This window comes from Pinus tabuliformis, chromosome 8 (assembly GCF_031772625.1).
Source record: "Pinus tabuliformis cultivar Carrire ecotype Pingquan chromosome 8, CPIR1, whole genome shotgun sequence".
Lineage (NCBI taxonomy): Eukaryota > Viridiplantae > Streptophyta > Pinopsida > Pinales > Pinaceae > Pinus > Pinus tabuliformis.
The window spans coordinates 171,274,680-171,418,858 of NC_142294.1; the positions used below are offsets into that span (position 1 = coordinate 171,274,680).

At 38.4% G+C, this 144,179-nt stretch overlaps 1 pseudogene; it reads left to right on the top strand.

Annotated features, from left to right (window-relative positions):
• Positions 1-22,980: 22,980 nt before the first annotated feature.
• Positions 22,981-67,816, top strand: LOC149234680 (endoglucanase 3-like; annotated as a pseudogene).
• Positions 67,817-144,179: the final 76,363 nt, after the last annotated feature.

The following is a 144,179-nucleotide window of genomic DNA, read 5'->3' on the forward strand; positions in this document are numbered from 1 at the left end:
TTTTAATAATAAGAGAATTAGGTTTACAATTTTTGTACTGGTGCAATCTTATACCAGTACGCAGGCTTCTAGCTGCAGAAGGCTATAACCTTCTCTCGTTCTCCAACTTTACTGGAAGGGAGCTACAATCCCCTAGCTCTTGTACTAGCTGATATGTCTATTGGTACGTAGGTTCCGGCCCACAGAAGGCTACAACCTTCTCGTTTCTTCCAGGGACCACGTTTCATAAATTTTCAGACTGTGTCCATCAACAACATCATTCAATCATCAAGTATATCTGCATCGACCAATCTCCTATTGAACCAACCTGAACGGAATCATTCAATCTTTTGGCAGCCCATCAATTTGATCATTCAAGATACTGCCACCAGAATACAGTAACCAGAAACCAAGCCAGAACTCAGAACACTGCAACAACAAACAGAAGCAACTAAAACATATTTTATAAGGTATACACTTCTTACATGTGTCGAACCTGCATGAATACGCGCTTTCCTTAAGGTGAACCTGCGTACAGATCTGCAAATCAAATTTATGATGTATACGATGTTTCGATATGTAGAACCACCGTGTGTATGTGCCTTTTCTAAAGTGAACCTGCGTACAGATCTGTAAATGATGATTTAAATATTACAACAATTCCAGACTTCTGCCATACCCAGATCATCACATTTTACAGATTACAACATGCGCCAGTTATTCAGATAAATGATGAAAACACATAAAGTAATTCTCTTCAAGCCCTAAGATCCTGATATATCATTAGATCTTATCCTTCATCAAGCACTAAGGTTCGTCCTTGGTTCAAATCCAGCAATGCACCATAACCCACTAACCTACATACTAGATCTCACCCTTCATCAGATATTCAATACTTGAGTGACTTGGCCTAATGATCTTCTCCTCCTTTTATAGTTTTAGGCCTTTCCCAATACCATGGACCAAAACCATTTAGGGCCAATACCTTGGACCAAATACCTAGGGTCAATTCCTTGGATCAAATACATTGGACCAATACCATGGATCAAAATACCATGGACCAAATACTTTGGACCAAAAATTTAGTTTTCCAAGGTATACATGCCTTTCCTTCTATGAAAGTGCTTGTGTACATATACGTGCCTTGAATATAGTTAACCTGCGTGTACACGTAGCTTGGCCAATGGTGAAACTCCGTCTACCTCTCTTTCTTTATTCTGTAAAGTCTGATCTGTAACTTTGTGTTGTTAACCTGCTACACTATGATCTATCATCTGATTGAGTTGCCATCAAGGACAACACCTGTGTCATAATGCCAATAGTCTCTACACACGTTCTGTTCTCATGGTTATTAGTAACGACTGGGTTATTTTCATAATGAAGAGAACCATACTTTGAGTTTATCATTAATATAGCTTACTGGTCCACTTAACAACATTAATCTTGTATAAGCTTTAAATTTCTAATCTGATTATTCCGAACCTTATACAGTAATAAATATTCTATCTCATGTTTGACAACTTTCATTCTTCATCGTAATCGCTTGTCTAACTGTTTTTTATATACTGTTATATTCTGTGCTATATTAATATGAAAATACTCTATCATAGATGATGGGTGCATAGTCGAGCCTTGCCTAGATTCTTGAACTTAGGAAACCAGACTATTTTGTTCAGGTAGCAAGGTACAAGTTCTATGCATTTAGCCTGCACCTGATGTAATATATACTTCCCTAAATAGCATATTACCTGTAGGTATAGTCAAGTAGCAAGGTACAAGGTATATACATTTGGTTTGCACATAAAGTATTATATACTTCACCTAACAACATATTACTTGTATACCTAGGCTAATTATTCCTAAACATTTATATTCTCAGCGAAATATGAATTCCTAGATTTACTTATTCACTACATTCTATTTCTAACTATGATGAAGTTAGAGAACATGAAAACCAAATACCATAAAGTTTATTATCTATTTGCACAATATTAACAGATTCACATTTCATCAAAAGTAATCATAACACAGTTAAGCGTTTGCACTTATTTGTGATTGCAAGTCTAAATTGAGATCAATGAACCTCTCCACCCTTCCAATGAGAATATGGCAATCATGTCCACGTATTCTCCCCCCAATATCCTCCTTTCCCAACGAATAAGTTATCTGTAATATTGTAGTTTCTATTGCTTTGGCCTCATGACTCCAGGTCCAACCAACAATGAGTAGTACTACCTCCAGGGAAGTCTCGTTCAAGAATTGTTCACTTTGAAACTCTCTTCAGCTCAAGGAATTCCCATCTTTTCTTTTGCCACGAAAAACAACCCCTTTTCCATCCTTCTCACTTCTCTTATGTAAGAGGAAGGTAGAGAAGGAGTAACTGCTTCTTAACTAATAACTGAGAACTGATAACTAATAATTGATAACTGTTGGGTAAAAGAGAGTTATTGAGGTTCATCAGTAATTCTTTAGAACTTCCATAGAAACCGTATCATATATGTTATAATTTTTGCTTTATTAAATTTAAACTACTTCTACCACTGAATCAACTTATTATCCATTTCTCAAAAGTAAAAGAAAGAATTTGTTTCTCACTATAAAAGTGAAACATGAAAGTAAAAATAAATTAAAGTTCTAGAGGTGTCACATGTTCCCCCTCTTAGCAAAACACCATCCCCGGTGTTCATTCTTCCATCTATTCCTGGAATAATTCTAGATACGCCTCCTGCATAAAGTCTTTATCTTCCCAAGTGGCTTCCTCTAGGCTGAAGTGCTTCCATTGCACTTTAACCTGGATGATAGCTCATTTCCGCAATGTTACTTCTCTTTGATCGAGTATGCGCAGGGGTTCAACCAAGAATTCTCCTTCCGGTTCGACCTGCCATAAATACCATTGTTATATAACTGACATGTACATAACCACTATATCCTCAAATAAGTAAATTCTGTGTTATGCACATCTATCTATGCATATATATATGTGTGTGTGTGTGTATATGTATATATATATATATATATATATATATATATATATATATATATATATATATATATATATATATATCTATATATATATATATATATACCTGAAGTTCTTGCCAGTTTATGATATGTTTGGGGTCATACACATATTTATTTAAAGGGGAAACATGGAATACATTATGAACCCAAATGTGGCTGTGTAGGGTTAGTTGATAGGCCACTGGCCCGATTCTATCTAGAATTTGGAATGGGCCACAGAATCGAGGGGCCAACTTGGCAAACTTTCCCCACCTCAATGTATTCCTCTTCGATTTAATCCACACATACACGTGATCTCCTACCTGGAATTCTCGGTAAGTTCTCTTTTTATCAGCGTATGGTTTTTGCCTGTCTTGAGCAACCTTCAAATTTTGTCAAACCTTTTTCACGGTTCTTTCCATTTCCTCCAACATATCTAGTCATGATATCATCTTATTCTCCGGACTATTCCAGTTTGCAAGAATGGTACATTTCCTTCCATAGAGTACTTCAAAAGGACTCATCTTAAGCGATTCATGATAACCATTGTTGTATGAGAATTCAACCAAATGTAGATACTCTTCCCATTTCTCAGGTTGCTGCATCACATACATGTGCAACATGTCCTTTACCACTTGATTCACTCACTCGGTTTGCCTGCCAGTCTAGGGGTGATAAGTGGTGGTAAAATGCATTTGTGTACCTAACCTAGTAAACAATGCTTTCCAAAAAGAAGAGTTGAACTTAACATCCTGATAAGATTTTATGACTCTTGGCATACCATGTAGCTGGAAAATTTACTTCTCAAATATATCTGCTATTTGAGCCGTTTGGTATGTGGTTTTGATGGGAATGAAATGAGCTGTCTTGCATGCATAAGGGTTATCAAATCTATGCGGTTCAAGTGGGATATAAAAATTCAAAAGATAAAATGTAAACCTTAGAGAAAATACCCGTAATTCAAGAATTTAAAGACATGTTTCCAGAAGATATTCCTGGACTACCACCCAAGAGGAATCTCGACTTTACCATAGAATTGGTCCCTGGAGAGGCTCCAGTCTCAAAGGCCCCCTACAGAATGAGTGTTCTTGAGTTAACTGAATTAAAAATCTAGCTACAGGAGTTGTTGGATAAAGGGTATATCTGACCTAGTGTATCCCCTTGGGGAGCCCCGATTTTGTTCGTAAGAAAGAAGGATGGTACTTTGTTGTTCTGCATAGATTTCAGACAACTGAACAAGTTAACCATAAAGAATAAGTATCCCTTACCCCAAATCGATGACCTCTTTGATCAGGTTAAAGGAGTAGTGGTATTTTCAAAAATTGATTTAAGATCTGGATATCACCAAATTTGAATTAAGGACGAAGATATATTCAAGACTTCCTTTAGAACCCGCTATGGCCACTACGAGTTTGTAGTCATGCCATTTGGACTTACTAATGCCCCAGCAACCTTAATGAGCATGATGAATGGGATTTTTCATCCTTATCTGGATAAATTCGTCCTTATATTTATTGAGGACATTCTCGTGTATTCGAGAAGTATTGAGGAACATAAAGAACAACTTCTAACAGTGCTACAAACCTTAAGAGAAAATCAAATTTTCACCAAATTCAGCAAGTGTGACTTCTTTAAATATCAAATCCAGTACCTAGGACATGTTATATCCAATGAGGGTATAGTAGTTGATCCGGAGAAGATAAAGACCATCATGAATTGGCCTGTTCCAGCCAATGTGGCGGAAATACACTCTTTTATGGGACTTGCAGGTTATTATAGGAGATTTATAAGGGGATTTTCCAAGGTTGCTTATCCAATTACCTCCTTACAAAAGAAAGGAACAACTTTCAAATGGTCAAAAGCGTGTCAAGAAAGTTTTGAAAGGTTAAAGCATTTGCTTACCATAACTCCGGTATTAAAGATTGCAGATCCTGAAGAGGATTTTATAGTTTGCACAGATGCATGCAAAGAGGGTGTGGGTGGCGTTTTAATGCAGAATGACAAGGTCATCGCTTATGAATCCCATAAACTCAAGGAACATGAACATAAATATTCTTCTTACGATTTGGAGCTAACTACTGTGGTGCATGCCTTAAAAGTATCGTGGCATTATTTGTTGGGGAAAATATTTCTGCTTTAAACAGACCATAGTTGTTTTGTCCTTCGTTTAATTTAGTCTCTATATCAACGGTTTAACATGCTAGCCATGGTTAAGGGTGTTAATGTTAGCTTTTTCCTGCAGGCATTACATTCACAATGGTTCCCAGAGCTTGTTCCATAGAGAACTTCAGTTATGCCTGCGCTGCCTCGGGTAAGTGAATGAGTGGCCACGTTTTTATCTTGCAGAAATTCTTTGGTGAATGCATCTGTGTTATTTTTTTCTTGGTTTATTAATTATGGTAAGCCTAACCTCCATGCTTTGATGTAGGGTTTGATCGATTGGAGGGTGGACGCGACTTCCAGAACTTTGGAAGACCTGGGTTCCTCCATTGCAAAGCCCTTGCGTATGCAGGCCTTCCTTCTGAAAAATGTTTCTGGATTTATTTACCCACTGCATGAGGGTTTCTTCCTTTGAGGATTTTCTTCATTTCGGTTAACTGTTAATGTTGTATTTATTTTGGACATGGGGTTGGTGTTGCTTCTTATTACGACTCCCTGAGCCACTTCCCAATGGAATTTTGGCACAATATTGTCTATATTTTGGGTTCTCATTTTGTAAGATTATCAAATGTAAATTAATCAACAGTAAGGTTGTTGAACAGTTTTTCTTCCGATATAATGGTTGGTATGTTATTTAAATTGTTCCTAATCCTTCTATGAACAGTTATAGTCTATGTTAATGGAATATCGATTTGTTTTCCCCAACCAGGGTTGCTCGACCTTCAGAACGTCGTTCTTGGCGTCCTTCCCAAGACTCCCATCTGAACAAATCTGAGGGTTACTTAAATGTTAAAGGTGTTATTTTGTCTTTAAACAATAGCTTTCTCATTGGGTTCTATATATTTGAGTTATAATTATTGCACCTATTTAATTCATTTCCCATAATGGAGTTATAGTGGTTAATCTGCCTTAAGTTTTTCAATTAGCAATTGAAAGTTCTTTCCTAGGTGTTTCTAGGTAAATAAATATATAAATAAATTCTGATAATTAATGCATTTGTCTCTACATGCATTTCGTTCTCATGGTTATTGGTAACGACTGGGTTATTTTCATAATGAAGAGAACCATACTTTGAGTTTATCATTAATATAGTTGACTGGTCCACTTAATGGCATCAATTTTGTATAAGCTTTAAATTTCTAATCTGGTTATTCCAAACCATATAGAGTAATAAATATTCTATCTCATGTTTGACAACTTTCATTCTTCACCGTAATCGCTTGTTTAACTATTTTTTATATGTTATATTCTGGGCTAGATTAATATGAAAAGACTCTATCATAGATGATGGGTGCACAGTCCGGCCTTGCCCAGATTCTTGAATTTAGGAAACCAGACTATTCTGTTCAGGTAGCAAGGTACAGGGTCTATACATTTAGCCTGCACATGATGTAATATATACTTCCCTAAACAACATATTACCTGTAGGTATAGTCAAGTAGCAACGTATAAGGTCTATAGATTTGGTCTACACATAAAGTATTATATACTTCACCTAACAACATATTACATGTATACCTAGGATAATTATCCCTAAACATTTATATTCTAAGTGAAATCTGAATTCCGAGATTTACTTCTTCACTACATTCTATTTCTAACTACAATAAAGTTAAAGAACATGCAAACCCAATACCATAAAGTTTATTATATACTTGCACAATATTAACAGATTCACATTTCATCAAAAGTAATCATAACATAGTTAACCATTTTCATTATCTGCCATTGCAAGTCTAAATTGAGATCAATGAACCTCTCCACCCTTCCAATGAGAATCTGGTAATCATGTCCAAGTATTCTCCCCCCAACCTCCTCTTTTCCCAATGAATCAGTTATCTGTAATATAACAGTTTATATTGCTTTGGCCTCAGGACTCTAGGTCCAACCAGAAATGGGTATTACTTCCTCCAGGGAAGTCTCGTTCAAGAATTGTTCCCACTAAAACTCTCTTAAGCTCAAGGAATTGCCATCTTTTATTTTTCCAAGAAAAAAAAAACACAGATGCATTCACTAGACAATTTCCGCAAGAGAAAAACGTGGCCACTCATTCACTTACCTAGGGCACCATTATGGATGTAACAAATGCATGAAAAAGATAAAATTAACACCCTTAGCTCTGGTAGCATGTTAGACCATTGATATAGAGGCTGAATTAAATGAAGGACAAAACCACCAATGCAATTCCTGTTAATATATATGTTTGGAGTATGACACAGATTTGGCACTATTGCACAGGTGTTGTCCTTGATGGCAACTCACTCAGATGACAGATCACAGTTCAGCAGGTTAACAGCACAGAGTTATAGATCAGACTTCGTAGAATGAGGAAAGAGAGGTATACATAGGTTCACCTTAACAAAGTGGCGTATACACGTAGATTAACGGACCAAAAGGAGCATCTACGTACACGCACAATTTCACAGAATGAAAGGTGCGTATATCTTAGAAAACGAAGTTTTGGTCCAAGGTATTTGGTCCATGGTATTTTGGTCCATGGTATTTTGATCCATGGTATTTTGGTCCATGGTATTTTGATCCATGGTATTGATCCAAGATATATGGTCCAAGGTATTGGTCCTAAGTGGTTTTGGTCCATGGTATTGAGTAAGGCCTAAGACTATAAAAGGAGGAGAATATCATTAGGCAAAGGTACTCAAGTATTGAATATATGATGAAGAGCAAGATCTAGTATACTGGTTATTGGATTATGGTGCATAGCTGTCTCTGAACCAAGGATGAACCTTAGCGCTTGATGAAGGAAAATATCTAATGATGGGTCAAGATCTTAAGGCTTGAAGTGAAGTATCTTTATGTGGTTTGATCATTTATCTGAATAACTATCGCATGTTGTAGTCTGTAAATATGATGGTCAAGGTTTAACTAAAGTCTGGAATAGTTGTAATGTTTAAATCATAATTTACAGATCTGTACGCTTGTTCACTTTAGAAAAGGCATGTATACATGCTGGTTCTGCATATCAAAACAACATATACATCTTAAATTTGATTTGCAGATCTGTACGCAGGTTCCCCTTGAGAATAGAGCATATGCACGCAGGTTCGACACATTGAAGTATCGTATACCTCATAAAATATGTTTTAGCTGCTTCTATTTTCTGTTGCGGTGTTCTGGGTTCTTGCTTGGGTTCTAGTTACTGTATTATGGTTACAGCATTCTGAAATATCAGATTGAAGGGTTGTCAAAGTGATTGATTGATTCAGTTGTGGTTGGTGCAAAGGAGATTGGTTGATGTAGATATATTTGATGATTGAATGATGTTATTGATGGATCCAGTCTGAAAATTTATGAAATGTGGTCCCTGGAATAAAAGAGAAGGTTGTAGCCTTTTGTAGGCCAGCACCTACGTACTAGTAAACATATCAGCTAGTACAAGAGCTAGGGGGTTGTAGCTCCCTTCTAGGAGAAGCTAGAGAATGAGAGAAGGTTGTAGCCTTCTGCAGGTAGAAGCCTGTGTACTGGTATAAGACTACAACAGTACAAAAATTGTAAAAAGAAGTTTCTCATTAAAAAGAAGACAGAGACGATTACAGCAGGATATACGCTAGTTTCCCTAAACACAGTTGCATATACACGTGAGTTCCATTAATTGAAGTAGCATATATGAATTTGATTATGGAAATGAAAAATTATTGACTTGCTAATACTGATTCACCCCCCCCTCAGTATTATTTCCAACAATTGGAATCAGAGTAGGTCTTTCTAAAGAAGCTTGATCGTTTGAAGGAAGATCCATCATCATGAGTAACCAAGAAAGAGAGGGAAACATCAGACCACCAATCTTTGATGGAAGCAACTTCATTTATTGGAAGGTAAGAACCATAGCCTATCTTCAATCTCTTGGAATAGATGTCTGGGAAATCGTGGAAGGAGGATATACATTTCCATAAGCAATTCCTACAGATGTAGCAGGTAAAAAGCAATATGAAACCAATGCCAAAGTTGTCAATACATTATTGGGAAGTCTGTCACAATCAAAATTTGTCAAAGTTATGCAGCTCAAATCCACCAAAGAAATATGGGAAAAAATTGTTCTAAGCTATAAAGGAGACTCTCAGGTAAAACATGCAAAACTGTAAACTCTTAGAATTCAATATGAAACTCTCAAAATGTACAATGATGAAAGTATAGCTAGTTACTTCTTACGTATAGATGAGATTGTTAATTGCATGAATAATTTGGGTGAAGAGATAAAAGAAGTTACTTTAGTTGAAAAGGTTTTAAGATCCTTGTCTGCTAAGTTTGAATCAAAAGTATCTGCCATAGAAGAAAAGTAGGATCTCCAGACTATTACTATGACACAACTGCAAGGAATCTTAACTGGTTTTGAGATGAGAAAAGGAGGTCCATCAGATATGAGAGAAGCTGCATTTAAAGCTTCAGGAAGAGAAGAACTCAATGAATCAGGAGATATTTTAGAAGGAGAGGAAGAAGCAAACTTTGTCAAGAACCTTCAATGAGGTTCTGGAAGATTCAGAGGTAAACTACCTTTCCAATGTTTTTCTTGTGGAAGAGTCAGTCATTATGCTGTCAAATGTCCTCATAAAGATAAGCTTGATAAAGGTAAGGAATCAACAAAATGGAATAGAAAACAAAGTGTAAGTAAAAAGAGCTACTATATGCTTGAAGATACCGATGGTTTATCAATTAGTGATGAAGATGAAAATAGTAATGACTATAGACTTCTGATGGCTTTTGAGGACAATGATTTCTTGGATGCTTTAGATGAAGATGACCTTTATGAAGAAATATCGAAACTCAAAATCTGTTTAGAAGAAAAGAATATGATTATAGATACTTTGACATTCCAACTTGCTGAAAAAGAAAAACACAATGAAAAACTAGAAAGTGAAATTTTGGGTCTAAGAAAGGATATTGAGAAAACAAAAGCTCTCAATCTTATATTTTCTAAAGGATTAGAAACCTTAAATGAAATTATCAAAGTGCAGCATTCTCCTCTGATAAAGACAGGTCTTGGATATACTGAAGAAGCATCTCAAGCACAGAAGTCATCAACCTCCACTAAAAGCTATCTTGATGTAGCAAAGAGCAGTGAACAGTTTGACAATCGTCAGCAAAGGCATAAAGTAGATCACTAGGTAAATCATGCTCAATTTACTTCAAGGATGAATAGAAGCTATAACCAACCTTAGTTAAATCATACTCAATATGTTTCAAGAATGAATATCAATAGAAACTACAATCACCAGGTCAGTAGATTCGATAATCACAGGAACTTCTTTAATGGCCAATGTTTTTCATGTCATAACTTTGGACACAAAGCTGCTCAATGTGTTTCTTACAAGACCATCATGACTACAGAAGCACGAAATCAAAGGAATGTGATAGGGATCATGGAACAAACCTACAATAACTTTTCTCTCCTTGAAAATGAAATAGAATGCTCTATCTGCAACAACTTCGCTCATGAAGAATCTGAATGCAGGAGTAAATTTCGGAAAACATCTTAGAAGGAGCAAACTCCATTAAGTCCCAAAATATGGAGAAAGAAAGAGCCACAAACAGAAAGATGTTGTATAGCCTTGTATGCAGAAGGACAATAAAATCAATGGTACATCGAAAATGGATGCTCAAAACACATGACAGGTGACAAAGAAAAACTTCATTCGTATAATGCCTTAGAAAAGGAAAATAAGGTCTCATTTGGAAATGATACTCCTACTGTCATAAAAGGTAAAGGTTCTGTTCTCTTAAAAGAAAAAGTTAAAGTTGGGAATGGTATGTATGTTGATGGTCTAAAGCATAACCTGTTGAGTGTCAGTCAAATGTGTGAAATGAAGTAGTATTTCGATCAAATGGATGTGTTGTTCGTGAGCTTGATATATGAGAAACCATGATCAAAGGTATAAGAACTCCAAAAAAATTATACATACTCAAGGGAGGACAACTACAGTGCTATCTAAGCAAAAATGATGAGCATTGGCTATGGCACAGAAGATTGGGGCATCTAAGCTTCTCTCAAATAAGAAAAACATGCAGATTCTAGGTTGTTCGTGATCTTCCTGATATCAGCATTCCAGAAAATAAAATATGCAAATCATGTCAATTTGGTAAGCAAACCAGATCGCACTTCCCTGAAAAGGAAGGATCAACTAGTAAGCCTCTTGAACTTGCTCATACTGATTTATGTGGACCATCAAGGAAAAAGTCACCTCGTGGAGAAGAATATTTTATATTGTTCATTAATGATTTTTCTAGAATGTGTTGGATAAGACTTCTAAAGCATACAGATGAAGCATTTGAAAAATTCAAAGCCTTCAAAGCTTTGGTTGAAAATGAATCAGATTGCAAAATCAAATGCCTCAGATCTGATTGAGGAGGGAAATTTACCTTGGATGAATTCTTTGACTTTTGTGAAGAACATGGAATAAAAAGGCTATTCTCCACTGCAAGGACTCCTCAGCAAAATGGAGTGGTAGAAAGGATGAACAAAACTATTCAACAAATGGCTCGTGCTATGCTAGATGAGTCTAGAACTCCTGCAACCTTCTGGGGTGAAGCTGCATTTGTTGCCGTCACTATTCTCAACCAAGCAAATGTTCGGGTAAACAACACTCAAACTCCACATGAACTTTGGTATGGTAAGACTCCTACTGTAAAATACTTCAAAGTTTTTGGAAGGAAATGTTACATCAAAAGGACTGCTAAAAAACTTGGTAAGTTTGAACTCATAGCAGATGAAGGTATTCTCCTTGGTTACTCTTCCCGAAGTAAAGGATATAAATGTTATAATAAAAGACTTGGGAAAATTATTGAAAGTATTGATGTTGTGGTTGATGAAGCATCCAAAAATCCAAAGCAAATAAAAACCAAAGATTATGAAGAAGATGAGGATTATCCTCCCACATCAAATCAAACTAATTCTGAAGAAGAAACCAATGAAGCACTAGAAGAAGATATAACGGTAGAAGAAAAGACTTTGTCTAGGTATGTTTAGAAAAATCATCTAGTGACTCAAATTTTGGGACAGAAAGAGGCAGATGTGCAGACAAGAAGAACTATTACAGAAGCTTCAAACTATCTAGCATTGCTATCCTCGACCGAACCTCAAAATGTAAGTGAAACATGCAAAGATGAATGTTGGGTCAAGGCCATGAATCAAGAACTTGAGAAAATTGAAAAGAATAATACCTGGGAATTAGTTCCTAGACCTCATGGTAAGAATATCATAGGAACTAAATGGATATTCAAAAACAAGCTGAATTAAAATGGAGAAGTTATTAGAAACAAGGCTAGACTTGTTTGTAAAGGGTATGCTCAACAAGAAGGTATAGATTTTGAAGAAACTTTCTCACCTGTTGCTAGAATTGAAGCCATAAGAATGTTCCTTGCTCTTTCTAGTTTTCAGAAATTCAAAGTATACCAAATGGATGTAAAATCTGCCTTTCTTACTGGAGACTTAGAAGAAGAAGTCTATATTGAGCAACCAGACGGATTCATTCTTGGAAATGATGCAAAACTTGTATGCAGACTTAGAAAGCCTCTCTATGGTCTAAAACAAGCTCCAAGGGCCTGATATTACCGTCTTGACAAATATCTCCATCAACAAGGTTTTTCAAAAGGATCAGCTAATAGCAATCTATATACAAATATTGACAATAATAAATTGCTAATACTTGTTGTGTATGTTGATGATATCATTTTTGGTAGTAATGAAGAAGCCATGAGTCAGAATTTTTCTTTGGTAATGCAACAAAGATTTGAAATGTCCCTCCTTGGTGAGCTTACATATTTTCTTGGTCTACAAGTTCAACAAATTAAATATGGTATTTTTCTATCACAAACCAAATGTCTCAAACAGATCTTGAAAAAATACGGCATGGAAGATTCTAAACCAGTATGTACCCCAATGGTAACAGGATGCAGTCTCAGCTCAAATGATGAATCAACAACAATACCTCAACCAACTTACAGATCCATGATTGGCTATCTGCTTTATCTAACAGCTACCCAACCATACATCATGCATGCAGTAGGAATAGTTGGAATATTCCAAGCAAATCCAAAGGAATCACACCTTTAGGCAGTCAAAAGGATTTTCAAATATCTTCAAGGAACACAAATTTTTGGTTTATGGTATCCTAGAGATACAGATCTTACACTTCATGCATATACCGAAGCAGATTGGGAAGGAAGCATTGATGACAGAAAAAGAACTAGTGCTCGTGCATTCTATATGGGTTCCAGATTAGTGTCTTGGTTCAGCAAGAAACAAAGTTCAATTGCATTATCTATAGCTGAAGCAAAATATGTGGTTGCCGCATCTTGCTGCACACAACTCCTTTGGATGATGCAAACATTGCAAGACATTCAGATCACATGTACTCCACCCATCTCCATTCTATGTGATAATACAAGTGCCATCAATATTTCAAAGAATCCAGTCATGCATTCCAAGACTAATCACATACCCATCAAATATCATTTTCTACATGAACAAGTGCTTGAACAAAAGGTCAAATTGGAGTATGTTCCCTCCAAAGAACAGGTTGCTGATATATTCACCAAACCACTGCCCAGAGAGACATTTGAATATCTCAGACATAAGCTGGGAGTAGTTGATGCATCATCCTGCTGTTAAAACTTATCTGTTTCAGATAAATGTGGTTATACACGAGTTTCATGAAGCATATTCTCTTACATACGCTGGTTTTTGTGGATACAGTCACGTATATGTTGGTTTGAGGAAAAGTAGTGGGACAAACTCAGAATGAAAGGGGTCTGATATGGCTAAGTGAATTATCTGCTCTGCTTGATGATGGTTACAGTCTGTGGATGACATGTGGAAATATGTTGGATCTCATAAATTGTTGATAACTTGATGTATATCTGATTGATGATGATGCCTTGATAACTCTTCTACTATATGAAATGATCAAATCTGACAGTGATCATCTGGCACAGGTTCAGGGGGAGCATACACGTCTAATAATGCATTGTTGGCATTATCTTAGAAGATCTTGGTACATATTCACAAAGTTGTTTTTTGATTCAGGTGGAATAAGTTCAGTTGGAGAACTGGTTGCTAGTCTACATACTAATTGACAGATGTTGCTGATGACTGTCATGGTCTTGTTTCAGACATTTGGTCTGTGTTATATATATCATGTATACCTTTTAATGTAAAGGTCATGAAATGACCTATTTTGTTACCCCACTATGCATGGGATGGATGATGTAATGTTCGTGTTTTAACATGTATAAACAATTGGTATATCCTGACTTGGTTGGCTGGATGAGTCAAACTTGGTATATCCCCACTTGGTTGGGAGATGGATGTATGTATGAATCACTGGTGATAGGAAGGTCATTTATGATGTATGTATAGATTCATGTTCTTCTTTTAGAACATCTTTTTTCAAACCTTGCTTATATTCAGGGGGAGCATGGACTCGATCATGGAGCTCAATCAGCATATCAGAAAACTCAGTATGTACTCAGGGGGAGCATAACCCTTTGACCTTCATGAAAAAGGGGGAGAGTGACTTGGGGTTGCCATCAAATCCAAAGGGGGAGATTTTTGGCAGTATGACACAGATTTGGCACTATGGCATAGGTGTTGTCCTTGATGGCAACTCACTCAGTTAACAACACAAAGTTATAGATCAGACTTCATAGAATGAGGAAAGAGAGGTATACGTAGCTTCACCTTGACAAAGTGGCGTATACACGCAGATTAACAGACCAAAAGGATCGTATACGTACACACGTAATTTCACAGAATGAAAGGCACATATATCTTGGGAAACTAAGTTTTGGTCCAAGGTATTTGGTCCATGGTATTTTGGTCCATGGTATTGATCCAAGATATATGGTCTGAGGTATTTGGTCCAAGGTATTGGTCCTAAGTGGTTTTGGTCCATGGTATTGAGTAAGTCCTAAGACTATAAAAGGAGGAGAAGATCATTAGGAAAAGGTACTCAAGTATTGAATATCTGATGAAGATCAAGATCTAGTATACAGGTTATTGGGTTATGGTGCATAGCTGGATCTGAACCAAGGATGAACCTTAGCGCTTGATGAAGGAAAAGATCTAATGATGGGTCAAGATCTTAAGGCTTGAAGTGAAGTATTTTTATGTGGTTTGATCATTTATCTGAATAACTGGCACATGTTGTAGTCTGTAAATATGATGATCTGGGTATAACTGAAGTATGGAATTGTTGTAATGTTTAAATCATCATTTATAGATCTGTACGCAGTTTCACTTTAGAAAAGGCGCATATACACGCTGGTTCTGCATATCAAAATAGCGTATACATCTTAAATTTGATTTTCAGATTTGTATGCAGGTTTGCCTTGAGAATAGAGCATATGCACGTAGGTTCGACACATTGAAGTAGCGTATACTTCATAAAATATGTTTTAGCTGCCTCTATTTGCTGTTGCAGTGTTCTAGGTTCTGGTTACTATATTTTGGTTACAACATTCTGAAAGATTAGATTGAAGGGTTGTCAAAGTAATTGATTGATTCAATTGTGGTTGGTGCAAAGGAGATTGGTTGATTTAGATATATTTGATGATTGAATGATGTTATTGATGGATCTAGTCTGAAAATTTATGAAACGTGGTCCTTGGAAGAAAAGAGGAGGTTGTAGCCTTCTGTAGGCTGACACCTACATACTAGTAAACATATCAGCTAGTACAAGAGCTAGGGGGTTGTAGCTCCCTTCCAGGAGAAGCTGGAGAATGAGAGAATGTTGTAGCCTTCTGCAGGTAGAAGCCTGCGTACTGGTATAAGACTACACTAGTACAAAATTGTAAAAATAAGTTTCTGATTAAAAAGAAGATAGAGACGATTGCAGCAGGATATATGCTAGTTTCCCTAAACACAGTTGCGTATACACGCGAGTTCCATTAATTGAAGTAGCGTATATGAATCTGATTATGGAAATAAAAAATTATTGACTTGCTAATATTGATTCACCCCCCCTCTCAGTATTATTTCCAACAATATACCTGATGAGAGCGAATGATCTCAAAATGGTAACGCGCAGTCCATAGGCGAACCTGTCTACAAGTGGGGACTCCTGGCAAGCTCTCCACGATGCTTAGCAGATGGGGAAGAGATGGATTGCAGGAGGGTTTCACTGAAGAGATCAGGGTTTTTCCAAGTCGCAGCTCCCAGAGCCACACCAAGCGAAATGAACTCAGAAACTAGACAAGGAGCCAAGTCATAAGGGTTTACCCTCGAGATTCGGTGAAGCATCGAGCTCATCGCCTCCATCGAACGGTATTCCAGACAACAGATGGCACGTGATGAGAATGAGCTCTGGCAGCTGGTGGCCATCCAACCATGGACCGATCGAATAAGGCCAAGAAATGTCAATGCAATCCGGTGTGTGATCCGAATTAATAACCATAGAATATTTTTATGTACAACCCTATTAGGTCATTAAATCAAGCGGGTATTATAACTTTAATCAGTATCGTTGTAATCCGAGGCAATGGAATTTTCTGTACCTTGTAATAATTTTTACACTTTAATGTATTTCATATTGATGCTTGTTCATGGTAAGTAAAGTTTTTTTTTTTTTTTTTGGATATGATGTTTGTATCGGTATAAAACTTTACTTACCATGAATGAGCATCAATATGAAATACATTAAAGTGTAAACATTATTACAAGGTATAGTAAAGTCCATTGCCTCGGATTACAACCATACTGATTAAAGTTATAATACCCACTTGATTTAATGACCTGACAAGGTTGTACATAAAAATATTTTATGGTTATTAATTTGGATCGCACACTATATTATATTGCCATTTCTTGGCTTTATTCGGTCGGTCCATGGTTGGATGGTCACTAGCTGCCGAAGCTCATTCTCATGCGTGCCATCTGTTGTCTAGAATACCATTCAATGTAGGCAATGAGCTCGATGCTTTGCTGGCTCTCGAGGGTAGACCCTTATGACTTTGTGCCTTGTCTGGTTTCTGAGTTCATTTCGCTTGGTGTGGCTCTGGGAGTTGCGACTTGGGAAAACCCTGATCTATTGAGTGAAACCCTCCTGCAATCTGTCTCTTCCCATCTGCTAAGTGTCATGGAGAGCTTTCCAAGATTCCCCACTTGTATACAGGTTCGTCTGTGGATTGCGTGTTGCCTTTTCGAGATCATTTGCTCGCATCAGGTACATATTAACAAGAATTTCGTTGGTGGTTTAGTCATTTGTTTAATTCAGTCTCTGTATCAATGGTTTAACATGCTAGCCATGGTTAAGGATGTTAATGTTAGCTTTTTCTTGCAAGTGTTACATCTACAATGGTGCCTAGAGCTTGTGCCGTAGAGAACTTCTGTTACACCTACCCTTCCTCGAGTAAGTGAATGAGTGGCCACATATTTCTCTTGTGGAAATTGTCTGGTGAATGCATCTGTGTTATTTTTTTCTTGGTTTATTAATTATGGTAAGCCTAACCTCCATGCCTTGATGTAGGGTTTGATCAAATGGAGGGTGGGCATGGATTCCAAACCTTTGGAAGACCTAGGTTCCTCCATCATAAAGCCCCTGGGTATGCAGGCCTTCCTTCTGACAAATGTTGCAGGATTTATTTACCCACTGCATGAGGGTTTATTCCTATGAGGATTTTCCTTGTTTCGGTTAATTGCCAATGTTGTATTTAATTTGGACATGGGGTTTGTGTTTCTTCTTATTATGGCTTCCGTAGCCACTTCCCAATGGGAATTTTGGCACAATATTGTCTATATTTTGGGTTCTCGTTTTGTAATATTATTGAATGTAAATTAATCAATAGTAAGGTTGTTGAAGAGATTTTTTTTTGATATAATGGTTGTTATGTTATTTAAATTGTTCCTAATCCTTCTATGAATAGTTATAGTCTATGTTAGTGGAATATCAATTTGTTTCCCCAACCAGGGTTGCTCGACCTTCAAGACGTCGTTCTTGGCATCCTTCCCAGGACTGACATCTGAACAAATCTAAGGGTTACCTAAATGTTAAAGGTGTTATTATGTCTTTAAACAATAGCTTTCTCATTGGGTTTTCTGTATCTGAGTTATAATTATTGCACCTATTTAATTCATTTCCCATAATGGAGTTATCATTGTTAATATGCCTTAAGTTTTTCGATTAGCAATTGAAAGTTCTTTCCCAACTATTTCCAGGTATATATATACATATATATATATATATATATATATATATATATATATATATATATATATATATATATATATATATATATATATATATATATACACATTCTGATAATTAATGCATTTGCCTCTACATGCATTTTGTTCTCATGGTTATTGGTAACGACTGGGTTATTTCCACAATGAAGAGAACCATACTTTGAGTTTGTCATTAATATAGTTGACTGGTCCACTTAACATCATTAATCTTATATAAGCTTTAAATTTCTAATTTGGTTATTCCGAACCATATACAGTAATAAATATTCTATCTCATGTTTGACAACTTTCATTCTTCACCATAATCGCTTGTCTAACTATTTTTTATATACTGTTATATTCTCGGCTAGATTAATATGAAAAGACTTTATCATAGATGATGAGTGCATAGTCCGGCCTTGCCCAAATTCTTGAACTTAGGAAACCAAACTATTCTGTTCAAGTAGCAAGGTACAGGGTCTATACATTTAGCCTACACATGATGTAATATATACTTCCCTAAACAGCATATTACCTGTAGGTATAGTCAAGTAGCAAGGTACAAGGTCTATACATTTGATTTGCACATAAAGTATTATATACTTCACCTAACAACATATTATTTGTATACCTAGGCTAATTATTCCTAAACATTTATATTCTTAGCAAAATCTGAATTCCCAGATTTACTTCTTCACTACATTCTCTTTCTAACTACGATGAAGTTAGAGTACATGAAAACCAAATACCATAAAGTTTATTATCTACTTACACAATATTAACATATTCACATTTCATCAAAAGTAATCATAACACAATTAACCATTTTCACTTATCTGCCATTGCAAGTCTAAATTGAGATCAATGAACCTCTCCACTCTTCCAATGAGAATCTGGAAACCATGTCCAAGTATTCTCCCTCCAAACTCTTCTTTTCCCAACGAATCAATTATTTGTAATATAGCAGTTTCTATTGCTTTGGCTTGAGGACTCGAGGTCCAGCCAACAATGTGTATTACTTCCTCCAAGGAAGTCTCATTCAAGAATTGTTCCCAATGAAACTCTCTTTAGCTCAAGGTATTCCCATATTTTATTTTTCCAAGAAAAATAACACCTTTTCCCTTCTTCTCCCTTCTCTTATGTAAGAGGAAGGAAGAGAAGGAGTAACTGCTTCTTAACTAATAACTGAGAATTGATAACTAATAATTGATAACTGTTGGATAAAAGAGAGTTACCGAGGTTCATCAGTAATTCTTTAGAACTTCCATAGAAACTATATCATATCTTATAATTTTTGCTTTATTAAATTTAAACTACTGTCACTGCTGAATCAACTTATTATCCATTTCTCAAAATTAAAAACAAGAATTTGTTTCTCACTGTAAAAGTAAAACATGAAAGTAAAAATAACTTGAATTTTTGGAGGTGTCACATTACAATAGAAAGCCCAAAGATTGTTGCTCAAAGTGAACATGCATAGCGAGAAATTTATTTAATGTCTAATAACTTTGAACTTCAATTTTGATATGTGATTTGCTTCTTGTGTTCAACAAAATCCTGCCATTCAACCACTTTAGCTTCAATTTTGATACCTACAAAATCTTGCTATTCAATGGAAATCTAAATTAGGTCGAGCTTAATTTATAAATTAAATGGTCTTTTATTACTAGAATTTGGAGATACAATTTTAAGTAAAATTATGACTTTTTTGTTGTTTAAAAATACATTTTTGAATGTATAAATAGATTTGACACCTTGAAAAACGTTTGGAACATTCACATTTTATAGATTAAACAACTTAAATTCAAGATTTTAAAAATCTCTAATAGATTTTGGTTAAAATTAATCAAGAAAAGATACCCTCCAAAAACTATTTCAACCATTAGTTAGACTACAAGCTATATAAAGCTATTTCATCCATCAGTTATACTACAAGCTATATAAAGCTATTTCATCCATCAGTTAGACTACAAGCTATATAAAATGTGGATTTGAAGAGTGTTGATACGAAAATCCACAGGTACCATTTTAAGTAGACGTTTCAAGTTTGAAACAAGACTCATCATTAGGACATGATTGTCAAGAGAAGGAAGATGAATAAATAAAAAAACAAAAAAAGAGAGAAAAAAGAGGAATAGATAAGTCCAAAAAAAGAGAAAGAAGTAAGGTGTAAGTAAATAAGAAGAAGAATTCGTGAAAAATAAATAAAATAAAAGGAACAATAATAAAAATAGAATAAAGAAAAAAGAAATAGTAATAATAAATTAAATAAATTAGAAAAATCGAAAAATAACTAAAAGTAAAATGAAATAATAAAATAATAAAAATAGTAGAATAAGAATAAAATTATAAAATTATAAAATGATGAAAATAAAATAAAATACAGTAAATAATAAATAATCAAACAAAAATAAATATAAGGAACAAATAAATGGATTTGGCACCTTGAAAAATAAAAGTAGTAAAAGCCATAAAAGTAAAATCAAAATTAAATTAAAATTAAAATAATAAAATTTTAATTATATGGGAATATTTAAGAAAACGAATAAAGAATGGGGAAGGGAAGGGGAACATAGGAAAATGAATAAGTAAAGAAGAAGGATCAAATTGTATAAAAGGAAAGGGAAGAAAGAAAAAGAAAAATAGAGAGAGGGGGGACTAAGGAAGGAAGGAATAGTCCAAAGTAGAAGGGGGAAAGGAGAGTTCAAGGAAGGAGAAGCAAGACGAGAGGAAAAATGTTAGATGTGAGAGCGTAAAGGAATCTAGCTGTTACTGACTTCAACACCCCCATCCTTGTTCAGGTTGTTGGGATGTTTAATGATTTATAGAGCTTCTCTAAACTTGCGTTTGAAATAATGGTCTTCTCTCATGATGATTTTTGTATCTTCAAGGCATAAATGGTGTTTAGTTTTGGAAGAATGTTCAACAAGGGTAGAGGAGTGAATCCTTTCTTTCTTTATGTCTGCCCCATGTTCCTTGAGTCTTATTTTGAATGAACGACCAATCTCTCCAATGTAGCACTTCCCACAAGAGCAGTTAATTTTGTAAACTCCTTTGAACTGAAATTGGTCAACTTTGTCTTTAACAAATCTCATCTTTTGACGGATGGTCTCCAAGGGTTTGAAAGATGTAACAATACCATTTCTTTTAAGGACCTTGGAAATTTTGTCAGTGGTACCACAAATGTATGGGAGAAATGTTTTTCCTTTAGGGAGAGAAGAATTAAGAGAAGGGGGGCTCCTTTTGGCTCTTTTAATAGCTCTACTAATGTCTTTGTAATTGTAGCCAATATCGAGCAAAACCTTTTTAAGGTGGTTGATCTCTTGATGAAAATGCTCATTGTCAGATAATACCGAGGCTCTAATGATTAGTGTATTGAGGATCCTCATTTTCTAAGCAGGGTGATGATGAGAATCAACATGAAGATAATTGTCAGTGTGTATTTTCTTTCTATACACATGATGACCTATGCTTTCATTTTATTTCCTTGTGAGGAGGACATGAAGAAAGGGAATGATATTATCATCCTCAATATCTATGGTCAATTTATATCATAGGAAATTCCATTTAGGTGTTCTAAGAACTTATCTAGTTCTAAATTTCTATGGGGCCAATTAACATTAGTGTAATCCACATATCTCTTCCATCTTTTTAGTTTCAAAGGGTAAGTGTTGATGGCCTTATTCTCAAGCATCTCCATGTAAAGATTGGCAACAATGGGGGACAAAGGGGAGCCCATGGCCACACTGGTGGTTTGTTCAAATAAGTTTTATATTTTTACTTGTAGATTCAAAAAATTATGTGAAATGCTAAAAAAAAAGACAAGAATCTACTATACTCTTCAGTGGAAACCAAAATTGATCGATGAAAACAATAAGCAGAGAAGGAAGAATATCAATCACACATAACACAAAATTTCTTTGGGAAAGCAATCGATAAAAACCCCGACTATCTATATTGTGTTAATGATCCGAATGGAAATCCTCCCATGGTATTTACCCCAGGTTATGAATCCATGGAAATTAGGGTTTCAAGGGTCTCTCGTGGAAATTGTCAAATTTTCTCATAATCCCTCGTCGTTTATCGGAAAATCTTATTGGTGTGTTAATTGTCCAGTTCTCTTCCCACTACTTGTGGTAGTTCACTTGGGAAATCATGGAACAACCATCATGAGTGCATGACTTTGATGCTTCTGTTTGTATTTTGGTGCACTACATTGCTTGAAGTTAGATCACTGAAGCGACCTTTTTATTTCTTGGATATTTGAACAAATATTTGCAGAGTTTAGCCTTTTTTTTCCTTACACCGGCTACTCATCCATGGTATTAAAAAGCACATTATCTTCACAAATTATGTATAACGATGGTCGCCACAATGTCGCACACCTTAGGGTTTTGTTCTTATGGTTTGTCTTATGATGCCATTCTTGCACTGATATTCTTGAAGAGTTTCTCGGGATCGAGTCTGCCGGAGTCTCTTTCAATTACTGTGATTGCAAATCAAGATCCAACAGCATCGACCTTAATTTTAAGAATGAAGAGAATTAGTAGCCCCATTGTTGAAGCAAAGCAGAAACCAACTGATTTGGTCTCAGTTACATAAAAATGCAGATGGGGTGGGAATTCCGCGTGGAGTTTTTGTGAACATCTCTTTTCAGCTTATTATGGATGGCCATGGATAGCGTAGGAGCTTCTGTATCTCATAACTATAAAGATGTGCTCACCAAATCCATTATCTTCTACAAGGGTCAGAGATTAGGTAGACTTCTGGAAAACCAACAACTGAGATGGAGGGGGAATTCTGCACTTTTAGATGAAGCTTCAGAACGAGTGGATTTGGTAGGAGGTTATTATGACACAGGAGATAATGTGAAGTTCGATTTACCCATGGCTTTCACTACCATGCTGTTGTCATGGAGTATTTTGGAGTTCATAGAGTTCATGGGAGATGACATTAACAATGCAAAATATGCCATCTGTTGGGGTACAGATTACCTCCTTAAAGTTGTTGCACATCTTGGTGTTCTGTATGTATAGGTAGGCGAGCCAAACCAGGATCACCAGTGTTGGGAGAGGCCCGAAGACATGGACACACCTCGCAATGTCTATAAAATAGATGCACAACATCCTGGATCAGACGTTGCTGCAGAAACTGCTGCAGCGCTTGCAGCCGCCTCCATAGTTTTCAGTACGACGGACCATACTTATTCTCAGCAACTCCTTCAAACTGTAATATGGGTGTTTGATTTCATGAATAAATACATAGGCTCTTACAGTGATTCTTTGCGGTTAGCAGTTTTTCCATTCTGTTGTTCTTACTCAGGATATCAAGACGAATTACTGTGGGGAGCAACATGGTTGCTAAAAGCCTCGAATAAAGTATCATATTTTAACTACATTCAGTCAAATGGCCAGACGCTTGGCACCGATGATAATGGTAATCTGTTCAGCTGGGATCAGAAGCATGCAGGAGCCAAAATTATTCTAGCTAAGGAAGTTCTGTTAAGAAATATACAGTCCCTTAACGAATACAAGGGCCATTCGGACAACTTCATTTGCTCTCTCTTGCCTGGAACACCATCTTTGTAGGTGCAATACACATTAGGTGGAATGCTCTTCGAAATGAGTGATAATAATTTGCAATATGTGACGACCACAACTTTCCTGCTTTTCACTTATGCAAAATACTTGAGCGCTTCCCACCAAGTGGTGAGATGCAGGAGCATCGCAATTACTCTGACCCGAATACGCACTCTTGGTAAAAGATAGGTGGACTACATACTGGGAGACAACCCACTGGGAATGTCATACATGGTGGGCTACGGTGCCAAGTTTCCAGAGCACATACATCACAGGGCTCTCTTCAAATACAAACTTGATGAAATTGTTAAGGTGTCGAGCCTCGTTTCCACCAGTATTCTCCAAAAATCTTTCCCTCAATCAAGTGATGTTTTCAAGAGTGACCTTGTGGAAACGGAGATAAATCCAATGCTCAACTTTCTGATCGAAATGGGGTCCTATCTCATGGTCAATGTCTACCCTTTCTTTGCCTACGAGGGTGACGCCAATGATATTTCTCTGGACTACGCACTCTTTCACCCCAGTGCCAGAGTCTAGGACAACAACACCAACCTCCTGTACACTAACCTCTTTGATGCATAGCTCGATGTTTCATTCTCTGAAATTTCGTCCCTTGGCTATAAGAACCTTGAAATTCTCATTTATGAGACTAGGTGGCCATCTAAGGGCGACGAGGGTGAAACTGGTGCTAACCTTGACAACGCTGCGACCTACAATGGAAACCTCGTCAAGCATGTCCTCTCCAACTCTGGAACTCTGCTCAGGCCCAAGGCCTCTCTAGACACCTTCATTTTTGCTCTCTTTAATGAAAATCAGAAACCTGGTACGACATTGGAGCGTAACTACGACTTATTCTACCCAGCTGAGGAGTGCGTCTATGATATTGCTCTTACACACTACAATAGTGGTGAGGCAACTATCTACTATGAAACACGATATGTTGAACAACCAAATGTTTTCAAAATGGCAATAAAAAATGTGAAATCGAGTACTTGGAGGAAGTTTCTACATCATCTCATTGGATGGTGAGACTTTACAAAGATAAGCCACCAGATCTCTACTAGATATTTCGAAGTTCATTACAGGGTATCTCTATCTTTGAACCCGCATTCATCATGGTTATAGGTCAACCATACAAAACCATTTTCCAATGAAGTCCATTTTCTCAGCCACACATTTTCCACCTCACAGTTGGCCCACAGGCATTACAGGGTATCTCTATCCTTGACTCTTCGTTCATCATGGTTATGGATCAACAACACAAAACCCTTTGCCAACGAAGTCCATCTGCTGGGCCACACAATTTCTACATCACAGTTGGCCCACCAATATTACCAGGTATCTCTATCCTCGACTCTTCATGCATCATGGTTATGGGTGATCCGTGCAAAACCCTTGCGAGCGAAATCCATCTGCTTGGCCACACATTGTCAATATCGCAATTGGCTCACAAGCATCGTAGGGTATCTCTATACTTGGATCTTCGTGCGTCATGGTTATGGGTCATCCACAAACCCTCGATTATGGGTCAACCATGCAAAACCATTGTCTTCAACAACACTTGGTCATCCACAACTCATCTTTGACAAAAGCTTGTCTGGAGGGAACTTCACGAAATGGGGACCATTGCTTCCTAAGGAGTGAGGAATTATCTGAATGGAAATCCACCCATGGTATTTACCGATGGTAATGAACCAAATGGAAATCTTCCCATGGTAGTTACCCATGGTAATGTAACTCAAAAATGTTTTAAATAATGAGCCTCTTATTTTAAGAGGATAGATCATCTAGCGTAATGTAGTTGCAACAATCATTTGTTGATCTAATAAAAGTTTAGTTACTGATTTATTTTCTGGTTTGGGTTTGCTTTCTTTCTTTTCCTAGTGCGGAAATTACTCAGGTCTTGGGGCCTCCCCCAAGATCCATTTCAAGCTTTTATATATTACACCCCACCCCCACACACAAGATCCAGATCAATTAACCAGAAGATCTGAGAAGAAAATACAATGCTTGTTCGTCTTGAACAATTCCTGCACTAGTACAATTGAACGCTCTACCTCACAAGCCAACTCAAGCCAACACTTAGCAAATTTTGTTGCCTTCCAAGCCCCTACTTCCTTGTGTAATCCATAAGGTAATTAGGCCATATTTAATTGGGAAATCCACTCTCCATAACTGTCCAATCCAAACATAGGTCCTCAACTGATTGCATGCCCCATCTGTACAACTCGGAAAATTATTCAATTGATAGTACACTACCCCTGAACTCTAATCTCAATTGGGTCTTCATCTGAATTGACATGAATGAATTATTTATGAGTGAATCTTCAGTTAAGTGGTGTGGTACTTGTGATGCACTGGTGCACTACTCCACTACTAGACCTATACTAGTTCCTCCAATAGTTAGAACTAGTTTAACTAACTATAACTCAGTTAGACTAAGTCATCTAATTACAACTCAAAAGAACTCAACCAGAGCCCCTAAAATTTAGGGAGCACTCTACATGAATCTATATATACTTCCATCTCAAATTTCCTAAGTCAATTAAGTCGATTTAACTTAGTTAACTAATTCAAGTTGCTATGAGAATAGAATTACAATTTACTTCAAGGAAAAATTAAATTGGAATTTCTTGTTGATATATTTAACACTCCCTCTCAATAAGAAAGGGATTATCAGCTACCCCAATTCTGTCTCTGTGAAACTCAAATTTTCATCTTGACAAAGCCTTTGTTAAAATATTTGCATCCGGCTCCTCTATGGGAATGTACTCCAACAACATAATTCTCCTCTCCACACAATATCAAAGATGATGATACCAGATATCAATATGCTTGGATCGAGCATGAAAAATTGGATTCTCAGAGAGTTTGATACAACTCTGATTGTCATAGTAAATCATAGTTGGATCCATCTATTGACCAAACAAACCAACTAGAATCTTCCTCATCCAAATAGCCTCACAAGCTGCTTGAATAACACCCATGTACTCTGCCTCTGCTAAAATGAGTGCAACTAATCTCTGTTTCTTGTCGTACTAGGAAACAACTGGTGACCTAATGCTGAAGATCCCTCCTGATGTGCTCTTCCTGTTGGATGGAATCCCTGCCCAATCTGCATTGGTGAAGCCTTGAAGCTTCACTCCCTCTATCTGCCTGTACCATAAACCATACCGAGTAGTGCCACTGAGGTATTTCAACACATGTTTGGATTCCTTCCAATATAACTTGGTTGACTTAACCATCGATTGACTAATATGGCTAACTACATAACACATGTTCGGTCGTGTGTTCACCAAATAAATGAGTGAACCCATAAGCTGCCTATAAATAGTAGCTTCCACTACTTCACTGGAAGTAGCATCCTCCTTCTTCCAGTTACATGATAGAGGAGTCTCCATGGGTTTACAGCTCTCTATGTGAAACCTTTTGAGTATCTCCTTGGGATGCTTTCTCTGAGAGACAAAAAGTGCCTCATCACCTTTCCATACTTCCATGCCTAGAAAGTAGTGCATGAGATCCAAGTCCTTCATTTCAAACTCTCTTGCAAAGTCGTATTTACAAGGCTTGATTAACTTATCATCACCCTTCAGAATCAAATCGTCGATAAAACAATAATCAACAATTTACCTTCTACAAGAATATGGTAAAGGTTCACATCTGCTTCACTTTTGGTGAAGCCCAACCCAGTGATGTAGCTATCGATCTTGGTGTACCAAGCATGAGGTGCTTGTTTCAGCCCATACAATGCTCACTTGAGTCAGCACGCATGCAACTCTGGGTCAAAGGTCTCAAAACCTTCAAGCTACTCAATATACACCTCTTCCTCAATCATGCCATTATCGAAGGTTGTCTTTACATCCATTTGATGTATCTTCCATCCCATCTATGCTAACAATGACAAAATGGATCTGATTCATGAGTACCTTGCAACAGGAGCAAAAGTCTCATCATAATCAATCCCCTCCACCTAATAAAATCCTTGGGCCACAAACCCAACCTTGTGTTTCTCCACACTACCATCTGGTGCTTGCTTTACCTTGTAAATCCATTGGGAAGTCACCATTGACTTGTCTGTAGGTCTTGGGACCACATCCCAAACACTGTTCCTGATAATGGAGTCATACTCCTCAACCATGGCATCAACCTAAGACGATTGTTGCATTGCCTCCTGAAAAGAGGATGGATCTATCTATACACATTCGCTCATAAGAACCATGTATCCAATGTACCTCTCTAGTGACCTCCTTTGCCTGCACTGTGATGTGGGTGCTCCCACATTATCTCTAGCATCATGAAATAACCTGTGAGCCTCTCTGGTGCACTTTCTCCCATCTCTGGAAGACTCTGCATGAGTGGGTGTCTCCACTCTCTGATCCTTTGCATGTGGCTGCTCCACATCAATTTGAGGTTCCTCCTTAAGAGCTAAAATTTCCTCAATCACATGTAGTTGAAGCTCCCTCTCAAGGGAAAATCTCATGGAATTCTCTTCATCAAATTTTATGTCCCTGTGAACCACTGTCATCTTGTTGGTCAACAGGTACACCCAATAGTTGTGAGGTGTATCAATGTACCCCACAAATATCGCCAACTCTATTGTTGGCTCAAGCTTCTTTTGTGCATCTTTGTTACATGATAGTAGACCGATGAACTAAAAATTCTGAAGTGACCCACATCTAGTTTCTTCCCCTCAAAAAGCCTCTTCCAATGTACTCATCCCAATAATTTGATGAGGTCTTTTGTTATGTAAATAAAAAACTATGCTACATGCCTTGGCCCACAAGTGTAATGATAGGCCCTGATCATTCAACATCGCCCGTGCTGCCCCTACTATGTTTCTGTTTTCCTTTCAACCACCCCATTCTACTGTGGGTTATGAGGTGCTATAAAATCTCGTTGAATCCCTTCTATCGCGTAGAAGTTTTTAAAATAATTCGACACATACCCTCCACTATTATCTGTCCTGCGAGCTTTAACCTTCTTACCAATATATTTCTTGACCAATGCTTTAAATTCACAAAAATTTTGCAAAAGTTTGACCTTTCTTCTGCATGAAGAAGATCCAACATTCATGAGAAAAATCATCAATAAATGTAACATAATACCTGTGCTTGGTCGTGGATGCTGTCGAGAATCGTCCACACACATTTGAGTGGACTTGATCGAGGATCACCTGTGCTTGACTGTTTTTTCATGAAAATAAGCCTTGGTGTACTTTTCCAATTTACACCCTTTACATGTGTCAACCTACTCAATTGTACCCTTGGGAAGACCAATAGAAATTTGCTGCATGATTTTCAAAGCGCCATGATGCAAGTGACCCAACCTCCAATGCCATAAATCACTGATGTCTCGCCTCTGCACCTTCTCTGCTTTCATGCTCAAGGCAACACAATCTTCTACCTCGAACTTGCAGAGATTATTCACTCAAACCCTTATCCTCTTCACCTGTCTCATGGTTATGTGATGAAGCAACACCTTTCCTTTACTAAATGTCACATCATATCCTCTATCCTCCAACATGGAAATAGATACCAAGTTATTCTTCAAACTAAGAACATACATAACATCTTGCAAAGGGAGGGGAGCACCTGAATCCCTCTGAAAGGTAATTGTACCAAGCCTGGTAGCTCTATACCTCCCTTCATCATCCATCTCGATATGCATATGGAGATCCTTCTCCTCCAAGTTACTGAAGAGGTATTTGTTACCAATGATGTGGAAATAAGCTCCACTGTCTCGGTACCATACACTACCCATCATCAATGATACCATACATGTGATGAGGGTAAAGCCCGATTCAGATTGCGAGGCAAGAGCCTCACCTACCACTCCTCCTAAGGGCTTCTTATTGATCTTGTTGAGCAGAAACTTTGTGGAAAAATGTACCATCTCGTGACAGTGAAAGCACTTGACATTCAATATGTACTTCTTCTTGCCACCATGAAAAGAATCTGATTTAGAATGGGATGTCTTCCCCTTCCCTTTCTTTGCCTTACTCAGTAAGGAAAAATTCTCCTCATCATCAATCTTTGATGAGGATCTATCTTTGGTGTTCCTTCCAACCTCTTCACATACCAAATCCGACCACAATTGTTTCTAATCTGGTAGCTTCTCCCTCATATTAACTGAGTCCTGGTAACTGTGCCAGCACTTGGGAAGTCCTAGAAGAGCTAGGCTCACCATCTCATCTTCGACAATAGTAATCCCGACACTTCCAAGCTCATCCCGACAATGAGTGAAATTGGTCAAGTACTTCATAATTGAGTCACCCTTCTCCATCTTGATCTTTCTTAGTTTATCCATTAGTGCCAATTTCCTATGGTCACTGCTATTTTGAAACAGGTCCGTTAATGCCTTCCAAATTGAGTATGGAGTATCCTTCGAATGGAGACTCGAGACAATGTGGTCTCAAACTCCTAACAAGATAATCCTTCTCACTTGTGCCACGCACTTTCTCCATTCAGCCAGATCTTTGGCATCCGATGCTGGAGGGTTAGGAATGTCATGATTTATGAATTCCTTGAGGCCATTTTCTTCTAGAACTACCTCCATCCTGTCCTTCCAAGCTATGTAATTCGAGCATCCCTTAAAGGCATACTTAAGTCGAAAATCATAGAATGACATATTTCTGCTCTGAAGTATCAACTTGCAAATTCGATTTTCACCTGCACAACAAACTCAAATTCTCCTCTTCTATACTGTATTCAACTCCGATACCATGTAGATTTTTACTTGTAGATTCAACAACTTATGTGATATGCTAAAACACAAGACAAGAATCTACTATACTCTTTAGTGGAAACCAAAATTGATCGATGAAAAAAACAAGAAGAAAAGGAAGAATATCAATTGCATATAACACAATATTTCTCTGGGGAAAGCAACTGCAAAAAACCTTGACTATCTATATTGCATTAACTAGAAGATCTCAGAAGAAAATACAATGCTTGTTTGTCGTGAACAATTCCTTCACTAGTATAGTCTAACTCTTTGCCTCACAAGCTAACTCAAGCCAACACTTAGCCAATTCTGCTGCTTGCCAAGCCCCTACTTCCTTGTGCAATCCCTAAGGGAATTAGCCCATATTTAATTGGGAAATCCACTCTCCATAACTGCACAATCCAAACATAGGTCCTCAAATGATTGCATGCACCATCTGTACGACTCGAAAAATTATACAACTGATAGTACATTGTCCTTGAACTCTAATCTCAATTGGGTCTTCATCTGAACTGACATGCATGCATTATTTATGAGTGAATCTTCAGTTAACTAGTGTGGTACTTTTTTGTCAATTTAATTGGATTAAATTGTTAAATGAATTATCGACCAGGATCAATAGACTAACGAAGTGTAAGTGCACTATATGTGTTATAAGCCTTTAATTATTCAAATTTAATTGTATATGATTGAATTCATTATTGAGATTAACTCTATGAAAGATGAACACACTCTTATGAAAATGATGTCTAAATAAAACTGAAAAAGAAAACAATTAAACTATTTGTCTAGAAAATCAACCTCACACTCTAAAATAAACTTAATTCTTGAAACTCTTCAAACTCTATTGCATATCTATCATTCTGTTTTATAAGGAAAATTGAATCTACACAACACAGTCTTACATGAATAAATTAAACCCTTGCTTGAAAAGAGTCAAACTCTCTTAAATTTATAAATCAACCATGAATGCAAATTGTAAATAAAACTCTGTTTTACAAAACTGAATCATAATTTAAGTACATAATTCTATCAATTATCACTACTGCTAAATTCAATCCTATATGATTTTGAAATGAGTAATGAATCATCAATCAAGTTCTACTATGTAATCTGAGATCGAGGAAAGGAAAAAAATGTTCTAACAAATGCATCTACTTATCAATAGCAACGAAATGAATTGAGTTATATGAAAATCTAATGAAGAACACAACTAATAAATTCAAAACAAAACATTACTACTTGCAGGGACCTTCCACAAGCAGATGGTTGTGAATCAAGGTCAACACTTTGTTATCACTCAAAAATTTCTCAAAGTTAAAGAAAGAGATTTCTGAGGTAACCACAAACCAGCTTTTAGGCTTAGGCTCTAGCCAACCTAAGTCCAGAGAGGGCTCTCTCTTTATAATTTAACTTTGTTTTGGGTGGGATTTTAGGCTAGTTCTTAGTGCTCATGGGATTTTGATTTTGAAATTGAAGTTGGGTCGTGGAATTCTGGGAACAGATGGGTAGAGCAAGCCTTTAGGTCATTGGGCTATGGATTCAATAGAAGAGTGGCTTAACTGGATCAGATCAATTACTAAATGAGGAGTTCACAGGGCAGGCTAGCACAACAAAAATCAAATCTGCAAGTTCAAATGGATAAGGTAGTCCTAACCATGGTAAAAGGGCAATGAAGAATCCTAAAACTAGGATCAAGATGAAGAATAGAAGGATATCAGTAGCAAAGGGCAACTAAGAATCCTTTACTGTGGACCTAAGGGGGGGAAATTACGGAAGTAAGGGAGAATTATGAATTCCCAGAATAAGATAGTTTAGTAGAAAACAGTGAGAAAGTAAACAATCAAGACAGAGAGCATTAAAGCTAATTCTAAAATATCATTCCTTGTTTACCATTCAGATTTCATAGAGACATATGTGAATATTTATAAACATGAAGAGAAAACAGTAATAAACATGAGAGATAATACTTATTTGATTTCTGCTGTGCATAACAATCCTGTGAAATGCCTTTAACTTTATTCCATGATCCAGCAAGCTAGTCCAATCTTGATTACAATAGATCCTTAACTTGATAAGAAATGTCTACAGAAATGTCTTTGAATCCACCCAAAATACTTCAAATGAAGAAGTATTTATACAAATTCTAAACTGAAATATCTTGAAAAAATATCAAGATTGGTTTTACAAATATCTCAAACTGTTTTACATTAATAGAACTTAAATAAAGGACACTCAAAACTAATGAATCTATTTGGCACTATATTTATGGATTGATGGTGACAAAGAAGAGAAGGTCAAATTTGATAGAAACTCTTAATTGATGATGAGGCATCCAAGTCACTAACTGCATCCTTTCTTTGTGCATTCTGCCCCAACAATTCTACAAAATTAGGGTCCATTGATACCTTTTTATATCTCAATCCGAGATATATATGCAAAAGTGAAAGAGATTATTATAGATAAGAATGTGTTTGAGATAAACCTCTCTCAGTGTCCCAAAATTCAGCTCCATCTATTCACAATATGCTCTACAAAAAGATGTCAAAAACAGGACTTTGCACAGTCCAAAACATAAGTTGTGAAGAAATGCACTTATCTCACTTTTGGTAATACCTGTGTAAAACGTGAGATAGGTTTTTGTAGATTGGCCTTTTAGGAACAAAAACCTCCTCCAGTTTCGCAAAATACTTCTTGGATTGGCCACAATAGTTTCTGCAAAACGATGACTTAAACAAGAAATTTCTGAAGAATGTAACATTTCTGCTCTGATTTCATCTTTTAACCTTCAATTTCTTTTACCTGTTTTTCACTTTTACTTTGGATAAACTTCATTGTTGCTGGTGAAAGTGTTTTCATGTTTTCTTAACCCTTCTTCATCCATGTTTACTTTTACTGTTTACTTTTACCGCTCTGTTTTTTCATCTGTCTTCACTTTGACATGAATTTGTATGCTTTGTAGCTATCTTCCCTGTTGTTTGTATTCATGCTAGCTATTTTACTTGACTTGGTCTTCAATCTGATATTCTTTTAACCTTGATACACTTTGAATATTCTTCACTGTGTCCTTTTACCTTCACTGTAGATTTTCGGTTTTTACTGTCTATTTCAACAGTAAATCATTCAATTCCATCTTTCCTTTGCTTGTCTTTTAATGGTATGTTTTATTTTCCATCTTTGTTTGAATAGATTTGATAACAGTCTCAGAGTAAACAGGTCTTATGACTAGTATTAAGACTGTTTATCCAAGGCTGTGGTATTTTTGTTCCCCTGTAAAATAAAACAAGCTATTAGGAAAATGTTGAGTTGATAGGGAGGGTCATTAATGGCTTTATCGAGCTTGATAGGTCTATGGAGTGAGTCCAAAGTGATTTTGGGAGGTAAAGCATGCTTGAATTGGTTAGCAGAGGCTTTAGGTGGCGTAGAAAGGTTATAGAGGGTTTTATTGCACAAATAGGTGAAAACGAGCAAAACTAGGGTTTTTGTGTTTAAATGGGTAAAGGTTTGATTTTTTTGAATTTTGGTGCAAAGTGAATATTAGACGGTTTTGTCATTTAGCGAGAGGGCGGTAAGTGGTTTTTTCGCACCACTTTTGTGGGATTGGTGGTATTCGGGAGGGGTCGCTCGATTCCATTCATTGAATGACACGTAGCATCGGTGGCCGGGCAAAAAACCACTTTTTCGGTCAGTTAAAGGGAGGACATCGGGTGTGGCCGATATGATTATGGGCCGTTGGATGTTGGGGGGGGGGGGGGGGGGGACGATCAACAGTGATCGGGAGGTGAAGCTGCGTGGGGGTAAATGATGGGAATTAATGGGGGCCCGGGGATTTAATTTCGGTGGTTTCGGGATTAGTTTAAGGACTAATCCAGGGTTAGGGGATCGGTCTAGTCTGTAATGAGGAATTAGGGATTGAGGGTGGGCTTTTAATGTATTTTGTGGGATATGGAGTAGTCATATAGTTTATAACTAAACTAAGGGGTGGGGTTATTTTGTATAAAGGAGTTAAATATATACGGGATAGTGGGTTTTCTAGGAATTTATATATTTAATTAAAAAGTTAATATGAGGTGAAATGAGCGGAAGGGGTATTCTACTTAGGTACATGAAATGTTATGTACTTTCCATACACTTAGTACTTAGGATAAATGTAATTTGGTGGGTTTTTTGCATAAAATATGTTTATCAAGGGGTTTTCCTGGGCAAAAAGAGTTTAACCTTTAGGAAAGGGGTTTTGTGAGGGGGATGAATGAATTGCAAGAGAGTTTAATACCTTTCTTCTACTACCCACTTAGTCATCCTACCATTTTTTCTTCACTTTATTAGGGTGCATTTAGGCAAGCAAACCCTTTTCAATCTTTTTCTTTTCTTTTACAATAGTAATCTAACTAAGTCTAACCTTATTACATCCAAGGGCTCAGGTTAAACAGTTGAGCTCCTTTATTGACTCTACCTATCTACTTATCTATCAAGATTACACAGTTTAGCCAGATTTTATTCTCTAACTATCAACATGAAATTTAAAGCATGGCATAATCAAGATTAAATAGTTTGATTACCATGGATTATGGCATGAATAATAAACTGCACACAATAATTAGTATGCATAAAAGTAAATAGTAGTAGCATTTTGACTTGCACACTTTCATGGTCTTTTGTTTTTGGGGTTCATATTTTTCACTTTTTTTGGACCTTTTCTTATTCTTTTTTGTCCTTTGATTTTTATTTTAGGACATACCCTCTTTACATTTTTTAATTTTTTGAATATGGTAAACGTTTGCAGTAAGCAAAGGTATGTACATATTATAGGTTTAATCTCATTCATTCAAAATTATGACTCCTATTGGTATAGGAACCTAACATAGTCAACCACACATTTGAATTGAAAGGTCTTCCTTTATAATTAAAAATAAGGTTTTAGCAATTCACTGTATGCTATAGAAAATTAACCTCCCCTCTCTGTTTCAATGGAGTGTTTATATAGGGGTTACAATGTAACTTCATGGAGATTCATATGGCTAAATATCAGAACTAAATGGACACCTAGCTGCCATGAATTTGAAGAAGCACAGTCCATTCCAACCTCTGTTTGCTTGACTGGGCATTTTTTGACACATGGGTGCATTGTTTGCTCACACAACCTACAAAATAGGGCTCCAAAGAACATGAAATATCTCTGAAAAGGTAACGAACTCGGGAAAACTACTTGTAGAGAACTTAATTGAGACCATTTTGAACAAAAGCCATGTTTTTTATTTGCAAGCTTCACTTTCATTTGCTTAGAAAATGAATTTGACGTTGACTGGTGAAAATTCTGCGTTTTTCCATTGATCTTTTACTCGAGGTCCACAGGTGCGAGCTGGGTGGAATTTGACCAATACAAATCCATATTGTAGCTTCTAGAAACCAAGTCCAAGTGTCATGTTTCCTTCTAGAGTGGTGCTAGTACCTTAATCATGGAGATAGCTACAGAAACTTGACAAAACTGCACCAACTTGAACTTGCTAAACTGTCATTAGTAAAACCACACAAAATTCTTCTTAATTCATTAAAAATAATGGAAATAATAATAAAAAACCACGTAAACATGTATGCGGGAATTTGGTGCATTTTATGGAGGAATATGGTTAAAAATGCTAACAATGGATGAATGGAACGATGTAAAATGGATAGTTTGGTCAATGGAATTATGACAATTTGGAGGCTCAACATTCCCCCATACTTGTGATTTTGCATGTCCTCATGCAAATAACTAGGAATTTTGAAAAATTTGCAAGTTTTCCAAAATTAATGGTATGGAATCATCTGTTAAGATTGACTCATGTTTTGTTCTTTCATGCCTTAAATCAAGTTCCTTCCCTTTTGTATACTTCAAAACATATGGAATTTATCTAATAAGAAGTTTTGTCCATGAATCACTATCTTGGAACCATTGCTAAGCTCAACACAAGTCCTATAAATCCTTCTTAAAACCATTACTGGAATGATTTATTTATTGCCATTAGTTCCAGTGATCCTTTTTGACTTATTTATACTTGAATCCTGTAATATCAACATGATTCCTTTATGTATTATCTATCCAACTATTCCTTTATGAACTCTAAATTATTTGGGCATTATCCTTGTGGCAAAACTTATCAACAACAACAACTTTTACACCCTGATTTTCATGTCATCTGCTCATCAACATTTCTCATGGAATAGGATTCTTTTATGATAACACGAAATTTTGCTGCATAAAATAGATAAATGTACTCGGAAAAACAAGTGTACTTTGGAGCATCCTATTAGAAAATAGGACTATGAGCATAGTTGGAAATGATGAAAAATTGAAGCCTGTAATACTAGTTATCTGCTGCATCTATACATATTGGTTTAAAATAAAATTCAGTCATCAATTTGTGTAAAACATATTTATGTCTTCCTCAAAAGAATTGATTCACTAGTTAAAACACTCCTTTGCAACAACCAAGCTTATCTTAGCAGTCTCAACAAATGTGTAATGATGTTCATGTGCATTATGTTGTCCAATTAATGCAATCAAGTTGCCCCAAATAAATTACTTATTAGAATCATAAGTGTAGTGAGGTTCTTAGCATTTATGGTCTCAAAAAATAATTGTACCCCTTCATATCTGAGCATAAATAGTTGCAAGGACATGTGAGTAAAGAATTGCTACAACCCTTCCTTTATAGCCTTTCCCCCACTTTACTTCTTTGTTGTCATCAACAATCTGTTATTTCAAAGGTGTCGAAGGTTCCACATGTGCTTGGTGCTTTATAAGTTGGACTGCTTGCCAATATGGATTCATTCAATTTGCACAGTAGCAAAAAGACAAAGTTTATACTAGGGAATGGTGAGAGTTTTAACATTTTGACCATAAAAAGATCTCATGGAGAGAAAGGCACTTCTAATGAGGAATGAATCATAGCATGTGGGATTGGTTTTTAAAGTGTATAAAAAAGCATAATGGAAGAGATTGGGACTACATGTTTACAATAGCTCTCATCAAAATTTCTAGAATTTTTAATAAATTAAAAAGTTTAAAGCCAGATTTACCTCAAGTTTACCTCTTGGATCAAGTACTCTGATCCATGATTCTGCCCTATTTCACCCTTCACGCTACTCAATGTTGCCACGAACTCATTTTAAGGCCAAATTAAGTGCTTCAAAAGGGGAATGCTGTAATTTTACTTTTTTTACCACCACATGCTTTCAAAATTCCTTTTTTCATGAAGAAAAGATGTTGTTGTGTAAAAATATCAAAATCTGGCCTAATATGTCCATAATGGTGAAAAATGAAAATTTGCCTTAAAAACCCGCTGAAAAGTCTTGGAAAATTGCACTTTTTTGGAATTTTGCCCCCATCTTACACAATTTACCATATTCTGAGAAAACCCAAAAGCTCAATTTTTTTTTAAAATTTCTGCTCTAATCTCCTACAATATTTGTGCCAAAACTGCCTCTGGAACAAGCTTCTACAACAAAAACAGGTTGTGTTCAGCAATAGTTGTTGTGCAACTATTGCTGAAACAACAACTTACCATAGTTGTTGCAGAAAATGTCAATTTTTGCAGAGAGTTGTTTTCTCCAAGTTTGAACTGCTGATTTGGATTGTGTACTGCATGTTGAAGTAGAAACCATGAAACATAATGCATATTGATTGAAATAGGTCCAATTTTATTGTTTTTCTTGAAAACGAAATGAATGAAAAAGCGTTGTAATGGTGCCATCATGGTGCTGTTGAAAAACAAGATGAACATGCTACTACAAGAAACCAATAAAATATACTACTGCAAGTTGTTTTTGATTCCATAAAACCATTAGTCTTCATCCAAAACCTAAAATCATGGTACAATTCTTACCATGCGAATGAATGTGACGAAGTCAAGCATGGAAAGAAATTGTTGGGGCAAATTATAAACTTATAATTTGACACACATTAATTATCAACCAAGGGTAATCGTAACCTTGCGAGGTGCAATGCAAAATATATGTAGATTGATACTTCAGTGCATAAAAACCACACACAATTCCAAATCTCTCTTCTCTCTCAGCACTTAGCAGCAAAGGCTATGGAGTAGATAGCTCATCTCTCTACAACACCTAAATTCACTAATGCATATCAAGAAACGATATACAAACAAACAACAACAATTAAATCAAACTCATCTCCAATCATTCAAACTCAACCTCACAATGTAAATCAAGGCACGAATTGCATAACTTAGTCTAACCTTTAATCAAATTAGAAACATTCATGCAATAACCCAGTCATTAATCATTAAAATCATGCGCTGCTATGAATCAACGAAGAGGAATGGAACTGTGCATACATCTACCATTAACACATGGAAAACAACTTAATTAAGCACACATTTATAGCTATAGGAGTTGTGAGTAAAGGGGGCCCTCCTTCACTCACAAACCCTTAACTACTGAATAAAATTACAATACAAGATTAACAGAACATTAGGCTTATATTAATTTAAAAATTCGTATACAACATTACATAAGTTTGAGATATATGTTTTTGTCCATCCCCTACAAATCGAATCTAATTTTCTTATACAAGTGCGCAAGCCAGTGCTTTTACCAAACAAAGTAAAATTAAATTATCATAATTGTTTACTAAAATAAACTGAAAATGCAGTACATCAATATCCTTGGTTTGATCCATGACTGGAAGCATGGATCGAACTGAATACGCTTGATCATTTGAGCTTCTTTCCCAAATTCAGAAAAAATGTAAAGAACAAGATCTAGGTAGTTAAAAATACTAATCTGGGGCAACCAGTAGGATGGAGTCCATGTGGATGGATTTTTTAAAAAACCCATGTCACCGTTTCTTCTGTGGATGACCAAAACATGTCTAACCTATGTGGCTTCTGCAAGAAAATCGCCTATTGCAAGAAATCAATGTTGCTGCGAGAAATCCATGATCTTCTGCAGGAAATCGTGGAACCATCCAAAGTCTGTTGATCTACATGCAATTCAATTAGTACCTCTCAAATTCATTGATTAGTTAATCAGGTAACATTCAACATCAAATTACTTAAGATAAAATGAAATGATATGTTTTGAGTTATTTGCATACCTTGGAGTCTAAATCGCCCTTTTGGTCAAAATGAGGCACAAAAAGATGGTAACAAGAGGGAAAAAAAGGAGTCTTAAAGGAGAATAAAAGCCTTAGGAGTACTGTCAAAAATAGCCAAAATCTAGGTCCAACATATCCCCCACACCTAGCATATTGCATGGCCCTATGCAAGAATTTCCCCTTGTGTTGCAGCCACTACAGCCAGATGATCCAACTATGCCCTGCTGGATTCAACTTTCTTAACTCTATCTTTATACTCCACATTACGATTCTGCAAATGTCTTATTTGAACTTGGTTCTTCTTCACTATTCTACTTGCCTTTTGGTATTTTGTTTTTCATTCATAAAAATACTTTTGAAGGCGCAGGCTGTTTTCTTTAAGAGTCTCATTTTACCTCTTAGGGACTCTTTCTGACACTGTAATATATGTAATAGCTTCCTCCAACTCCTTGTGCAATTGTCTTTTCTTGAGAGGAATGAGGAAAGCCCTATCCCTCTAGTGCTTGATAGTCCTCCAAAATTTTATCCATACTTCCCTTGAGATGTTGGGTCTCATAGGATGTTGCTCCCAGTCATCCTTAGTAATGAATTTAGTTGCTTCAACCTGTACCTGCTTTCCCTTGGATGCCTTCAATGAATTTTTAGTTTCCCTGCTTACTTCTGTTTGTTGTATGCCCTCCTCTTTGCTTTCTTTTGTAGCCATATTAATGACTTGGCTCCTAGTAAAGCGTCTAACAGGAGGAGTGGCATCCATCGATGGTTTTGGCCTTTTTTCCACAGTCTCCCTGATCACCATAATGTTCTCTTCTTCCTTACTTTCTTCCTCCGGCTGGGTATAAGTTTAGGGCTTCTTCATTGATTTCCGGCTTGGCTCTATTTCCCCAATCTTTGGCAACTTGGTCACTTCCTCTAGCTAACTATGAACTCAAGACTTCTTCTTTGGTCGTTGGCTTGGATATGCCCCCCCAGTATCTAGCTTAGGCACTTCCTCTAGATGGCTATGAGTTCGAGACTTCCTCGTTGCTTTCTGACTTGGCTCTGCCTCCCTAGTCTCTAGCTTAGGTGCTTCCTCATCATCTACAAAATAGTTCTCCACCAAAAATTCCTCCCAGGTCTTTTTTTTTGTTTCCTAAACACCTCTAGCATAATAATCTTAATGAGACCATGGTGGTAGAGATTTCTTCTAAGTGGGCTGCCCTTTTTTGAGTGAAAGTAACCATTTTTAATAGATACATCCTCAAATAATAAGGCATATTCAGGGGTTTATTTCTAAAATTTCTAAGAAGTCGAATGTCAAATAGAAAGGCCAACCCGAATCGACCCTCACATGTAATATATTTTTGAAAGAGAAAGAGGAGGCACTGATACTTACTTTGAAGATAGTCTTGTGAAATCCATTTTCCCCAATCTGGATTCACATGATCCTTCTTTAGGAAAAGCTCACATTTTTCTTTATTAATTCATTGATTTTTAAACCAAAGTTTGTCTTCCTATGGAATATCACAGGCTTGAGCTACCAATTCTTCGGTTAGCTTAAACTTCACATTTCCAACCTGAGCCCAGCCTCCATTCAGATTCAAAGCAAAAGATTAGGTTACTTTGGAATTATGCCCATCGAATTTAAAAAACAACGACAACCACCCCGCCTTTTCCAACCACTTCTTACTCTGAGGATATGCTTCCAACAACTTTGGGCCCTGCGGTTCAAACAAGACAAGCGACCTCATTCTTGACAGATACTATGATTAGGGGAGCGTAGGGTTACAATTCGACCTTTCTAACATCTTCTGTAGGTTATTCAGGGTGTCTTAGGATTGATGGGAATGAGAATGACTCAATAAGGAAATAAAAATGGTGAGTCCATATAATGTAGAACATGATAATGATTAAAAATCATGATCTGTTATGCAAGATCTTCATTGGAGAGGTAATTGTTGTACACTTTGAAGTGATTATTGAGAATGGGACCTTGCACCATGACATGGAATGGTTCATAGCTGCCTTTTCAAACAAGGATGACCATAACTCATAATGATGCAACTTTAAAAAAAAGACTCGTACCATTACCTTTTACCTCAAGCAATTGACGTCGTGCTTACCTTCTTAAGTTACTGTCTGATGGTTGGTTACCTGGATATGAAAAACACGCTTGCCTCAGAATGATGAGCCACTTTAAAACCATATCATATACAAGATCATGAGATTACAAGGTCTTGAGTAACCTTGAAGACTTTAGAAATTGATTTACTACCTGTCAGATTCCTTAAGGAGATATTCCGATGGAATTGTTTTAAAGGAACAAATAATTCATCGGGAGTGCAACATCTAATAATTGTTGCAAGAAATTCTTCTTTAGGAATTCGTTACTTATGAAGGAATTCCAATAAAATTTCTAACAAGATAATAATACACATTTCCTTCATTTGTTGTTGTTGTAAAACACAAGTTGTTGCCTCATTTATTGCTAACTGGTCTTGATCTGGCTACAGGATTGAAAGGACTTGGACTCCTTCTTTCCCTAACCTTGTACAGTTCACTAATACATGAATAAAGGTGTTGAAGTTGAATGTGTAGTGATCTCATTAGATTACCAACCATTGAGGTTAGCTGTTAACTAACGCGAGGTCCATCACCAATAATAAAAGTGAGGACCAAGGTATAACAGATGCATCTAAACCTGTGTGAATAGATGAGTTGTTGTTGAAACCCCTGAAGGATCCAACAATCAAGGAGCCTTGATGAATCTCCATTTTTGTAGGCGAGATAACCTTCCATTGATGTATACAATCTTTAAGGCATCACATATCTCTGATCTTGAACCCAGATAGTGTGCTGATGTCAATGGGCCAATATTGTTGGAAGAAGGGCCTTAAGAAATCCCACATCAGTCCAATGCGAGCAAATCAAAAATTTATTAAGGTACAAAATTTATTTGGGGACCCCAAGGGATCTACTATCTTGTGATTTTAACAAGCCCAAGGCAGTTCATGCTCACTAGATTTCAAATTTAGAGAGTTTGAAGTGCTGAAAAAGAAAACTCCAATTGGGTTCCTTTTATGTAAATAGTCTACTAGAGCTAGAAAAGGAATAAACCTATATCCAATAAACACTCCTCTCATGGTTTACTGAGCATGAGAAGGAATAAAGTAAACTCAATTTATTATAGGAGAAAATCAAGAAGAGGTAGTGAAGGGGAGAACTCCCATACCCACCATATCCAACTCTTTCTTCTTCACAATCTCCTCCAAAAATTCCTCCTTAGACTGGGGCTTCTGATTCAACTTGATTCTATGCCCATTTAACAAGAAGGTTACATTTTCATCATCTATTTCCTTGAATAGAACATATCCACTATCAAAGACGTTCTCGATCTCATATGGACCAAGCCAATGCGTGTTAAATTTTCCTTTAAAATTCTTGAATTTTGAATAGAACAACAATGCCCAGTATCCTTCCTTGAACTTCTTCTTATTAATGTATCTGTCGTGCCATTTAACCCTATGTTTTTGGATAAGGTCAGTATGCTGAAAAGCATCCCGCCTAATCTCGTCTAGTTCATTAAGCTATAGGATCCTCTGCTATTGTGCCTTAGTGAGATCTATGCCCAAATCTACTGCCATCTTAAAAGTTCTGATATGAAATTCAATTAGGAATAAAACTTATTTTCCATACACCAATTCATACGGAGAGAAGTCAGTAGTGTTTATCCATGTGATTCTTTAGGCCCATAAGGCCCCGGGAAGTCGATTGGACCAATCCATTTTATGTAGTTTCACTTAGTCAAGATTGTCTCCAACACCTTATTTGTTGATTCCACCTACCCATTGGCCCGTGGATGGGAGGGGTGGACTTCCGATGAGGGATCTGATATTTTTGCACAATTCCATGCACAAGATTTGATACAAACTGGGTACCTTGGTCAGTAAGAATTTCCCTTGGTACTACCACTACTTTCTGTGTAGCTCTAGGCATTGCTCTCGCTTCCACCCACTTCGTAACATAATTAGTACACACTAAAATATACTTCTTACCTTTGGACATGGGATTAATGGGGCCTAGAAATTAAAGAGCCCACCTATTGAATGGTTTTATGGGAACTTGTGGCTATAAAGGCAATTCATCTCCTTGAACAGGTCTCCCTATTCTTTGGCAGCTATCACATTTACGAACATACTCCTTTCCATATTTAAAAATACTTTGCCAATAGTAAACTTAGCGAAGGATATTATAGGTTGTTCGCTTGTTTGCAAAGTGATCTCCACAAGGTTCATTGTGGAAAGCTCACAAGATGTCATATATCTTATCCTCTCTGACACACCTCCGAATAATCAGATCAGGTCTAGTGAAAAATAGGTTTCCTTTTATCCAAGAGTAATCATCACTTTTTCTAATAATTTTGTTTTTCGGATTAGATGAGAAGTAAGGTGGTAACTTCCCGATAGCAAGATAATTAGCCATATATACAAACCAAGGTGATTTGACTGGAATGGAAAACAAGTTCTCATTTGTGAAGCTATCATTAACAGGACCATCCTTGCCTTTATGATTGAGCCTAGAAAGGAAATCAGCTACCTAATTTTCTCTCCTTGTCCTATCCAATACTGTGATGTCAAATTCCTACAACAACAAAAGCCATCTAGTAATTCTGCCATTAGTAATTGGTTTATTCATGAGATATCGAATAGCAGATTGATTGGTATGTAAAATAACTTCATAGTCGTTGATGTAATGTCTAAACTTATTAATAGTGGAAACCACAACAAGGAATTCTTTCTCAGTTACAACATAATTCAATTTAGCAGGAGTCAAATTTTTACTAACACAATAAATAGCATGGGTTACAAGGTTTTACTTTTGGAACAATACATCCCCTGTAGCTGAATCTGAGGCATAAGTGGAAATGTGAAATCGAAACTTCCAACTTGGTCCACTCAAGAGAGGTGATGAAGAAAGCTTATCCTTGAGTGTGTCAAATGTAGTTTGGAACTCATCATTCCAACGAAATCCAGATTCTTTTGTCAATAATTTAAACAGTGGCAAGGCTACCTTGGTAAAAATTTCAATAAATCTTCTGTAGTAACCTGCATGTCCAAGGAAACTTTGGACTCCATTTTCGCTAGTTGGTGGAGGTATCTTCATAATTAAGTCGATCTTTGCCAGATCAACTTTGATTCCTGTAGTAGAAACATGACGACCCAAAAAAATTCCTTTAGTCATGATCATAAAACATTTTTCATTGCTTAATGAAAGATTAGTCTCTCTACATATTTGCAAAATATTTCCAGGATTAAGTAAATCCTCTTGAAAAGTATCACCCATTACCATGAAATCATCCATGTAAACCTCTATGCAATCATGTAAAGGATCAGAGAAAATACCAAGTATTTCCCTTTGAAATGTGGCTGGTGTGTTGCATAGACCTGTGAATGTTTTTTTTATCCTGGTCCTATGGAGCTTTCCTGATTTGGTTGTACCTTCTGAACCCATCTGAGAAAGAAAAGTACTTCTTCCCTGCTAAGGTGTCCATCACTTGATCTATAAAAGGCAAGGGAAAATGGTCTTTTAATGTGGCTTTATTTAGTTCCCTGTAATGTACAGAAACTCTCCATTTTCCATTCTTCTTAGGGACAATAACCAATGGGGATACCCACTGGCTATTTGAAATAAGATAAACGAACCCTACGTTTAATAGTTTCTGAAGTTCATCTTTTACAATTTCTCTTAAAGTAGGATTCATTCTCCTCTATGGTTTCCTTATAGGCTTGGCATTTCCTTCTATATAATATGATGAATGCAAGTGTCCAGGTGAATTCACCTCATATTTATATATTCCCAAGAAAATGCGTCTAAAAAGTATTTCAACATATGACATAATTGATTTTCTTGTTCATGATTTAAGGAAAAATTGATATTTAAAGTTTTTCCGAGAGATCTCAATTACCTTGCCTCCACATTCAGTCATTGAACATGCAGGAAATTCAAACAGGAGGACTGAGTTTAATTCGGATGTTGTACCATGTTTTTGAAAGTTATGTTCTAGTATATCAACAATGACTCTGTCTCATGACTTGACTGCCCCTCTAAATGCTAGGAAAAATTAGGGTTCGAAATATAGCAATTGATCAGATTTTCCTTAGTGCTTTCTTTAAGGCTCATGGATTGGGCTATTGTCAAAACTAGATGGGTAATTTCTGAATTATGTTCTTCATCAACCCAATGAGTATTTTATGATTTTAAGAGGGGTTTAGCAAGGGGATATAGATTTATTTTTTTAGTTTTAGTCCCATGAATGATGGTCATTTTTCCTTACCTACACCTTATGAAGGCATCCACTGTGGCCAACCAAGGTCCCCCATGATCATAGGGTGCCCTCCCAAACTAGTCTTAGGCTAAAGAACATAAACATCTATAGGATATTCCCAAGAATCTAATGAAATGACAATGTCTTCCAATACACCTTCTCGCTTGACCTTAGATCTATCTGCTAATTCTAACACAATAGGGGTAGGAAGCAAGTCAAAGGATCCTATATGGGACAATGTTTCCATCGTCATTACATTAATGGCTGCACCTAAATCAATTAAAGTGTTTCTTATTGGGCATCCATTGATGAAGGTTGTAACCATAAGGATTCCAGGGTCTGCATATTTTTCAGTGGCAAATCCGGTAGACATAAGGCTTGCAAGTTTTCCACCTACTTGGATTGTAGAGGGTTCTTTCTTTTGTCTCCCTAGATTTTTGGTGCATAGCTGCCTAACTATTTTGGTGTAAATTGGGATTTCCCTAATTTCTTGCAGTAAAGGAATATTGATGAATAAATTTCTTAGTTATGACACTAGATCAAACTCGGGTTGTTTCGTTATTTCTTTCATCTCCAACCTCTCTGGGAAAGGATGCTAGAGTGTTTGAGATGAGGAAGGTTCTTGTGCTTTTAAAATGTTTTGTTCTGCTATTTCTGGTATGTTTTCTATTTCAGGTGTATCAGGGGTATCTTCCTCTATAATCTCTTCAATATTTCCTAGTCGGGTCACTACTTTTCTTGACCTTTGTTTGATTTCCTGCAGAGATACAGGAAATTCCTACAGCAGAGGTACATAAATTTCCTGTAGAGGTTGGGGTGCGATGTAATAAGTAGGATAAGTGGCCACTCCAATATTGTGAGTAGGTTGGATGAATTTATTGTTGCGGTTAGATACTAGCTGGGTAGGAAGTTCTGTGGGACATGGTTGATTTGGTGGGGTAGGTAACTGAAGTTGTCGTTGTTGAAGTTGAACCATTTGTTGTGGCATGGGTTGTGGTGGATAGAAATTTTGAGAGGGGTAATTTAGTGCAACAGGGTAAGGAAAATTCCCCTGCCAAGGTTGTTTCCGAGGCCAGGACTGCTAGGGCATTGGAAAATTCCACATCTTATTCTCGGCACAAGGAAATTTAAAGTGTTTATGTAACATACATGCAGGACGCGGTGGCCATGGCCTTTGAGGTGCCATTACATAAAGTGCAATGAAAAATTCTTGATCTGCTAAGTATGCTTCTTTAACCTCTGGAAGAGAAGGAAATTTAACAATAGAATGCTCAGCTTCATAGATTTGACATACCTCTATGTTGGTTGCAGGACACTCCCTCAAGGGATGTTTCTTCCTACACTTGGAGCAGAACACAACCATGATTTTTTCCACTTCCTCCTGCTTCTGCTTAGCCTGCAAAACATCCAACTGTGAGGAAAAAATACTAAGAATGTTTTTTTTTTCAATTTTCAAATAAGTTACCCATTTCAGCTCTTATTACTCCATCCCCTGCAACTGGTTTAATGAACCTGGAAGAAGTATCTCTTGATCCTTTCCAAACCTTAGAATTCCCCCTTGAATATTGTCGACACAACTAACACACATCATCATAGCTCAATTTTGATACATCACCTGTTCCTATCAGGTTCAAAATCTCCACAGATTATGGTCTTATTGCCCTTAACAAAATTGTTCTCAAGGTTTCTTTATTCAACTAGTTCATCTTGGATCTTTGCAAATTGTACTGCAATCTTTCCAAGAAGTCCTCTAGGATTTCACCCTCCTTCTAGGTCATGACAAAGATTTCTTCTCTGATGTCCTTGGTTTTACAGTAATCTTGATACTTTCTCAAGAATACCTTCTTCATTTCATCCCATGTTGAAATGGAGTTTTCACTCAATCCCACAAACCACCTGAGGGTTTCATCTTCTAATGTGGTAGGAAACAACTTCAACTTTTTAGCATTTGAAGAATAGTCATACCTCCTCCATAATACATCAAACTAAAATAAGAATGCATCATGATCTTCACTAGAGTTACCACAAAAATTAGGTAAAGCAGGGGGAGGAATGTTTTTCATCTGACTGGATCCAACATAATCTTTGATAGGAAATTCAAATATAATTGGTTCCTTTCCCTTCTCATGATAGTCCCTATCTACAGTGGTACCAATACCCTCTAGATGAGCCATAACGAACCAGCGGAGAGTGGGACGCTCATGAGCTGAAGATCCTTCAGAGTCAGTTATCTAGAACTCTGGTTCTTGAATAGGATTGAAGAGGAATTCATCTTGAGGCTGGCCACTAAGGAAAGATGTTTTCCCCTCAGTAGGAGGAGATTATTGATGAGAAGTAATAGAAGATTATTTGAAAGAAGGATAATTCTTTGCTGAGGGGGTATTGATCTACTTAGGATCAACTGTCGACCCTTGTTCAGAACTGTCACTCTTTAGTTTAGATTCCCCTTTCTTCTAAGCCTTGTTCCTTGCGTACTTCCCTTTATCCAATTTCCCTGCCAGCTTATTAGTGGATGAGGTGGTGCTCACATCACCACTAGAAACACTTGGAGATCTAGTCCTAGTATATTGGCCCTTATTCCTATTCATGCATTATATAGAAAAATTCAAAACTTCTACTTACCAAACAATCAGGACGTGGATTTTGCAAATTCTGCTCACCGTAGGTGCGTAGGCCTTACCCCATGTCTTACCACTTCGACTCCCCCCGTCATGAAAAACTTAAACAAAATGAAATCATACTAAAGCATTTCAATATCATCCCTTAGTACCTCCCCGACAATGACGCCAAGATGTTGGGGGAAATTATAAACATATAATTTGACACACATTAATTACCAACCAGGGCTAATTGTAAGCTTGCGAGGTGCAATGCAAAATATATGCAAATTGATACTTCAGTGCATAAAAAAAGCACACACAATTCCAAATCTCTCTTCTCTCTCAGCACTTAATATCAAAGGCTATGGAGTAGATAGCTCATCTCTCTACAACACCTAAAATTGCTGATGCAGATCAAGAAAAGATATACAACCAAACAACAACAGTTAAATCAAGCTTATCTCCAATCATTCAAATTCAACCTCACAATGTAAATCAGGGCACGAATTGCATAACTTAGTCTAACCTTTAATCAAATTAGAAACATTCATGCAATAACCTAGTCATTAATCATTAAAAGCATGCGCTGCTATGAATCAACGAAGAGGAATGGAACTGTGCATACATCTACTGTTAACACATGGAAAAAAACTTAATTAAACACACATTTATAACTACAAGAGTTGTGAGTAAAGGGGGCCCTCCTTCACTCACAACCCCTTAACTACTGAAGAAACTTACAATACAAGATCAACAAAACATCAGGCTTATATTAATATGAAAAATCAATTAGAACATTACAAAAGTCTAAGATATATGCTTTTGCCAAACTAAGTAAAATTAAAATATTACAATTGTTTACTAAAATAAGCTGAAAATGCAGTACATCGATATCCTTGGTTTGATCCATGACTCGAAGCATGGATCAAACCAAACACGCTTCATTGTATGAGTTTCTTTCCCAAATTCGGCCAAAATAAAAAGAATAATATCTGGGTAGTTAAAAATACTCATCTAGGGCATCTAGTAGGATAGAGTCCATGTGGATGCATTTTAAAAAAAAACTCATGTCCCTGTTTCTTCTATCGATGACCAGAACATGTCTAGCCTCTGTGGCTTCTGCAGGAAAACCACCTGTTGCAGGAAATCAGCGCTGCTACAAGAAATAGCGCTACTGCAAGAAATCCCCGATCTTTTGCAGGAAATCACGGAACCGCCCAAAGTCTGTTGATCTGCATGAAATTCAATTAGTACCTCTCAAATTCATCGATTAGTTAATCAGGTATCATTCAACATCAAATTACCTAAGATAAAAAGAAATGAGACGTTTTGAGTTATTTTCATACCTTGGAGTCTAAATCACCCTTTTGGTGAAAATGAGGCACAAAAATATGGTAACTAGAGGGAAAAAATTAGTCTTAAAGGAGAAGAAAATCCTTAGGAGTACTGTCAAAAATAGCCAAAATCTTAGCCCAACAGAAATCATTGGATTACCGATCATTAATGAAAATCGTTAACCAATGCGAGACAACTCACTGATAATATAAATGAGTGTCAAGGTACCTGATTGCATCTTGACAAGGACAAATGAATGTGTTGAAGTTGAGTCACGTGCAAGATATGACAATCAAGATACATTTTTGTATTCCCATTGTTGTCAACAAGGATTCTTGCCATTAATGTATGCAAGTTCTAATGCACTCCAAATAATCTCTGATCTTGATCCCAGATAAGGTGTTGAGGTCGATGGGACAAGATTTGTTGGAAGGTGGGCCTTAAGGAATCCCACATCAACTAACTTGAGCATAGAACCAAAAATGTTTTGAAGAACCATAAGAAAAATTTGAAACCATCATAAAATTGTAGAACTTATTGTGAACTTTTCTCGCCAGTTGCATGGTTTTCAAGCAAAGTTCATGTTCAATTGCGCCAACAAGATGGTTTTCACAATATGACTTATTTTTCTGTTTTAATTTTTAATTTTTATTTTTTATATGTCCTACTCTACTTGAAAAAGAAATCTTTTTCAAGTATATGAATACTTCAAATGGGATTATGTGTGTAACAAGATGATAAATAAACTCATATGCAGGTTTGTAATATACTCTTTGAGAGGCCAACTGTCTTGATTGAGATGATGCCAGAAGATACTGAAGAATGGAATATTGGGATCCAATGAATGTCTTGAACCAAGATTCAATGTAATATTGTCTTCCTTGGCTTCCTACTATCGTGCCATGCAAGTCTTGAGAGATGTGATTCCCATTCATAGAATCTGGTGATATGCATGAATGAAACTTTTCAATATCAGGTTCCAACAACTGTTCTTTATTAACAGGAATCCATGATCTTGTACCTTATATGAATCTTCTTCTTCTAGTTGTTGTTCTTCAAGTGAATCATTTTTCAATACCTCAACATTATAAGTGGTTTTAAGTGTTTTTTGGGGATATGAAATGTTTGTGCAGGTAGTGGAGTGGGTATGGATTTTCGGGGTTCTTATGTGGGTGGTAATGGGAAAGGTTGAATTTTAGTCAACTGATGTTGATATTGATGTTGTGGTGGAGGTGAATGGTATGGATAACAGTAATGATGGTATTGAGGATAGTGAGGAAAAGATTGAGGATATGGTGGATTTCCTCAGTAGGGCCTTTTCCAACATTGTTGCCAAGATTGGTGTTGAGGTTGGGATGGGCAAGGTTGCCAAGGCAAGGGTGTATTCTGTAGAAATTCCCATTGTAGATCAATAGATTATGCAATATACTAAAGCAAAATACAAGATCTACTTCTTCAACAAACTTGCGGAAGCTTAATCGATTTTGAGCAAGATCAAATAGAAAACATATAAGAGAGAATGAGAAATCAATCACACATGAAACATAGAAGAATACTCTGGGGAAGGCCTTAGCTAAAAACCCCGCTATCTGTATTATCATACAAGTGGAAATATGTCTGGATTACACAAAGATTTAGCTCACAAGTTATCCAGCTCTCAATACAATCCCTCTGCTGCTCATAGACAGTCAAAGGCTTCTCAGAAACCTTCTCCTATGTCCTCCAAGCCTCCTATTTCCTTGCGCAGTTTCTCCTGGGGTCCAATGCTACCACCTGTGTGAATTTACCTCTCACACAACACATTAAACTCAAAAGTAACTGCGCAGTCTTGGAGGAGATAATTCCTTCTACATGGATGAGTTTCCTATATAGGAAAAATCCTCCAACTGATAGTACACTGTCCCTTCCTCTAATCTCAACTCGGATCTTTGACTGAAATGACATGCATGATTTATTTATGAGAGAATATTCAGTTATCTGAAGTGCAGCAGTTACATGCATGCATGCATTAACTAACTGAACTCACAATTAGTTCAACAAACTATTTAAACTAATCTAACTGGACTTAACTCAGTTAACTGAGCTAACTAATTACAACTCAAAGTACAACTCATCCTGATCTCCTTTAATCAAGGGATAACTTCCTCAATCAATGGAGAAACTGTTGCATGTCTTCACATAGACTTCATGTTTGATTTCCTACAACCAATTAACTCAATATGAATTAATTAATTATTTTACAAACAACTGCTAAGATCAAATTCGAATTTTACTTCTCAATTTTAGTTCAGGGACTAACTAAAATTGGAATCTATCCCGAAATACTATTTATAGCAATGCTATTTTTAGCCATTCCATTTTTTCATTTCTTGTTGCTATGTCCAACACTGATACCTAAAATGCTATTTATAGCAATGCTATTTTTAGCATTTCTTGTTGCTATTTCCAACACTCCCTCTCAACAAGAAAGGCATTCAACTCGAACCCGATCCTGAACCTTTGGAATGTTCTGCATGCAACACTTCTCCCAAGTGTTGTTGCTCCAGCAACTCTAGAAACAAAAAATCTCCCAACTGACCTCCCTGTTGGGCTAGAAACATCCTCTGATGCTGAAGCTTCCTCTACCACTGACAAGTTCTCCCTCTGTGACCTCTGAGCTGCTGCAACACTCCATGCATCTCGCATCGTTGCACACATCTTTGTGCCATCTTGCACTGGTGCAACACTCATGTGCCTCTCGCATTGTTGTAGCCTGTTAGCTCTGCACTGTCTTGGGATTCCTGCACCATAGATCTCTCTGCCACTCCATTTGCATCTTCCTCTACCCACTCAGGTAGTCATGCTACTCCTCTTCAGGGCTCCCATAGCAAGGTCTAATAATAGAGGTTGGGTACCTCAATGATCTTACCCCTATTCCAGCCTTCTTGGGACTGTCACTCCACATTGCCCCACCTCCAACCTGGAGGTATGGATGCATGCGATCCCTCTACCTACTTGGCTTGAAATTTCCCCTATTGGAGGTCTTTGCATGAGTGGATGCCTCCACTCGGTCTCCTCTCGGCTTCTCTAGTTCTGGCTGCTCCACAACCTCTTGAAGCTACTTCACCAATTGTGGCTCCTCCACAATTGTTTGAGACTTCTTCTGGCGCTACATGTTAAGAGATAATGTACTCTCCCTCTCAACCACCAAGTCTCCAACAGTTGCCTTGCTCTGCAAGGCTTTTCATGCATCTTGAACCTCAAGAGAATATAGGTTCTTGACTCGTGAACCGATGTGCTTCACCTGTCTTGTGGTGACGTGCCTAAGGAAAACCTTTCCCTTACTGAAGAATACATCATAGCCTTTGTTTTCCAGCATTGCGATCGATACCAAGTTTTTCCTTAGTCCTGGAACATACTTCACATATGTCAAGGTAATGAGAGCTCCATGCTCCCTCTGAAAAACAATTGTGCCTACTCCTGAGACACTATACTTTTCATCATTACCCATCTCTATGAGTATCTGGAGATCTTTCTCCTCCAAGGTACTGAACAAACTCTTATTGCCGATCATGTGGAATGAAACTCCACTGTCAAGAAACCAACGACATACCACCATGGATGAAACCATGTATGCGATGAGGGTGAAATCCAACTCGCACTGTGAGGCCAATGCCTCACCATCTGATCCCTCCTTGGATCCCATCTTGGATTTCTTCAATGGACAATTTGTTGCAAAATGGCCTACCTCATGACAATGAAAGCATCACACTTTCGATTTGTCAAAATTTTTCCCACCATGGGAAGAACTCGATTTGGGATAAGAATCCTTCTCCTTCCCTTTCTTTTCCTTACTCGCTAAGGCACAATTTTCTTCATCCTCCTTAGATGAAGAACCATCTCTGATGCTTATTCTTATCTCCTCCTGCATCAAATTTGACCAAAATTGTTCCCAATCTGGTAGCTTTTCTCTTCCATTTACCGAGTCTTCGTAGCTATGCCAGCTTTTATGAAGACCGAGGAGAGCAAGAATCACCATGTCATCATTGGCTGTCATGATCCCTACACTTCTAAGCTCATCCCTGCAAGTGGTGAGCTTGTTCAGATATGTAGAGATCGTGTCACCCTTTTCAAACTTGATTTTCCGAAGCTTGTCTTTCAGCTCCAACTTCCTCTGATCGTTTCTGTTTTGATATAGATCCTTCAATGTTTTCCACATTGAAAACGGTGTCTCCTTCCCATGGAGGCTCAAGACAATGTGGTCTCGAACTCCCTTCAGGAGGATTCTCCTCACTCTAGCCACACATTTCTTCCATTCCGCCAATTCTGTAGCATTAGTTGCTGCTGGCTTGGGGACTTCTTGATCATTGAATTCCCTCAAACTATTTTCCTCTAATACTGCTTCCATGTGATCCTTCTTGGATATATAATTCGAGTTGCCATCAAGGGCATACTTGAGTCTCAAACCGTTTAACTCCATTGGTGAAATTTGATATGTGATAAGAATTTGAATTCTATAATCAGAAACTTGAAACTTCGAACTTCTCCCTTCTTTGTATACTGTTCTTTTCTTTTATCACCTTTGCTCCGATACCATGTAGAATTTCCCACTATAGATCAATAGATTATGCAATATACTAAAGCAAAATACAAGATCTACTTCTTCAACAAACTTGCGGAAGCTTAATCGATTTTGAGCAAGATCAAATAGAACACATATAAGAGAGAATGAGAAATCAATCAAATTTCCCACTTAGATCAATAGATTATGCAATATACTAAAGCAAAATACAAGATCTACTTCTTCAACAAACTTGCGGAAGCTTAATCGATTTTGAGCAAGATCAAATAGAACACATATAAGAGAGAATGAGAAATCAATCACACATGAAACGTAGAAGAATACTCTGGGGAAAGCCTAAGCTAAAAACCCTGCTATCTGTATTATCATACAAGTGGAAATATGTCTGGATTACACAAAGATTTAGCTCACAAGCTATCCAGCTCTCAATACAATCCCTCTGCTGCTCATAGACAGTCAAAGGCTTCTCACAAACCTTCTCCTATGTCCTCCAAGCCTCCTATTTCCTTGCGCAGTTTCTCCTGGGGTCCAATGTTATCACCTGTGTGAATTTACCTCTCACACAACACATTAAACTCAAAAGTAACTGCGCAGTCCTAGAGGAGATAATTCCTTCTGCATGGATGAGTTTCCTATATAGGAAAAATCCTCCAACTGATAGTACATTGTCCCTTCCTCTAATCTCAACTCGGGTCTCTGACTGAAATGACATGCATGAGTTATTTATGAGAGAATATTTAGTTATCTGGAGTGCATCAGTTACATGCATGCATGCATTAACTAACTGAACTCACAATTAGTTCAACAAACTATTTAAACTAATATAACTGGAATTAACTCAGTTAACTGAGCAAACTAATTACAACTCAAAGTACAACTCATCCTGATCTCCTTTAATCAAGGGATAACTTCCTCAATCAATGGAGAAATTGTTGCATGTCTTCACATAGACTTCATGTTTGATTTCCTACAACTAACTAACGCAAGATGAATTAATTAATTATTTTACAAACAACTGCTAAGATCAAATTCGAATTTTACTTCTCAATTTTAGTTCAGGGACTAACTAAAATTGTAATCTATCCCGAAATACTATTTATAACAATGCTATTTTTAGCATTTCCATTTTCTCATTCCTTGTTTCTATGTCCAACACTGGTACTTGAAATGCTATTTATAGTAATGCTATTTTTAGCATTTCTTGTTGCTATTTCCAACATATTTGAATTACCTTGAGACTGTTGTGCATAACCTTGAAATTGTGCATAAGGATATTGCATCATATTGGGTTGATGAGGATGCCATAACCCTCTTGGAGCTACATAAAAGAGTTTCTCTTTTGCTTGATTCGCCCCATTATCCTTCTGGTAAACTGTCTTCAACACTAGCAATGATGGGAAATATTCAGTACTATGTGTTGCTATTTCCAACATATTCAAATTACCTTGAGACTGTTGTGCATAACCTTGAAATTGTGCATAAGGATATTGCATCATATTGGGTTGATGAGGATGCCATAACCCTCTTGGAGCTACATAAAAGAGTTTCTCTTTTGCTTGATTCGCCCCATTATCCTTCTGGTAAACTGTCTTCAACACTAGCAATGATGGGAAATATTCAGTACTATGTGTTGCTATTTCCAACATATTCAAATTACCTTGAGACTGTTATGCATAACCTTGAAATTGTGCATAAGGATATTGCATCATATTGGGTTGATGAGGATGCCATAACCCTCTTGGAGCTACATAAAAGAGTTTCTCTTTTGCTTGATTCGCTCCATTATCCTTCTGGTAAACTGTCTTCAACACTAGAAATGATGGGAAATATTCAGTACTATGTGCTCCTACACAAATTTTACAAATTTTAATGTTATCAAGTGGACATTCATGCAAAGCATGTTTCTTTCTACATTTAGGGAAAAATATAAATGAAGGAACATTCTCAATTTTTTTGCTTGTTTTTCATTCTTAGCATATCAACTTATTCATTTAAATTACTAATAATGTCTATAAAATTGTTAACTTCAGTTTGACTTACCAATCCTGATGTCCATTTACTTACTCTTTCCATAACTAGATCTTGAGGGGATCTTCCATACTTTGCTTTTCCTCTTGAAATGTTCTTGCATAGTTCACAAATCTCTTGAAATGAAAATTGAGAGACATATCCTTCTCCCACCAGGTTAAGAATATCAAACCATTCATTCGTTATAGTATTTAGTAGGAGATTTTTTAATGTGTCTGATCCTAAACTATGCAATTTATATCTTTTGGTATTATAGTTAAATCTCTCCACTAAATCTTCTAGGCTGTCATCCTCTTCTCGGTTCATCTTAAAGATTTGATTTCTAAGGTCATGGTGTATGCAAATTTTTTTTTTATTTTTCCAAAAAATACTCTTTTCATATCATCCCATCTCCTTTAGAATTTGTTCCTAAAGTCATGAACCATTTAAGAGCTCTATCCTTTAATGTTGTTGGAAACAAATTCAATTTTTGAATGTGTAATGAGTTACCATAAGATCTACAAATGATTTAAAATTAAAAAAGAAAGGTTTCCGGTTCGTGTGATTTCATACCTTTGAAGTTAGGAAGTACAGATGGAGGGATGTTCTTCATATGAACATTCATATCAATTTCTTGAATGGAAAATCCAAAAGGATCTTCCTCATTGTCATCATCTCCATCCATTTCTTCAACCTCTTTTTAACCTCTTCTTCTATGTGAAAAAATAAGAATTCATGATGTGGATGTGTGGCTCTTAATGCACCATGTGATATATTGGGGGTGGTCGGTGATTGGAGTTTTTTTTTTAATGAAAAGAAAATGACTCATATATACACTTCCTAGATAACGACGCCAAAATGTTTGTCAATTTAATTGTCTTAAATTGTTACATGAATTATCGACCAGGATCAGTAGACCAATGAAGTGTAAGTGCACTATATGTGCTAGAACCCTTTAATTATTCAAATTGAAATGTATATGATTGAATTCATTATTGAGATTAATTCTATGAAATATGAACACACTCTTATGAAAATGATATCTAAATAAAACTAAAAAAGAAAACAATTAAACTATTTGTCTAGAAAATCAACCTCACACTAAAAAATAAACTTAATTCTTGAAACTCTTCAAACTCTATTGCATGTCTATCATTCTATTTTATAAGGAAACTTGAATCTACACAACACACTCTTGCATGAATAAATTAAAGCCTTGCTTGAAAAGAATCACACTCTCTTAAATTTATAAATCAACCATGAATGCAAACTATAAATAAAACTCTATTTTACAAAACTGAATCCTAATTTAAGTACATAATTCTATCAATTATCACTACTACTAAATTCAATCCTATATGCTTTTGAAATGAGTAATGAATCATCAATCAAGTTCCGCTATGTAATCTGACATCGGTGAAAGGAAACAAAATTTCTAACAGATGCACCTACGTATCCATAGCAATGAAATGAATTGAGTTATACAAAAGTCTAATGAAGAACACAACTGATAAATTGAAAACAAAACCTTACTACTTGCAGGAGCCCTGTTGGGAACGGGTCCCCTAGAGTCAATTTTGGGGTTAAAAGCCCAAGTTTTGGGTAGAAAGCCCAAGTTTTGGGTAGAAAGCCCAAGTTTTTGTATGTAAAGTGTAAAGTCTCCTCATTTTGTGGTCGCAAAGCGCGAAGATATAAAGTGTCATAAAGGGTTTCCGCCCTTCTGTTATGTAAGTTGTGTCGACTTTAGAAGACCTACCCATGGTCTGCAGACCATGGGATTGTATAAAAAGGAGAGTCTTAAGAGAGTCTAAGATAAGATTTGGGGTAATTGCTGATGAATGTAATAGGCAAGAAGAGCTAAGAGCAAAGAGTCTTAGCATATGAAAGAGGTTGTACAGTTGTGTGTGCAGAGGCCTAGGGTAGAAGTCCACAGTTGAGTGTGTGGACCACTACAGCTGTGTGTGCAGGGTAGTTAGAGTCTCTAAAGAAGATCTGAAGCATTAATAAAGATAATTATTTTGGAATTACATGTGTTGATCTATTTACTTATGTTATGAATGCATGCGTTATGCTATGATGAATACTGGGTTTATGTTTCAATACCATATTGATGTGTGAATCTGTATGTTTTACATTGCTATATGAACACAAGTAATAATCTCTATTTATGCATAGAACATCTTATTGCATGTGTAAGTTATCAGATACTTAAGATAGTTTGGGTAAATACAAAAGTATGGGTAATTAAAGAGGTGCATAAGTGGTGGATTCACTAACTTAGGGTACGCGAAGAAAGATCATATACCTTCATGAAGGTCTAGAGGCCGAATAAGAGAGGTATATCGATAAGCCCTAAAAGGCTTATCGATCTGTGTGAATGAAGAATTAGGGTATAAAACAACATCACTACCATCTCTCGGTGCAGAAATTTGGTTCCTGCATCCCCCCATATTGCTTTGAGTGAGAATTCAATTTGCACTTCGTGGATTGATGCTGCAAGGGTCTATAGCGTAGGGATTTGCTTAGCTAATAAACGTTGAACCTGGGTCAAGGCCCATCAAACCAACAAATGGTTTTGTTTTTAGGACCGGGATATGCATAAAATGATGTGTGATGTCGCATCATTGGAATCCAACTAAAAAGGAAATTTTAGGCTGGTTGGATAGAAAAATAGACGAATTGACGACACAAGAGAACAAGAATCCATGATTGACGAAAGAACAGTGGTTGGACATATATCTATGCACAAAGATACACGAAATATTCTTATGTTCCTTCCCAGTTTAATTATACGAGTAGATCGCTAAATTGGCAGATGACCAAGGAAGGTGGAGGCTTGACGGTCCAATATTATGGACCCTGGAGTTAGTGCGGAGATTAGAAATCTCTGAAGATAATATCACACGCGTTGTCGATCATTGGATTGATTGTATCATAGGAGGATTTTTGACAAAGCTCGTGGTCAATACTTCAGTCAGTTATAGTGAAGTAGAGAGATGCTTCTTCAAGGCACCGTGAGGTAAGTATTTAAGGTCTTTAAATACTTGGATTAATATGCTCTTGTGTGAAAGGCGGGTTATACAGTTACCTTGATGTTTGGAGCTACGTGAAGTGGAAATATCTTCAGGGATTGAGGGAAAATAGGCCCTGAATATAACCTGCTGATTGGACCTCCTCTAAGTGACGACGAGGAAGCAACACAGGCTTCTCCGTAGAGTGTTGGTCAGTTGACAAGACAAGGGTTCCTGTGAATACCCCATCCACCCACACCACCTCCATCTTCACCTCCACCGCATACACCTTCGGCCACACCACAACCACCTACGCCACCATTCAGTATGGTGAGTTCAGTAAAACTGTCTGTGTTCAAAGGTCTGGGAAATGAGGATCTGGACCCATTTTGGCTCGTCACAAAGGGTGTATGGGAAGCTTAGGGTATTACAAATAATCAGATGAATAAAGTAATGTTGGTTACTTCTTTACAGGAACACGTGCTAACATGGTACATTAGATACTGCATCGATAATCCGATGGCTTCATTAGGAGATATTCAGGCTGCGTTGAATAAGGAATTCAGTAGGCCCAAGTATGAAGCACAATCAATTGTAGGATTCAAGGAGATCATGATGAAGCTTGGCAAAACACCCTAGGACATGGATCAGAAATTGAGGTGCATGATTCGAGAAGCTAACATGAATCTGATGGATGGATAACACAGCAAATGGTTTGTAGCTTCGCTTTTGCCTCATTTAAGGGTTGCTTTATCACAACAAAAAATTGGGACCTAGGCAGAAGCCTTGGAGATTGTGATGAGATTGCATAAGACACTGATGTAAGATGTTAATTTGGGGGTTTAGCAGATTCATGTGTGGTTATAGAACCTTTGTCTAGAATTTTAGAGTCTGAAGAATGATAGAGCAGTTCGGCCAGAGGTGCACGAAAAAGTTTGGTGCCTAAAATGAAAAATTCAGGGGCATGACAAAGATCATTGTCCAATCTTTGTGAATTATGTTGCAGTGGGAGGGTCAATGCCTCTGAGGCTAGAAGCTCAAGCAGGCCAAGTACAGGGCCCACGCTATGTTGTGCTATCTGTTAGGTAGCTAGAATACATGTGATAGACAATTTCCCTTTGCTGCAAAAATTTGTACAAACACCACAACAACTCTTCTGCAACATCTGTCAATCGGTGGGTCATGATGAGCGTAATTGTTGTAGCTACGATTTAATGATGGAAAGAATGCCCACATATAGAGTACAAGCAAAAACTTGACCTCTGGATCAGGGCACTGAAGGAGCGTGAGGAGGATATTAGGGGCGCAGACGAGGCTGAGGGGAATGAGGACCAGGTAGAGGTTGGGGACAGGTTATTTTATACAACTGTGGGGGACCATGATACTACGCACGAGAATGCATGAACTCGACGTGCCGATCATGTCGATACTGTACCCAATTTGACCATGCGACAGAATATTTCCTTGTACTATTAGTTAAGATATGCGAAAAGGGGGTGCATCCTCAGCAACCGACTTAGAGCCTACATATGATGAGGGTTGAGCTTCGTGGGGAGGATACAAATGTAAATATTGTGCTGCAGAGTGGAGTGAAAACTAGTGAAGGCAAGGGAAAATAATGTGAAGAAATTGAATGGGTCCGCAAAGCTCTAGAAAAGGAGGTCAGGTTTGATCTGAAGCACGCGAGGGAAACGTTTATGGAAGTAAAGAAAAGCTCCGCTGAGGCCTCTACCTTAGGAAGTTTGGGTAAGCCAACTGAAGAGATGGACACTTCCATGCTTACTAATTTCTTTGAGACCTGTATGAAGCTGTTGCATGATAGCAAGGTTGTGAAAGGATTATAGGAGCTAATAAATAAGTGTGCTGAGAAAGAAAACGCTCTTGACGGACCACGTGTAGTCAGGAATATTGGTAAGCATAAGGCCATGATGGGGCGTGAGATGAGGCTTACTGCGCAGATAAGAGAGTATGAAATGGATCAAGTTATTCTGGATTTGGGGTTAGACGCAAATGTTTTGCCTAAACAGATGTGGAAGAGAATGGGGAGACCTGCACTGCAGTGGTCTTCGATTCAGTTAAGGATGGAAAATCAATAGAAGATAATCCCCATGGGAAGATTCTAGGGAGTGACAGTTGATATTGATGGTGCGAGTGCGTTGGGAAATTTTGAAGTGATAGAGATTGTGGATGATAGAAATCCCAACCCTGTGCTCCTTGGCATCAATTGGGTCACTGACATGAATGGGGTGATCAACTTGAAAAAATGGAAGATGACATTTGAGAAGAAATCGCTCCGTGTAGTAGTACCATTGGGCCCTGTAGAAGGACTGTGCTATACTGCACTGCTCCACGATTATGAAAGCGATGATGATTTGGAACAAACTTATAAGATAACAATGTGATATCAAGATTGGGTGAATCCGATAGTAGATGGACGTATTTCCTAGGACTGCGAAAGTTCCTGCACATCAGATTCTAATGAGGAATTCGAACACTGGAAGAATCAATTGCACGAAGTATCTATGCTGCGCTGTAACATGATGACTAAATCGCTATGCTGTGTATTGTCAGAGGTAATAAATTTTCCTTATTATGATGGTTTAACTGATGTTGATAAATTTTTGGATGCATTTGAAAGGGAAGTGCCAAAGAAGCATCGCTTCTAGACCTTGGATTTGGCACTGTGTGCTACGCCCTTAAGATGCTTGGGTACACACAAAGATAGTTTTGATGGTTGGTGCAAATATAGAATGATGATGAGAATACTCTTTGGTCATTTGAAAGTGCGATTAACAGAGAAATATGATGGGAGAAATGATCCGCACTATCACCTAGCCAAATGGATTGAATTTTATGGAGCGGAGCCTCAGCCTGAGTGGGTGCATCCATTCTATCATACTTTGGAAGTAATACCAATGAAATGGTACTTGGAAATAGAGCTCCACCATGGCACTAAAGAATAGAATGTTTTGCGACAGGGATTCTTGATGACATTCAGTTTTGAGGATGGATTTTAAGGTATTGATGAGGCATTGCAAGAGGTCAAGGCTGTAATCTTCAGAATACCGCAAGATCCCTTGGATTTGATTCAACCATATTGGACCACCCAACTGTGCCATGTGTTGGAGTGCTACAATGTGACTATTGAAGAAGAAGATGAGGATCCAAGAAACATTAATATCCCAGAGATAGTAGGTCACAACAAAGTTTAGGGACCACAAATAGAGAATCCTGATATCACTACGCCGCCCAAAACTAGACAAGTGAACATTGGCACAGAAGCAGAGCTGAAATTTGCAAAGATTGGGGACTACTGGGGTGATGCCATAGTAGATAAGGTCACTGAGCTGCTCCGCAAATATCATGACTTATTCCCTAAAAAGTTTTTAGATTTGAAGGGGATAATAGGGGACTTGGGTGTTATGAATATTACTTTAAAACCAGATGCGAAGCCAGTCAAGAAAAGGCCTTATTGCCTCAACCCAAGGTATAAAGAAAAGGTCCGCCAAGAGTTGGATAAAATGAGTGCAAAAGGCATTATTGAACCAGTGGAAGAGTTTGATTGGGCGAGCGCAATGGTAGTTTAGGACAAGAAGTAGAAGGATGAAATAAGAATATGCATAGATCTCAGGAAGTTGAATGATGCCTGCATACATGATCCCTTTCCAACTCCGTTCATTGATGAAATGCTGGATAATGTTGGTAGTCAGGAAGCATATTCATTCATTGATGGTTTCTCTGGGTACCATCAGATTAAGATTGTGCTGGAAGATAGAAGTAAGACGACCTTCGCAACCGAATGGGGATGCTTTTAGCATACTGTGATGCCTTTTGGGTTGAAAAACACGTCGACGATCTTTTCACGTGTAGTCATCGCAGCGTTTAAGGACTTCATTCACAAGTTTTTGGAGGTATACTTCGATGATTGGATGGTGTTTGGACTGGTAAAGCGCCATGTAGCTAGTCTACGCTTGACGCTGGATACATGCCGGAGGTATCATATCACGCTCAATTAGAAGAAAAGTTTGTTCTGTGTCCCTTTTGGGATCTTGTTGGGTCATGTGGTATGCAGACATGGCTTAATTGTGGACCCTGATAATATCATGGTCATAATAAACTTGGAGGCGCCAAGAAGTATGAAACAGCTCTGTGCAACATGGGGGCATACATGATACTATAGAAAGTTCATCAAGAACTATGTCCAGATTACCACGCTGATGGAAAAACTACTAAAGAAGGATGCTACATTATGTTGGAATGAGGAATGTCATTAGAGCCTGGATGTGTTAAAGGAGAAAATGGTCATCGCACGAATCCTAGTCTTCCTGGATTGGAAGAAGGAATTTCATGTGCATGTGGATGCATCATGTATTTCAATGGGAGCAGTACTGACACAGTCCGGTGAGGGAGAATTGGATCACCCTATAGCGTCTGCAAGTAGGAAGCTGTCTAAAGCTAAGAAGAACTATTCAACGACAGAGAGCGAAGGTTTAGTTATGGTGTACGTGCTCCAGAAGTTCAGACACTACTCGTTAGGTGGACACTTTAAGATGTATACATACCATTCTGCATTGAAGTACCTGGTTAAAAATCCTGTGTTGGGGAGGAGGATATGCAGATGGCTGCTTCTATTTCAGGAATATGATTTCAAAATCATTGTGAAGCTAGGGTGATTGAATGCAGGGCCAGATCATTTGTCGTGCATTGGAATAGGAGACGAGCCTACTAATTTGGAGGAAAGACTACCTAACGTGTAGCTCTTCACGGTGCGTGTCATGGACAATCACTTTGAAAATATTATACACTTCTTGACAATGGGAACAACTCCAAAAGGGTATACTATCCAATAGAAGAAGGAATTGGTGGTGCAAGCGGTAGACTTTTCTGTCATTGCAGGACAGTTGTATAAAATGGGATTAGATGAAACACTGTGACGCTATGTGCCTGAGTTTGAATGAAACAACATCCTTGCTGAAGCTCATGGAGGATTTGCGAGAGGGAATTATGCATGCAAAGAAACCGTGTAGAAGATATTACGTGCTGGGTTGTGGTGGCCGGCATTGCATAAGGATTACAAAGCTTATTGTAGGGCATGTGATGCATGTCAAAGAACTGGTAGGCCATCATGGAGGGATGAGCTGCCTCTGAATCCACAGATGTCATTGCAACCATTTGAGAAGTGGGCTATTAACTTTTTAGGAATGTTTCAACCTCCAGGAAAGAATACGGGCGTGCAGTCCATCATCACCGCGATTGAGTATTTGACCACCTGGGTAGAGGAACAACCCGTGAAGGATTGTATAGGGGCAACAACAACAAAATTCCTCTTTGAGTATGTGCTGATGAGGTCCGGTTTCTCGAAGATTTTGATGAGTGACCATGGTACACATTTCCTTAATGAAACAATCAACATGCTGATGGAGGAATTCTAGGTTTATCATTAGAAGAGTATGCCATATCATCCGCAGGCTAATGGGATGGTCAAAGCATTTAATAAGATATTGGAGAACATGCTTACAAAGGTTTGCAATGCACAAAGGAATTATTGGGACATGCGCGTACCTGCGGTGCTATGGACTTACAGAACGACTTGCAAAAAGCTGACTGGACAAACGCCTTTCAGGATGGTTTATGGCGTAGAAGTTGTGATGCTGATGGAGTATATTGTACCTAGTCTACACATAGCAACATTCACAGAAATGGAGGATCACGGAGCCCTAGAGGAGTGGCTCGCACAGCTAACAAAACTTGAAGAAGACATATTTTTGGTTGGATCCCATTAGCAAGTTCAGAAGGAGCGTAAAAAGGCATGGCACGATCGACACATAAAATTGTGTACCTTCAAGGTAAATGATTTAGTTTTATTATATGACAGTAAGTTTGATAAATTTCCAGGAAAATTTTGGATGCACTAGCTGGGGCCATAAGTCATCAAGAAGATTACCGATGGTGGAGCAGTTCAGCTGGTAAAGTTGAATGGAGATCCATTTCTAGGGAAGGTAAATGGCAGCCGGTTGAAGCCATACACCAGGGATTCGGCCAGATGACTATATGGTGGAAGAACAATCTTAATGCCCCAGGAAATTGAAAGGAAGTGTGGGACTATAAACTACATTTCCAAGGTTGTAGAGCTGCGCGACTGGGGGACTACACAGAAGGGAAGAATGTAACCGCACGAGCAAATGCGCGAAGGGAGCTACACAGGAGAAACCACGCAGGGCATCCATAAAGTGACCATTATGGTCACTGCTCATGATTTGACAGTGAGAAAACAACTAAGAGGAGCGGGGGGGGCGGGCAGCATTTAAGGTAGAACTTAAATGCGAGATCTTTGAAAATTTTCCACCAATCTAGCATTTATGAGTATATTTTCGGGTAGCGGTTGGATTTGAATTTTAATTTTCCTATAAATTATAGATAGCCGCCCAACGAAGAACACTTTGCATTTTGAGATTTGATTTGTTGAGCTATCGGTTGCACATGAACCCTGTGAGTTTTGAGGCCTTGGTGGCAAGTTCCGTGTTTGATAGGTTTCCTAAGGAAACACGGGAGCTCCTTAATAGCCTCATCTTAGAACCCATGGAGACTACAAGTGCTGGAGGATCTATGGCATCCGAGGGAGCTGCGCCTGAGGTCGTAAGTGTGGAGGTGCCCGCGGATGTGCCAAAATCACTGAGGTCACTCAGGCTGAGGCATACATCGACCAAAGAGGGTCCTAAGACAAAGAAAGACAAACAGAAAGTGACAAAACCAGTGCATGAGTCTCCAAGGAAGCACCAAAAGAAAGAGAAGCCCATTGCATAGGAGAAAGGCAAGGTGGTAAACCTAGAGTCTGACGAAGGCGCAGAGGAAACTTGTATGGGAACATAGGAAATTGATATTGAGGGAGTAGAACCTATCTCAAAACAACAAGAATACATCCCTCCACACTAGGATCAGGTGATGATCATGAAGGACCCGGATGAGGGGAAATTTATGCTTAATAAACTTCTCTTTCTAGAGAAAATCACATTTGAAGGATCGCGCATGGCGCATGTCCCCCTTCTAAAGCTTGAGGATTGGGACCTGGCGAACACAAAGTGGTTCCCCCACCTGGCTACTGATAATTTCATACATAGAGTATTCTACAGGGACTCGGGTGTCACCGCATTGGAGTCAGTGTAGTGGATTCGTGGGATCGAAAAGGCAGGTTTGTTGAATCTTCGATGGGTGCCGCATTACCACCGCGCCCCCATAATCATGATAGTTATCAAACAGTTGTTGTGCCTGGTGCATGACGGATGACTGTGGTTGGAGGAGCCAATCCCTATAACTGATATGCTGATGCATAGGATCACCCTACTACCCCATTCAGGGTTGAATCTAGCTAAGGCATTTGGCAGAAAAGTGGGCGAGCATGACTTTGCCAAGAGAATGAAGGACAAGTTTAAGCTTGTCAAGAAACCGTGTGAATATTCCATTTCAAGCATAGCTAACCCTACGATCAGGATAGCCACCTAGATCTTGGCTAGGAAGATAATGCAAAAGTGTCACGCAGATGAGGTGCCGACACTAGTTGTTTCACTAGCAACCTAGTGCGTGAAGGGCGTACAATTCAATTGGGTGCATTACCTGTGTAGCGAGTTCCTCGCAAACTGAAGGGAGTCACAAGACCAGAGTAAGATGTTTCATTACTCTTGGTTGTTGTTATCAATTATGTTGGTTGTGTGGTAGTTGCTAGAGGACAATCAGTTTCCTCCGATCGTGAACGATTTGCCAGAAGCAGCGAAGTTTGCTTCTCTTTGGGCTATGAAGGACGATGGGCAGGTCCGCAAGAGCAAGGTATTTTGGGTTTTGATGGAGATGAGCATCAACATGGCCATCAACAAGTAACCACAGTTGTCACCAACTGTCTTCGAGCAGTTGTTGGGATACGCAGAGTTCAAAGCGGATGTCCACTATATCTCCATCCGAACGCGAAAGAACCCAGAACATAAATGGTATGATCTTCCATACCTTGCAACGGATGATGCAATCATAGCAGTCCTCAATCGCTGGTCAGCAAAGTGGTGCACAGCCTCAGATTTGTCTGTTGGATCTTATAAGTCCACGGGAAACCAAAAGAAAGAAGAGGCCCAATTGAAAATGAAGCAGTTGGATGAGAGACGAAAAAAGGAGGCTGAGGAAAAATCCAGAGCAGAAGTAGAGTGCAGCGTTATGAAGCAAAAGGAAGGGGAGGAAGAGCACAACTATGATAGAATTCAGAAGTCTCCTTCATCACAGATGGAGGAGGAGCAACAATCTAAATAGGGTGGTGGAGACCAGGAGAGAACTCCCTTCTGGGTGAAGCAGAATTGGGAGCAGGAGAAAGAAGGGCTGCGGAAGAAGGCCAAGGCCTTTAAGTCATCACTTGGCCCAATCACCTTGATAGAAGGTGAATTAGATGACATTGGTGATAAGGTTAGGGACGCGACCATGGAACTGCTACAGCAGTTTGAGAAATAGCAGAAACAAGCCTTGCTCGCCATTTAGACAGGTCTGCATGAGCTATAGATCCAAACTACACAACTGCAGACCGGTGTAGGGTAGAGCATCATGACTTCGACTATTTTGGCACCAGGAACCACCAAAGAAATGGAATTGGTTCACTCTTTGGATCCCTAGGCCGTCACACTGCCGGATGGCACTCTGACCACGAAAGTGGAAGTCGACAGGGATCCTGTCAGCGCGCTAAAGCATATTGGATTGAACTTGGTCACGCTCCCAAGTGAAGTCCTTCACACCCTACAAGTAGGTGTGATCGCCGAACTTAGGGCCTGAGAGTAGCACGTTTTGAGTGTGATTAGCAAAAAAAAGGGCAATAATGCATAGATGTTTGTAGAGAAGACTTCAGTGATTGACACTTGGAAAAATATTCAAGAGAAGAATGAGCATGTTGCAGAAGTGGTCGCTGAGGCATGCAGAACTATTCTGGAACTGCATATCGTCGAAAAAGCGTCAACGGAGGCCAAGATTCGAAAGCTGGCTACAAGTGTGCATGATGCCATGACAGAGCTAACCAAGGTTCAGTTTGAGCTAAAACTTAAGATCACAGATCTTGAGTTGAAGGCCCAACATTCAACTCCACCAGAGGTCAAATAACAACGCGAGGTAGTTGTTAAGGATGTAGTTGCCGCAATAGATAACACGTTGATGGATTGTACTGCACTCTTCAAGCATTCCTTGGAGGTACTTACTAGTCCGCAAGAAGATATCAACCTGCAGAGGTTAGAAACCGAGGCGAGGGAATTATAGCAGTGGTATGATGAGGTCAGAGCGACGACACGCACCATCGCTATCACGCAAAGGTTTGAAAAGCTACGGGAAGCAAAGGAATAGGCGGACACAACACATCGAAGATAGGCAGTACTCAAGGGTAGATTGGGGCCTTGGCTAGATGAGGCCTATGCACTCACTGCCACCATTGAGGGAAAGTAGGCTAGCCTGTAGACAATACAGTAGAAGATCCAGGTAGATAGCGCAGGACCAACAACAGAGCAACTAGTAGAGTAGGTCAAGCAGGCAATGACACAGTGTACCGCTGAAGTTGTAGTGGTGAAAGTGGAGCTGGGAGGTCTTGTTGGCATTATCACACAAGTTGGCGCTATGGAACTGGTGTGGCACATGTGTTGTCCTTGATGGCAACTCACTTTGGTGACAGATCTCAGTTCAGGCTCTCAGAATGAAGGAAAAGATATATACGCAGGTTCACCTAGACGAAGACGCGTATACACGCATGTTAGATGTTCCAAAGGCGCATATGCGTATACACACACTTTCACGCAAGGAAAAGTGCATACATGTTGGAGAACTTACTTTTGGTCCGTGGTATTTAGTCCTTGGTAATTGAACCTATAGTTTTGAGCCATGGTATCTCGTTAGAAGTGTTGATCCCAAGTATTGGGTCCATGGTATTGTTTTGTTATGGTTTTGGACCGTGGTATTGTGAAAGGCCTAAGACTATAAAAGAGGAAGGAGATCATTTGGCAATGCATCATCTATATTATTGAATATCTGATAAAGTGCTAGATCTGGAATACTGGTGATTGGGTTACGGTACAGATCTGGATCTGAATGAAGGAGGAACCTGAGCGCAAGGAGAAGGATAAGCTCTATTGATGGGTCATAATCTTAAGGCTTGAATAATAGTATCTTTGTATGATTTTGATCCGTTATATGTGGCGCATGCTTGATCTATAAATCTAGGTTAACTAATGTCTGAATATTTAAAAGAGTGAATTATCCTTTATAGATCTGCATGCAGGTTCAGTGAATCGAAGGCGTATATACACACTGGTTTTGTGAGTAAAACAACATATACACAGGTTAGTCTAAACACAAAAGCGTATGCATGCAGGTTTCTGGTTATTGAAGTAGTGTACGTCTCTTGAATTGTGTTCTAGCTACTTCTGTTCATTGCTGCAGTGTTCTGGGTTCAGAATTTGGTGTGTAGTTACTGTTACTGTGTTCTGGGTACAGCTGTCAGAGAAGTGACTATTTGATTCAATTTTAATTGGTGAAAAGGAGATTGTTTGATGCAGAAATTCTTAATGGTTGATTGATGTTCATGGATCCAGTTTGAAAATTTATGAAATGTGGTCCCTGGAAGAAAGAGAAGGTTGTAGCCTTCTGTAGGCCAGCACCTACGTACTAGTATCTTGGCTAGTGCAAGAGAAAAGGGGGTTGTAGCTCCTTTCCAGGAGAAGCTGGAGAACGATAGAGGGTTGTAGCTCTCTGTAGGTTGCAACCTGCGTACTGGTAAAGGACTGCACCAATACAGAAACATTGTAAAAGGAAGTTTCTAATTAAAAGAAGATAGAAACGAATTGCAACAGGTGGTTTTCACCCACATTGGGTTTCCACCTTATATCTTGTGTTCTTGTGTGTGATTGTCTTCTGCTATATTTCACTGTTTCTGGTTACTGTTCTGATACACAGATTAATGATCAACATCTTTAAGATAAATTAAATTATAACTCTGCATGGTATACGCTGGTTGCTTTATCTGTAGTTGCGTATATACGTGGTTTTCACTAACTGAAGTAGCGTATATGATCTGGGTGTGAAAAAGAAAATATTTGACCTGATAATACTGATTCACCCCCCCTCTCAGTATTATTTTCAACAATTGGAATCAGAGCAGGTCCTTCAGAAGAAGCTTGATTGCTTGAAGGAAGATCTATAATCATGAGCAACTACAAGAGAGAAGCCTCGATCAGGCCACCAATTTTTGATGGGACCAACTTCTGTTGTGTGTGGAGCATGATTGTTCAGAGGTCTTTGTTTCAGCCGGATGTATACCCCGGGAAGTTTTGTACACCCCTCCACGCGGGGGGGACTTGTCCCCCCCGCGGGGGTCCGGGGGCTTGGGGGCAGCGCCCCCGAAGCCAAAAATAAATGTAAAATTGCCTTATAAAAGTATAGTAATTTCTAGTCAATCTGGGCCATTCATTAGGCGGATGATCTGACGGTAGAACTTATGTTTGTTTAGGGTTTTTTGCCCTAGAAGGAAACCCCTCTCTTTGTATGAGGGTATTGTATTTGAGGCTGTGTGATACATGTGTATTCTGTGAGCGAGAAATAGAGAGGTGAGACTGTGAGAGAAAACAGAGGATATTACAGTGGATTTGCTGTAGGTTGTATCTCTTCATTTTGCTGGATAATAGAAAGGAAGGACTGGCTATTCGGGGTGGACGTAGCCAAAACTGGGTGAACCATGTATATCTGTGTCTCTCTTGTTTTGTGCGTTTTCTGGGTTTATATTTCTGCAATATTTTATGTGTTCCATTGCTCCGTAATATATAATTTTCTAACAACTGGTATCAGAGCCGAAGGTATATTTGGCTGATAAACTCGCAGGAAAGAAGGGTTCCTGGTTCGAGTGGGAGCAATGGCGGAAGATGGTAAGTTTAGGGTCGAGAAATTTAATGGCCAAAACTTCTCGCTATGGAAGATGCAGATGGAAGATTATCTGTATCAGAAAGATCTATACCTACCATTGGGCGGAAAAACAAAGATGCCGACGGGTATGAAAGACGAAGAATGGAACCTTCTCGATAGAAAGGCACTCGGAACAATACGATTGTGCCTTGATGCGTCAGTCGCCTTAAACATTTCAAAGGAAACCACGACAGAGGGTTTGATGAAGACGTTATCGAAACTATATGAAAAACCCTCGGCCTCAAACAAGGTATTTCTTATGAAACGGTTATTTAATATGAATATGTCGGAAGGTGGATCTGTTGCAAACCATTTAAATGATTTTAATACAGTTACAAGTCAGTTAAGTTCTGTAGGGATAAACTTTGATGATGAAGTTAGAGCTCTGTTATTCTTGTGGTCATTACCAGAAAGTTGGAATGGTTTGGTAATGGCCATTAGTAACTCCATTTCTGGATCTAGTACTTTAAAGTTTGATGATGTTGTTGGTGCTATCCTTAGCGAGGAAATGCGACGAAAAAGCTCCGGTGAGACATTGGGAAATGCTTTGAGTGAAGAGTCTAGAGGAAGAAAAATGGAAAGAGGAAAGAGATCAGGATATCGTGGTAAATCAAGGAAAGGCGGATCCAAGTCCAGATCGGGAATAGTGTGTTAGAAATGTGGAAAGAAAGGACACCTAAAGAAAGACTGTATATCTCGGAAGGGAAAAGAAGGAGATGCACAGCAAGAAAACAATCATGAAGCAAATGTGACAGGTGAGGTGTTACAAGATGCTTTGATTCTTTCTTTCGAAAATATTACTGATTCCTGGGTGGTAGATTCAGGGGCTTCATTCCATGCCACACCTGATAAGAAATACTTTCATGACTATGTTCAAGGAGATTTTGGACAAGTTCGTCTGGGTGATGATAAACCCTGTAAAATCGTTGGAATGGGTAAGGTTCTTGTAAAACAACAGAATGGAAACCAATGGCTATTAAAGGAGGTAAGGCATGTTCCAGATCTAAAGAAAAATCGGATTTCAACAGGGTAGTTAGGCGGTGAAGGTTGTGTGACAACTTTCATAGATAAAGCTTGGAAGGTCACCAAAGGAGCCCTGGTAATAGCAAAAGGAGAAAAGGTTGGTACATTGTATTTATGCAATGGTATTTCTAACTCTGTTAATGCTTTAACTTCCAAAGGAGCAGATGCAACATTATGGCATCATAGGCTCAGACACATGAGTGAAAAGGGGATGAAGATTCTTCACTCAAGGAATTTGTTGTCGGGTTTGAAGAATGTTGATTTGGACTTCTGTGAGAACTGCATTTATGGAAAACAGAAGAGAGTCAGATTTCTCAGAGTTGGGAAAGAAAAGAAGAATGAAAAATTAGAGCTTGTGCATACAGATGTATGGGGACCTGCTCAGGTATCATCTCTCGGTGGCTCTCGTTATTATGTTACTTTTATTGATGATGCAACCAGAAAAACTTGGATTTATTGTATTAAGAATAAATCTGATGTATTTGATACTTTCAAGAAATGGAAAGCTTTGGTTGAGATTGAGACAGGAAAGAAATTGAAGTGTCTTAGATCAGATAATGGAGGTGAATATTGCAGCAAAGAGTTTGATAGGTATTGTTCAGAGCATGGAATTCGCAGAGAGAAGACAGTTCCAAGAACACCACAAGAAAATGGTGTGTCAGAAAGGATAAATAGAACAATCATGGAGCGTGCAAGGTGCATGGGATTGCATGCAGGATTGCCTTTACAATTTTGGGCAGATGCTGTAGATACTACTGTTTATCTAATAAACAGAGGGCCTTCAAGTTCCTTGGATGGTGGTGTTCCGGAGGAAGCATGGACAGGTAAAAAGGTAAACTACTCTTTTTTAAAGCCTTTTGGTTGTGAGGCCTTTGTCCATATTGATAAAGAAAATAGAACAAAGCTTGAGGCAAAGTCAAAGAAATGTACCTTTATTGGATATGGTGTTAATGATTTTGGTTATTGCTTATATGATTATGAAAATCACAAAATCATTAGGAGCAGAGATGTAATATTCAATGAAAAGGTCTTGTATAAGAATCAGTTGCAGGAAAAGAAGAAAGAAAACGAAAACAAGGAATACGCAATTCTTGATGACATCACTGAAAAGGTAAAGGTGCCTGAAAATAATAACAATCAACAACAGCAACCACCACAACAACAACAGACATCCCAAACACTTGAAAGTGGTGTTAGAAGATCTACTAGGATAAGTAGACCCCCTGAACGATACTCTCCTTCATTATATTATTTATTGTTGACTGATTCCGGTGAACCTGAATGTTATGAAGAAGCAATGCAGGTTGAAAGCAGGAAGAAGTGGGAGGTAGCCATGGAAGAAGAGATGGACTCCTTAATGCATAACCAGACTTGGGATTTAGTCAGGTTGCCTGTAGGAAAAACTACGTTGAAGAATAAATGGGTTTACAGGCTGAAGGAAGAAGATGGAGGAAAACAGAGGTATAAAGCTAGACTTGTGGTAAAGGGGTTTGCACAGAAGAAAGGTATTGATTTTGATGAAATATTTTCTCCTATTGTTAAAATGACTTCAATCAGAACTATTTTAAGTCTTGTAGCAGCTGAAGATTTGCATCTTGAGCAGTTAGATGTAAAGACAGCCTTTCTCCATGGGGATTTGGAGGAAGAGATATATATGCAGCAGCCACAAGGATATGAGGTGAAAGGGAAGGAGAAACTAGTGTGCAGGTTGAAGAAGAGCTTGTATGGCTTAAAACAGGCTCCAAGGCAGTGGTATCTAAAATTTGACAAGTTTATGTCTGAACAAGGTTATACTAGATGTCACTATGATCATTGTGTTTATTTGAAAAAGCAAAATGATGGCAGCTATATTATATTGTTATTGTATGTAGATGACATGCTTATTGCAGATCTAACATGCAGGAAATAAATGTGCTCAAAAGAAAATTGGCAAATTCATTTGCAATGAAGGATTTGGGAGCTGCAAAACAAATCCTTGGTATGAGAATAACTAGAGACAGGAAAAATCGTAAATTAACATTGTCTCAGAATGAGTACATACAAAAGGTGTTGAAAAGATTTAACATGCACAATGCAAAACCAGTTAGTACACCTTTTGCTAGCCATTTCAAACTTAGCAAGGAAATGTGCCCAAAGACCCAAGAAGACATGGATTATATGTCTAAAGTTCCATATGCATCAGTAGTTGGAAGCTTAATGTATGCAATGGTCTGCACAAGGCCTGATATTGCACATGCAGTGGGAGTTGTAAGCAGGTACATGAACAATCCAGGAAAGGAACATTGGATGGCAGTGAAATGGATTCTCAGATATTTGAAAGGTACCACAAATCAAGCATTATGCTTTGGTGGTTCAAACATCTCCCTACAAGGATATGTTGATGCAGATATGGCAGGTGACAAAGATAACGGGAGGAGCACTACAAGATATGTATTTACTATTGGAGGAACAGCTGTCAGTTGGGTTTCAAAAATCCAAAGTGTTGTTGCACTTTCAACAACAAAAGTAGAGTATGTTGCTGCTACAGAGGCTAGTAAAGAAAGGATTTGGTTACAAAGGTTTATGGGTGAGTTGGGTAAGAAGCATGATATGGGCACGTTATACAGTGATAGCCAAAGTGCCATTCATCTTGCAAAGAACTCATCATTTCATTCCAGGACTAAACACATACAGCTCAAGTATCATTTCATACGATCAGTGTTGGAAGATGGAGAGTTGAAGCTGGAAAAGATACACACTAGCCAGAATCCTGCAGATATGCTAACAAAAGTTGTAACCAGGGAGAAACTAAGAACATGCTCAGTTTCAATTGGTCTTCAAGGATGACGATGAAGATGAGAAACAATCAGGTCCAAAGAGGAGCCATTGTCCAGCAAATGAAGTAGCGGTGGAGTTGCTACAATCATTCTCCAAGTGGGAGATTGTTGTGTGTGGAGCATGATTGTTCAGAGGTCTTTGTTTCAGCTGGATGTATACCCCAGGAAGTTTTGTACACCCCTCCACGCGGGGGGGACTTGTCCCCCCCGCGGGGGTCCGGGGGGGCCCATCCCCCCCGGCTGGGGGGTCCGGGGGCCAGCGGTCCCCTGGCGGGGGCTCGGGGGCAGTGCCCCCAAAGCCAAAAATAAATGTAAAATTGCCTTGTAAAAGTATAGTAATTTCTAGTCAATATGGGTCATTCATTAGGCAGATGATCTGACGGTAGAACTTATGTTTGTTTAGGGTTTTTTGCCCTAGAAGGAAACCCCTCTCTTTGTATGAGGGTATTGTATTTGAGGTTGTGTGATAGATGTGTATTCTGTGAGCGAGAAACAGAGAGGTGAGACTTTGAGAGAAAACAGAGGATATTACAGCGGATTTGCTGTAGGTTGTATCTCTTCATTTTGCTGGATAATAGAAAAGGAAGGACTGACTGTTCGGGGTGGACGTAGCCCAAACTGGGTGAACCACGTATATCTGCGTCTCTCTTGTTTTGTTCATTTTCTGTGTTTATATTTCTGCAATATTTTATGTGTTCCATTGCTCCATAATATATAATTTTCAAACAACTTCGTCTATTGGAAGGTAAGAATTACAACCTATCTTCAATCTCTTGGTATAGAAGTTTGGGATATCACAGATACAGGGTACACATTTCCTTCAGCTACTCCTACAGATCCTGCTGAGAAGAAGCATTATGAAACAAATACAAAGGCTGTCAATATTCTATTAGGAAGTCTATCTCAATCAGAATTCGTCAAGGTTATGCAATATAAAACCGCAAAAGAAATATGGGACAAGATCGTTTTGAGCTATGAAGGAGATGAACAGGTAAAATGAGAAAAACTACAAACTCTTAGAATTCAATATGAAAATCTCAGAATGCACAATGATGAAAGTGTGGCTAACTATTTCCTATGCATAGATGAGATTGTTAATTGTATGAAAAACTTGGGTGAAGAAATAAAAGAGGTTGTTTTGGTTGAAAAGGTTCTAAGATCTTTGTCCTATAAGATTGTATCAAAAGTTTCTGCAATAGAAGAAAAACAGAATCTACAGAGCCTTACCATGTCACAGCTACATGGAATTCTAACTGCCTATGAAATGAGAAAAGGAGGACCATCAGATAGGAGAGAAGTTGCATTCAAGGCTTCAGGCAAAGGAGATTCCTATGACTCAGGATATATGTTAGAAGAAGAGGAAGAATCAAATTTTGTCAAAAACCTTCAATGGGGTGCTGGAAGATTCAGAGGTAAGTTACCTTTCAAATGTTTTGCTTGTGGAAGAGTCGGTCACTATGCTGCCAAGTGTCCTCACTGTTACACAGTAATTTGTCACTGCCTTCCTCCCAGTCTTCCTACTATGTCTTGAGTCCAAAATCATTCATGCTCATGCTCTCTGATGTTGCCAAATGACCCACTTTGCCAAGTTTCTTCCTCATCGCGTCTGTTGGCCAAATAAATGCGCTGAAGGGCGCTCCAAAACAGTCCAGAAGCGTTGCCATCGCGAAAGTACACGTGATTCCCGCGATGGTCGAATTTCATGTGCTAGCGCAACTGTTGCTTGTATTTTCCCGCGATGACATGACTAGATTCGTTATCCAATAGCGATGTCAACGCGACAAACCAGTTGTGTGCCCACGATGATCCAGTTTGGGCGAGTTTGTTCCAACAGTCGGCCTTCCAGATGACTCCAGACATGGTTGTTGGCCTTGTTTATGTCGCCTTCCTTTCTCTGGCGTGGCTATTCCGTCATTTGTGCTACCTTCCTTGGAGATAAGCTCATCTTCCCACCATTCATGGAGACTCCTTCTCCTATTTAAGCTCTCACCATTGCTATGAGCTGCTAGTTTTTGGAATTCTTAGTCTTTGGAGTGTTGCTGTTAGTACTTGTGAGCTTGTTAGATAGTTGGTGTGAGTGTGACAAGTCTGGGATTGTTTTAGAGCTTGAGGAAGGTTGTGAAGTGCCTTTGATCTTGTGGAGAACATGTGTGTGAGAGAGACTTGTAATTTGGGAGATCCATCTCCAAGAGTGAATGCTTGAGGAACATGTTGGCTGGATTCCTCTGAGAAGGCTTGTGACGTCAAGATCTGGGTTGTAAGCTTACTCTTTTTCATAATTAATGCAATCAATGGTGTTTTCCTATGTCTTGTATGCAATGTACTAGATAGCTCATGACTTCTTGACTTTATGAGTAAATAGATTATTGTTGTATCCGGTTACGTGCTTTGTTGTATTTCCTTTTCTTTATTTCAGGTTAATCACTCATTAGGAGAAGGAAGTGGAAGCTGGAGCAGCGCAATGGAACTCCATCGAACACCGGTTGAGGTAGGCCTCCAACTTGAATTATTTAAAGAGAATTGTTGTTGATTTGTCCTTGTTTGTGACTAGACCCACTCTAGGGCTAGAGGGGTTGCCTCTGTCCATAGAGGGAACACTTTCCTGCATCACAAATTGGCGACTCCGCTGGGGAGTAGGCCTTTGTTCTTTTCTTGTTCACTCTTGCCTTGAGTTTCTGTTTTGGTCTCTTTTCAAGTTTTTGGGGATTAGTTGTCTTTTTTTTTCTGAGTTTCCTGGCCTGATCTGGGAAATGTCTCTATTTGCTTAAAGATTGACTGTTTTGATTTGGGAGTTTTTGCTTCGCCTGTTGTTGTTTTTGAACATCATCGCGTTTTTTAACTTAACAGTCGCGTTGTCATCACGTCACCATGTTTGTAATTTCCTGTCCATCGCGTTATTACACCTAACAGTCGTGACGGTTCTGTAGATCGGACCATCACGGAAAAGGCGTGTACTTCCGCGTTGACATCACTTTGTTGCTGCGTGGTGTTCTTTATCAGCGCTTTGTTGCTGTGTATTGCCCGCGCTGATTGCTATAGAATTGAATTTTTTCAATTCTGCCTCCTGAATCCATCAGTCTTGCTAGTCCCTGATGTTCTCACTTGGTTGATGACTTGTTTTTCACTGTCTAGAGGTTGAGGGACTCTCTTGTGAGCTTTGTTGGATGAATCTTTCCTTTTTGCTTTGTGACCTAGTTTTATTGTTTCAAGTCCTTTGGATCAATTTTGCTTGGTTGCTTGTTTGCAAAGATTCATTTGTTGCTTGCTGTTGGTTTGATTGAGCCTTCCCCTTTGGTTACTTTTGGTTGATTGTTTAGTGATTTTTATTGGACCAATCTTGGCATTGTTTAGATTTCTCTTCACTACCCGGACATAGATTACAATTGTTTGGATCAACCGTTTTTCCACATGTGTTTCTTGCTTATTTGTTTCTTTAGATTAAAGACATCAAAATCGAAAGATTGCATTTCATTTAGCATACGAAAGTGAAAGTAAATTTGCATTTCAAGTTCCATATTGAAAAGCGAATGATTAGATCTCTCATTAGTAGTATCTGTGCATTTTAAGAATTGATGTCAGCTTACATTGAGTGACTGTTCGTTTCCTTGGTTTTATTGGTTTGGGAATGATCTCTCTACCCTCCCATAGGTAGGTGTTCATCGAAGAAAAAGGATACTTCATTCATTTTAGTTGCATCCTAGGCTTGGTTATATACATACGGTAAGGCCTGAAAACTGAAACATAATCCAAGATCAACTTTAAAATGAACTGAATAAATCTAACAATGCATTGGAACATAACGCACACATTTAGAGGTCTAGGCTAGAGATGTGCTCTAGCATCGTTAAACCTAGTCACCTTGTTTCCACTCAAGGTTGGGTGATTCCTCCTTTTGTGACTCAATAGTAGTCTAGTATGGATTTGTGCTCCCACGTATCGTCGAGTATATGGGGAGACCCCACTAGGTTATCATCCTTTATCCATAGGAAGCCATGTCTGCTGCCTTACAAGCCGTAACGCACCGAACGCAACATTTGGGAAGATTGACTGCCGTACGGAAAGTCCTTGGTTTTCATATCACTGCCAAGGTGTATATGCAGTTTTACGGATTTCTCTGGTAAACCTTTTGCCTAGTTCTCTAGAGTAGTCACTTTCATTCCTTTTCGGAGTCCCTAAAAGAAAAAGTCCATCTGAGCACTTGTCACTTCAGGCTCATTAAATATTCGAAGGCGACTAGAGTCACCTTTTGTCCTTTTCTCAACTCTTTAAAAATGAAGAGGTAAAGTTTTGTTCCTGTGTCTTAAAATTTATTCGGCCACGATTCACATTTACCCGGTTAGATCTTGTTTGCGTTAGCTTGAGTAGGGTTCTTTCTCGTTCTCGATGGCAACATTCCCCGAGTCTACCAGCCAAGGTTTTCCCTTTGATGGAAACCCTAGTCTATTTCCTCCTTTTGGAAATGTCGATGCTCCGTATATGTCAACTTTGTCTTTGCCTGGGTTAACCATCGGTTTGCTCGTATGGTTGTTTTCAACCTCAGTGGTCCCAAGTGTTATGACTCCTGTTCCACCGTCTCCTTCGTCCAAACCAAGACATGTTGATTCCAAGGTTGAGCATATGCCTTCTTCTCCTGTTTCTTCCTCCTCCTCTCCTCCTTCGCCTGGTGAAAGCTCCATATCTAGTAACTAGGAGACTAAGAAGAAGAAGAAGACGAAGAAGAAGAAGAAGTCCGATAAATCCAAGGCCACCTATGCAGTTACTGCTCTGAGTCCATCCCAGGATGAACCACCTTCTACTCCTCCGCAGAAGGTTAAGTTTCCTTGTAAATTATGTAAGGGTGACCATCTTCTTCGTGATTGTCCTGGCATTCCAAGGATCCTAGAAGTATGGTCTCAAGACCCGGTTCATCCCTCATCATCCTCTAGAGCTCAAGGCAATGCTATCCTAGTAACTGGCAACGGTAATAAGGAAGGGAAGATTCGATTCCCCTGTAGACTGTGTGAAGGCATCCATCCCCTTCACCTTTATCCGCACATGGATAAAGCTTCCGCCGTTTTGGAAGGTCTTACAGCTTCTTCACCCCAGCTCCCCATTGGTTATCAGCGGCTCTCTCTGGACCCTCCTTCCATCGACAAAGAGATTAACTCAGATTCTTCTCTTGTTCGTCCTGCTTCTTTCGAGCCTGGCTGTGCTCAGCCTGTTCCATACCAACCATTGGTCAGAAAGAGTGTCGACTTAGGTTCACCACCTATTGATCACTCTGTTTTGGAAGAGCACCATGCTCATGTTCTCCTCGTCTCATCAGATTCTCCAGCGTCTGAAAACGACTCTCCTATCCCATCCGATCCCGAGAGTCATTCTTCGGTTCATGGGGGGTAGGGGGACAATCATACGATTCCCCCACCAAGTAGTTTGGCCGTCACCTTCAACTAGAGTCATTTGACTGCTTTCCGTCTTCCATCCTATGTGCCTTTCGAGATCACAGCCTACGCCTACAATAAGGTTTTACCGGGCACTGTTCTGGATGAGGGTGCATCTGTCAGTCTTATGCCTTCCACTACTTGGCAAGCTTTGGGTTCCCCACAGCTTGTGCTGGTCACATAGAATCTGCTGGCATTTGACGGAGAACCCTGTCAACCCGTGGGAATCCTCCCAAAGTTGCATGTTACTTTGGCGGGAAAAACCATCTATATAGACGTCATGGTTTTCCAAGGTGCGAATTTCAGTCTTCTCCTTGGTCGTGACTATGTTTATGCTATGGGGGCCCTCGTCTCTTCACTTTTCCATGTGGCTTGTTTTCCACACGATGGAAGAATGGTGACCATCGATCAATTATCATTTGTGCATCCCCCGGTGCCTCCTCTGCAACTGTCATCCCCTCTCAGTTCCTACTCGCAAGCAGTGCCTTCCTTGCCACAGGTCAATTATGTGGCTACCCATTCCATTTCCACCTCTCCTGATGACCATGCAACTGGTCTAGTACAATATGTACTGGGGGCATTGGAACCTGACCTGTCATTGGCACATCCTGACATGGTTTCCTCCTAAAGTGCGTTTCTTCCATCTAGGGAAGACCTCTTGGGAGCCACGTTCTTAGATGGCCCATGAACAAGGTTACGAGCATAGTTCCCGATCTTGTGTCAAGCTCGTTAAACAATGAAACAAGGTATACGAGCATAGTTTCCGATCTTGTGTCAAGCTCGCTTAAACATGAAACAAGGGTTATGAGGATAGTTCTTTTCCAGTGTCAACCTCATTAAAAAATGAAACAACCCCCTTTCCAAATCGAGTCTCTACTTGAGATCTCGTAAAATCCAAGTCGAGTCTTTCCAAAATATCGTAAGCCAACCTTCATTCCATCCACTTCGTTGAATGCAATGAATCTTGGGGGGCATGTACCTTGATTTGCATCATTATGCTGGGGGTATGCGAATTTATAACAAGCATAGTTTTTCGTTTCAAGCTTGTGTAAACATGAAATCGAATCCAAGCAGAGTTCTCCATGGTTCAAGCTTGTGTAAAAATGAACCCGCACCTACACCTCCTAATTGCTGTTGTGTATGTGTTTTCGTTTTTTTAGCTTGGTGTGAAGGCGTGATTGCCACTTATTGTGTCTTTTGCTTCTTGTGCAGATGTTTGGTGCACCTTACGTTGGTTTCACTGATGGTGCCTTCCGCAGTACCTGCAACTTGTCCTCAGCGGCGAGGGTGATCTATGATCCTCATGGTGGGTTGATACATCTTTAAGGTGTGTGTTTAGGTTGTACCATAAACAATGTCACTGAATATAGTGCTGTGATTGAGTTACTGGCCAAGGCGATTAATCTTGGTATTCATACATTGGTTGTGAACCTGGACTCTCAGCTTATCATCCACCAGCTCAATGGGTGATATTCCATCACAGACCATCGCATTTTAAGGTTGTATTTACGTGTTAAATTGTTAGAGAGGAATTTTGATTTAATTACATATCAGCATATTCCACGACGATTGAACATGTTAACTGATGCATTGGCTAATCATGTATTAGACAGACATTTGCGTAACATGTAATCAAAACATCATACAAGAAAGCATGTAAAGCATAATAATAGACCATATGAATATGTGTATATATATATATATATATATATATATATATATATATATATATGTGTGGCGCACTAAGGCGCTCAAAAATAAGTGTACATGTCCAAATAGAGTCTGTGTTCTCTGTACATCTGAGACACATGTCTCTCAAAAATCACTAGCAGGAAATAAAAACCTAGGTGTCTATTGCGGTGGGTTGTGCTCCCTATAGTGCACCGCCGCTCGTGCCACTCGCCTCAACAGGCGGTGCATCCTGGGTTCCACTCCTACTGTATGGATCTAGGACACTTTGGGGACCTCCTTGATCCCCATGTAATCTGGAATCCCTGCTAGCAGGCCCTCAAGGTTCTGGATCACTTTCTCCATCGTATCATCTTCTGGAGGAGCCAGGGCTAGTGCTCCAACGCCCTGTGCGTCCCTCCACGCCTCTAGAGCCAGTCAAAGGGGTCTCACTGGTCCTACATCTGCATACCATAGCGTTCGTCATTAGGACATGTACATGAAAAAATAAAAAAACATCATAAAAATAAAAATCAAAAAATGTGATCAAGTGTCTTATCACCGTCATCCCACTACTCTCCAGCAGGCAGCTGCATGTCAGGATCTCCACGGAAGTCCATGCCGACATATGGCCAATCCTCCATGAATATCGTCTGTCGCTCCAGCCACTCTCGGAAAAATGTCCCCTGCCACCTCCTCGTGGCATGACATGAGCACATCGCGTGGCCCTCGTCTCACGTGGCCTGGGTAAGTCCAAATCCATGTCTTGCAACTGCAGTGCCAGCACCCGCTCCACCATGAGCAGGACTAAGATGGATCCATAACCAAACTACTTCGTCTCTTCTCGACGACAGTTGGTGAGTTTCCTCTTCATGTTTGCCGCTACTGCCTCTGCCCAGTTAAACATGGTAGGATTGAGACACTCAAGGGCCTGCCAGAGGTGGGTCTTCAAAGCCTCATGCTGGGCTTGGGAGCCCGCTGCCCGTGCTATGGTAAAATGAATGAGTTAATTTCTTTTTATAGTGATTTTTGCAAATTTAAAAATTACATTTCATAAATGTGGGTTTTTTCTCATTGTTTTACCATATGGATAGTCAAAATATGCTTTTTAACTATGTTTTTATATGCATTGTTCATATTATCTTGAACGGGTTTACGTGTGATGTGTTCTTTGTGCAGGATCCCAGATAGTGGAATTACGACAGTTTCATATACACTTGATCCCGAAAAGTCATCTTTAAGCTCTTTTCCGACTTGAAACATGAAAAGATGGCCGAGTTTCCCTCTTGACTCGTTAAAAGAAACGAGAGGCGGTCGCCTTTAAGCTCTTTTTTCGACCGTTTAAACATAAAAAAGATCGTCAGGCTTTTGTCGTTTTAGGCTCATTATTGGTTACGAAACGACGTGATTCTGACCACTTTTTTACTTTTTCGGGTTGAAGTTACTACTTACAAAAAGTACTCCTTGATCGTAATGGTCGGGAGGTTCTTTCGAGTATCATTTTATACTTTTTCGGGCTCGAGAGACACAACTCTACGAAAAAGGCCCCCCCTGGAGTTTTCTTTTCCATGCCTTTTTCAAACTCTCTAAACATGAAAAAGACTCTGAGTTTCACCTATGTCGGACTCGTTAAACCCTGACGACATTGGACTCGTCACCATGACGAGACTCGAGCTTCTCCTTCCTAGGGCTCGTTAAACTATTACTAGGTTGGACTCAACAACAGGTTTATCATTGATTGTCTATGGCAGCTAGTCACTCTTGAACATCAACACTTTGCTTCTTGTCGGGTTGGGACATCCATACATCGTCATTTGGCCTTCTGCGGGTTTGGGTTATCATTCTAGCCTCATTCCATTCGATTCATGTTGTCTCCTTCGAGCCTCTGACCCATTGATGCCTGAATGCTGCCACACCCCCCTCCGGAGTCGTGTCGATGATATGTTCAAGAGTATAATCCTTTTGCAATTTACACCCTCGCCTTCTCCTCCGGTACTCTATTTCGCCATCTACCACTTGTTCCTTATCTCGTGTCATTGATGGGGGAAACATTATGGCCCTCATGCGACGGGTCGTCTCCTGTCGACTTTAGATCATTATCCAGGAAATTGACCTAGAGATCCCCTTTGGTACCTTAGAGCTTGCATGCCTCAATGGCAAGTTCTTCGCACCTGACGGTCGACTTTCATCATTGGTCGTCGATTAGGTGATTCCACGAGTTTTTGACTCCAGCTCCTTTTTTCACACTTCGTGGATTGTGTTGGACAATACCTTGAGAGCCATTGGCATTATTGGTGGTCTCTCTCACGCTTGTTAATGGTTTTCATCATTGACCGGTAATCAAGCAATGTTCTATCATGCTCGACCTCAGCACATCTATTCGCATGTTAGGATTTGTACTATGATCGGATGGGTTCAAGACCCCGAACTCAGCTTACACATGTTCGGGCTGCGTGGATTGGTTTTATGATTACATGACTCATTGATGGATGGCTGCGACCATACCTGAGTCTTCATGGATGGCTGCGACCATACCTTTATTATCATCATGATCTCATTAGCTGGGTGGTTGCATCCATACCACAGACCTATTTCGTATGTCTTTTGGATGGCTGTGCCAATGCCTAGACTACATGTAATTCAATATCGGAGATATTAGTTGTACTTGCGTGCAGGTTCTTCCAGATGGTGTTCTAGTTCAGTCAGTTTCATAAAGCATTTCACCCCTCCCTCTCTCTCAGGCTTCATACTTTAGGGGGCATTTGTTACACAGTAATTTTTCACTGCCTTCCTCCCAGTCTTCCTACTATGTCATGAGTCCAAAATCATTCATGCTCATGCTCTCTAATGTTTCCAAATGACCCACTTTGCCAAGTTTCTACCTCATCGCATCTATTGGCCAAATAAATGCGCTGAAGGGCGCTCCAAAATAGTCTAGAAGCACTGCCATCGCAGAAGTACATGTGATTCCCGCGATGGTCGAATTTCATGTGCCAGCGCAACTTTTGCTTGTATTTTCCCGCGATGACATGACTAACTCCGTTATGCAATAGCGATGTCAGTGCAATAGACCAATTATGTGCTCGCGATGATCCAGTTTGGGCAAGTTTGTTCCAATAGTCAGCCTTCCAGATGACTCTAGACCTGGTTTTTGGCCTTGTTTATGTCACCTTCCTTTCTCTGTCATGGATGTTCCGTCATTTGTGCTACCTTCCTTGGAGATAAGCTCATCCTCCCACCATTCATGGAGACTCCTTCTCCTATTTAAGCTCTCACCATTGCTATGAGCTGCTAGCTTTTGGAATTCTTAGTCTTTGGAGTGTTGCTGTTAGTACTTGTGAGCTTGTTAGATAGTTGGTGTGAGTGTGACAAGTGTGGGATTGTTTTAGAGCTTGAGGAAGGTTGTGAAGTGCCTTTGATCTTGTGGAGAACATGTGTGTGAGAGAGACTTGTAATTTGGGAGATCCATCTCCAAGAGTGAATGCTTGAGAAAAATGCTGGCTGGATCCCTCTGAGAAGGCTTATGATGTCAAGACCTGGGTTGTAAGCTTACTCTTTTTCATAACTAATGCAATCAATGATGTTTTCCTATGTCTTGTATGCAATGTACTAGATAGCTCATGACTTCTTGACTTTATGAGTAAATAGATTACTGTTGTATCCGGTTACATGCTTTGTTGTATTTCCTTTGCTTTGTTTCAGGTTAATCACTCGTTAGGAGAATGAAGCGGAAGCTAGAGCAGCGCAACGGAACTCCATCAACCACCGGTTGAGGTAGGCCTCCAACTTGAACTATTTAAGGAGAATTGTTGTTGATTTGTCCTTGTTTGTGACTAGACCCACTCTAGGGCTAGAGGGGTTGCCTCTGTCCACAGAGGGAACATTTTCCTGCATCACACTCACAAAGATAAGCTTGACAAAGGTAAGGAGCCAGTTAGATGGAACAAGAAACAGAATGTAAATAAGAAAAGCTATTACACTCATGAAGACAACGATGGACTTTCAAATAGTGATGAAGATGAACAGGGTAATAATTATAAACATTTAATGGCTTTTGAAGATGATGATTTCTTAGATGCTATAGATGATGAAAGCCTTTATGAAGAGATTTCTAAACTCAAAATTTGTTTAGAAGAGAAAATTATGATTATTGATACTCTGCAATTCCAACTGGCTGAAAGGGAAAAACATCATGAAAAGTTAGAATGTGAAATTGTGGGACTTAGAAAAGGGATTGAGAAAACAAAAGCTCTTAATCTTAGATTTGTTAAAGGATCTAAAACGTTAGATGAGATTATCAAAGTGCATCGTTCTCCACTAATCAAGACAGGTCTGGGATATAATGAAGAAGCATCTCAAGCACAGAAACCATCTACCTCCAAAAGTTATCTTGATGCAACAAGGAGAAGTGAGCAAAGGCCCAATGGAGATCACTAGGTAAATCAGGGACAATTTACCTCAAGAATGAACAAAGACTACTAGGTAAATCGGGGGCAATCTACTTTAAGGATGAACAAAAGCTACAACCAGCCTCAGGTAAAACATTCTCAATTTGCCTCAAGAATGGATGTCAATAGAAACTACAATCATTTGGTTGGTAGATTTGATAATCACAGGAATTTCTTTAATTACCAATGTTTCTCTTGTCATAACTTTGGTCACAAAGCAGCACAATGTGCTGCCTATAAGACAATCATGACTAGAGAAGCTAAAAAACAAAGAAGTATGATGGGAATCATGAAAAGAACCTACAATAACTTTTTTGCTCTTGAAAATGAAATAGAATGTTTTATCTGTAACAACTTCGGTCATGAAGATTATGAATGCAGAAGCAGGTTTCGGCAGACAACTCAGAAGGAACAAGCCTCAAGTGGAAAAACATGGAGAATGAAAGAACCGCAACCAGAAAGATGTGGTATAGCCCTATATGCGGAAGGGCAGGAAAATCAATGGTACATCGACAGTGGATGTTCAAAACATATGACAGGCGATAAAGAAAAACTTCAGTCATATAGTGCCTTAGAAAAGGAGAAGAAGGTCTCATTTGGAAATGACACCCCTACACTCATAAAAGGTAAAGGTTCTTTTCATTTGAAAGAAAAGGTCAAAGCTAGAAATGTTATGTATGTGGATGGCTTAAAGCATAATCTATTGAGTGTCAGTCAGATGTGTGATCAAGGAACTGAGGTAATATTTCAATCAAATGGATGTAGTGTTCGTGATCTTGATACAGGAAAAATAGTGATCAAAGGCATAAGAACTCCAAATAATTTATACATATTCAAAGAAGGACAACATCATTGTTATCTAAGCAAGAATGATGAACACTGGCTATGGCACCAGAGATTGGGGCATCTGAGCTTCTCACAGATAAGGAAAGCTTGCAAATACCAGGCAGTTCGTGGTCTTCTAGACATCAGAATTCTAGACAATACAATATGCAAAACATGTCAGTTTGGTAAGCAAACCAGAACTAACTTCCTTGAGAAGGAAGGATCAGCTAGCAGGCCTCTTGAACTGGTCCATACTGATGTATGTGGTCCATTTAGAAAAATTTCACCTCGAGGAGAAGAATACTTTATATTATTCATTGACGACTTCTCTAGGATGTGTTGGATAGGACTTATGAAGCACAAAGACGAAGCCTTCGAAAAATTCAAATATTTCAAACCCTTGGTTGAAAATGAATCAGATCACAAAATCAAATGCCTAAGGTCTGATAGAGGTGGGGAGTTTACCTCAAATGAATTTTTCGATTTTTGTGAAGAACATGGAATAAGAAGGGAATTCTCTACTGCAAGGACTTGTTGATGCCTCGAAAATCGTTGTATCAACATTGGGGGATAACCACCCGGTCCGGAACTTAATACAACTCCTTTTCCGTTTGGAATAGTGGCTCCGACTGGGGATAATGGGACCAGTTTCCCAGCAATGAATAAACGGAATGAATGAATGATTGATTGACTAATCTAATGATAGGAGAATAACTTAATTTATCAGAGAAATAAAAAGAATTACTACTAATCCCGGGAACTATTGTACTTTGAGGTGTAGCGCTTGATGATCTATGTTTATTAACAGGCATGTAGATGACTCCATCTAATAAACATGGACATTTATTCATTCAAAGATTACTTTGCTTAAATAGTTAAACAAAGTAATTAACGCAATATTGCTACACTCATCATTTATATCATCAATACATATATGATCAAAAGAAAAGCATTACCATAAACATTCAATGGTGAAGGGAATAAAAAAATGTGGTTAAAACACACACACACACACACACACATATATATATATATATATTCGATAATAGCAAAGGCGATGAAATAACAATTCATATAAAAAGAATGGATTCAGACATAGATAATAGTACCATATGAGCTACGAGTCACTCTCCAACATCAATCGCTATTTGAAATTCTTCCTCTAACGCAGAAATACTTTCAAACAAAGACAGTAGTGCACATTTGCATAAAAGCTTCTTTGCCAAAATCAAAATGATTGGTCCAGTTTTATAAAAGAATATGCCTGAAGCACAATAGTGCAACTTCAGGTTTTAAGTCAAGTACAAAACTTTACGACCCTTTCTAAAAACATGAAAGGGTCTATAAATATTGAATTAAACTAACTATCTATGAAACTGAAATCCTACTTAATTGGTATCAAATGATTTTGAGTATCTCCTTCTTAGCAACCTGGCAGTCGACGGCATGAATCATCAAGTAGGTCATTTGCCTTTAAACTTGAGCTGACTTATCGCAAGAATTGGCTCCACTTCGGGCGGTCTGTTGAGGCGAGAGTTAAGCTGGGCGGCATAGGTGGCATCCTGAATATCGGGGATAATATACTCGATTGCATCTGTAAGGCATTTGAGGGCGGCTCTTTGACTGTGTGGTTTTACCAAGAAGAACCAATAGGTATCCCATGTTAAGCTATTAATTCCAGCAATTAGTCTCCCCTTTTCCTCTAGATCTGGATAGCATGACTGCTCCAATGTTTTGACCGCTGTCAATTTACCTGGAGTGCATTGGGAAATCATGTTTGACAAGTAGAGAGTATTATTAACCAAATCAACCAAATTACTTGTGGTTGATTTGCACCTTGAAATTTCCCTCTCTGCTTTCATTAACTGGGACTACCATTCTGTAAACAATATATCTTTATGCGACTCTAAAATTCTTGGTAAATTTGCCGCTTGTCCCTGATTGGTATCTTGCCAGTCAAGAAATTCAGTTAACGTTTCTTCAGCTTGATCTAATTCTGTTCTAGCCTTTTCTGTTTGTTTACTTATTGATGCCGTCAATTCGCATAGTGGTTCGGCCTGGGCGATTTGTTGACATAGAAGCTTGATTTGGGCTATTAATGCCTTATTTACCTGTACTGCTTCTAATTCGAATTCGGTTATTTTTGGGACGCCCTTTGTCTTCTCAAGCTGTGCTGATAGTTGAGCAATCTGCTCATCTTTTGTCTTTAGCATTTGTTCATTTGCTGCCCTCAGTTGTGCCAAGGCTTCAGACAACTCTTTCTACTTCTGGATTGCACTGTGATCAATCCTTTGTTTCTCTGCCTGCAATTGTTGAGTTAATTGATTATTTATTTGCTGTTGTGTTAACAATTGCTGTTATGCCTACTCTGCTTTCTGCTATGCTTCTGTTAGTTGTGCCTACAATAAAAAGATTTCCTGGTCTTTTGTTTTTAATAAAAGACTCACCTCTGATGCTTTGTCTATTGTTTCTGCCGAATATTGTGATAGTTTTGTTAGGTCATCAGAGGGGTCAAATTCCTCCTTCCAAACCACATTGCCCGTTACCGTCTATTCTGGGAAAAGGGAAGGTTGATCAGTCCTTCTTCTCTTCCTCTGTCGTTTTACTACAGCTTTGTGCCTTGGGCTATAGAAGACATCCAAAGGAGGAATTTCTTCTACCTGCAAAATGATTTGATTGGAGGGGTCCTTTCGTATTATTTCTACTTCCTTTGAACTGGGTAGGCCGCTGGTTCCACTTGGAACCTATTGTGAAGTGGTTTCCTGTGTATCTGCTGCTTTCGAAGTTTCGGTGTCCTTTGAACATTCCAGACTACTGATAATAGAATCAAATTGCTGCCATTCCTGGAGCAATTTTGGATCAATATGAGTATCCACATTCACTTCTATGTTGCTCTGTTTCTGCTCTTTAGTCTGGGTCTCCTCCCGCACTTTCTCCTGCTCTTTAGTCTGGGTTTCCTCCTGCGCTTTCTCTTGTTCTTTTGTTGTAACCGGAGGTTCCTTTGAATGTTGTTGTTCAAGCTCGCTTGGTCTTGTTGCTGGGGTTGTTGCTAACAGATCTAGAGGCAGAGTTTGCAACCTCTGTTCTCTAAGTCTGTTGAATTCAGTTAACCCTTCATCTTTGTATTGCATTATGGCCAGCGATCTAACCTGATACATTGATTCAGCTGAAGAGAATAGGTCGTCAAACTGATATTCTACATGATCAAACTTTGTTAATTTGGCCTATTCAAGTGCATTATAGGCGACTTTGTTGGGATCAAATCGCCTACTTGGGAGAGTTGCCAGAGTTAATGATTTGATTTTTGCAGCTTCTTTTTCTGTATGTTTGAAATCATGCAAAGTGTAGACACCACATCTCAGAGGAAAGGAGGGCCAGACCTGCTTCTTATTTTTCTTGAGAGTCTATGTAACTCCCTCAGCAATGATCTGATAGGCTATCTCCCTTGCCAGCAGTTTGTCAGGTATGTACAAAGGAAGGACATGAGGTTTGGCTTGGCTGCCGAAAATTCTTACATAAGTAAATTTCTCCTCTCCGAACCATCTTCATATTGATGTTAAATCAATCCCTGCTTGGTAAGAAATTTTGGGAGCAGGTTTATTAAAAATAGAATAATGAATGGGTAACATGAAGCCGTTACAGACTTGGTACAAATGGTGCTTGTAGGAAGTCTTCCATAATTTCTGATGGTATATGTGAATAGGCGTGGGGTCTTGTGGAGTCCACCTCCAGCCGAGTACAGGAAACTCAAAATTAAAACACCGGGTATCTAGAATATAAGCACTGTAGTAGAATGGGGGAATAATCATTTCTGAGACGGAAGTTTTAGTTCTAAAACTAAGAACTTTTTTCGCTAGCTTATCTGACAGTATGGTTGCCCAATCCATTATCTCGCTATTACATGTCGCTTCCATCAAGGGAACCATTTCTATAGTGAAATTAGAGGAATCGTGCAACCCCCACATTCTACACATCATTATCCCAGCATAACAATACAGAGAACATAGAGAATCCACAGAGTACTTACCGGAAGTTTCATGCTTGTGTTTCGCCGGATTTTGCCTCCATTCCCGAATGGGTTCGGATTCAGTTTCATTCTCACTTCAGAATTTCTCCAGAAATGCCTTGTTGTATTTCTTCTATGGCTCAGGCAAATGATACATTTGCCTTAAATCATCAGCCTTGAATGAACCGAAGATTCTCCCATCTTTGGTGCAGAATGTTCTGTCTGTAATTGGGATTTCCTCAATTGCCCACTTTACTACATCCGTATATGGGAGAATTTGCTCCCGAGCTGCTATCCAATGAAGGAAAGAGTTGGCCAAGTCTTTCAAAGTACCATAAGATTTTCTACTGGAACCCGCTGTAGCTTGTACTCCCGTCACCTTTGGTTCTTCGGCTTCGATCAAATTATAGGTACTTTGTCAAGTGGTCTTGGCGAGTCCTAAGCATGTAGTATCAGATATTAATCCTTTCTTTTTATTTGCTGGATCAGCGATGGCTTGTCCTTTGGCTGGTGCAGTGGAAGCGACTGTGGTTTTCTTAGACTTCTTCCCCATTCTACTTGAATCTATTATTTCGGAACAATTCTGCACAGAAGTGGAAATAATCGTAACACAAAGAATTGGTAGCGAAAACCAAATACGAGTGAGATATATTGCCGAATGCGTGATGAGGGATTAACTTTAAAGTGGCCGCGGATACAATCTATGAGAAGATTTTAAGACTTACTATTTCATTAAATGGCCGTTAAAACCTGCCAATCCTTTAAATGCCCATTATATCATTAATCGGCCGAATGATTTGTTTAAGCGTGCCTTGAATGTTTTGGCGGTTGAGCGTAGGTAAATCACTGTTTGAAAAATAAGGCTTTTAATACGAATTAATCGTAATATCCCTCTGCCTTAACGGCTTTTTGAAGTTTGCGCTTTTGGCTTTATTGCAATCGGGTGTCGGGGAAGACTTAAATCTTCATATTGACACCTTTTGAATTCCTCGATCGCCGATGGCAATATCGCATCGGATCGCATTGAGAGTATGGGCACTTTAAAAAGCATGCATGGTATATCGCCGATCACCAATATGTGATATCGCATCGCATCGGATCGAAAGACACTTTAAAAAGCATGCATAGTGTATCGCTGATTGCCGATAGCGATATCGCATCACATTGGGTCGAAAGGCACTTTATATATGGGAACTTATGATTGCCGATATCCGATAAGCTATTGCATGTTATCGCTTCGGAGCAAACCGATGGTTTTTTAAGTTATGCCTCCTTTGTCATTGCGATATGCGATCTTGTGATCGCTTTATCGCAATGATAAAAGATTGATTATTTATATTATAAGACCAAAATTGGTTTGTCAAAAAGGTATTTTATAATGTTTTCATTTTGTTTTCAAACCTTTTTGAATAATACAAAGTTGATACCAATCAAAACTAAAAGGGACCCATTTCATATGATAATTTTGTGAATAAAAATGATATGAAATGGGGGGTTGTTGTAGAGCACAACAATTGGCGATTTGCTAGAAGAAACAGTTATCTCTGAAAAGTATGGAAATACTTAATCTTTTTCAAAATAGAGTTCTAATCAAAGGGGAAAATTCTAATATAACTAGGTATATATGCATTCCGAGTAAAATGAAACTATCTTTGCTAATTTCCTCTCTTATTTAAAATTAGATACATTCTAAGTTTTAAATAGGCCTCCATTGGTTTATAATGATAAAACAGAAAGCCTTTTCAAATCAGCTATTATAGTTAACTCGTCTGTCATAGGTAGAGCCTCTGCTGCCAAAAAACGTTCATAGTTTCGACAGGGATACCTTTAAACCATATTCTTGTCCATTATTCCATCCATTTAAGAGTGTGATTAACAGAATGAATTCAAAACATGTTTTCATATTTTGTATTTCCTTTCCTTTTTCTGTTATTGCTAAGATAAAAAGCCATTGTCCTAGTTTGGTGGCCAGCTGTTGACAATGCCATTCACTGGTAGTAATCTAACCGAACAAGCTGGCTCGTGATGAGACCCCTTGTCTTATAATTCTAAGCCATTACCCTATTTGGTATGCAGTATTGGTAATGTTGGTTAAACTATTTCCCGATGATCATGGTAAGCAGGCTTGTAATAAGACCTCTTATCTTTTATATCAAATATTTTAGAATTACACTCTGAGTAACCATAAACTTTGGTGAATGGGATGGACAATTTTCTCGTTAAGAGTAAATGGATGACAGGGTAAGAGTTGAAGATGTTGAATATTGGATTAGTTTCTATTTTGATATTGATAACCTTTTTGTGACCAATTTGAAAACAGAAAATGATTTACAATACTTCTAAACTTTGAGAAGAGTTTACAAAAATTGAAGTATGTTTTCGGAATGCAATTATACCTAGTTTCCTAGAAATTGTTCCTCTTATCTAAGACTTCTATTATTTTAAAAGTAAATATCATCACTACTTCTGTTGAGCAACTTTTAAGTACAGCAAAGGTCAATGGAAGATACCTTACAACTTTATTTTCTAATGGTCCTACAAACTACAAAATTCTATTAAAAAGGAGAAGGGGTTACCTTCTCAATTGAAGGATTTCTTTAAGATAAGGCCATTAACAGGGAGAGAATCTCTCAAACCTGATAAATCTTGTAATATGAAGGTCGAATGGCCTATCTTCTCACAGATCTGAAATGGCCCAAGCCACATCTTTTGGAACTTGGTGTGCTTTCCCTTATCTTCATGGGCTTTGTCCCATTTCAGAACTAAATCACCGACTTGAAATTGTTTTGAACTAGATGAGACTGAATCAAAGGATGACTTGATGATTTGCTGATGTTTTGCATGAATAACTTTGGCTTTTTCCCTTTCCTCTTCTAATTTTAGAATTTGGTCATGTCTAAGTTGAATAGAAGAAGAAGGGCTTTCCTCAATAAACTGAACTAGGGCTAGGGAAGGAAGAACAGGATTTGTGGGTAGTACTGCTTCTTTTCCATATACAAGGTTGAACAGAGAAGATCCTATGGAAGCCTTCTGTGTTATCCTACCAGCCCATAGTGTGAATATTAAGGATTTGTGCCATGTTTTATGATTCTGTTCGATAGTTCGCTTAATAATTTTAATCAGATTTTTATTTGTAGACTCTGCTAAACCATTACCCTAGGGATAGAAATTAGCAGAATATTTTAATTTAAATCCTCTTTTAATAGTGAAATCAAACATAGCATTACCTGAAAAGTAAGATGCATTATCAAAAACAAGAGCATTTGGGACACCAAACTTGGTAATTATGAATTGATCTATGAATTCAATTATTGCCTCAGAATTTGTTGTCTTCAAAGGAATTGCTTCAACCCATTTAGTAAAATAAGCAGTGGCAGTAAGGATATACTTATGCTCTTTGGAAGAATGAGGAGTAATTTCCCCAATGATATCCAATCCCCATTGCTCAAATGGTTGTTCAATGTTGACCGGTTGCAAAGGGAAAGCTGGTTTTCTTTGCCTTCCACTAGAAGTTTGACAATTTTGGCATTTCCTTACATATTCATAAGCATCTCTAAACAGAGTGGGCCAATAATATCCAGCATGAATGATTTTGTGGGCTGTTGTGTCAGCTCCAAAATGTCCTCCTGCTGGTCCATCATGTAATTCCTGCAAAACCTTTTGTGCTTCAGGTTTTTCTAGGCATCTTAATAAGATTGAATCATAAATTTGCCTAAAAAGCACATCATCAATAATTGTGAAATTTTTTGCTTTTAATCTAATGGCCCTTTTGTTTTTGTAAGACAGGTTAGGAGGTGCATACCCATTTTTCAAATAAAAGATCAAATCCGCATATTGTGATTCCGAATCAGTAATACTTATCTGGTTGATTTCTTCGGTTTGATCTATATCACCTGATTCTGGAATGTCGGATGCTCCTGCCAATAACCTGCAAAAGCCTTGGCCTCTAACAATCTTTGCTGGTTTAATTTCTAAATCATATTCTTGAAGTGCTGTAACCCAGTTTGCCCTTTTTTCACCTAGTTCTCTTTGGATTAATAGTTTCCTTACTGCAAGGAAAGGAACTATAACTTTTGTTTGGGATTTTAAAAGGAAGGGTCTGTAAAGTTTGACGGCTTTATATACAACAAAGGCTTGTTTTTCTACCTCGGAGTAATTCAATTCAGCACCCTGAAGATTTGAACTATAGAATGAAATGGGTGCTTCCAAATTGTGATCATTAAGCTGTGTGAGTACTGCTGCATAAGACAAGTTGGATGCGATAGTATACAGTGTGAAATGATTAGAAAAATTAGGAGTATTTAAGGCTGGGGCATTGATTATTGATTGTTTGATTAAATCAAATGCTTCCTTTTCTGCTGATCCCCACTTAAAGACTGAATTTTTCTTAATCATAGTTTGAAGTGGCAAAATGATTTGAGAAAAGTCTGGAACAAATCTTTTGACAAAATTGATTTGGCCTAAAAATGACTGCATGGATTTTTTATTATAAGGGAAAGGGATTTCAGAGATTTCTTTGATCCTGTCAGGATCAATATAAATGCCATCTTTAGACACAATAAAACCTAAGAGCTTTCCTTGGTCAAGAGCGAAGAAATATTTTTTAGGGTTAAGAGAAATACCATATCTTTTGCAGCGTTGAAAGATTTGATTTAAATCATGCAAATGATTGGACTTCTCTTTAGAAAATACAGTAATATCGTCTAGGTAGACGACTACTGTTCTATTAATCAACCCTTTAAAAGCTATATCCATCGCTCTTTGGAACGTCGCTCCTGCATTAATAAGTCTGAAGGGCATTTTCTGATACACATATGTTCCCCATTTTGTTCTGAATGTGGTTTTGAGTTGGTCATCAGGATGGACCAAAACTTGGTTATATCCTGAGAAACCGTCCAGAAAGGACATTAACTCAGAGCCTGCTATTGATTGGAGTATCTGCTCCATGGTAGGTAATGGGAAATTATCTTTTAAGCTCGCCTTGTTCAAATTTATGAAATCTACACAAATCCTAATGTCGCCATTTTTCTTTGTGACTGGCACCATATTGGAGACCCAGTTTGAGTGCCGAACGGGAAAAATAATCTTAGCTTTCAGGAGTTTATTAAGTTCAGATTTTATTTGACTCTCTAAGTTCGGATGTATTTTTCTCAATTTCTGCTGAATTGGTTTCTGTTCGGGAAGCATTGGAATGGTATGCTGGATGATGGATGTATCATATGTCTTTAAATCATCATATTTCCAATCAAAAACCTGTTTATTTTTCCTTAACAGTATAATGAATTCTTCCTTTTCTTCCAAGGAAAGTCCTAATCCTAAATTAATGTTTTGAGGAGTTTGCTCAGTGCCAAGGTTTATCAACTCAAACCTTAGGGTAGAACTTTGGAACTTTGCATTAGTCACAGGTTTAAACCTGTCTTTAATATCATAAAGATCCTCAAGCTTCACCACAGGCTTAGGGATTGAATTCTCCTCGGATTTACCTCTCATTTGATGGTCATGCTCGTTTTCCTCGATGATTTGATCATCATAGGACTTTTCGGAAGTTAAGAACTGTAAAATGTCTTCATCATGGTTGAATACTCTCCAATTAGTTACATTTTCGGGAATTGATGGCCTAAAAAGCAATTCTACTGAAAATCTATCTGGGCTGTAGTCTTCGGAAGGTAGGAGCTTGGAAGCAACATTGGCTAGCAGGTCAGCTGCCGAATTTTGAGACCTGGGAATAGAAGAAATATTGAATGCCAAAAAGTGGGAGGTGAGTTCCTGTATCAGCGATTGATAATGTTTGAGATGGGTGGAAAGACAATGAATTGTATTCCTTACCTGTTTGATAATAATTTCAGAATCTCCAAACACTTTCAAATATTGGACCTTGAGGCCAATAGCTTTATATAGTCTTTGGACTAAGGCTTCATACTCTACTGTGTTATTTGTGCATTCAAATTCTAACCTACAAGATAGCATTGTTTTTTCCCCTTGCGGGCTAATCAAAATACATCCTGCTCCTAAGCCCTCACTAGATTTGGACCCATCGAAATATAACAACCAAAATAAAGAAGTATTAACAATTTTATTTACAGTTTTCTCAGTATCATTGAAACATCTTGACCTATCTGTTTGTGAATAATTTTCGATCTAGGATGTAGAATGATTTACTGAGAAAGGGGATGGTTGGGCAGGGAAGTTGCCAAAGAATGACTCTGATGAATAATTCCCCAAAATGTTGTTATTAAATGCTATTGGTTGGTTTTCTTGTTCAAATTCAGTAACTGTATGGGTCATATGCTTTTCCCGATCGATCCTTATTTGATTTGGCTTACCCTTATAGGGAAGCCACATATGTGACCAATCAGTAGAAATATACCCATGTAGTTTTTCAGACCAATCCCTACTCAAGATCAAAACATAAAATTCAGGTATATCGGCGATTAGGATATCAATCCTTTGTACTATTCTGGGATCAGCAGATAACCTGATAGTTACGGAGTTTATCTCTCCCAAAACCTGTACTTTAGTCCTGTCCAACTGTACAATATGAATAGCAGAATTTTGGGGTTCAATGTTTAGTTTAGAACAAACTGAAGCTGGCATTATGTTAGAAGATGCCCCTGAGTCAATCAAGCAGTTGTGCAGGTTTCTATTGTAGATCTCATAGGTTAGAAGGAAAGGTGGAGTATGAGAGTTTGATCTATCTCCTATTAGGACTGCATCAGTGGCTTCGACCATACCAGAAGGTGGTTGACCTGTATCGTTTGCAGCTTTAGCACTGGGAAGAGGTGAAGTAGGAACAACATTTAATTCTTTGAGAAGCAATTTTTGCTGATGTTTCAATTTACTAAGTTCAAACATGGTAATGTTTGCCTTGGCCTTTTTCATGTCATCAACAATATTGTAATCCATTGAATCAGACACTACCAGTGTCTTAGATGTTGATGGGATTGTTGAGGTTGAAGGTTGGTTTTGTGGAATTGTCACAGGTGGCTTCTTCGGGGGTACCTTTTCCTTTGTTATAGCAGCACCTGCACTTCTTTTCTTTGAAGTTGTCTGAACGGGTTCGGAGGTACCTCTACTCCTGGTAGTGACAGGAAATGCTTCTTCTTCATTTTCTGTATCGGAGTTAGGTAATATAAAATCCCACATTCCATGACATTCAACAACTTCCTCTTCTTCATCAGTTGGTGTAGCTGTTTCTTCTTCTCCTTCTTCAAGATCTGAATCTGCATTTGATATAACATTTGGTGGTTTTGATTCAGTTTTCTTATAATTTCTAAAGGGTATTTTGGTTGAGGTTTCGGCTACTTGTTTTTTGATTTCAACCATTTCATTTGACATAGTCTTGAGGACCTTTTGAAGGCCTTCCATGTCATATGGATCTTTAGGGGTTTTCTTCTTTGAATCATCTTTAAAAGAAACTTTTTTGGCTTTTCTGTCTTCCAGAGCAGCTTTCTTTTCTAGAGCATTAATACATTTCTCCACAGCAAGTGCTTCTTTCATGTTTTCAGCTAAAGTAGGTTTTCCAGCCCTGTCTACAAAAATAGCTATATTGGCAGGTAGGGCAGTTATATACCATTCGCTTCGGATTTGCTCACTTGGTTTGGAGGCCATTGGGATTTTATTCACGATTTTATTGAATCGGGCGTTAAATTCCTTAATTGGTTCCCTATGCTCTATCCTAAGATTGGAGAGATCGTTTATTAGTGTAGCCAAAGACCTATCATCTCCATACTTAGTAAGAAACTGTTCTTGGCAAGTCGTCCAACTGGTAATGGAACCAGAAGGTAAAGAAAAATACCAGGATCCTGCTGATCCTTGCAAAGTATAAGGGAAAAGCCTAACAACAACATCTTGCTCTATTACTCCCTTCAGGTTAACTGCCAACATGAAGTTATTAATATGTTCCTCAGCTTGCATTCCATCATCTGGGTTAAACTTGGGTAGCCATTTTTCAAGAGCATCAGGTAATGCATGCAATGGTGCAGGCATGTTGATTGCACCAGGCCTGGTCCATGGATCTGCCATTATAACAGCAGTAGTAGATGATACTACTATTGAAATTCCAAATGTCTGGGAAGGAAATGATGTTGCGGAGTGAGCAGGTTGGGATGTTGAAGTTCCTAATCCCTGATGAACAACAATATGTAATGGGGGAGTGGATGGTTGACTTCGCACGGGGGAAGGTGAGATGGAGGATGTGGATGAAAGCTCTTCACTGTCAGATCCCTCAGTGTATTTCTTCGGCTTTTTCCTTTTGGGTAAAGGGAACTCAGTGGGTTCAATACCGAGCTTTCCACTTTGAAGTCTGGTGAGAGGGTGAGGTAAATTAAACTGCGAAGTCGCACTGCTTTGAGATACCTCAGATTTTTGTGGTGAAATCGAGAAGCTCTGAAGTTTGTGGATAAGAGATTGGACTTCAGGGGATTCAAGACTTAGTTGTTGTGGAGTATGATGGGTTTGAGCAGTGGTAGTTGATTCCTCTTCTTCTTGTTTGGATACTGGAGAACCAGCATGCAATTGGGAAGTACGAGGTGATGCGGAGGGAGAATTACTCTTAGAATGGCCTGCAGATTTGGGTTTACTTGCCATTCACAGTTGATGCCCTCCCTCTAGCGCAAAAAATGTTGATGCCTCGAAAATCGTTGTATCAACATTGGGGGATAACCACCCGGTCCAGACCTTAATACAGCTCCTTTTCCATTTGGAATGGTGGCTCCGACTGGGGATAATGGGACCAGTTTCCCAGCAATGAATAAACGGAATGAATGAATGATTGATTGACTAATCTAATGATAGGCGAATAACTTAATTTATCAGCGAAATAAAAAGAATTACTACTAATCCCAGGAACTATTGTACTTTGAGGTGTAGTGCTTGATGATCTATGTTTATTAACAGGCATGTAGATGACTCCATCTAATAAACATGGACATTTACTCATTCAAAGATTACTTTGATTAAATAGTTAAACAAAGTAATTAATGCAATATTGCTACACTCATCATTTATATCATCAATACATATATGATCAAAAGAAAAGCATTACCATAAACATTCAATGGTGAAGGGAATAAAGAAATGTTGTTAAAACACATATATATATTCGATAATAGCAAAGGCGATCAAATAACAATTCATATAAAAAGAATGGATTCAGACATAGATAATAGTACCATATGAGCTGCGAGTCACTCTCCAACATCAATCGCTATTTGAAATTCTTCCTCTAACGCAGAAATACTTTCAAACAAAGACAGTAGTGCACATTTGCATAAAAGCTTCTTTGCCAAAATCAGAATGATTGGTCCAGTTTTATAAAAGAATATGCCTGAAGCACAGTAGTGCAACTTCAGGTTTTAAGTCAAGTACAAAACTTTACGACCCTTGCTAAAAACATGAAAGGGTCTATAAATACTGAATTAAACTAACTATCTATGAAACTGAAATCCTACTTAATTGGTATCAAATGATTTTGAGTATCTCCTTCTTAGCAACCTGGCAGACGGCGACATGAATCATCAAGTAGGCCGTTTGCCTTTAAACTTGAGCTGACTTATCGCAAGCATTGGCTCCACTTCGGGCGGTCTGTTGAGGCAAGAGTTAAGCTGGGGCAGCATAGGTGGCATCCTGAATATCGGGGATAATATACCCGATTGCATCTGTAAGGCATTTGAGGGCGGCTCTTTGACTGTGTGGTTTTACCAAGAAGAACCAATAGGCATCCCATGTTAAGCTATTAATTCCAGCAATTAATCTCCCCTTTTCGTCTAGATCTGGATAGCATGACTGCTCCAATGTTTTGACCGCTGTCAATTTACCTAGAGTTCATTGGGAAATCATGTTTGACAAGTAGAGAGTATTATTAACCAAATCAACCAAATTACTTGTGGTTGATTTGCACCTTGAAATTGCCCTCTCTGCTTTCATTAACTGGGACTGCCATTTTGTAAACAATATATCTTTATTCGACTCTAAAATTCTTGGTAAATTTGCCGCTTGTCCCTGATCGGTATCATGCCAGTCAAGAAATTCAGTTAACGTTTCTTCAGCTTGATCTAATTCTGTTCTAGCCTTTTCTGTTTGTTTACTTATTGATGCCGTCAATTCGCATAGTGGTTCCTCCTGGGCAATTTGTTGACATAGAAGCTTGATTTGGACTATTAATGCCTTATTTACCTATAATGCTTCTAATTTGAATTCGGTTATTTGTGGGACGCCCTTTGTCTTCTCAAGCTGTGCTGATAGTTGAGCAATCTGCTCATCTTTTGTCTTCAGCGTTTGTTCATTTGCTGCCCTCAGTTGTGCCAAGGCTTCAGACAACTCTTTTGCTTCTGGATTGCGCTGTGATCAATCCTTTGTTTCTCTGCCTACAATTGTTGAGTTAATTGATTATTTATTTGCGGTTGTGTTAACAATTGCTGTTCTGCCTGCTCCACTTTCTGCTGTGATTCTGTTAGCTGTGCCTGCAATAAAAATATTTCCTGGTCTTTTGTTTTTAATAAAAGACTCACCTCTGATGCTTTGTCTATTGTTGCTGCCGAATAGGCTCCAGCATATTGTGATAGTTTTGTTAGGTCATCAGAGGGGTCAAATTCCTCCTTCCAAACCACATTGCCTGTGACCGTCTGTTCTGGGAAAAGGGAAGGTTGATCAGTCCTTCTTCTCTTCCTCTGTCGTTTTACTACAGCTTTGTGCCTTGGGCTATAGAAGACATCCAAGGGAGGAATTTCTTCTACCTGCAAAATGATTTGATCGGAGGGGTCCTTTGGTATTATTTCTACTTCCTTTGAACTGGGTAGGCCGCTGGTTCCACTTGGAACCTGTTGTGAAGTGGTTTCCTGTGTATCTGCTGCTTTTGATGTTTCAGTATCCTTTGAACATTCTAGACTACTGATAATAGAATCAAATTGCTGCCATTCTTGGAGCAATTTTGGATCAATATGAGTATCCACATTCACTTCTATGTTGCTCTGTTTCTGCTCTTTAGTCTGGGTCTCCTCCCGCACTTTCTCCTGCTCTTTAGTCTGGGTTTCCTCCTGCACTTTCTCTTGTTCTTTTGTTGTAATCGGAGGTTCCTTTGAATGTTGTTGTTCAGGCTCGCTTGGTCTTGTTGCTGGGGTTGTTGCTAACAGATCTAGAGGCAGAGTTTGCAACCTCTGTTCTCTAAGTCTGTTGAATTCAGTTAACCCTTCATCTTTGTATTGCATTATGGCCAGCGATCTAACCTGATACATTGATTCAGCTGAAGAGAACAGGTCGTCAAACTGATCTTCTACATTATCAAACTTTGTTAATTTGGCATGTTCAAGTGCATTATAGGCGACTTTGTTGGGATCAAATCGCCTACTTGGGAGAGTTGCCAAAGTTAATGATTTGATTTTTTCAGCTTCTTTTTCTGTATGTTTGAAATGATGCAAAGTGTAGATGCCACATCTCAAAGGAAAGGAGGGCCAGACCTGCTTCTTATTTTTCTTGAGAGTCTGTGTAACTCCCTCGGCAATGATCTGATAGGCTATCTCCCTTGCCAGCAGTTTGTCAGGTATGTACAAAGGAAGGACATGAGGTTCGGCTTGGCTGCCGAAATTTCTTAGATAAGTAAATTTCTCCTCTCCGAACCATCTTCTTATTGAAGTTAAATCAATCCCTGCTTGGTAAGAAATTTTGGGAGCAGGTTTATTAAAAATAGAATAATGAATGGGTAACATGAAGCCGTTACAGACTTGGTACAAATGGTGCTTGTAGGAAGTCTTCCACAATATTTCTGATGGTATATGTGAATAGGCGTGGGGTCTTGTGGAGTCCACCTCCAGCCGAGTACAGGAAACTCAGAATTAAAACACAGGGTATCTAGAATATAAGCGCTGTAGTAGAATGGGGGAATAATCATTTCTGAGACGGAAGTTTTAGTTCTAAAACTAAGAACTGTTTTCGCTAGCTTATCTGACAGTATGGTTGCCCAATCCATTATCTCGCTATTACATGCCGCTTCCATCAAGGGAACCATTTCTATAGTGAAATTAGCAGAATCGTGCAACCCCCACAGTCTACACATCATTATCCCAACATAACAATACGGAGAACATAGAGAATCCACATAGTACTTATCGGAAGTTTCATGCTTGTGTTTCGCCGGATTTTGCCTCCATTTCCGAATGGGTTCGGATTCAGTTTCGTTGTCATTTCGGAATTTCTCCAGAAACGCCTTGTTGTATTTCTTCTTTGGCTCAGGCAAATGATACATTTGCCTTAAATCATCAGCCTTGAATGAACCGAAGATTCTCCCATCTTTGGTGCAGAAAGTTCTATCTGTAATTGGGATTCCCTCAATTGCCCACTTTACTACATCCGTATATGGGATAATTTTCTCCCGAGCCGCTATCCGATGAAGGAAAGAGTCGGCCAAGTCTTTCAAAGTACCATCAGATTTTCTACTGGAACCCGTTGTAGATTGTACTCCCGTCACCTTTGGTTCTTCGGCTTCGATCAAATTATAGATACTTTGCCAAGTGGTCTTGGCAAGTCCTAAGCATGTAGTATCAGATATTAATCCTTTCTTTTTATTTGTTGGATCAGCGATAGCTTGTCCTATGGCTGGTGCAGTGGAAGCGACTGTGGTTTTCTTAGACTTCTTCCCCATTCTGCTTGAATCTATTATTTCGAAAGAATTTTGCACAGAAGTGGAAATAAGCGTAACACAGAGAATTGGTAGTGAAAACCAAATACGAGTGAGATATATTGCTCAATGCGTGATGAGGGATTAACTTTAAAGTGGCCGCGGATACAATCTATGAGAAGATTTTAAGTCTTACTATTTCATTAAAAGGCCGTTAAAACCTGCCAATCCTTTAAATGCCCATCATATCATTAATCGGCCGAATGATTTGTTTAAGCGTGCCTTGAATGTTTTGGTGGTTGAGCATAGGTAAATCACTGTTTGAAAAATAAGGCTTTTAATATGAATTAATCGTAATATCCCTCTGCCTTAACGGCTTTTTGAAGTTTGCGCTTTTGGCTTTATCGCAATCGGGTGTCGGGGAAGACTTAAATCTTCATATTGACACCTTTTGAATTCCCCGATTGCCGATGGCGATATCGCATCGCATCGCATTGAGAGTATGGGCACTTTAGAAAGCATGCATGGTATATCGTCGATCGCCGATATGCGATATCGCATCGCATCGGATCGAAACACTTTAAAAAGCATGCATAGTGTATCGTTGATCGCCGATAGCGATATCGCATCGCATTAGGTCGAAAGGCACTTTAATTATGGGAACTTATGATTGCCGATATCCGATAAGCTATTGCATGTTATCGCGTCGGAGCAAACCGATGGTTTTTTAAGTTATGCCTCCTTTGTCATTGCGATATGCGATCTTGCGATCGCTTTATCGCAATGATAAAAGATTGATTATTTATATTATAAGACCAAAATTGGTTTGTCAAAAAGGTCTTTTATAATGTTTTCATTTTGTTTTCGAACCTTTTTGAATAATACAAAGTTGATACCAATCAAAACTAAAAGGGACCCATTTCATATGATAATTTTGTGAATAAAAATGATATGAAATGGGGGGTTGTTGTAGAGCACAACAGGACTCCTCAGCAAAATGGAGTAGTGGAAAGGATGAACAAAACGGTTCAACAAATGGCTCATGCTATGATGGATGAGTCTGGAACTCCCACAACTTTCTGGGGTGAAGCTGCATTTGCTGCAGTTGTTATTCTCAACAAGACAAACGTCCGGGTGAACAACACGCAAACTCCTCATGAGCTCTGGTATGGTAAGACTCCTACGGTAAAACATTTCAAAATTTTTGGAAGCAAATTCTATATTAAAAGCACTGATGATAATCTTGGCAAGTTTGAACCTAGAGCAGATGAAGGCATTCTCCTTGGATACTCTCCCCACAGCAAAGCATACAAGTGTTACAATAAAAGACTTGGAAGAATTGTTGACAGCATTGATGTAGTGGTTGACGAAGAAGGAAACATTCCTAGGCAAGTAAGTTCCGAAAATTTTGAAGATGATGAGGACTATCCTTCAACATCAAATCAGAATTATGATGAAGAAGAAGCTCAAGAGGCACTAGAAGAACATATAAGGATAGAAGATAAGACTCCATCCAGATACGTTCAAAAGAATCATCCTGAATCTCAAATTCTGGGGCAGAAAGAGGCAGGTATACAAGCAAGACGAACAATTGCGGAAGCTTCAAGCTATTTGGCATTGCTCTCCTCCACTGAACCACAAAATGTAAAAGAGGCATGCAAAGATGAATGCTGGGTCAAGGCAATGGATGAAGAACTTGAGTAGATTGAAAAGAATAACACTTGGGAGTTGGTTCCTAGACCAAAGGATAAGAATGTCATAGGGACAAAATGGATATTCAAAAACAAGTTGAATGAAAATGGGGAAGTTATTAGAAACAAAGCCAGACTTGTTTGTAAAGGGTATGCTCAACAAGAAGGAATCGAATTTGAAGAAACGTTTGCTCCCGTTGCCAGACTTGAGGCCATCAGAATGTTCCTTGCTCTCTCTAGTTTTCAGAAGTTCAAAGTATTTCAAATGGATGTGAAATCTGCTTTTCTAAATGGAGGCTTAGAAGAAGAAGTGTATATTGAGCAACCAGATGGATTCATCCTTGGAAATGATCCAAAACTTGTATGCAGACTTAAGAAGGCTCTCTATGGCCTTAAGCAAGCTCCAAGGGCCTGGTATTATCGTCTGGACAAATATCTTCATCAACAAGGTTTCTCAAAAGGATCAACAGATAACAATATTTATATAAAAATTGAAAATGACAAATTGCTAATACTTGTTGTGTATGTTGATGATATCATCTTTGGCAGCAATGAAGAAGCTATGAGTCAAAACTTTGCCTTGGTGATGCAGAAAGAATTCAAAATGGCCTTGCTTGGAGAACTGACATATTTTCTTGGTTTACAGATCTAAAAAAAAGAAGGCGGTATCTTTGTATCTCAAACCAAGTAACAGAGTCTAATATGGGTCTGACAGAGACCATTTGGCACAGGTTCAGGGAGAGCAGATAAACTTCTAATAATGCATTGTTGGCATTTCATTAGAAGCTCTTGGTTTGAGTACACAAGTTGTTTGGGTTTAGATGGATCAGCTGCAGAAGGAGAACAGAAGGAGAGCATGGTTGTTGATCTGCATATTGCTGCTGATATTAGTTATTGGTGACTTTCATAGTCTTTCTCTAGATATTTCGTCTCTATGTTTTAATATTATTATCAAGGTCATGTAACGGCCTATGTTGGTTTCCCCACTATGCCTGGGATGAATGTTGTAATGTTCTTGGTTGTCATATGTAAACTTCTGATGTATCCCCACTTGGTTGGATTTCAGCATGTACTCAGAGGGAGCATCACCCTTTGCCCTTAATGATAAAGGGGGAGAATGACTTTGAGGATCTTGGGGTTGCCATCAAGTCCAAAGGGGGAGATTGTTGGCATTATGACACAGGTTGGTGCTATGGCACTGGTGTGGCAGAGGTGTTGTCCTTGATGGCAACTCACTCTGGTGACAGATTTCAGTTCAGGCTCTCAGAATGAAGGAAAAGATATATACGCAGGTTCACCTAGACGAAGATGCGTATACACGCAGGTTAGATGTTCCAAAGGCGCGTATGCGTATACATGCACTTTCACGCAAGGAAAAGCGTGTACATGTTGGAGAACTTACTTTTGGTCAGTGATATTTAGTCCTTGGTAATTTAACCTATAGTTTTGGGCCATGGTATCTTGTCAGAAGTGTTGATCCCAAGTATTGGGTCCATGGTATTGTTTTGTTATGGTTTTGGACTGTGGTATTGTGAAAGGCCTAAGACTATAAAAGAGGAAGGAGATCATTTGGAAATGCATCATCTATATTATTGAATATCTGATAAAGTGCTAGATCTAGAATACTGGTGATTGGGTTATGGTGTAGATCTAGATCTGAATGAAGGAGGAACCTAAGTGCAAGGAGAAGGATAAGTTCTATTGATGGGTCATAATCTTAAGGCTTGAATAATAGTATCTTTGTATGATTTTGATCCGTTATATGTGGCGCATGCTTGATCTATAAATCTGGGTTAACTAATGTCTGAATATTTGAAAGAGTGAATTATCCTTTATATATCTGCATGCAGGTTCAGTGAATCGAAGGTGCGTATACACGCTGGTTTTGTGAGTAAAAACAGCGTATACGCAGGTTGGTCCAAACATAGAAGCATATGCACGCAGGTTTCTGGTTATTGAAGTAGTGTACGTCTCTTGAATTGTGTTCTAGCTGCTTTTGTTCATTGCTGCAGTGTTCTAGGTTCAGAATTTTGTGTGTAGTTACTATTACTGTGTTCTGGGTATAGCTGTCAGAGAAGTGACTATTTGATTCAGTTTTAATTGGTGAAAAGGAGATTGTTTGATGCAGAAATTCTTAATGGTTGATTGATGTTCATGGATCTAGTCTGAAAATTTATGAAACGTGGTCCCTAGAAGAAAGAGAAGGTTGTAGCCTTCTGTAGGCCATCACCTACGTACTAGTATCTTGGCTAGTGCAAGAGCAAAGGGGGTTGTAGCTCCCTTCCAGGAGAAGCTGGAGAACAAGAGAGGGTTGTAGCTCTTAGCAGGTTGCAACCTACATACTGGTAAAGGACTGCACCAATACAGAAACATTGTAAAAGGAAGTTTCTAATTAAAATAAGAAAGAGACGAATTGCAGGAGGTGGTTTTCACCCACATTGGGTTTCCACCTTATATCTTGTGTTCTTGTGTGTGATTGTCTTCTGCTCTATTTCACTGTTTCTAGTTATTGTTCTGATACACAGATTAATGATCAACATCTTTAAGATAAATTAAATTATAAGTTTGCATGGTATACGCTGGTTGCTTTATCTGTAGTTGTGTATATACGCAGCTTTCACTAACTAAAGTAGCGTATATGATCTGGGTGTGAAAAAGAAAATATTTGACCTGATAATACTGATTCACCCCCCCTCTTAGTATTATTTTCAACAGGTCTTCACGGCAAGATCTCCACGGCAGTAGAGTGACTCGGGGGCAAGTCACCATATTTGTGTTGGGGGGTTGTTGGGAATGAGTCCTCGAGAGTCAATTTTGGGGTTAAAAGCCCAAGTTTTGGGCAAAAAGCCCAAGTTTTTGTATGTAAAGTGTAAATTCTCCGCATTTTGTGGTCATGGAGCGTGAGGATCTAAAGTGTCATAAAGGGTTTCCACCCTTCTGTTATGTAAGTTGTGTCGGCTTTAGAAGACCTACCCATGGTCCACGGACCATGGTATTATATAAAAATGAGAGTCTTAAGAGAGTTTAAGATAAGATTTGGGGTAATTGATGATGAATGTAACAGGTAGTAAGAGCTAAGAGAGAAGAGCCTTAGGGTAGGAAAGAGGCTCTACAGCTATGTGCGCAGAGGCCTAGGGCAGAAGTATGCAACTGAGTGCGCGGACCCCTACAGATGTGTGCGCAGGGTAGTTAGAGTTTGTAAAGAAAATCTGAAGCATTAATAAAGAGAATTATTTTGGAATTACATGTGTTGATCTATTTACTTATGTTATGAATGCATGCATTACGTCATGATGAATATTGGGTTTATGTTTTAATACCATATTGATGCGTGCATCTGTATGTTTTACGTTGTTATATGAATGCAAGTAATAATATCTGTTTATGCAGAGAACATCGTACAACATGTTGAAGTTATCAGATACTTAAGCTAATATGGGTAAATACAAAAGTAAGTGTAATTACAGAGGTGCGTAAGTGATGGATTTACCTACTTAGGGTACGCAAAGAACAATCATAGACCTTCACAAAGGTCTAGAGGCCGAATAAGCGAGGCATATTGATAAGCCCTAAAAGGCTTATCGGTCTACACGAAGGCAGAATTAGGGTATAAAACGACATCACTAGCATCTATGGGTGCGTTCGGGTGAGATTTTAGTCTGTGCTTTGTAGATTGATGTCGAAAGGGCCAGTAGTGAAGGGATTTGTTTGGCTAATTAACGTTGAACCTGGGTCAGGGCCCATCAAACCAACAAGCCCTCCACAAGCAGATGGTTGTGAATCAAGATCAACACTCAGCCGCACATTTGAATTGAAAGGTCTTCCTTTATAATTAAAAACGGAGTTGTAGCAATTCACGGTATCCTTAAGAAAATTAACCTCCCCTCTTTGTTTCAATGGAGTGTTTATATAGGGGTTACAATGTAACTTCATGGAGATTCATATGGCTAATATTAGCACTGAATGGACACCTAGTTGCCATGAATTTGATCAAGGATAGCCCATTACAACCTCTTTTTTCTTGACTGGGCATTTATTGACACATGGGTGCACTGTTTTCTCATGCAACCTGCAAAATAGGGCGCCAAAGAACCTGAAATATATCCCAAATGGAAATGAATTCAGGAAAACTGCTCATTGAAAACTTAATTGGGCATGTTCTCAACAAAACCCATTTTATTTTTTTGCAAGGTTCATTTTCATTTGCTTAGAAAACATGTTTGAAGTTCACTGGTCAAAACTACTGCGTTTTTCCCTTGATATTTTGCTGGAGGTCCACATGTGTGAGTTGGGTGGAATTTGTCCAATACAAATCCATATTGGAGCTTCTAGAAACCAAGTCCAAGTGTCATATTTCCTTCTAGAGTGGTGCTACTACCTCAACCATGGAGATAGCTACGAAAACTTGACAAAACTGCACCAACTTGAACTTGCTAAACTGTCATTAGTAAAACCATGAAAATTTCTTCTTAATTCATTAAAAATAATGGAAATGATAATAAAAAACCATGTAAACATGTATGCGAGAATTTGATGTGTTTTATGGAGGAATATGGTTTAAAATGCTAACAATGGATGAATGAAATGATGTAAAATGGATTGTTCGATTAATGGAATTATGACAATTTGGAGGCCTAATAGTATTGGTGATGCACTAGTACACTACTCCACTACTAGACCTCTACTAATTCCTCTAATAGTTAGAACTAGTTTAACTGACTGTAACTCAATTAGACTGACTTATCTAATTACAACTCAAAAGAACTCAACCTAGGCCCCTAAAATTTAAGGATCACTCTACATGACTCTAGATAGAGTTCCAACTCGAATTTCCTAAGTTTCTATGAGAATATAATTAACTATTACAAGTTGTTATGAGAATAGAATTACAACTTAATTCAAGGACAAATTAAATTGGAATTTCTTGTTGCTATTTTTAACAAAATTCTCCTTGGAAACAGGAAAATGTTGACCTAAGGCATATTTCAACAAATTTTGCAGTTTGGGGGTCAGTAACACCTTTGACAACATCAATTGCTTCATTAAGGGGGGTTTTGGTAAATAATGAGACACCATCAAAGCTCACTATTAAATCATTAGGGTCACGTTTCTCACTTTTGATAAGATCAACAAGATGCTTAGAATCCTTAATACAAGAATTTGTGTTATTAACTAGAGGTATGAGGATGTCGACTACATTTTTTATGAGCATATATGTGGGATAGCCAATGGTATTCACAACGGGTCTCAAGGGGATACCTTATTTGTGTATTTTAGGGAGACCATAGATCCTTGGGGTGATCTCACTACACTGGGTTAACTTCTTTTTTAGCTCATCATCCAGATTAGATTCCTTAATGGCCTACTCAACCTCCTTAACAACGCGAGAAATTAGGTTCTGTTGTAGCTTATTGTAAGTACCACTATTAGAGAGGTGATATCTCATTTTAGAGTTATAATCCTGCTTGTCCATAATTATTGTGGTTCCCCCTTTGTCAGCGTTTAAAATAATAATATTATCATTATTTCTCAAGTTTTTGAGAACCAATAATAATTTGTGATTTGAATTAGATTTCAAAGGTTTGGCTTTCTTCATGATGATGTCACAATCTTGACGAATCCTTTCTTTACCCACATCACTTAATCATTGGATACCATCTTCCACACTACCAATGATGCTTTCAAAAGTAATCTGCTTTGGGGCAATAGCGAACCCTAAACCTTTATTGAGCACTTCAACTTCATCATTTATAAGTGCATGTGATGAGATATTTACTACCTTCATTTTTTAAAAGAGTGTAATGTTAATTTTTGTTAGAACAATTGTTATGGTATTTGAAGGAACAATGCTCAAATAAATAATAAATAATACATCCACCATGGCCTTTTAATTATTGAAATTTCCACCCTGAACTAAATTACAAGCTTAGCATGATTATTATAAACAACATCATTATGATTTTAAATATATATTTTTAAAATTTACTTAAACTATTTGGTTTTTCACATTTAATAATATTATCTATTTAACCATAAATATATAAGAATACTATTTTTATTGCTTATATCAATATTAATTTGGTGAGTTAAATGGTTTTGAGAATTTTTATTCAAGTAAAAAATTATATACATTTTAGTTAGATGTGTTATACACAGAATTAATCTATGATAATTTTTATAATAGGTTTAGAACTTGCATTGCAATTCTAATTTATAATTAATTTTTTATGTATCTATATTATTTGGGAGTTGTCTTTAATGCGACTTTTTGGAGATTCCGGTGACGGAATCCGGCAGAAAAAATTGAGGTTAAATCTTGATTTGTACTATTTAAAATGGTTTTTTAACTACATATTTGGATTCAGCACCCTGAAAAACCCCTGGGACGCTTTGATTGTGCAGAAATTAACTATCAAACTTGCGATTTCAATAAATTGCTGCCGGATTTTGACCGGAAAAACCCACCCGAAAAGCTTCCAAAAAGTCTCTTTAAAGACAACTCCTATTTTTTGAACATATATCGTTTTAGTTATGATATAGTCACATTTCAAAGTGACAGTATCCAGTTTAACAAAATTGGTTTTCACAAATATATTTTTAATAATTTCAAGTTTTGAATTTAAGAATGTTGTATCACATTTTGGTTAGGATGCTTAATTTTTAATTTATTTTTAATTTTTATAATATTAAAATATTTTTAAGTTTATAAAGTTGTTAAACTTTAGGGTAAATCAAATTTAGAGAAGTTTCATGTTTTAAAAATAAGTCAATTATGGGGTTTTACTGACAAAGCAATACCATATCATGTGTGTTCATATTGGGGGAATAAAAAATAAGAAAAAATGAAATAATATATTGAGCATTTAATAGGGGAGTAAAGGTTTTTTATATGTTGTATAACAATATGTGTAATATATAAGGTATTGTTTATATAATACATTGGCCATGCAGAGGCAAAAAAAAAGTGGGCTGGAGAAATAGAGGTTCAGGAGTATTGTGGGAGTATCGAGAGTGGGAGAGAGAAAGAAAAAGCTATTATAATATTAGGTCTGTAGGAGCCTAATATTCAAACCTATGGCCCTAGTATTGACATGCAATTCATGGCAATGTTAAATTCTTAAAGTAAGAGTGACATTCTCCTTTATCTTTCATTTTCATCATTTTACTTAAATTTTTAACATTACCATGAAATGACTCAGGATGTTTGAGAGTGGTTCTGGCTATATTTCATAGGGAGAAATTAAAATTTTATATCTCACTCAAAATTCAACAAACTTGTTAATTTTTTAGGATTTCAGGATTGGGGCAATTGCAATTTTTCCATTGGATTTTGTCATGTATTAGGGTAAGGAACTCGTATTTAACGAAGAGAACCAAGACCTCTATGTACCTTGATGTTCGTGGCATTGGTTGTCAAAATCCTCTCTTAGGACCCTACTAAAAATGTACCCATAACTCAAACAAAATCTTGACTTGACATGTTACGTTTTCCTATCTTATGTTAATGCTTAGAGGGTGATATTAATTACAAATATCCCAAGATAGGAAATGATTTTGAGGATATGTAGGTATTTGTTGTAACATGATTTTTTGGATGCTAGAGGCCATCAAGAGCCTACTTGGTGATGTATTTTTAGTTCAGAGATGGATTGCACTTGATGTTATTTTGGTTATGTGCACCCTTACATGCTATATAAATGAGAACTTGTAATTCGTGGACCTGTGGTTGGCGAAGATTATAACTACTAGATGAATGATGTTATATGTTTTAATACATGTTTTTATGTTTTTTTAATCATAAATTCATCATTCTACATGTTTTTGTTGACATATATACATCAATCTATATATATATATATATATATATATATATATATATATATATATATATATATATATATATATGTATGTATGTGTGTGTGTGTGTGTGTACATACATACATACATACATACATACATACATACATACATACATACATACATACATACATACATACATATATATATATATATATATATATATATATATATATATATATATATATATATATAATCCACTCCCAAAATCACTCCCAACTTGGGAGATTTTGAAAATGTCACTCCTCACTCCTGCTTCCACTCCCACTTCCCGCTTCTACTCTCGCTCCCAAACAGCCTTGCTCCAGAACATACATGCATCACATTACTAATACCTCTATGATCTATTTCTAATGCGTTTGTTATGATTTATTACCTATTTCTTAGCTAGTGATCCTCCTAATGATGGGGTAGTAGAGAAGACAACAAATATGGAACCTTCACCCTTTCCTTACATTAGTATTGAGCAAGTCAAATGAAAGTGAAGGAGACAATGATACCAACTATTCCTTGGTATAAGGCACATGCAAGCCACATGAGATAGTGAAATAGACCATTATTTGGAAGAGGGTGCATGCATGCTAAGGGAACACATGTCACACCTTCAGTTAATTCAATTTTAGAAGTTGTTTCCAATTTAGAAATTTTAGTTTTGGATGGAGTTTTTCTATTTTAGACTTTTTCTTTTGTTCTTTTGGAATGCATGCTCTATTCTTTCTAAGAGGGTGCGGATCCTTAGTCAATTACATTACTTATGCATGATAAATTCCCATCTTAGGTAGATGACTCATATCTCAAGGAAGGGATGCATGCTTGCATGCTTTAGTTAATCTTTTGATGGAGACACACTTACTTGTCACTCTTACCATGCAACTATGGTGCATTAGGTGATCAGGTTAGGGCTATGATTTGAAAAAGTCCAACCAGATAGGATTTTGCACATTTCTATATTCATTGTACTTTCTCTCCTCTTCCTATTCTATAAGCGATATGAAAGGTGCACTATTGTGTTTGTTATCAAGGTTTTGTTCTGAACTATTGTAGTGTATCTTTTCCAGTATTCAATAGAATAAAGATGCAATTGAGAGTTCAAATCTACGTATTTTCCATTCAAATTTTCCATAGTATGTATTTGTAAATCAACCAACTTATATCTACCTCTTTTTATTGAAACTTTCAAGTTTTAAGTCACCTAGTATTTAGGTTATTCTTTCTAGGTGCAAAATCTGCTTACCATTATTAATGAAAATAAAGGGATATAAATATGAAGGGGTATAAAAAATGTTAACGAAAAAATGGATACCTATAGTATCTAGTGAAAGTAGGGGCCTTTTAAATTGGGAAGTGTATTGTGTTCATATTGGTAGGGGATTAAATATAGTGATTTTTAGAGGTATTTTCCAATATGTAGTCAAATTAAGCATATTGTTTAGTATGACACGAATGCACGTTCTATGTTAGAGGTTCATTGAGTGAAGCCCCCATGGGAACATCTAAGTGCGATTTTATTTGCTTCTATTTTTATGGAAATATTTATGTTTGATATGTTAATGGTCATATTATTATTATGGATATAATCCTTATGTTTGAGAAACTCTTGGCTATAATATGTTGGCCTGTGTTATTCAACCTAAGGATAGTAAAAAATTGAGATGAGTCTAATGCAAGAAAATAAAATTGTATATTTAATTTGTCTCTCTAAATCTACTAAGTAAATGACTATGTAATTCAAACTTGAAAATGGTTGATATAACAAAATTTCATTTCACATTCAAGACATGTGTATTTAATTTCCCCTTTAAGTGTCAAAAGAAAAATAAATTACATGAAGAATTTCATCATAGCCATTGAATCAAAATATTTATGCAGATATAATCTTCTTAGTAGCAACACATGAATCAATAAAAGAAACAAAATCAAAATCACAAGTAATCCAAGAAATCAATTCATCATTCACATCCAACATTCATTATAGGTTCTTCAAGGCAATATGAAACATCTATTAAAATCTTTCAAATTTTGTTAAGATTTGTTGTTAATTAAAAAAGTTGTTTGGGAATCATGGTTGAGGGAAAAACACTAGACATTAATTGCTTTTGCTAGACTACATTTCCACTGATCCTTAGTAGGAGCATTCATAATCCTTTAGTTTTACATAAAAGTTATTAAATGTAAGATATGGATGAGAGTTGAAGAATCAAGCCTTACCCAATTTAAAGGGGCAATTAATGATTCCTTTAAATCAGGTATAACTGGTGGATGATTGAGGAATTAAGAATTCAATTATTAGAAATATACAATTTTGAAATTAAACATTTTATTTTAAAACCCTTGTAAGAAATATCAAGAAAGTCAAGATAATATTTAAACTTACTTAATAGATCTCACAAAATTGAAACAAAGCATCAAATTGATGCCAAAATTCATTTCATCTAATCATCTTGATACAATTTTACATAATTTGCATAATAGTTGATCCAGACTTATGTATGAATGCAACAAAATACAAATATACACATAAACACAGAGATGCAACAAAAATAAAACTTTTTTTCATTAATATAAAATAACTGAAATATGCTTACATACAAAAATGGAAATAAACTAGCTCACGCGATGATAGCTTAGCTTTGAGAAGAGATGTGGTGACTACATGCCTTTGAACTATGTTATAATGAGGCTCAAAGGCCTAAACCCTAAACATCCAAAAACATAACCCTAGGAGATGAAGCGCCAAAACTGTAGGCCCTGTTTGGTTAAATTGGTACATCAACTTCCCAGGGTTGTAACTTTGGTATATGATCTCTGTTTGGCTATCATAATACCTTGTTTTAGCCCCTTAAAATGGCTCCAGAAGTTTAGGACCAGAAAAGCTACCAAAAATAGTAAGTTGTGCTACAATTAAGGAAATTGAAAAGAAATAATGGTGGGGGTCCAAGTGGAATAGGTGGGTGGCCACCAATATCCACCTGGATCAATAGATTAGGTTCACAACTTGAAATTCCATGAAAACTGCATAAACTTGTATTTAATTAGTAGTAAACTTCAAAACGTAAGGTGGTATGGAACATACATAATAAGAAAAATGAACAGCCTAAGTGTTACTTCAAAATTCTTCCCCAAGATTGCTTCAATACCTCCCAATAATTCAACAAAAGTTTTATCATATTTTTGCCTACAACCAAGATTTCTTTGCCCTTTTTACTTTTCAAAATAAGGCTTATATAGGCACTCAAGACCTACTCTAAGCGACTAGTGGTATTAGGAAAACCACTCAAAATGTGTTACAAAATTTCCAAATATATTATGACTAACTTGTTCTAGAATTTTCTTGAAGGATTTGCTAGTTGTTGAGTGGACCCCTCCATATTTAGCTTTGGTAGCACTTATCTCTCTCATGGTTGAAAGTTTCCTTCTATCTCTCTCTTGGGCACTGACTGGGACAAGTGCTACATTACATAAGGAATTATGGTTAATTGTGTGCTGGTGGTGTTGATAAAGGTAGAAATGGTGTCACTGCCCCTACTTTTGACATAGGTCGTTGAGGTCGAAGTTGATGTCGCACCTATGTTTGAAGTAGTGGCTATGAACTTTCTTCCTCCCTTTGCTAGAATCTTATTTTGTTACAATGTAAACTCTCCCTGAATGGAAGACCTGTACACTTCTATTATGTTGCTCCACTTCACTTGTTGGCACATCACCTAACCATGCATTTTCTATCTCCATCTCCATAGTCATAATAAATTGGTAGTTAACTTTCCCTTTCCCTTTGAAAAATTACTTTAACATGAACAAAAGCTCGAAATGCTTCTTGTGCAGGCTCACGATGCCTCTTCCTTGTGAGGCGTGATCCCCTCCTTCAGGGTCACTTTGAATTTCCTTAATAGCCCTCAAACCATCTATAAAAGTCTCTTTGGGATGCATGTTTACTTGATCATCAAAGAATGGTGGGAAATTCTTCTTGCCCAATTCTTGACACTTCCCTTTAAACTCTTCTATCTCTTTTGACATGTTCCCTATCTTCTCTTTGATCTTAGATACTCCCTTATGCTTCTTCTCTAGCTGAATCGCTCTGACTACCAAACAGGAGCGATGAAAGTTTGCTTTCTTAGCATCTTCTTTTGTCATATGATTAAGATAAATTATGACCACTCTTGCTTTTTGTAAGGTCTTCCTAATGTGTTGTCTAAGCATCTTGACTTCTTTACATGCCACCTCGACCATCTTGATTTTCTCCTACACTAACTCCAAGTGCTCCTAGTGATTATCTACCAGATTGATGATATTTTCCCAAATAATCCTCTTAGCTGTTTTGAAGGACATTTTGTTAATATTCTCCCTATCCTAACGAAATGATTCAATTTCTAATTTCTTGATATATTATTTCACTCGATGGTGTTTTTTTGTTTTCCGTTTCTACCAATTTCTACCTCAACTTTGGGGATGATGACTGCATTCCTTCAAAATGTTCTGGCATGGTCCACGAGTCTATCTGTTCGACTAAGCTATGGAAGAAATTTCTCAATTCAAGAGTTGACACAAGAGGGCCTCAAGCAGTGGTACTTGTACCAAGGCATCATACTTCTTCATCTTTTCCCTTGATATCCACGCAGTGCTTAGTAGAAGAAGAAGCCATTGATAGGTCATACTTAATGCCTCAAAGTGTGCAAATGACATGGTGCCACATGTCTTGGTAGAATGAGAGAATACAATTTCCAAAATTTTCATAACTCGAGTCCAAAGGTGGTGTGACGGGTTTCGAGAGTAAATGTCAGATTTCATGACTTTAATGGAATAATTGAATAGGCAAGGTGGTCGTTCTGGCTTAATTTCACATTGGAAGAGTCTAATGTGCAGGGTTTTTAAGCTGCCAGAGAAAAAGTTATCTTGAAAGGAAATATGTTTTTTCTTTACCAGGTGAAAATTGGGGTTTAAAATGACAATGTTTGTTTGAATTTGCATTATAAAATCTTATACAAGAGGAATTATCGGACACATTTAAGTTGCATCTTGAATTTGCAGGGTTTACACTTGGATCATTATCAAATTGGGAAAATTGGAGGTTGTAGGAATGGAGCTTGTTTGTACGATGGTTTCCAAAAATGATCATCTGTCCCATTTTTATAACCATCTAAACCTACCACGTGTGTACATTTTCATGGTGGGAAGGTATGATGTCATCATGCCGATGTCGATGAAGTATGGGTCAGCCACGTGGCTTACTGAAGAGGCCTGATGACTCCTCGAGCATGATATGATTCATAGAAAGTGACTGGGCGATGGGTGGAGATGACGGGGTAGACACGTGGGATTATTGGATGGATTGAGGGCCATGTGGTAGGCTGCCTCATGGTTGGGTGAATTTTTTTTGAAAACCAAAGATGCATGTGAGAAAGCCCTAGGGAAAAACAAGTGGCATCGAACACATGGCCTGCATGGTGTTATTGTGCATGTGAGTTTACAGGGCATAACCACCCATACCTTTCAAATGAGAGGAGATCCCCACCGTCACATTTTGGTGTACTTCAGATTTGGGTTGCGTTCTCCTGTGACGTCAGGGTGGCACATTAGACGGGGCATGATCACATGGCGGATGAAGGGAGTGGAAATAGAGTGTATAGGGGTCCCACGTGAAGGATGCTAGGGGAGGCAAAGTGGTGATGAAATCATGGCATGGAGTGATGGTGGGCCTCAACAGGCTGACGTTAGGGGGTGACATGTATCAGCCCTTTGCACGGGTTAGGAACTAGAATTTGAAAATGATAGAGGAATGCAGAGAGCCCGTGGTGCTAAAACATGGTTTCTCCACACCATGTCCGCGTGTTAATCTCTATGCAACTTGGTAGGCTGGGATCACCTGGGCTGTTGGATGGGTAGACCTTGTTTTCGTCAAAGTTGGGAAATACGCATCTCAGTCGGTGCGCCCTCGCCTACTGGCCTTGCTTTCCATAACCCGATGTGCCCATGCTTGGGTGTTGCATTTGACACCAACATAACCCTTGGAAATAAGGAGTGGAAAAAACTATCCATGGTTATTTTTAATGCATTTATCTTTCTCCTATCTACATCTCTACCCCTTGAATACTAGTGGTTAGTATAGAAAGGAAATTATCTCCATAAATGCATAGGAGTAAGAATTAGAATGGAATATTAAGATAATAATTGTATGTTGACCAAAAACGAATTCAAATGGGAACAATGGTTTTTGGAGTCTAGTGAAATTGGGAAAAACATACATAAAAGGGTCTTACACGAGTGCTAGAAAGAAAGATGTCAAGTTGGGTACCCATCACCTTCGCCAACCAAAACTATTGCATGTCCCTATGAAAAAATAGTTAGTATGAGTTTGAGTAATAATAACATCCATGAAGGTTACCAATGTTGTAATCAACCATTCCTAACTCAAGAGCATAGTAGTGGACATTCCTTTGATTAGCTTCCCTCCATGAAGGAATTTCTTCCTTTTTGGTCATATTATAATCTTTATAATGCTTGGTACAAGGAAGCTAGATCTTCAGATAATGAAATTGAGGTAAACCCAATGGTTTTAGAAACTCATTATACACTTAATATATCATTTCACCCTTTTGAGAAAGACTGGAAAATCATCAAAGTTGAATGGATCTCCTTTTGGTGAAACAAGAAATTGGGAAATACCTTTAGCCTGCTTTTGACATAGAAAATTGTGAATTTTTATGTCGCATCAATTTCATCCTCTAGAAACTCATATTCTATTTGAGAAATTTTCTTTATAGTAAAAACAAGATTTGTAGAGAATTTCCTTTGCTCCATACTCATATTTAAAAAAAATAAATTATGGACATATAGCTAGAGAAATTTGGTGCTTATTGATTGCGCATACTTGAAAATTTCAGGGAAGTAGAAAGAGTGACTTAACAAACCACCATGGTTTCTAGAGATGATGATTCATCTTAAGAAAAAATTATATCATCACAATATATATTTATTTCACTAGAACATGGACTATTCTGGAAGAATTTTTAGATTCAGTCACTATGTTTTACCATTTAATAAGATAGGGTAAGACAAAAAATGGTAAATTTTCATCATATTCAACGATCCATCATTTTTATTTTTAATGTGAACGTCAATAAGTCAATTGAAAATATTGTTTTGAAGAGGACAACGAGTGGAATCTCCATGTAAATTTTCAAATGATTTGGTGTGGTGATTTTCAATTTATTGAATTTTCATTTCTAGTAATTTTTAGAACTCTTAAAATCTGTAGTGACACATTTTAGTATAAAAATAGTAATAAAAATCAATTCCTCATGAAAATGAATAAATATTATATCATTATAAAGTAGATCTAGTGATGAATCTCGTGGAATCAAATGGATTGTTTGGCCAATTTAAGGTCTTTAAATTGTCAATCATAAATTATCAACCAGGGTAGGTAGACTGATGAAGTACAGGTGCACAATATGTGCTAGAAGTTATTCGATATGTCATTATGTATTTGTTAGGATCTAAACTTAAGATGAATATGGAGGTGGTGTTTGTTAATTATATTAGTGTCACAATCCTTAAAGTTGTTAGCTAATTTCTTAGGAGTTATTCTCTATCTAATTAGTTTATGGATGATATGAGAGTGATCCTACTTGTATTAGATTGTTTTGGGATTTTTGGTCTTGAATATTTATGTTGTAGCTTCTAATTCACTAAGTGAAAAAAGAAATCTATTCTATCAATTGTGAAGAAATATTGTTTGAACTCAATTGTTTAGGAGAAAACTCTCACACTTTTACTTATTCAATTTTCATTCAAACAAGATATTTCAAACAACATCTATACTATGAAGTAAACACACTTGAACTATGCTAAATAATAAGAAAATGAAGTAACCATGTTGTACCAGGTATAAAGCAATTCAAATAATAGACTAAACTAGGTATGAAGCAGATGAAAGTACTTATGCAAATAACGATTCATTGGCGAATTCATTATGCTGCATTTCCACACAAAACAAAGTATTCAAGGAATGAAAAGAAATTGAATTGCAATTGGTTAAGACCTGTCACTGTTCGTAGGGGCCCTCCACAGATCAGTTCATAATATTCAATCAACGTAACACATACTCACAAAACCAATTCTATTGTTGGCAAACGAAATTCACAAACTGTTTCAAAATTACATCATCCGGCGTGCCCCAAATCACAGTGCAGCCATAAGTTTTATAACAGGTCTCTGGCATAACAACATGAGTAATTTAGGCCTAATATCTTTACTTAGCTAAACTATATCACTAAACCTTCGATTTTCTATTATGAAAGAATATTGATAATATTTCAATTGTACTTGGATTTTGTTTCGGCGACAATCCTACAGTCGACTTGGAGTTTGACTGTGATCTCCTACGCTTATCTTAATGAATGGTTTCAAGGGGATAGGAAGGGATCCACGAGGAAACCATTCTCTGTCCATCCGCATCCTTCATTACTGACTTGGAGCTTTTGAACCTTGCAAACAATGGAGACAACTACAGAAATCTGGATTAACTGTGGAAACAGATTGATTCGGTAGCCAATTGCATTCTTTAACAAAACAATAGGGTATAAAGTCAAACATGAATAAGAAGACATATTATTGCATACCTTCATCAAAACCTGGTGGATATGGCTTTATTTAGGTGGTAAATATATAGAAAGAGAGAGGAATATTAGGCAAAAAGGGATGTCATGGAAAGACAAACTTCAGACTCTACATGGATCATATAACTCTTAAATTTTGTAAGGATTTGGCTCCTCGAGTTTCCATTTCCTGAATATTACAGACTTTTTCCTAATTTTCGTTGACCGAAAACTCTTGGATGAGAGATGAAAAAAATTCTCAGTCGAGAAATTTGACACTCTCATATGAACATTTTTTTCATCATTGGTATATATTAAAAATAGTGAGATTTCTCTAATAAAACTCTTGACCAAGAGAATTAGAAAATCTTGGCCGAGAGTTTTTGCCAGGAGCTTTAATTAAAATCTAGATTTTCGGTAGAGAGTTTTAAATCGAATATAAACTCTCAGTTGAAAGTTTTAAATATAATTTAAACTCTCACATGAGAACCTAATTTCTATGTTGGAAATAATACTGAGAAAGGGGTGATCCGGATTTAGACAGGAACGCAACAAATTACAGAGATAACCATAAATACAGAGATGCGATAACCATATACACAAAGATGCAGCGGAAATAATGCTTCATTTCATTACTGTAAAATATTGAATTATGCTTACAAACAGAAATGGAAAGAAACCAGCTAGGGCGATGGTAGCTTATCTCTGAGAAGAGATGTGGCGGCTACATGCCTCTGAACTGTTCCGAACTGTGTTACAATGAGGCTCGAAGGCCTATTTATTGTTGAGAAACAATGGAAAACCCTTCACATCCCGAAACCTGACCCTAGAAGATGAAACGCCAAATTGTGGGCCCCGTTTGGGTAAATTGGTACATCAATTTCCCGGGGTCGTAACTTTGGCATACGTTCTCCGTTTGACGCGTACGATAGCTCGTTAGAAAGATCTATCCGAGTACTACCACTTTGGGAGGCAACATTGGTCCATGGACCCATGTTGCCCCAGAATCCCAAAAAAAAACGTCGTTTAGGGCCTCAAAACGGCTCCGGAAGTTCAGGACCCAAAAAACTGCTAAAAATAGTAAACTGTAATACAATTTAGGAAACTGAAAAGACTGAAAGAGACAGTTGTGGGGGTCCAAATGGGTTGGTGGGTGGCCACCAACATCCACCTGGATCATTCCTCCCCCCTTAGGAAGCAATGGTCCCCATTGCGTTGAGTTCCTCCCTGAGATGAGGAAGCTTCTGCTGAGTTGGTTCTCTGGTGAGCTGTTCTGCAATCTCTGATGTATCCAGAAATGGTGGAAAGCATGGTCGACGATGGTCCACATTGAATACTCGGTGCAAGCGAAGGAATGGAGGAATGCTGCGCTTCAAAGCATTGTTGCCCATAGCCTTGGTACTGCTGTGAGGACCATGTCGGAGTGGTCGGAGCTTCTGATGGGCTCTTGTAAGGCGTTCTTTCTGCAGATGTAACCAAACTTTGTTGCCCACCTGAAACTTATGTGGTACCCCTGTGGGTGAGGAGAAGTTGTTCCTGTGTTCTGTCATGACCGTATTCCTTTGTTGCTGCTGCTGTGTGTAGAAACCCTTTGCAGGGGTCATGGATGTAGCAACGATCTTCCCCTTATTTTGGGAGTGAACCAGACAAATGAATTTCCTCGTCTGTGATATGAGCTTGCTGCCTTTCTTGGTAGTGATCAAGGATGTGGCAGTAGGTGGGGCTACCTCTGGTATCCTGTATAATGAATTACTCAAAGAAATAATGACAGCACGAGGCCTCGACTCATACACAGCATGTCGCCTCCACAAGTATGGCTGGCCTAATAATACATCACAAACATCCAGAGGTGTAACATCACACAATACCTCGTCTGTGAAGGGTTTGATGCTGTAGGGAAGGCGGCACTGCTGGCGAACTTTCAGATCTCGTCCTTCATGAAGCCACCCGATACTGTACGGCTGTGGGTGTGGTGTAGTCGGTAGGCCCAACCGCTTCACGACCTCTGTTGAAATAAGGTTCTTTTGGCTGCCACTGTCGACAATGAATTGTAGCGGCGAACCCTTCACCCACATCTGTGAGTGGAAAAGACGCTCCCCTTCCTCTGGATTTTCGGGCTCATCTTTCTGGATCTTGGCGGTGGCAACAGTGGCGCTGGGATCCGCATCAATGATCTGCTTCCCTTTTCCATTACCCTTGTCGGGTTCTGGCTCAGGGTCAGAACATGTATCTGATTCGGAAGCCTTCAACTCGGCCACCAGCGACTGCTTGGTCCGACACTCACTTGTGTTATGAGTGGGACTCTTGTGAAACTCACACCACTTTCCTGTGTCCTTCTTCGGCTTTGTGGTATTGTTCTTTTCTTGCAACTTCGACGGGTTGTCTTGGGTCACCCCGCCTTGGCTTTGTCCTTTGGGCTTTGGATTTGCAGATCCAAAGTCTCGCTTCTTCTGTTTGAATTTTTGCTCGATTTTGACAGTGTATCGGTACGCCGTGCCGAGTGAAGAGATGTTCAAGAACACCATCTCTTCCTGGATGTATTTGTGCAGGCAGCCACGGTATTTGAGTACCAGATGCAACTCAGAATCTTTGATACCCAACTGTGTGCGAAGAGTATGAAAAATGTTTGTGAACTCTGGCACATCTTGGTCTCGTCCCTGCCGCAGTGTGGTCCATTTGATGTATTTGTCCTCATAGCTTCCGACAGGGTAGTACTGCTCCTTGATGGCATCTCGGAAGTCATTCCAAGTGGGTGCGGCTGAAAATAGTGAGCCTGTACTTTCATCCTTCTGCTCGCAGTAGGTTTCCCACCAGTCCTTGACGTGGGGGGCTGCTTTGAGAAGAGCGAAAACAATCTTTTCCCGACTTGAAAATTCGTGAATAGAAAAATACCCATCTAGCAGATTTAACCATTTATCTACGGCATCTGCGTCTATTTGACCCTCGAATATGGGGATTTCAAAATTAACTTGTACCTTGAAGGGTGTGGCATTTCCAGAGTCGCTGTTGGAAGCCGATGCGTCGCCTCTGGGTAGCCGCTGAAGAATCTGCGCAAAGCTATCCATCATCGCGTTCCTTTGCCGCTCGAGCGCTTCTTCGAGCAAGATTTTGATAGGATCTCCTGCCCCCTCGTCTTTCTTCTCATCCGCCATGGGAGGCCGTCGGGATTTGCGAGGCTGGTCTTGCAAAGGTTCGACCAATTCAAGCCCTAACTCCTTATATCCCGACCTCGTTGGGGACATGCAAAGAAAAACAGAGAAAAAGCAGACCGCTCTGATACCACTGATCCGGATTTAGACAGGAACGCAACAAATTACAGAGATAACCATAAATACAGAGATGCGATAACCATATACACAAAGATGCAGCGGAAATAATGCTTCATTTCATTACTGTAAAATATTGAATTATGCTTACAAACAGAAATGGAAAGAAACCAGCTAGGGCGATGGTAGCTTATCTCTGAGAAGAGATGTGGCGGCTACATGCCTCTGAACTGTTCCGAACTGTGTTACAATGAGGCTCGAAGGCCTATTTATTGTTGAGAAACAATGGAAAACCCTTCACATCCCGAAACCTGACCCTAGAAGATGAAACGCCAAATTGTGGGCCCCGTTTGGGTAAATTGGTACATCAATTTCCCGGGGTCGTAACTTTGGCATACGTTCTCCGTTTGACGCGTACGATAGCTCGTTAGAAAGATCTATCCGAGTACTACCACTTTGGGAGGCAACATCGGTCCATGGACCCATGTTGCCCCAGAATCCCAAAAAAAAACGTCGTTTAGGGCCTCAAAACGGCTCCGGAAGTTCAGGACCCAAAAAACTGCTAAAAATAGTAAACTGTAATACAATTTAGGAAACTGAAAAGACTGAAAGAGACAGTTGTGGGGGTCCAAATGGGTTGGTGGGTGGCCACCAACATCCACCTGGATCATTCCTCCCCCCTTAGGAAGCAATGGTCCCCATTGCGTTGAGTTCCTCCCTGAGATGAGGAAGCTTCTGCTGAGTTGGTTCTCTGGTGAGCTGTTCTGCAATCTCTGATGTATCCAGAAATGGTGGAAAGCATGGTCGACGATGGTCCACATTGAATACTCGGTGCAAGCGAAGGAATGGAGGAATGCTGCGATTCAAAGCATTGTTGCCCATAGCCTTGGTACTGCTGTGAGGACCATGTCGGAGTGGTCGGAGCTTCTGATGGGCTCTTGTAAGGCGTTCTTTCTGCAGATGTAACCAAACTTTGTTGCCCACCTGAAACTTATGTGGTACCCCTGTGGGTGAGGAGAAGTTGTTCCTGTGTTCTGTCATGACCGTATTCCTTTGTTGCTGCTGCTGTGTGTAGAAACCCTTTGCAGGGGTCATGGATGTAGCAACGATCTTCCCCTTATTTTGGGAGTGAACCAGACAAATGAATTTCCTCGTCTGTGATATGAGCTTGCTGCCTTTCTTGGTAGTGATCAAGGATGTGGCAGTAGGTGGGGCTACCTCTGGTATCCTGTATAATGAATTACTCAAAGAAATAATGACAGCACGAGGCCTTGACTCATACACAGCATGTCGCCTCCACAAGTATGGCTGGCCTAATAATACATCACAAACATCCAGAGGTGTAACATCACACAATACCTCGTCTGTGAAGGGTTTGATGCTGTAGGGAAGGCGGCACTGCTGGCGAACTTTCAGATCTCGTCCTTCATGAAGCCACCCGATACTGTACGGCTGTGGGTGTGGTGTAGTCGGTAGGCCCAACCGCTTCACGACCTCTGTTGAAATAAGGTTCTTTTGGCTGCCACTGTCGACAATGAATTGTAGCGGCGAACCCTTCACCCACATCTGTGAGTGGAAAAGACACTCCCCTTCCTCTGGATTTTCGGGCTCATCTTTCTGGATCTTGGCGGTGGCAACAGTGGCGCTGGGATCCGCATCAATGATCTGCTTCCCTTTTCCATTACCCTTGTCGGGTTCTGGCTCAGGGTCAGAACATGTATCTGATTCGGAAGCCTTCAACTCGGCCACCAGCGACTGCTTGGTCCGACACTCACTTGTGTTATGAGTGGGACTCTTGTGAAACTCACACCACTTTCCTGTGTCCTTCTTCGGCTTTGTGGTATTGTTCTTTTCTTGCAACTTCGACGGGTTGTCTTGGGTCACCCCGCCTTGGCTTTGTCCTTTGGGCTTTGGATTTGCAGATCCAAAGTCTCGCTTCTTCTGTTTGAATTTTTGCTCGATTTTGACAGCGTATCGGTACGCCGTGCCGAGTGAAGAGATGTTCAAGAACACCATCTCTTCCTGGATGTATTTGTGCAGGCAGCCACGGTATTTGAGTACCAGATGCAACTCAGAATCTTTGATACCCAACTGTGTGCGAAGAGTATGAAAAATGTTTGTGAACTCTGGCACATCTTGGTCTCGTCCCTGCCGCAGTGTGGTCCATTTGATGTATTTGTCCTCATAGCTTCCGACAGGGTAGTACTGCTCCTTCATGGCATCTCGGAAGTCATTCCAAGTGGGTGCGGCTGAAAATAGTGAGCCTGTACTTTCATCCTTCTGCTCGCAGTAGGTTTCCCACCAGTCCTTGACGTGGGGGGCTGCTTTGAGAAGAGCGAAAACAATCTTTTCCTGACTTGAAAATTCGTGAATAGAAAAATACCCATCTAGCAGATTTAACCATTTATCTACGGCATCTGCGTCTATTTGACCCTCGAATATGGGGATTTCAAAATTAACTTGTACCTTGAAGGGTGTGGCATTTCCAGAGTCGCTGTTGGAAGCCGATGCGTCGCCTCTGGGTAGCCGCTGAAGAATCTGCGCAAAGCTATCCATCATCGCGTTCCTTTGCCGCTCGAGCGCTTCTTCGAGCAAGATTTTGATAGGATCTCCTGCCCCCTCGTCTTTCTTCTCATCCGCCATGGGAGGCCGTCGGGATTTGCGAGGCTGTTCTTGCAAAGGTTCGACCAATTCAAGCCCTAACTCCTTATATCCCGACCTCGTTGGGGACATGCAAAGAAAAACAGAGAAAAAGCAGACCGCTCTGATACCACTGATCCGGATTTAGACAGGAACGAAACAAATTACAGAGATAACCATAAATACAGAGATGCGATAACCATATACACAAAGATGCAGCGGAAATAATGCTTCATTTCATTACTGTAAAATATTGAATTATGCTTACAAACAGAAATGGAAAGAAACCAGCTAGGGCGATGGTAGCTTATCTCTGAGAAGAGATGTGGCGGCTACATGCCTCTGAACTGTTCCGAACTGTGTTACAATGAGGCTCGAAGGCCTATTTATTGTTGAGAAACAATGGAAAACCCTTCACATCCCGAAACCTGACCCTAGAAGATGAAACGCCAAATTGTGGGCCCCGTTTGGGTAAATTGGTACATCAATTTCCCGGGGTCGTAACTTTGGCATACGTTCTCCGTTTGACGCGTACGATAGCTCGTTAGAAAGATCTATCCGAGTAATACCACTTTGGGAGGCAACATCGGTCCATGGACCCATGTTGCCCCAGAATCCCAAAAAAAAACGTCGTTTAGGGCCTCAAAACGGCTCCGGAAGTTCAGGACCCGAAAAACTGCTAAAAATAGTAAACTGTAATACAATTTAGGAAACTGAAAAGACTGAAAGAGACAGTTGTGGGGGTCCAAATGGGTTGGTGGGTGGCCACCAACATCCACCTGGATCAAGGGGTGAATCAATAGTATCAAATCAATAAATTTCTCATTTCATAATCAAATTTATATACGCTCCTTCAATGAAGGGAACTCGCGTGTGTACGCAACTCTTCTTAAGGAAACCAATGTATATCCAGTGAACTTATGATTTAGTTAATTCATCATATGTTGATCTTTAATCAGTGCATCATTACTTAATTAAACATTTAAATAGTAATCATGTGCAGTAATAATAGAATAAACCATCACACATAAGAAACACACATGAACACCAAGATTTAAGGTGGAAACCCATCGCGGGAAAAAAACCACCTGCTACTGTCATCTATGTCTTCTTTTAAGATAACAAAAACCTTTTTACAATCTTGTACTGGTACAGACTCATACCACTACGTAGGCACCCACCTAAAGAAGACTACAACCTTCTCTCATTCTCCATATTCTACTGGAAGGGAGCTACAACCCCCTAACTCTTGTACTAGCCGATATGTTTACTAGTACGTAGGTGATGACCTATAGAAGGCTCCAACCTTCACTTGTTCTCCAGCTACTACTGTAAGGGAGCCCCAACCCCCTGGCTCTTGTACTGGCCGATATTTTTACCAGTACGTAGGTGTTGACCTATAGAAGGCTACGACCTTCTCTCTTCCCCCAGGGACCACATTTCATTAATTTTTAGACTGGATACTCCTAGTACACAACAACACAATATGAAGGCCACATTTCATCCAATTTTTATAATGGACCTATCAGCAACATTAAAGATCAAACTCGATCACCACTGCAATACAACCAATCACTGAAAACCCAATCAACACTGAAGCAAATCACAATCAATCAATCTGAACATTCAGAACACTATCACCAAAACACAGAGCATAACCCAAAACTCTGCATCAACAACCAGAACCAAATCTAACTTCGAATACCATATCTCATAATGTATATGCTACTTTGAAGTACCGATGCAGTGTGTATACGCACCTTTACCAAGGCAAACCAACGTATAGATATGCAAATACTAACTTAAAACTTCACAACTATTCCAGACTTTGGTTATACCCAGATCATAACATTTATAGAATAAAACATGCGTTAGCATTCAGATCTATCCCATCCACTATCAGATCATACAATGATAAGTCATTTCAGGTCTCATGATCCCAATCCAACATTGTATCCAAAGGTGCACGTGATATTTCAAATCATTTCATAACCATATCCCTTACAACATAAAATACACTTCAGATAGAAGTATTCATGGAAAACCCTTTCACTTGCACACATGGCCCTTTGATCTTCTCCTCCTTATATATTTTTTGGCATTTCTCAATACCTTGGACCAAAATAACACTTAGGACCTAGGTTATTCTTGGACGGGATCAAATAGTCGTTACTCCACTCAATATTGTGGGCTTATACCATGGTACTAACCCTTGGTATTATTTACTCTTGAATTTCCTTGATTTTCCAACTCATACACACTTTTCCTCTTCTGAAAGTGCATGCATACGTATACTTCCTTTTTTTTTCTGTGTACCAGCATGTATACACTACTTTGACAAGGTGAACCTGCGTATACATCTTAAACTATTCTCTTTCTTCAATCTCTGGAGTTTGATCTGTAATCCTTTTTTGTTAACATGCTGCACTGTGAACTATCATCATATCTGTGAGTTTCCATCAAGGACAACACCTGTATCATAATTCCAACCACAACACCAAGATACTCTCCCCCTTTGACATCAAGGGCAAAGGGTAGACTAAGATATTCTCCCTAGTAGGGATGTTCTGCACATGTTGAATTCTCTAATCATGCTCCCTCTGAATTTTTACTGAAATCTCTAATGGATGTGAAATGAAGTACATGACTCTAACACTCAACTAAGTGATAATGACCTTCCTATCACCAATGAATCAGATATACATCAATCACCCAACCAAGTGGGGATATACCAAATGTTCGTACATAATTAAAAAAATTTGCAATTATTACATCATCCTTCCCATGCATAGTGGGGTTACATCATAGGTCTTTACATGACCTTTACATCAACTGATATACATGACATTTATAACAAGGACTAATAATCTAAACAAGACCATGATAGTCATCAGTAACTATCATACACCATATATGATCTTCACCATAAGCATCTGTCAGCAGCATCAAGATCAACAACCTGTATATGTCCGTCATCAAAAGAGTCATATGAATCAAAATAACTATGTGGATCAAGCAATATAAGTATCATCATGTACCAAGGTTTTTCTAATATAATGCCAACAATTCATTATTAGAAGCGTATGCTCCCCCTAAACCTGTGCCAACCGTTCACTGTTAGAGCTGATCATTGCATTTGTTAGTAAGAATCATCAAGGCATCATCATCAACAAGTTATTCATCAAATTATTAACAACTTATGAGGTTCAAAAACACTTCTACATATCATCAACAGACTGTAGTAATCATCAATCAGAATAGGAAAAATAAATAATAATTGATTGAATCATATCAGACCCCTTTTCCTGAGTCTGTTCCACTACTTTTTCCTTAAAACAACATATATGCGACTATGCAGCTTCTAACTTGTGTATATATGTGACCGTCTTCATAATAACTGTGTATGAGAATTGGAATACTGAAGTTTCACACTTTCAACTCCCCCTGGGTCTGTTATGTCTGTATACTGATCTATGCCACATCTTTCTGACAACAATTCCTTCTTCTTCAATACCTTGGATTATTATGACGTTTTCTCCTTTTGGTATGGTGGCCAAAATTTGCTCCTACATCCCTTTACTATATGTCCAAACTTGTTACAAGCATATCATCTTACATGTTTCGTATTCCTTATATCGCAATCAATATCTTTGTGACCAAACATATTGCAAGAAAAGCAATAACCCTTAAAGTACCTGGAAACTGAGGATCTTTCTGTGTGATAGTTATTAGCTTGAACCATTCTACTTTAGCATCTGGCTGCAACATGTCTAAATTATGACATATAAAAAATTCAACATTATTTGTCAAAGGAAAGAACCGATTATCCCTTCCATAGTTAGGAGGAAATGATTTTATTTGAAGTCTTTCTTTCCTTGGTTGTTGATGGGGTTGACCTCTTATCTCCTTGTTGAGCATTTCATATTTTGCATTAAAGTTCCTTGCCTCATCTTGTGAGCTAGATTCACCTTCAACAGTTTCATGAAAACCAAGACTAGTCTTTATAAGAGGAGAATGTTGAACTTTGATGATTTCATCTAACGTTTCCGATCCTTTAGCAAATCTAAGATTCAAAGTTTTTGTCTTCTCAAGTTCTTTTCTTAGACTTACTACTTTAGATTCTAACACTTCATTGTGTTTGTCCTTTTCAGTGATTTGATGTGTTACTGTGTCTATGACTGTATCCTTTTCTGCCAAACAAATTTTGAGTTAAGTGATTTCTTTAAGGAAATCTTCCTTTTCTAAGGTATCATTTTCATATGCCATGAGTAGTTTAATATCTTGATCATCTTCATCGCTATTAGGAATTCCATCACTATCTTCATGAGTATAATAACTTCTATTACCTTCTGCAGAAATATTTCCTTTGTCATGAGGGCATTTAGCAGCGTAATGACCAATTCTTCCACAAGCAAAACATTTGAAGGCAAGCTTACCTCTGAATCTTCCGGAACCCCGCTGAAGTTTCTTCATAAAGTTTTCCTCGTCTTCTTCTGATATATATCCTAATTCTTTGAGATCGCCCTTTTCTTTTCCTTTTGTAGAAGCTTTAAAAGTGGATTATCTGATTCCCGATGGACCTCCTTTCCTTATTTCAAAGGCAGTTAAAATTCCATGAAGTTGAACAATAGTGTAAAACTTGCTTTTCTTCAATGGCAAATAATTTTGACTGAAATTTAGAAGACAAGGATATCAAAATTTTCTCAACTATAGTAGCCTCCTTTATTTCTTCACCGAGATTTCTCATATGATTTACAATCCCATCTACTCGTAAAAAATAACTAGAAATACTTCCATCACTATGCATCTTGAGAGTTTCATACTGGATTATGAGAGTTTGAAGTTTAGCATGTTTTACCTAGGAGTCTCCTTTGTAGCTCTGAATGAGTCCCATATTTCCTTGGATGTGTTGAACTACATGACTTAAACGAATTTTGATTTTGATAGACTTCCCAATAAAGCGTTTAGGACTTTGGCATTGATTTCATATGATTTCTTTTTTGCTAGATCCGTGGGGACCGCTGCTAGATATTAGTATCCTCTTTCCACAATTTCCAAAACATCAGCTCCAAGTGACTAAAGATAGGCTCTAGTTTGTGTTTTCCAATATACCAAGTTGTTCCTATTGAATATTGGTGGTTTGATAGATCCCATGCCTTTGTGATTGTTCATCTGGAAAGATCTCCCTTCAAGCAATCAAGCTTCTTCTTAAGGACCTGTTATGATACCAATTGTTGGAAATAATACTCAGAGGGGGGGGGGGGGGGTGAATTAGTATTATCAAATCAATAATTTTTTAATTTCATAATCATATTTATATACACTACTTTAGTGAAGGGAATTCGCGTGTGTACGCAACTCTTCTTAAGAAAACCAACGTATATCTAGTGAACTTATGATTCAGTTAATTAATCATATGTTGATCTTTAATCAATGCATCAATACTTAATTAACTATTTAAATAGTAACCATGTGTAGTAATAAAAGAATAAACCATCACACATAAGCAACACATATGAACACCAAGATTTAAGGTGGAAACACAATGCGAGAGAAAAATGACCTGCTGTTATTGTCTTTGTCTTCTTTTAATATAAGAAAAACCTGTTTACTATATTGTACTAGTGCAAACTCATACTAGTACATTGGCACTCACCTGAAGAAGCCTACAAACTTCTCTCGTTCTCTAGCTTCTACTGGAAGGGAGCTACAACCCCCTAGCTCTTGTACTAGCCAATATGTTTACTAGTACGTAGGCGCCAACCTACAGAAGGATCCAACCTTCACTCATTCTCCAGCTGCTACTAGAAGGGATCTCCAACCCCCTGGATCTTGTACTGGACGATATGTTTACCAGTATGTAGGTGCCGACCTACGGAAGGCTACAACATTATCTCTTCCCCCATGGACCACATTTCATTAATTTTTAGACTGGATACTCCTGGTACATAGCAACACAATATGAAGGCCACGTTTCATCCAATTTTCATATTGGACCTATCAGCAACATTGAAGCTCAAACTCAATCACCACTGCAATACAAGCAGTCACTGAAAACCCATTAAAACTGAAGCAAATCACAATAAATAAATCTGAACATTCAGAACACTGTCACCAAAACACAGAGTAGAACCTAGAACTCTGCATCAACAACCAGAACCAACTCTAACTCTGAATATCATATCTCATAATGTATACATTACTTCGAAGTACTGATCCAATATGTATACGTGCCTTAACCAAGGCGAACCATTGTATAGTTGCAAATACTAACTTAAAACTTCACAACTATTGTAGACTTCAGTCATACCAAGATCATCACATGTATAGAATAAAACATGTGTTTGCATTTAGATCTAGCCCATCCACTATCAGATCATATAATGATAAGTCATTTCAGGTCTTATGATCCACCTGTGGTATTCTTGGATGGGATCAAATAGTTTTTACTCAACTCAATATTGTGGGCTAATATCATGGTACTGACACTTGGTATTCTTTACTCTTGAATTTCCTTGATTTTCCAACTCGTACACACTTTTCCTCTTCTGAAAGTGTGTACATACGTATACACCCTTTTTGTTTTGTGTACATGTGTGTATATGCTACTTTGACAAGGTGAACCTGCATATACATCTTAAACTATTCTCTTTCTTCAATCTCTAGATTCTGATCTATAATCCTTTGCTGTTAACCTATTGCACTATGAACTGTCATCATATATGTGAGTTTCCATCAAGGACAACACCTGTATCATAATGCCAACATTCTCATATGAGAATATAAACTCTCATATGCGAATATAAAATCTCATACGAGAGTTTTAAATGGAATATAAACCCTCATACAAGGATCTAGACTCTCATACGATAATTTTAATTGGAATCTAAACTCTCAATAGAGAGTTTTAAATACAATCTAAACTCTTAACTGAGAGTTTGTGTATAAGAAATTTTTTAACCAAAATTATCAATAAAAAATTGTCAAACTCTCGTTCGATAGTTTTTTTTTTTGACTCCGAGAAACTCATAAACACACTGTGATTTATTCCTCCATAGCAAAACTTGTTTCCCATTTTCATGTTTTCACCGTTTTGTATATGTTCTCTATGGCTTGTCCCCAACCTTCTACACACCCTTTTACAACATTTTTTGTTAGTACTTCAACATATTCCTTACAATGTTCAATGACCTCTTGCACTGTAATTCGAGCTATAATTTTTCATGTATAAGTGAGTTAACCCATCAACATCTCATGGTATAATATATTCCACTATAATCCACAAATTACGCTTAAAATTGTTTTCAACCACCTGATGGTAAATTGTCTAGTCAATGTAGTTATTTAAGAATGAGGAAAAATATTTGATGAGGCTCACCATTAGGTAAATATATGGACCTTAATACACCTCCAAGCTTACTAAAACCAACTCTTCTCATAATTCCTTACATGTTTTAATTATATTTTGCTTAATGTGATGAGTAAAAGTAAGATGTTATGTCTAGTGGTCTAATGTGCATTGATTGCAGGTTTTTGGGAGAAAATTATGGCAAATTATGGCTAATTAAGGTGTAGTAACTCGAATGAGACAAAAAGGAGGGATTATAGGAGATGGATCTTCCTCATTAAATCCTCACTCATTAAAATATCCCTCAATTAAATCACACCAGCTCAAAGTTGTAGGCAACCGAGTCATGAGGATCATTGGCAGCAAAGCCAACGATAGTTAAGAACTAGTTTATCTTGAGATTGGGAACCAAGCCTCCCTAGTTTTAAGGAAGTTGTTGGAAAATTCAGTTGTATAAATAAGGAGGCCTAGAGCCTCATTAGGATTCATATTTTTTATGCAAGATAACTAAACAATTTCGAGTTAAAGGATTGTGACAAAACATTGTTATGTATTTTTTCGATATTTTAATGAAAATGAGCATTTCCTTGATCCAACACTGAGTTGACACAGAGGGCTAAAGCTCTTTGGTTAGGGCCCAACCCTAGCAATAGAGGTTCCTCTTACTGTACTTGTATGCTTAGGTTATTCCATAGATTACTTATTGAATTGATTTTGGCATTGTCACATTTCAAGTATTGGTGAATTGGATTAGTTTACTTCCATTTGTATAGCTTTAACAATAGCTTTAGAGAGATAAAGAAATACCAAATAGGCTAATAACAGGTGGATCTTGCTTCATTCCTCCCTTCAGGGACCAGGTTTGAGGAAAAACACTCATTCAACCCAAAAAGACGGAATTCTGGTTTCATATGAAATTTAGGGTTTTTCTACTAACTAGGTCAACATCTTTCAATTTTCAAAGATAGGTTGCAGTTGTTATTTTTGATATCTCCAACTTTGTATTAGATTTCATGGTGTTTTCACAATAGGCTGCAAATATTTCCATGCATGAACTAGGCAAATAAATGATGAAATTCAGTTTTCTTATGTTGTTGGAAACCTTTCTTGTTTTGACATGATTTATGAGTAAATTCCTACAATGATGTGTATATTGGAGGAGTTTCAATAGTACAGGAAGACATCATATCATCAGCCTCAGCCTAACCTCACCCATCCATGATTTCCAAAATCCACTAAGTCCATAATCCGAGTTATCATTTCATAAGGACAACTTGCCATGCTTGTTGAGAAACTCCAACCATCATACAAGTTTGGTTTGAGTTCTTAGGGAGTCCTAACCACTTCCTTGCCTTATTCCTTCCATCACTCACTTTCCCTAAGCCATATACCATTGTCCAAATCACTCCTTATGATTTTTGCCTGTTCCTGTAGGAATATAGGGGATCGTGTAGGTGAATTAGGACATCCTGTAGGATGATCTATAGTGGCATGTTTTGAGAACGATTTGTGAGAAATGCAACACAAAAGATAGGATAAGACCCATGCTTTCCTCCCAAGCCATTTGACCCATCACAACCATCTCTCTTCACACCTAACCCACCTACCATACAATCAAGAAGAATTATCATTCATGTTTTCACAAAAAAAAAGGACAAAAAGAAAAAGGTTGTTATGCTTATTCATGTGCACAACAGTTAAGTGTTTGATTAGATTAGATTTCATGCTTAGGTTAGTTAGGATTTCACATGTATTAGCTTAGAATTCTTCTGAAGCAAGGTATCTTAACAAATAGCTAGATTATTTGTGTGTTTTAAGCATCAATCTGAGTCTTTCTTTACTTTAGTAGGTAGCATTTCAATTCTCTCAATTAGGGTAAAACTATCCTTTCTCAATTGGTAATCAAACTTATTCTAAATCAATAGAAGGATGGTTTGAGAAACCCTAGCAGTATATCACCCACCTCAGCAGTGACAAAAGAGTGGACCCATTGTATCTATTTGTGTATTCAACACTATCACCTCCAAGTTTGTACGAACCATGGGTTGATGATGTAAAGTTGGTAGCCACATGAGTTGTAACATTCTTGTTGCAACACTGGTGCTCATCACTTTTTGGCATCATTGTTGGGGAGGTGTCAGAGTAGATGTGATTTCTATTTTCTTTCTTCCATTTCTTATTTCTTTCATTATGCTATTTGTTTCATTTTTGCAAGATATTTGTAAGTTGGTTTTCTTTCCTTTCCATTCTGCAAGTGATTTCATTCAGTAGTTAGTTTCAATTCAATTTGTCTTTTTAATTTTGCAATTAGGCATAAAGCTTGAATAAAAAACAAAACAAAAACCACTTCTTTCATGCCTCGTAGGAATAGGGATAACTTAGGAAAATTTCTACCAAATACCCTCACCACTTCAAATAACCAACCTTCCCTCTTCTTCTGTGGCTGTGAATTAGAAGACCCCTTAGGCGAACAACCAAATATTTTTGAAGAGCCTATAAGGGAAGAAGAAGAAGACCCCATTCCAACTAACATAATGTCTGGAAATAGAAATGAAAGGGGAGATAGAGAAAGAATTGAGGGTGCTTTCCCCATCAAAGAAACCAATGGGGATGCCAAGATGAAAAACATAAGCTCCTATGCTCTTCCTCACTTCCATGGCCTGACCTCAAAAGATCTAGATACTTTCTTGTTTGAATTCACTGTCATATGCAAAACTTATGATTACACCATTGCTGATCAGAAGTTGAAATTATTCCCATACACTCTCAAGGATGCAGCTCTTTGTTGATTCATGGGTTTACCTAGGGATAGTATCACCACCCGAGCTCAGATCCAACAAGATTTCAACAAGTATATGGACTACTATAGGTCCAAAGACACTAAAGAGGAAATTTTTAGAATGACCTTGGGGCATGATGAGTCCTTAGAGTATTATGAAGAAAGCTTCGAGCTTCGCTACAAAAGGGCCTAGTGCACACTTGATCCTGAGTCACTTAAGCTAGTCCTACTCAGGGGGGGTCAGGGAATATCTCCTGGATACACTAAACCTACTATCGGGAGGGGATATCTACTAGCTACCCTATGAAGATATCATGATCATCTTTAAGAACCATTCTAGGGAAGCTAGGAAAAAGGGTAGGGTTAGTCAAACATTGGCCATCTCCTCTTCCAACACATCTATAAAAGGTGAAATTGGAAACATGTTGGAAGATATTAAGAGTGAAATTCTGCAAAACCTTTCCATATAGATGGACACTATGCAAATCAAGAGGAAGCAAGAGGAAGCAAAGAGAGCATTAGCCATCTTCTGCTCGAGATGCAAAAGGAGGCACCCTAGGAATGAATGTCCATTAAACCTGATAGAAATCTACTCAGTCTATGAATAAAACCACTCCACAGACAAGTTCCCTTCTTTACCTTGACTAAAAGTTGTGTATCGGGGAACTGAAGGGGTGACTAAACAACTCTGCTACATAAATCAAGGGAGGCCTCATGGGCCTCGATCATACAAGAAGGGCTTGCAAGGGTCATCATATGCATATTATAACCCTAGCCATTAGGGCCCCCTTGCTCATCCCTGCTAGTCTAGACCTTCTCCCTGGTCTTTTTCACGCCAATACCATTCCCAGTCGACCAACTAGCCATTTCATCCATATACACCTCCACAACCTCAGTGGAATGCGCCACCCCAGGGGTGGAGGCCCCCATACAACAATGCTCCATATCTATTGCCTTTGCCTCCTACTCAACCACAAATTTTACACCCAGATCCACCTAAACAACCTCATATGTCTGCCCAACCAAATCCTAATCTGAACAACTAACAGGCACAACAGGTCTACAGTGGAGAGACATCCTACCCTACTTATGTTGTGGAAATTCAGGAAATCAACCTGAGGTCTGCGAGAGTGCTCCCGGATAACCGACCCCCATCTCCACCTAGGGAGAGTGAGGAGGAAAGAGAGGAAAGTATGCCTAGAATGAGTCCACCACCCTTTCATGAAAGATTAACTCATCCAGTCCAGCATGCCCCAAAAGAGAATGAACTTCTAGGTGAATTGAAAAATCTATGTGTCAAAATCCCACTTCTCCAAGCCATTTTGGATGTACCTATTTACAAAAAATTGATTAAAGAGAATTGTTTCAAACATCCATGGAGGTGAAAAAGGGACACCCCTACCATTAATGCCATTGGAAAACTGTTCGACTTAATGTTGGGGTAGGCAATTTTCCTAAAGTATTTAGACCCTAGAAGCCTTGTAGTATATGTACACATTAATGACACCATTGTCCCACTTACCTTGATTGATCTTGGGGATGCCATTAATGTAATGACTAAGGACACCATGCTCAAGCTGAATCTCTAGGGTTCATTAAGAAAGACCACGATAGTATTTCAGCTTGTGGATCGATCCACAATAGGCCCTGAGTGTATTGTTGAGGATGTGATGGTCTCCATTGACTCTTGGGAGTACCCTGCAGGCTCCCTAGTTCTCCAGCGTAAGATAAAATTTAATGGTTATCCTCTCATACTTGAGAGGCCTTGGTTAGCCATTGCTGATGCCTACATCAGTTGCAAGGCTGGAAACATGACTATAATAAATGGGCATCTATCCAAGCAGTTAGTCCTATACCCTCCTGCTCGACCATCTCTAGAACATGAATTACCTTTATGGCTAGAACAGGAGGAGGAAGATGAAGTCTACTCTACCCAACTCTATACCCTAGAAACTACCATGGGAGGAGGACAACCTGATGAAGACGACTTGATTGAACACATCCTCCAAAATCGAACTCCCAACACCTTGTCTCTAGAAGAGGTAGTAAAGGAAACCAAGAACAACCATTGGATTGATCTATGCTTAGCTAATTGAAACCCTACTCGTGTTAAGACAATATAATTCGTCCCTGAAAGAATGCTGAAAATCAACTCCTCTCTTTCTGTACACAAAGAAGAGGAGTTATGTAATATGTTAAGTGAGAATTTGGATGCCTTTGCTTGGAATTACAAAGAGATGAAGGGAGTGCACCCCTCAGTGTGTACCCACCACATTTATATCAAAGAAACCAGTCCGACAACCCCAAAGGTGAATGAATCCTGTTCTCAAGGATATAGTCAAAGAAGAGTTGCAAAAGATGCTGGATGCAGGATTCATCTACCCTATCTCAGAGAGTGAGTGGGTGTCTCCTTTGGTTCCGGTTCCACAGAAAAATGGATAGTGGAGGATTTGTGTTGATTACAGAGAGTTAAACAAAGCAACAAAGAAGGACCATTTCCCTCTACCTTTCATTGACCAAGTGTTAGATGGCCCAACAAGGAAAAAGTTTTTCTCTTTCTTAGATGGGTTCAGCGAGTAAAATAAAATCTAGATTAGCCCAAAGGACCAAGATAAAACCACCTTCACTTATCCTTGGGGTACTTTTGCTTATAGGGTCCTTCCTTTTGGTCTATGCAATGCCCCTGCCACTTTCCAGAGGGCAGTCCTGAGTATCTTTGCAGAGCTAGTCCATGATGCAATAGAAATTTATATGGATGACTTTACACCCTATGGGTGTGATTTCCAGGAGGCTCTTTCTAACATGGGTAAGGTGTTGAAAAAATGCATTGAAATGAACTTATCCCTTAGTCCCAAAAAATGTGAGTTCTTGATGATTGCAGGGACTGTTCTAGGTCACTCACTATCCTAGGAAGAACTGCAGGTAGACCCAGATAAGATAGCCATCATCAAAAGGGTCCCGACTCCACAAAAACAGATGGATGGTAGAAGCTTTTTAGGTTTAGCCAGATACTCTAGGAGATTTATAAAATATTTTAGCAAGTTAGCTTCTCCTTTATTTGGGTTATTGGCCAAAGACTCTAAATTTTTATGGTCAGAAAGCTGTCAAGAAGCCTTGGACACCCTAAAGGACAAGTTGACTACTACACCTATTCTTTGAGGCCCAAATTGGGATCTTCCTTTTCATATACATGTTGATGCCTCTCATAAAGCTTTAGGAGCATCTCTAGGCCATATAGATGACAAGCTGCCTTATGCCATTTACTTCATTAATAAGAATCTGCTGAAAGCCGAGCTGAACTACATAGTGACTGAAAAAGCGCTCCTAGATGTTGTGAATTCATTGAATAATTTTAGGCATTACATTATTGGTTACCAAACATTTGTAGATATTGACCATGCTGCGGTGAAATACTTGATGAATAAACCCAACGTAAATGCCCAGATTATTAGATGATTACGTTTACTACAATAGTTTGATTTAACTATTATTGATAAGCCTGGAAAGGAGAATGTTGTTGCAGTTTTTTTAATCCAGATTGACTTTACCTGTAGAGGAGGAAGGAATGGTTGATGATTAGTTACCAGATGAACATTTATTCGCCATTTCAGTTCTGTCTCCATGGTTTGCTGACATAGAAAGCTACTTGGTGTCTGCACAGTTTCCATGAAACTTGTCCTCCAAAGAAAAGAGTAGGATCATAAGAAAGATCACCCCATTCTCTTGGATTGGGGGCAATCTCTTCAAGCTGGGTCCGGATAAAATTCTAAGAAGATGTGTCAGGGAGGAGGAAGTCTTCGAAATCCTCCTAGCCTGTCATGATGGACCTTGTGGAGGTCACTTTGCAGCCAAAAGAACAACATTCAAAGTATTGCAAGCTGATTATTTCTGGCCCACTCTTCACTAAGATGTGAGGAGGTATACCAGTTAGTGTGATCTATGCCAAAGGATGGGGAGACCTACCCCAAGGGATGAGATGCCTCTACAACCTCAAGTGACTTTTGAGCCATTTGACAAGTGGGGCATGGATTTCATTGGGCCCATTGACCCTCTTTCCAAATAGAAGCAGTAAATAATTGTGTGCACTGACTACTTAATCAAGTGGGCTGAAGCCAAAGCCATCAAAGCATCAACAAAAGAAAAGGTGGATGAATTCTTAAGGGAAAATGTGTTTTATAAGTTTGGGTACCCTAGAGAATTGGTCACTGATCAAGGTAGTCAATTTACATCTCACATGATTGAGGATTTGTTAGGCCAACACAAGATTAAGCACAAAAAATCCACTCCTTACCATCCACAGGCTAATGGGCAAGTGGAGGTAACCAACAGAGCACTAGAAGGCATTCTGACCAAGGTAATTAGCAGTGACAGAAAGGATTTGGCAGACAGATTAGTTGAGGCCACCTGGGCCTACAATACCACCTAGAAGACCACCACTGGATTCACCCCTTATGAGCTGGTCTATGGGAAGAAAGCTCTGATGTCCATTGAATTTGAATACAACACCTTAAGGATGGAAACACAACTAGATCTGGATATCACCAGGGCACAACAAGAAAGATTGCTCTAGCTAAATGGGTTAGATGAATTTAGGATGCAGGCCCTCCTGCACATAGAGGTGACTCAAGTTCAAAGGAAAATTTGGCATGAAAAGAATATAAAAGATAAATAGTTTCAAGAAGGTGATTGGGCTTTGTTGTATGATTCTCGGTACAAGGATTTTAAAGGTAAGTTAAGGATTAGATGGTTAGGGCCTTATGTAATAGAAAAGTGTCAAGATAATGGTGCTGTGTAAATAAGAACCATTGATGTCGAGGTTATCCCTTTTCTTGTAAATGGGTATAAATTAAAGATCTACAAGAAGCCCTTGTCAAAGAAAGAATTCATCAATAGCATCAACAAGACAATGATGGTGGTGGAGCAAGTCTTAGCTTCCACCCCACCAAGTCCCTGAAGAAGAAAAAAGAAAAAAAGGAAAAAGAGAAAAAAAATAAAGAGACTCAGGTGAAAACCTCCATGAGGCACCTGAGTCCCACTGTTGGGTTGAAAACCTCTTGAGGCGGCCCAAGGGTGTTTTAAAAAAAATGGAGGAAAAATAAAAATATCTATGAGTGAAAACCTTTTTGGAGGCACCCAGGGTAGGAAAATAGGATGAAAACCTCCTTGGAGGAAGACTAATTGTTTTACAAAAGAAAAAAAATAAAAAAGAAAAAAAGAAAAAAGAGAAAAGATACAAAAGATGGAAATTCTATTTTGTAGGTCAGCAAGAGGAGGATAAGCACACCATAAGAAGGATAGCAAGACCTACAAGAGCCATGTTTTAATCCACCCATCTCATATATTGCATTATTCACCTAGTCTTCCATTTATAAACCCCTTGAGCTCATCTCACAGAAACTGTGTGTTTTCTACAGGATTCCGTGTAATCCTACAAGAGTTTCCTGCAGGAATTACAGTGACCTTGAAAATCACAAGAAAGGTAGTCTGAGAGCAAGGTGATGACACAAGCCTGTGTCTGGATGAAAAACCATTTACTCCACCACACCATAGCCATTAATTTCATCACCATGTCACCCCTGTATCCATCAAAGAAATCAATTCAAAAAAATATATATATTACAAAAGAAAAGAAAAAGGAAAACATAAAAGAGGGAGAAGAGGGAAAGAGGAACCATACCCAAAAGGCAACATCCCTCACCTACCAGT